At 45.9% G+C, this 143,140-nt stretch overlaps 1 protein-coding gene across 1 annotated transcript; it reads left to right on the forward strand.

The window, feature by feature from the left end:
- The first annotated feature begins 12,466 nt into the window (after positions 1-12,466).
- Positions 12,467-76,370, forward strand: TCERG1L (transcription elongation regulator 1 like). Its single transcript, XM_051619741.1, has 13 exons — positions 12,467-12,733; positions 14,162-14,308; positions 15,060-15,240; positions 22,584-22,763; positions 49,628-49,753; positions 53,778-53,872; positions 54,865-54,953; positions 58,488-58,642; positions 64,356-64,425; positions 67,193-67,328; positions 70,903-70,992; positions 73,856-73,974; positions 75,449-76,370. Exons 1-13 carry the CDS (start codon positions 12,467-12,469, stop codon positions 75,603-75,605), a joined length of 1,812 nt encoding a protein of 603 aa, XP_051475701.1. The 3' UTR covers positions 75,606-76,370.
- The last annotated feature ends 66,770 nt before the right edge of the window (positions 76,371-143,140 follow it).

Below are 143,140 nucleotides of genomic sequence, written 5' to 3' on the forward strand. Positions count from 1 at the left end.
AGTCAAATGCCCTTTAATTGGATAGGCAGCATTACAATGCAGGGAATAAAGTGACAGACACGTCCTGTGGATCTCTCCTACCTTTGGGGTCCCTGTGTAGGCAGCAAACAGGCTTTGCATTTTATGTTGCTGAACTTTACATGAACAGCTTTCTGTCTATTGTGCCTCTGGGATATTCTTTGATCCATGCTGCTTATGTTTTATTGGATTAAAACTACTTTAATAACTGCAGAAACTGTGTTTGGATTAAGGAGGAAAATTAATGCTACAAGGAAAGGAAATAATGAACTGATCCCATACCTTGCTCCTCTGGCTGCACACTCCTTGCATGAGCAAGAGCTGTTGGTTGAGTGCAGGGTGGGCTTGAAGGGGCACAACATTAAAATGTCATGTTAATTTAGGTGTTTCCCTGCTGGGGAGGATGGAGCTGCCAGGGTGACTGCTTGGAAGTGAGAGTGAGTTTTTGGGGTTTATTTGTCATTATCATTCTGTTCAGTGTATTTTTTTTCCTGCTTGCAGCAGTGAGACAGGCTCTGGAAGAGAAACCTTGTTGGGTGACCTAGTGCTAATCACTCAAAACCAAACTTGTCAGCTGGAAAGGATCTCTTACAGACCTGTGCAAACGTAGTCATCTGGGCTTGGGCAGCTGGTGTCTCTGGAGTCTGGGGTTTCTTTCCCAGAGATTAATTACTGACCTCATTGAACTAGTTACCAACCTCCTCCAAGGCCAGTTTCTGTGTTTCATACCCAGACTGATGAATAGATTATTTTCTTGGTGGTCACTGGGTAGCAAAACAGTTGCACTTATTTTCATGGCGTGCTCTGCTGCTGCTCATGTGCAGAGCTGGTGGGCTAGAGACCTAATACCAAAACACCCCTCACCACCCTGGCCAGAGACAGCTGGGTCATGGGTCTACCAACCAGTCATCATCTCCTGTCCCCATATGAGGGTTATAGAGATTCATCAGGCACTTTTTTTTTTTTTTCCCCAGTAGGAAGAAATTTCTTTAAAATTAATGGCTTGGAAGACTTTCTAGTACATGGAAAAAAACCCTCACAACTTGGCAGATCTGCTGGGTGTGTGAAGTGCACGGAGGTGAGTTTGGAGGAGCAAAGTCTAGTGTCATGAAGAGTAACATTGCAGGATGCTCCATCATGGGAGCCAGCAGCCCTTGCTCCAGGGACTGACTGTGGCCCCACACCAGTGCCCAGCAGGGCTGGCAGCAGAGCACTGGTGGCTGGAGGGAGCTCCTGGGAGATCCTTCTCTTTAGTTCCATCCCACGAACTCGCACGCACCATCACCTGCTTTGGGAAGTCACAAGAAGTGCCAGGTATCCCCCCTGATGCTGGTCACAGCACCCCTGGCTGCTGCAAAGCAAGGTGTGAAAAGAGAATGGTTTTGGTTGTTGTTTTGGTTTTTTTAAAGCCTGCTCCTACTGGTGTGCAGCAAACAATAACAATGTAATTGGAGTCATCAAATCTTGAGTACTGTGGAATTATTTCTGGAAGATGAAAACATGAAAAGTTCTGTGCTTCTGGCAGTTCCTGCTACAGAAACAGAACAAACTGGAGAGTTTGATAAAGCCTTAATGTTTTTCAGAAGAGCTGTGTGAAATGCTACATCCCCCTGCCACAGGATGGGGACTTTTCCCTCTTGTTTGGTGTGCTGGGTGTTTTCCTGCCCGTTTCTGCATGATTATGCTCAGCTCTTACACAGAACCCTGTGCTGGGCTCTGGTCCTGAAGAGGAGCCTGATAAAAGGCTTTGATCATTTCTTTGTCCAAACTGATAAATCTGAGACTTTCTGCCTTTTCTAAGGTGTATAACGAGGAGTAAGGGGAGGTGAAAATGAAATGTGGCCCCAGGTGTGGTGAGCTGGGCTGTGGGCTGGACTGGGCTGCAGAAATTCCAGAAAAGAGGAGAGTCTGGCAGCAGTGTGGCTCAGGGGATCATGGACAGGGACATCTTCCCTGCTCCTACAAAAGGAAAAATAATTGACAGATTTAAAGGAAAAGAAGAAAGTGACCTAAGAGGGCAAAAGCAGAATTCAGAGTGCTTGCAGAGGAGTGTAAAAACTACAGTGCCATTGAGAGAGGAGTTTAAGGCTGGGGGTAACAGATGTGTGTTGAGGTGCTGTGCTACTGAATACCCACCCCCTGGGTCAGACCTGCCAGAGCTGGGCAGGTATCAAGTGGCATCAGCTGGTGCAGCTGGATAGACCTGCCTGTGCTGTGTCCACCATGGATGGAGACAGACACCACCACTCCCCTGGTCACTGGGGACCCCAGTGAGGCTTCCAAAAGCCAATGTTGGGCACGTCGAGCTGGGCTGGGGCCAGCAGCCAGTGGTAAACCTCTGCTCCAGCTCTTGGCAGGGAGGACTCAGCTCATGGGTGGTGCTGGCTCGTGTTGGGAGCCTGAGGGATGATGCTTGTGGCTGGGGTACAGGCTGGGAGGCAAGGAAGTACTTCTATTAATTTATTTTTAATTTGTTAGGGAAGGAGATACTTCATTTAGCCCACAGAAAACCTTCACCTGTGGCCGGTGGCAGCCCCTAGTAGAAACATTCTGCTTTCCCCACCTGAAGAGAAACTTTGAGTTCTGCTCTTTCACTGCCACAAATGTGGGAGGGTTTGGAAGGTGAGAGCTTTGGAGAGGGCAGGCCACAAAGCTAATTGTGTCAGTATCTACTTGGATAAATGACTCTTCAGGAGTGGTGTCAAACTCTCATGGTCTCCTAACTGTGTGACTATGAAGGCTGGCAATTTTGCTTACAAATATTCACATTTGGGCTTTTTTCTTTAGAAAGTTTTTGGGGAATCCAGGTCAGCTCCTTCCACCAACTCCACCCTTGCCCTGGCATGGTCAGAGCTGTTAATATGTTTGTAGTTCTGATACATAGTTTTCTCTGAAAGATCCTGTGAAGAACTCAGGGAAGACTTAGAAAAACCAACAACAAAACCCCAACCAAACACAGGAAAGACTGTGATGAGCTCAGGAACCTTCCCCCTCCCTTTTACACAGCGTCACAACCAGAGAGACAGAACTCAATTACCAAGCAGAAATGCCATGGAAGATGTAATTGCCATCTACCAGCAGGACCCTCTTGAATTGATTGCTTTTTCCCTTTAGGAGCTGGCTTGTCAGTTGAGCTTTGCTTTCACTACAGTTATTTTGCTTTCAATTTCTGTCAGCTCAAAAATATCATAAAAAGAAACTTAGTTTTGGGTTTTTTCCCTTCCCCAGTAGCACAGCCCGACCAGCAGTAGCTCAGGCTGTTGTTAAATTAAGCAGAGCAGAGGAATTTTCCAACAATAAGAGAGGATTTCAGTCCTTGTTAGCAGAGAGTTCCCCAGCTCAGCTGCCTTGGGAGGGAAAGGCACAAGAACCTTTGCTGGGCCAGGCACCAGCTGCTGCTTTTGGTTTGGTTTTAAATGTCAGACTTTTTACTCTTGTCTTCAATTTGTAACCCTGAAGGTGGCTGGAGAACTCAACTGCTCTACAAGGCTGTTCATGAGTCTTTACTGAGTAGTAACAGTACCTTTTTTTCATGAGCAATACCAGGGTGGCTAGATGTGTCTTCCTTCCAAAAACCTGTCTTAACTGATTTTTTTTTTTTTAAAGCTGCTTAGAAACTCGCCTCTCTGTCCCTGTCTCTCCATCTTCCCATCTTCTTAATGAAAATTTAAGGTCAAATCCATTTGTATGTTCAAAATAAGCCTTTATTTTCCTGCAGGAGAATAAGTAATAATTTGGGATTATGTCTCAATGACTCTTTAGTAGGTATTTCTGTAAAATGTACTTGAATGTTTTCTAAGAGCTAATCTTACAAAAACTAAAGTTAGGAAAGTGTCATTGTGGATGGATGAAATAACAAAGAACATTATTACCTAGACAAAATGAACTGATTTGAAGGCAGCAATTATTAATGATAATGATTAGCTAGAAATACTTTGGGCCAGCACGTTTTTGTTAGGTAAGCTGGATGCATATTTATAATTTACAAAGCATGTCTGGCACAACAGAAGTGTGTCCAGCAGCAAAGCAAGAGAATTCTGTGATGTTGCTACCAAGGCTTCAGGGAAAAAAGTGCATGGGCTCCAAGGGAGGGAGAAGGGATGTTAGAGCAGCCCTTGGTTTGGGTTTGTTTTGTTTCTTTAAGAAGTCTGCCCGCCAGAGGGGGATTTTATGAAAGATGAAACAACCAAATAACTTGTCTAATTGTATTAGTAAACGAAGACAAAATATCCACTTGTAACTGTAACCAGTGCAAAATCATCATTTGTGGGAGGCTTTCAGATGAGAAACTCTGGTGTTATTTTTAGAGCAGTGTAATGGGTCCTTTTTTTCCTGAACGTACCAAGACAGATGAGGAAAAATGAGCAGGGGGTGAGAGAAACCAAGCAGGTGGCTACTGCAGGAGCTGCCACTGGCCGCTGCTGGAAGTACAGTGGGTGTTGCTGAGTCTCCAAGAGGGTGTGGGAGGGACTGCAGGGCTTCTGGTGCTGGTCACCAGCCCCAAGCACCGAGCCGGGTGAAGTGGTGTGTGAGCCTAGTGCTTTCAGGTGGCTGGATTTCAGCCACCCTGAGCAGCAGAAATCGTGTTAAAACGTGACCAGGAGCTGGTTCTGGGTAGGAAGATGTCTCTGGGGGGCTCTCAGGAACATGCTCATGCTCTGTTCATCTCACAGTGCCACATCTCTGCAGTGGTTTTGCTCCTGTCTGCACCTGACAGCTGACTTTGGCATCTGCAGTGAAACCTTCTGCAGAAGAAGCCAGTGAAGAAGGGTCTTGATGTCAGCTCATAGCCTGTAGGAAAACTCATTAGGAGATGAGCCACTCTGCTGACCATTTTGAAAGTAGGGAAAGGTTGTTATTCAACACAATGATTTCTCCAAGCAGCAAACAAAACCCAGGTCAGGCTTTTGTGACAGGAGTGAGATGTTGCAAAGAGGTGTCAGGTGGGAATGTCGCCTCAGAACAGCCCTGGCCATGTGTGCTCTTTGTGGAGCTCCCAATCCTCAGAGTCCTGCAGGGAGAGGAGGATCACGGACCAGAGGGAGCCTCTGCTGCAATGAAAACAAGTAGGCAAGAGAGAAAATAAGGCTCACTTCTGGCCTCCTCTACTTCCTTTCAGCCCTGGAGGTGTAGTGCTCTTCAGCTGAGCAAAGTGTGAGTAAGGCAGGATGCTGGTGATGCTCAACTCACAGGCAGCAGCACATGGTGCAGAGGCCTCTAGAGAGGACAGAGGATGCTGTCACCTACTGCAGGCACAGAGAAAACAGCAGTCCTTGAAGGGCTCTTTTTCTTCTTTGTTGTTGCCTTTTTTTTTTTAATTGACCCAAGTGTCAGGGAAATAAAGAGGGAAGATGAACTGCAAAGGCTTAGCTGAAGAGCAACAGCAGCACTCCAGCCCAAAAATGTATTTTGAGAGTTTAACATCAGTGGAAACAGCCTAACCATCTCAGAAGAGGAAAAACAGACCTGAAAACCAAAGTTAAAATGACAAAGCACTGGCCTGAGCAAACCCCTGAGGCTGGGAAGGAGAGAGGAGGCAGCCTGGCAGGAGCCCAGAGAAATCCAGTAACATTGGGGTAAGGGATGAGCTCTAGATCAGATATTAGAAGAAACTCCTTCACTGAAAGGATCATTAAACCCTGGCAGAGGCTCCCATGGTGTGGCTTAATCACCATCTCTGGAGGTGTTTAAAAGACATATAGATGTGGTGCTAGGGGACGTGGTTTAAGCACTGAACTTGGTAGAGTTGGGTTAATGGTTGGACTAGATCTTAAAGATCTTTTCCAGCTGGAAAAATTCTGTGATTCCATGATCTTCTACAGCCTCATCTCGAGTGATAGGAATAAAGTTTTGTATTTGCTGCTCCAGCACTTTCCATTAACTTTCCCAGTCTTCCTTCCTGGACTGCCTAGGGACCTTTCTCTCCTTAATTCAGGGGCTTTGACATTGTGCTCCTGTGCACGTGACTCTCTTCTCTTGTGCTCCACTTCCCTCTTAGTTGAATGGCTGAACACTTAAAAACAGACACAGGGAAAAAAAGGTATTCCCAGAGGATGGTGATGGCCACTGTGGGACCACCCCTGCCTTGTTCCCTAGCCCCTTGGTAGGGCAGGGAAGGTGAAGGGCAGCAGCCCTGCTCCTGGGCTGGCTGGTGGGGGGCAAAAAATGGCCTCAGCTAATGGCCGACTGTGAAGTAAAATCATCCCTGAAATGGGTAATCAGGCAAAAGTGGCTGCAATAAGGGTGAAACCAGGAGAGCTCTGTCCAGAAAACACAGTGAAATGTGCTCCTGGGAGCAGAATCAGCACAGCTGAGTGACTGGAGAGCCATGCTGGGGGATTTAATGCTGGAGAAATTAAAGCTGAAGGTTTCCAGATGGAATCATTAGTTCTTGGTACATTTTTTTTTTTGTAACTTGACATGGGTATTTCCACATTTGGTTCCCAAAATGGTTTTGGAGATAAGTATGTGAGCTGGTATGCTGCCTCCACCACTGCATCCAGAGTAATAGTGATGTTATTTATGGGCAATAATTTGGGAAGGGCAATAATTAGGTAACAGAAGTGTATTAAAGTTACTCCAAACAGGATAAAGCTCATAAAAATGAAATTGCTTGGCTGATAAAGTGAAGTTTTAAACTGGCAATGAGTTTGACATAACTGTGTTAACATGGGGAGGTAAACCACCTAATTAGGGAGCTAAAAACATTTGTCCCTTGGAATAATGGGTAAAAGCAGAGGTACCAATGGTTTTCCACCTCCGCAGGGACCCAAGTGCCCATGACTCCCCCTCCCTCCCATCATGTATTTTAAATAACCAGAGCTCAGTGTAACCAACTGTCTCCCAGCACTGCCTGAGCAATAAGCCCTTCTCAGCGGTGTGGGAAAATAGCGTGTGGGCTGATGATAATGAGGTGCCTCAGGAAATTCTGTCCTTGGCATGCAGTGTTGCTGTCTCTTCACCAAGGGATTTGGTGCATGTTGTGTAAAGCCATGGGGCAGTGGGTGGGTGCAGCACCTTTCAAATGCTCCCACTTGTCACATGGAATGCTGCAGTGGGCATCACCTCTTCCCCCAGAAACCTCCTTGTCCATCTCTTGAGGACCAGCAGTCACTGGGCATGCTGCAAACAGCAGCTCCAAGGCAGGAAAATTGTGTCCCATGGGCAGTTCTGAAGACTTCCTTCAAGAGAGAATGTGACAAATGACTGTTCCCAGCCCACTGCCAAGCTGGCCACACTTCTGCTGTTCCCATTGCTCCCTGTGCTCCAAAGCTGTTCCAGCTGCTCCTGGTATTTCCAGGGTTCAGCACTGAACTGAAACACAGCAGGTCTCAGGGAGGGCCTTGGGACTCTCAGATCAGCCATGGGGTGGTTGTCCTGTCTTATCAGTTAGTGCAGTGGTGCTCCCATGTCTCCACTGGCACACTGATCTTTCCTAAACTGGAGGCTGAGCAATAGCAAATCTTTGTTGAGGACTCTAAGGACTGATGGGAAGGCTCCTCTTCTTCTAACCCCCATGCAACCCATGGTGTTAAAATGCTGAGTGAGAAGAAGACAATTTTCTTATCCCCCTAGGATGAAGTGCAACTTGCTTTTGAGGGTAAACTAAGAAGTTGCTGAGCATGTGACAGACTGGTTTGCTGCACTGTGGTGTCTTCTGCCTGCCTGGCTCATGCTATGGGGTGTGCAGATGTGATTACTGCTCTTCACCTTTTCTGGACAACCTAGCTACGAGAGGGCACCAAAACCCATGTGAATCTTTATAGTATAAGCTCTACTGCTAGTCTTTCCACAAGGGAGTTCATCTGGCTATCCATCAAGCTTCTCTTTAGAGTAGTAGGGAGATGTGAGATGGCACCATCTGTTGTTGTTGGTTTGGAATCCACAGCTTTTTGACTAGATAGATGTTTTGAACTTATCACAATCAGATTTTGCTGAAATCCACAGACCAGTTAATTTCTAAATAAATTAACTCACTGATCTGACTTCACTGAGAACCTGGAATGCTGAAAATTTCTTCCTAGCTGCCTGAGGTACTCAAAATGCATGTGAGACATGGGGTGTTGCAGAGGACCAGATCTCCAGGCTTTCAGTGATGGCTGAAGAATGTGAATCAGGAAAGAATCCCTCTTTTGTGAAGTCAAATCACCCTGGCTGGCTCTCTTCTGGGGTGTTCCAGCTGTAATCCAACATCTTCTCTTCAAACCCTCACCTCATCTCTATGGATGCAGAAGGGAAACAGACTGATGCACTTCTGAATTGCTGGGTCCCAAATTAACATGGGCCCTCTGTGGAGCCTTTGAACAGAAGGCCCAGAGTGAAGTGAGCTGTGTGTGTTCTCCAGAGTGCCCTGGGACAAGGGGTGGCCTGAACTAGGCATCTTTACCCTGAAGTTCTACCCAATATGGGTAGAACTGGGAATGGCTATCAAAGAGGGCTAAAATTAGCCCCAACAGGGATGTGCTCCATCTGACTAGTTAAAAAGCAAATCTTGCCTCAGATGACTGTGCTCCTCGCTCTTCAATCCAAAAGGGAAATGTTTCCAGCAAATTAGTCTCTTGTGGGAGCACACATAATGTGCCATTTTTTGGATTTCTCTTGGTTTGAATGCCTTTATATTTCTTTTCTTAGCTGCCTGAATTGATCTTGCTATATGCAAAACCCTGCAGAGCTTCACTCTGGGTGCATTAGTTGTTCTGCCTTTAAAGAAAAAGGGTGTCTTTGACTTCTGCCTCCAACACGATTACAATAAATTCAGGATTTTAGCAAAGTGGTTTAGCTGTCTGAGCAGCTCTGCTGGGAGATGTTTGCCTGTCCTCTCCATGCTTCTGCTTTCCATTGACCATGCAGCTGAAGGGCAGCAGTGTCTCATTGGTTTTCCCTTCCTAAATAACTAGAGCTTGAAATATTGGTACCAATACATTCCATTTTTTAAAAAATTAAAACCCCTTAAGAATATTGTGTAGGAATCTGGAAAATAAACGGAAGTATAATGGAAAGGAAATTAATACTTTACAGCTTAACTTGTCAATTAATCATCTTTGTGCCATCACAACCTTCTTGGACAGCTCCTCAAATTGTCATTGGGTTAATCTTGGTCATCATCTCCTGGTGGAACCACCAAGAAACCTGAAGTCTGACAAGTTGGGACACAGAGAAAGGAACAAATGGCTAACTGGTAAATGGAAAAGTGTCAATGGCAGAGCAGCTCCAGAAACCCTCAGCAGCATGACTTCCAGGGAGCCAGGTGGCTAGAGGCCATTCTTATCAACCCCAGAGACTGAAAAAGGGCTCCTAGGAAGGCTGAAGTTATGAATCAGGCATGTTTGTTTTCTCCCTGCAGTGATTTTTATTGCACCAAAGCTACTATTCACTTGACTCCTATTTCTGTGGTTTCTCTTAATGGGGTTGAAAAGGGACTCATGGAAATCAATTGAATTTATCAAAAACTGGATCAGTGATCAGACATTTCACATGACAGGAATAGAAACAAAAGGTCATTTTGCTTGAGGATTTCTCCTTTGATGTGTTTGCCTCCGGGACTCTGCTCAGTGGAGGCTTGACTTGTGCTCTGGGGAGTGGTGGAAGCTGCTCCATCCTCCACCCCTCCTGCTCAGCAAGGGCATTGGCAGCTAAGTCACTCAAGAACCTGCCTGGTTTGGCTGTCAGGGTTTCATCCCCCTGTCCAGGCACAGAGGGACTAGTGCTTGGTAGCCACTGCTCCCAGAGAGGGGGATTTGTCAAAGCTTTGGGTGAGCTGCACAGGAGAATAAAAATAGCATCTGTGCTTCTGCCAGCTAGAATAAAAGACATAGGAACAATCAGTCCTCATGCTGCAGGCTCTGAGCTGGTCACTAGCTGGGCTGGAGCTCATTTCCCCTCCTCGGATGGTACGGCACCACCGGGTGCACCCTGGGCTCCTCTGGTACAGTTCTGGGAGGTCTGCTCTGTACTGCTGCTGGAAGCAAACGGCTAATGCAGCAGCTCGGGGTTACCCCAAGGGACAGACTAATTGTCTGCATTGTTAGGAGAAAACTCAGCAGAACAATCACCTCCCTGGGCCAGATAGGTTGCCAGCTCTGCTTGGGAAGGAAGGGCAGCTCCTTGGAGGGGGTTCCTGACTGCCCTGCTGCTGCTGGGGTGGGTTTGTACCTGAAAAGAAGATGTGCTTGTGCTAGTGCCTGCTTTCTCCCACTGCACAAGATGCCCACAGACAGCAGAGGAGGTTCCCCTCTGCTGGGGGGGGGGTTGCCCTCTGGACCAGCAGTTTGACCTTTCCTGGTGCTCCAGACTCGGGCACCACACAGAAGCAGGGAGGAATTTATTTATTAGGCATTTGCTGAAGCCTGTAATTCTGCTGAGGTTCTGGTGGGTGCTCTCATCTGCAGGCAACTCCAGCACGTTCAAACACACCCAGCTACAAATCTACCTGTGCAGAGGGGAGTCTGTGTCATCCCTGCAGGATGGTGGGGCAGGGTGCTCAGCTGTCTCATACCAAAACCAACGAACCCCTTCAGCTGGCGGCTGTGCTGCCATGGAGGGGGATATCACCTGTCTGCAGGGTGGTTTGGTCATTACCTGAAACTCACCTCTGACCCGAGTGTGCTGGGGCTTCTGGAGCCACATTGCATGTACAGACTTTCCCATCTAGTATCAGGGAAGTGTTCAGCAAAACTGCCTGCTGGTCAGAATATAACAGTTTTGTGCTTTAAATACCCTGAGAGCATCCTTAAGATGCTAAAGAAGCTGTTTAACTTCTCCCAATTCCCTTTCAACCTTTTTCCTCTCCAAAATAAATCTTCAGCCACCAGTAAATGCCCTGTGCTGCTGTTATTTTCAGTATTTTATAGACGAACTATTGCATTTCAAACAGACTACTCAAGGACCACTGCATTTCATTGGGAACAACCTTTTCCCTCCCTCTTTGTTGCCTTTGAGTTTCTGTTTGACTTACAATTACAAGGAAGTGATTTTTGAGTTTCACAAATAGCCAAGCACTAAAACATTTAGAAGTGATCTTCTCTTTATCTGATTTCTGCCACTTTGTAGACTACTCAAATCTGTATTTCTCAGTATCTCTCTGAGGATAATTGTAAGCAATGTATTTCCCTGATCTTCTGTTTACCCACAGATCATAATGATTTGATTTCAAAACTTCTTGGGAATTATCTTTACTAAGGTTATTCACTGCCACAGGAGATCCAATTTCTCTGCACACCAAGTGCAATTAGAGAGGGTGAGGAGAAAAGATTAATTTCTGAGACCTTTGACTTTTTTTTTTTTTTCCACGCAGTTTGAAGAAGCCCCAGGTTTCCCTACCTGCAGCCATGTCCTCCTGATGCAGTAAGTTCTCTGTTCCCCTCTGCTGGCCTGGGATTGTGTTGACATACAAAGTTGGGACCTGGGAGCTGGGATATTTTTTTTTCACTTTACAGCACGTTGTGGATGGAGAGCTGGAGCAGTGCTGGTGGTTTGGCAGGGAAATGTAAGTAAATATTTTAAACTGTAAATTTTAAGTGTTCGTATGTTCTGTGAAACCAGGCTCAGCCCGTTTTACTGTTATTCATTCCTTCCGTTTTGTGCCGGGGAGGCTGGAGGCTGTGATGCTGTCAGCAGCTAGAAGGGGCTCGTTCAGCTCCTCTCTCCTTGGAGCCACAGCAGTTGTGGCTGCCCCATCCCTGGCAGTGTTGAAGGGCAGGTTGGATGGGGCTTGGAGCAGCCTGGGCTGGTGGGAGGTGTCCCTGCTCATGCAGGGGGTTGGGACGAGGTGATATTTTTGGTCGCTTCCAGCCTAAACCAGTCGCTGATCCTATGAAATTCATACGATGAGGATTTTATTTCTACTGAAGAGAGGAGAAGGGGGTGTCCTTGGGCTACGGGGATGAGGCTGTGGCCGATTCCCCTGGAGCAGCTCTCCCTGTCCGGTGCCACCGGCAGCCCGAGGAGGGCGGGCAGGCTGCAGAGGCACCGTGCCCGCTCCAGGCATCGTTCCCCCAGCGCTGCGCCCGCATCCTCCGCACCTCTCCGACCCACCTCCGCATCCCGCTGGGAGCCGCAGTTCCCCAAAGCCCGGCCAGAGGCTTTCCCGCAGCCCTGAGCCGCCGGGCGCCGGGGAGAGAGCCCTGAGCGCGATCTGATGCTGAAAAGCCCTTCCCCGCAGCCCCGTGGCGGCCGCCGAGCAGCGCTGCCCGGCCGGGGGGCTGACCCGGGGGGCTGACCCGGGGGGCTTGGCCAGCCCGCTCACCCACCGCCCCCCGCCTCCCCCACACCGGGGGCGGCCCCAGCTCGGCCACCGCCCCACGCCCCCCCATCTCTCCATCCCTCCCCTCGCTCCCTCCCGGCACGGGCGGAGCTTCCCGGTGCCTTCCCGCTCGCCGAGGCGAGTTTCAGTCGGGCGGCGGAGCGGGGCGGGGGGCGGCTGGGGCTCCCGCGCCCCGTGCCATGTAGGATGCTGCCGGCTCCGGCAGCCAAGCGGCCGCCGCCCCCCACCCTGCTCTGGCCCAGCCCCCCCCCGGCTGCCGCCGAGCCCCCCTGGGCCTGGGTGCTGCCTGGGATCGTCCGGGTCGGTGCCGCCGGGGCTGCCCCCCCAGCCCCGCCGCCCCCGCTGCTGCTGCCGCCGCCCCCCGCCCCGTTGCTGCGGGCCGGGCCGGGCTGGCGCGTCCCCGGAGAACCGCTCCTGCCGCTGCTGCCCGCGGCAGAGCTCCTCCACGGGCAGGTACGGACGGCTCGGAACGATGGAGGGGCTGGGGGGCAGGCGGGCGGGCAGAAGTTTCCCGCGGCCGCCCTCCGGAGCCCGTCGCCAAGCCCCGGGGACGGAGCATTGGGTGCCGGTGGGCGCGCTGGGGCCGGGGGAGGCGACGGGACGGACCCCGCGGGGTCCCGGGTGATGCTGAAGGCTCTGCCCCGGGGTTTCGGCCCTGGGGGTTCTACCCCAGGAGGTTCTGCTCCCAGGCTCCTGCCCCGGGGGCTCTGCCGGGTCCCGCCGCCCCGGCGCGGTGCTCGGCTCCGCTCCCCGCCGCGGTGCGGGGCCAGCGCCGGTGGAGGTGGGCACGGCGCGGGGCGGTGCGGGGCTGCCCGCCGGGCTGTAACCCTGCGGTGGCGGCTTCCCTGGGAAGAGAAGGGCTGGGGGAGGCTCTGCCGGTGCTCCCCGGCGAGGCCCGGCTCCGTCGTCCGGTAAATGCCGGTGGCGAGAGGCGTTTTCTGCAAACGGAGCCCGGCGAGGGAGAGATGCTCCTGCAGTCACAGGGAACGGCGAGGGCTTTGGGGTTTAAATATCTATAAAGACTAAAGTTTTGAGCCGTGCCAGATGAATCCATCTGCCTGGCCGGTGCTTTCCCCGATGGATACTGCGATTATTCATCGCTGCCGTGATGCTGCTTGAAACAGTAAAGCCCTCCGGCTGGAGCGGCTGTCCTGTTCCAGCCGAGGTACGGGCAGCTCACTCCCAGTTTTGCCTTGTCTTTCTGCTTTTTACGAGGCAGAGGTAAAAATGAAGCAGAGGTTTGAGCACCCTGGTATCCGCTGGATTTCATGCGAAGATTTTCAGCCTTTTCGAGCACGAGCGTCTCTTGTGGTTTAGGAGCAGAGCGAGTGGGAGGGAGAGAATAGGTAGTGCTGGGTCTAATGAAACAGTAGCATCAATTATTCCCCAGCGTGAGACCACTTAAGTAAACTGCAGAGCTGGTTTTACTGTGGCAACCCATTTGCCAAAGGAATTTAAATTAAGAGAAAACACCTTCCTGGTGTTTCCTTTGGTTCTTATTCGCCTTGAGATGAATTCTAAAACCACTTTCTAGAGATGTTTCTATTTTGTACGTGAAATTCTGTTTGAGCAGAGAAGAACGGAGCTTCCCCGGTGACTGGCAGCCCTTAGCAAAGGACTAGTTGGGCTGCCAGGCTCCCGATTTGTGTCTTTCTCAAGCCCTTGACAATGTAAGTACCACGTCTCACTCACCACGTAATGCCTAAAGAAACACAAGGAGTTGTTGGGTGAAAGAGACAGGTTTGAAATTTTCTGTACTCATCTTTTATGTAATTAGGAAATTGCTAAAAGCATCAAATTCCACGGGTCAAAATCCTTTTATTAACTTCTTAATTTTCTTCCTCTCTTCCCCTTTCCCCCCCCCCCCCCCCCCCCCTCAAGTGGATATTTGGAGCTCATTCTCCAGTCATAGGATTTTCACCTTCTTCAAGCGTTGAATTTGTTCCTGTTCTCCCACCTGTGTACACATCTACGGTTCCGCCTCACGCTGGGAAAAACTGGATCGATAAGAGGCTGCCCAGCTGCAAAGTAAGTCTGAGCGTGGTGTCTTCAAGTATTTTTTTAAGGCTACAATGTATAAAGACTACGAGCTGAAAAATGTTCTGGGCTCTGCGAGCTGGGAAGGCGTGGGAAAGGTCAGGAGTTTGTCAGGCAAAACCCCAGGGAGGAGGGAGGTTGTAAGGGATGGTGAATGGAGGGTCCTCCAGCTGTGATGCACCTTCACTTTGCTGAAGTTATCTTCAGTTTTTATCTTTGTTACATTGAGTGGAATGTGCTGATTTTACTACAGGACACGACTAGCAGAGCTTTCTGTTTTCCCTTTCTTCTTGGTACTTCCACTGATTTTCCCCACGAGGGCTGGCACCAGCGTGTCACCCGTCATCCCAGCCCACAGTTCCCTCCATCTGTGCACTTCTCTCCCCAGCTGCTCAAACCAGGCTTTGGGACTTTGCCCCATCCCCTCCTCTCCCATCCCTCCGTGGAGCAGCTCAAGCCTCTGAGTTGCAGGCAGGCTTGGACACGGCTGCCTTTGGCTTTTCTTCCCTTTTGGTGATGCTGCATCAGCTGATTAGTGGTGTTAAAAGCCCATTAGTTGGCAGATGGTCAGCTAACTCAGCCTGAAACCTTGGGGAGGCAGAAATCCATCTATTTTTGCGGGTTTGTCACTGAATTGAGAGACTACCTGTGTTGCAATAGTGAGTCAAATGTGCTTTATTCTCACTTTTATTTCTGAGTTTTGCAGCTCAAACCTTGACATTCTTTTATTTATGCTGAACAGATATACTTGAATAATGCATTTGCTCTGGATTCAGCATGGATGCATCCTGAGGAATCAAGGCTCTTCCAGGGAAATGAGAAACCTCTGTTACTGACCAATCAAGTAGCTATGGCTGTAGCCAGGCCAGCTGCTGCCTCCAGGCCTCTTCCCACCGTGGTGCTGACACCCCAGCTGATACCAGGTCAGGAGGACATAAATAATTAAGTATTTTCATGTGGGGTTTTTTTGTTTGCTTGTGTTTTTTTTTTCTTTTAGTGCATCTTCCAGAGCTGCATAAGCCATTCTCTAAAGCAAGGATTTCATTCCACTCAGCTGGAAATCTCTTGCTTATTCTGAACCTTGATGGCAAAGTGCATTTCATCCTCTAAATCACTTTCAAAGATAGAAAAGGGCACATGTAGTTACAAAAGATTGTAACAGACTATTCCATAGCTGGCACTTGACTTCCAGGCTGAAGGGGCAGCCACTCCCAACATGCTCTGCTTACTTTCCAGCAAGAAATTGCCAACCCAGTTCATGTATAATTCCCCTACTGGCTGCTAATTTTAAGCATTTGGTGTGGTCTGTGTAGACAGTGATCAAGGGAGAAGAGCCATTGATCAGTCATCTCGTTAAGACTCAGTTATGCACAGCAATGTTTGTGAAATAAATTCCCTTAATCTGCATAACTCAGGTACGTCACAGCTGTTAGCAGGACAGTGAAGCTTTGTTCTTGGAAGAGAGCTGACAGTCCGTGGCTGTAAAGCTGAGTCTCTGCTTTGGTGCTACAGGAGTGGTTTGAAATAGCGGTTGTCCCATAGGATGGGTTCAGTCGTAAAATGTTTCTGGTGATTAAAGCCCAACATATGATGCTCCCAAGAAGGATGTGCTTGGTGTCTTGCTGTCCTTGCTTCCGCCTCTGGGAGCTGGAAGGTGATGAGCTGGGGCGGGGGCAGCAGAGCCCCTTCACCCTGGGCTCTGCCCCCAGAAGTGCTGCTTGTGCAGCTGCTCTGGGCATGCACAGGTTCTTGCATTTTGCCAGTAATGCCCAGACTCAGCACAGCCTGCTGGAAGAGATCCTTCCTGTTTTGGTTCCTTTGCCAGACAGATTAATTAGCAGTGAATATTGTTCTGTATTGACACAGGCTGAACCACTCAAGTGGGTTCCATATCTTGGTGGCTGAGCAAAGGGTGGCAGTAAAATGCCTTCTCCTGCCAGCATGGTCTGGTGCTTGCTGGCGTGCTGCTGAGGCTGGGAATGCTGGGGGGTGAGGGCATTCCTCTGGGATGCCCTGGGGAATAGCTGTGCGCTCAGGATGAGCTCTTCCAGGAGTGGTTTGAAGGACAGGAGACAGTGAAGGAGGTGTTTTGGTGCAGGGCAGTAACTGCACGTTGTTTGTTTATGTGTGTTTAAAATGATTTAGTATTTTAAACACTGATGTTTGGGCACGTTCAGTGTTTCAGACATAAAGCATCTCTGGTAACGGGTTAGGCAGGTATGCCTGGCAGCACAGGTGTCATACCTGTAGTCTACAAGTAGCACAGGGAAAAGATTTTTCTTTTTCTCTTGGCCAATATAAGCACATACAAGCCTGTTTTCCCAGGAGATCTTCAGGTGGCTCCAGCTGCCCCTCCAGGAGCGTGCTCAGTGTGGGCTGCCCCCTCTTCAGAACCCCCTGAGCTCCTCTTCGGGTGGGAGAGGTGCAGGGAGGAACACAGAGACACCTAACCATCTTCCTAAATCTTCCCATCCCTCTTAAAATCTGATTTCTGATGGATGCCATCAATGCTAATCCAATAGCATCTCCAGAAGCTGCTTCTGGGAAGCGTTATGGTAGCACTTGACGTATATTTCCTATATAATCTTTACACTTAATATGAAGAGTAATAAAAATCTGAGAGCAAATTGCTTAGTTAAGTGCTTTAAAAGGAGAAGTTAATAAGCTTCTGCAGGCTCTTTGGCTGTACCCTCTCTGAAAGCCTGTTGGGTGGCAGGTTTGCCTGCTCGCTACCAGTAATGGTATAATTGTGTTCTCAGGGTATCAGCAGTGTCACAAAGCTGCAGGCACGAGGCCTTGGGGTGGCTGGTAATGCACATGATTTAACAGCTGGGAGCTCCAGCTACTCAAACATATTCTATCCTGTAAGAAAGAGAAGCAGCTATTCTTCCCACACGTACTCTAAAAAAATGAATTAATGTGATTACACTGACCATTTTGTGCATTTACAGCCAATTGTGATGTTTTACTTTCCCCCCTAGGCATGATAGCTGGTTTTATGTCTCCTAGATATTTCTGCAGAGAGAGGATTAGTGTTTTTGTCTCCCATGTTGTGCCCTCTGCCCAGCAGATGGAGTCAGGGCTGGTTTGGCCAGAGGTGCCTGTGTGGCATCTGTGTGTTCTGCACAGCCCCGTGTGGTTGGTGGCTGCTGGACATGGACTGAGGGAAGGGTGTCACCACCAGCAGGATCTGTTAGGTGAAAGCTGTAGCCTTCTGGTACATGATGTTCCATCCTTTTGCTGTTAGTGATGCTGTTTAGATGTTTGAAGGTGTGTTGGTAACAGCTGGACTTAAAGATCTTAGAAGTCTTTTCCAACCAAAACAATTACATGGTTCTCTGATCTTGCAGTTTGGGTCTCGTCTTATAGACCTGGAAATCTGCTTGCTGGAGAGGCTGTGAAATGCCAGATTGGCCACTCTGTGACTCCTTAATTGTGTGCACAGCCTTGGCTCACCCAGGATTCAGCGTTTGCAGGGACCAGGAGCTTGCTGTTTTTCCAGGGAACGTTGATGAGATCCTAAACATAGCAGGACGTGGGTGCTCCAGTGCAGCCAGTAATAGAACCTTGTTACTGAGTTCCTTACTAAAGACCATAATACTCTGCGGGTCACTTCAGGGCATCATTCAATATAATCAACACTTAAAGGGGTCCTATAAGAAAGATGCAGTCAAACTTTTCAGCAGGGTCTGTAGCGATAGGACAAGGGGTGATGGTTTTAAACTGAAGAGAGGAAATTTAGACTAGACATAGGGAAGAAGTTTTTGACCATGAGAAGGATAAGACTCTTGGCTCAGGTTGCCCAGAGAGGTGGCAGATGCCCCATCCCTGGAAACATTAGAGGTCAGGTTGGATGGGGGTTGGAGCAACCTCATCTAGTTGAAGATGTCCCTGCTCACAGCAGGGCAGTTGGACTAGAAGGCCTTTAAAGTTCCCTTCAATCCAAACCACTCTGTGAATATTTGATCATGCTGAGAAGAGATTGTCTGCATGCAGGCTCAGGAATTCCATAGGGAGATCCACACCTGAACTAAGTCCTGGCCACAACCAGGGCTGTGGGTGCATAGAAGTTGCTCCTGCTCTTGTTGCCTGTGGCTTATTGAATAAACACCCTCAGGAGTTTCTAGGGGTGAAAGTAACAGGCAGTTGTTCAGCAGCAATTAAGAGACCTGTGTAAGACAGAACTGCACCATATTTTTCATAACAAGTGTCAGCATTAGAATCTATATCCATATCCAGGCACAGTTTTCTAGGTAATTTCAGCTTATATTTCAGACATTAGAAACCTGTGAAGAAATGTTGTTGCTTTGTGTTAAATTTGGGTTGAATTCTCTTGTGGTTTTTAACAGTTTTGCAATAGAAGACACAGGGCCTCCAACCTGCTCTATTTCCCAAGCACAAGCTTTCTATTTGAAGCTTGTGTGTCTGTGTGAGGAGTCAGGTTTTGGGCCTCTCAAATGGATTTTTTTTTTTTTTTTTTCCTTTTTCTGTTTGACATTTGTGTGGTAGGACTCCCTGTTTGTAGAACAAGAATAGCACTGCAGGAGCCCAAACATCCCTGAAATGCCCTGCAAGCCCCCTTCATTTGCAGAGCTCTCAAGCATTGCAGACTCCAACACTTTGAGTCTCTGGGAACACTTGGCTTTAATCACAGCCTTTGTGAAGCTTTCAGTTTGCTTATTAAGCTTGTCCTTTTTTGTGCATTTTCTGTTATCTACTCACATGAAGTGTAACTTTATTCCAGTCAGGATTTTTTGGGGGGGCTTAAATTATAGACATAAAAGTACCTGTGATTTGTTTATGGGAAGTGCTTGTAGTTCTGAGCCCTTCACAGTATTATCCTGCCTGCCTTCAAGACCTTGTTGTACAGGAATCCAGAGCTTCCTGTGCCTGGCACAGGCTGGTGTTGGTTCTGAGGAACCTCCTGGTTTTATTTATTGCCTATGAGCAAAAAAAGTGAGCTGTGACTGGAGTGTTGCTGTCAGACTCCTGCCACAGCTGAGGGTACCAATGGGGCAGACTGAGCTGCTTCCTCCCTTTGGGCTACAGAAGAGAGGGATATCGATGGGTTTCCCTTTGCGCTGGGATAAAGATGCTATTTAGGTCAATCCATGGCTTGGGTGGACTGGTTGAGCAGCTGAGAGCTCAGCCCATGGGCAGAGTGGGGCCAGTGGGTCCTGTCACCTGCCTCCTGCAGCGCCAGTCCTGGGGCTGTGGGTGCCAGGGGCTGGGCAGAGGCATCAAGTGCCTTCCAAGAGGCATAAGAAGCTCCCTAGAAAATCACAACTGTTGCCAAGCTCTACTGTTTGGTAGGGGGCAATTATAAGGGGGGGGGGCGGGGGGGTGGGGATGCAACTGGACAGAGGGGGCAAGCATTGCATGGGGGGACAATTGGATGGGGTGGGCATGGCGTGGGGCAGGGGGGTCATTGCATCGCTTGTTGGGGAGAGAGGGCAGTTTCATGGGGGTGGGGGTGTCATTGCTTGGCAGGTGGGCAATGGATGGGAGGGGGGCATTGCATGGAGGCAGAAACAGGAGTGAAATTCCAGAGGTTCCTCAGGCTCCAGAGGGAGATACCCCAAATGGCAGGGCAGTCTCCAAACCATGGAGCAGCTGGGGTGGGCTGGGGTGGTTAGAAATCGCTGTTCAGTCAAGTCTGGACCTTGTCAGACATGACCAGAGGGGATTAACTGAGAAGCAACCATGTCTCCATCTTTAAAGCTCAAGCCCATCATTTCAAGGATGCGCTTTGCAGAGGGGGGTGGTGATGTTTGTCCTGGTTTGGAACGCTGGTGGGAGCCTGGTAGTCTGGCGGGCAGCAGGAGGGCACCCCAGAGTCCCTCAGAACAGATGCTGAAAAATACAGTTTCATTGTTTCTGAAAAGGAAACTTATTTTTAGTGGTAGATTGCATGTTTCTTTTTTAGAGCTACATTTATTCGATGAAAAGTGCCCAACTGGAGTGGTATCTCTCTCTGCTGGAGAGCACCAGTCCTATTGACTCCCTGGCACCAGAAAATAGCTTTTAAATCAAGTATTAACAATTATAGGGGTAGTCCTTTCTTCGTGGAATTGTTTAGCCGGAGAGAGGGAGAGAGAACTTCATCAAAGGCAGGGAAATCACCAAAACTTCTCTTTCAACTGACTGATGAAACTTTAATGAGGGGATTGATGAAAGTTTAATAAGGCAGCCCTGCTTCAAGAGTGTTACTCATCTGGGCTGGTGGAAGGTTTCAGCTATCCCAGCAACTGAGGTTTACTTTATTTTGCTGCTTTCCTGGGCTCTTTGGGGAAATTGCCTCTTCTTCTCCAAAATAAAAGAATCAAATGAGAAGTAAACAACCTTTCTGCTCCTGTGCCCTGCAGGAAACTGGCAGAAAAGTAATTTTTCTCAACAACATTTGTTTTCATAAGAGTTAGAAAAGATGTTTTGGGGGTTTTTCCCAGCTGCCAACAGCTGGAATTAGGAATCAGTGCAGGCTCTGGGAGACCAAGTGTTTAACCTTACCTAATGGTCTGTGTTAGTCCTCAGGTGGATAAAGAATAACCTTGCATTAAACAGTTGGATTAGTTGGACACAGAAAATTTCTTTTTTAATTTCTACTGTGACTGTGGCAGAACAGTATGTTTTTCATCTATCTGTGGTTGAGTGATCAAAACTGTGTTTGAAGCGAATTCTTCTTAGCATTGACAAATACAGTAGAAATAATAAAAGGTGTTTTTGTGATACTCACTGAAAGTATTTGTTTTGCTGATGCAGAGAGCTTCTTTTCATAGAATCACAGAAAAGTTTGGATTGGAAGGCACCTTTAAAGACCACCTAGTTCCAACCCTCCTTACATGGGCAGGGACGTTTTCCACTAGACCAGGTTGCTCAAAGTCCTGTCTAACCTGCCCTTGAATCCTCCCAGGGTTGAGAAGTGTATTTTGTTGGCAAATAATTGTTTATAAAGAGTTACAAGCAAAGCTGCCAACAGCTGGTGTCCTAGACAGCCTCAGGAGCTGCCATCAAAGTGGTTCCTTTCCAAACCCTCTGACCCACTCTTCTCCCAGTGCCAACTGAGAGCAAACCAGTGCTTGGTCAAAACTTGGTAGGTGTCTGAAGCCCCCATGGGATGGAAGAGCCTGGATGGGGTGTCTGGGTTATGTAGCTGTGTAGGGGAAGGTGGTTTTTACCAGCTTGCTTGGCTGGGGTGGTCCTACCCAGAGCTGGGGGCTGCATCCTGCCCCCAGCACCCCATGGTCATGCAGTCCCAGTGCCCAGATGGACAGAGAACACGAGCTGCTAGGAACTCAGGGAATGCCTGAAGCGACGAGTCTGATCAAACAGTGATTTTTTTTTTTGCAGAGTCACAGTTGGCTCATATTGCCTGAAGGATTTCCACATGAATGGAAAACATTTGCTAAATGACATAATAAGCTAATGATTGCTTAGTTTTTGAATACATAGCTGAGTGCAGAGTGAGCAACAGCTGGTGTTTGTCAAATTAGGTTTTCTCCTTAAGATTTCTGCTACCCGTTTTCTTGTTTATTTAACATATTTAGCCAAGATTGAGCTCTGAAGGTCTTCCTGCCCCCTGGGCTTGTTAGACTTAAAGGTAAAGGTTACACAGACTTAGTAGACGACTCCTGATCTCCCCTGTGAAACCATTGGAAGTTTCCTGCATGGTGTGCTTTCAAAGTGAGGGATGCCAATTCATAAAACCTGTGAACCTCAGGAGTTCTCATGCAGGTGACGGGAGAGCAGCTGGGCAGGTAACAGGGACATTGGGTGGTCAATAGAGCAACGAGCAAAACCACTCAGATTTGAAATCAGACAGCTAACGTCTAGGAAAGGTCAGAATGTAAGGGTGGTCATGCGTCGTTACAAAGCTGTGGAAGCAGGAGAAAGTGCCAACCAATGTGTTCAAGTATTTGACTTTTTTATTGAGGTTTTCCATTTAAATTTAATAACTTTGCACAATGTATGTACGACTCACTTCTGTCTCGTTCCTCCAGGTTGTAATGGTGTGTCCACATATATGAGGTTTTAATAGCTAAAAATGCACCAATCACAGACTAAGACTGTAAGAATAGGGGTTAGGAAAGGGGCTTTGAGACCCATCAGAAATATATATTAAAAATCTAGCTTCTCACTAAGGGACATGCGAGCAGCCAGGTGGGAAGCATTGCTGACTTTTGTTGGAATTTGGAATGCTGAAAACATCCAGTGCAAATGCACTGGTTTCCAATTAAAAAGAGCACCTGTTGTATCTCCCCTCCCACAGGTGGTTGCCAGAGCAGCCTTAAAGCAGTTGGTGGCAATCAGAGCCTGGCATTGGCCACCACAGCCAGGGTGTCGGTGGAGCCTGACCCTCCCCAGGGACCTGCAGCGCCCAGCATCCAGCCCTGCCACATCCTCACCTTCTCCCCCATCAAGATTCCAGTCCTGGCTTCACCATTCCCAGGTAAGGTCACTTCTGGTGGGACTGATGAGCAGCTTTTTAGGTCTGCTGGGCAGCAGAGAGAGGTTTCTGAGTGAGTTGTGCTGTCGGAGTGCTGTGGTAAGGGAGCAATTCAGGGGGTGGAGGGGGCATTGCTGGGATCCAGAATTAAAGCTGTTTTTTCTGGTGCTGCCAGTTCAAAACCGTGTGTGCATTTGCAGTGTTGATGTTGCTGTGACATTTTCAGGCTGTGGGTGAGATGAGCTGCATCCTCAGACACCTTAGTGACTTCTGCAAGGAAGTCTGCAGACTTGGTGGCACCAAGGCTTTGTGGTAGATCCTCAGTGTTGGCAGTTGAAACGCTCAACTCTGAAGAGCTGAAGCATGCTCAACATGCAATAATGTTTGGGTGTTTACCACCTATGCTGGAAGGATGTAGCTGTGGTTTTGTATTCTTCTGGGGGGTTTGGATGTGGTTCCTTACTGGAAATGTGCTATTTTCAAAGCGTGAGTTTGTGTGTAACGACTCCCTGAATGTGGCAGCTGGGGAAGGGCTCTGGCATCCCTGCCTCGCTGGGGAAGGCTGACTGATGCAGAGTCTTTAGGGTAATTTTTGAAACTGCTCTTAGAATGCTCAAGGCTGCATTTTAGAAATGTTATGTACCAATTAAGTAAAAAATTTAAATTCCATCTTTTTGGTACTTGGAGCGTAACCCAGCAAGATGTGGCGAGATTGGGTTTTGCAGGTTTGCAGTGATGATCTTTGGTGTTCAGCTGAGATCTTTTCATGAGAAATGTATCTCAGTAATTATTCTTCCTGTTGAGCAGTCATTAGGATCCCCCGGATAACCGTCTGCCAGGCGAGTGGTGGTGGCTTGGTGCTTAGGGAGTCTGAAGAGCCCACTGACCGGTAGGAATAAAGCTCAGGTTTTTCAGATTCCGTTGGGAAGGACGGCACTGGAACAGGAGCAGAAAGTGCAATTAATGACTGCTGTGGGGCAGGGAGGAGGTGGTGTGTGGTGCCCATGGAGTGTTGTGAACCACAGGAACCATTTTGCCTGTCGTGAGTGAGCACCTCAGAGGGGACACCCCGCCTTGTTGGCCGGTGCTGCAGAGCTCCAGGAGAGGTGTGCTCTGCCCCGGTGGGGCAGGGGCTGATGCAAGACCTGTGATGTGCAGCTCGAGGGGAGCCTGGGTGAAGGGTGTCAGACTAAGCCAGCAATGTGACACTGGGAAGCTCCACTGCACTGGTGACAGGCTCAGTCCTGTCCTGATAAACCTGCCAGGCCATGACAATTGTTGCTTTCCTCTGGATAAGGGTACAATAGGCTATCAGGCATTGTGCTCAGAGTGCCTGAGCAATCATCCTGTCATCAATCATTCACAGTAAGCCACACACTTTGGGTTGTTTTCTCCTACAGAATATATAGTAGCTTTTTAGGAAAGAAAGCTTGAAAATGCCTGGTCTGTGTACAATAAACTTGAGATTCAGCTAAATGTTGTTCTTGATTAATCACTGGCTCTGGGGGAGGCTGGTGCCTTCACAAAGGCTTCCATAAAACATGTTTATGAAATGCCTTTTTATTCTGCCTGTGGAGCAGAGGACACAAAGGTGTTTGGTTCAGATTATCCAGCCCCAGCTCCATGAACATCTTCCCCAGGTGGTGCTGGACTGGGAAGGAACATCTGTGTCCCTTGGGGCAGGGCTGACTCTGAGCCTGGGCTGGCATCTGCGGGCTGGCTCCAGGGAGGTCCAGACACTGGGATGGATGAAGGACGGGTGAGGGTTTCTGCAAGTGCTGGCAAAGGGGCTGGGTGTTTGGTAGACATGAGTGATAATGGGAAGAAGGACGTGCAGGAGCTTTGGAGGCAGTGTGTGCTGCTATGGGGGCTGCCCTGCATCCTCACCCAAACACAGCCAGTGAGGCACTGAAACTGGATTTGACTTAAATGGCAGGAAAAAGAGGTCAGCTGGCCAAAGGCAGATCTCTGATGTCAAAATAAATGTCTTTATTGCCATGGGAGTTAATGGCTGGGAAAGCATCAAAAAAGCATAATCCAATGTACAGGTGATCCCAGCTGGAGTGTGGTTATAAACCACAGATTATAAACTGTGAAAAACATCCATGTGTTGGTGTTTATTAAAGATGACATAGTCCTCAAAGTGAAACATGTCTTGGAGAGAACATCTTCTGTGCCTCCTGTGGGCAGCTGCTTTTTTTCTTGATCTGTGTGTGATTTATGAAGTAACATGTTAGTTAATGAACTTCTCATGTTCCTGAAGTTCACTCAAGGCAATGTTCATGTAATAGGCATGAACTTTGGAAAAAAAGAGATTAAATTACTTCCAACTTAAATCTACCTGTGTGCAGGTGCCTGTAAGGCTGAGTATGGTGTGCTCACTTACAGGCTGTTGATTCTACTGGAGATGATTTGTGCTGGAATTCCACCTTGTGCTGAACTGTGTTTCCAATTGCAGCTGTTTGTTCAATCAATAATAGTATAATTGAATATTTATTTTTAAGGAGACCTTTTTAATCACAGAACCCCAGACTGGTTTGGGTTGGAAGGGACCTTAAAGATCATCTAGTTACCTGCATGGGCAGGGACACCTCTCACCAGCCCAGGCTGCTCCAAGCCCCATCCAACCTGCCCTTCAACACTGCCAGGGATGGGGCAGCCACAGTTTCCCTGGGCAACTTGTGCCAGTGTCTCACTACCTTTGCACAAAAGAATTTCTTCCTAGTGTCTAACCTAAATCTATCCTCTTCCAGCTTAAAGTCATTACTCCTCTTCCTATCACTACACACCCTGGTAAAAAGCCCCTCCCCAGCTTTCCTGGAGCCCCTTCAGGCACTGGAAGGTGCTCTAAGGTCTCTTTGAAGCCTTTTCTTCTCCAGGCTGAACAGCCCCAACTCTCTCAGCCTAATACGGTTAATTTTGCAGCCTAACACTTTGGCTGGATTACTTTCTGCCAATCTGATTGGTAAGCTTGGTGAGCCAGTAAGAAGTAGTAAGCTGGTGAAACAAGACGCGCTCTCAGCGAGGTACGCAGCGGGTGTGGGGACAGGATCCAGGCTCCGGCGTCTCTCCTGCCTTGCACCAGGAATTTATTTGAGTTTCCTTGAAGAAAATTGCCAGTTTCCTTGAGTTAAGGAGAACTACAAGCATGCAGAATGAGCTAATGATTTTTACAAGTTCATTTTAATAATACAATTTAGTTTACATTTAGTAAAAGAAAGTCAGAAGGGGAGCTATAATAGAGTACAGATGATGCGGGGAAATGAAAACCTTTTGTAGCCTTTCCTTGTGCAGGATGCTGGGAGGGATCCCACTGGGTGTCTGGTCCTGGGTATCAGCAGGTGAGGGTGGGATGTGTTGGTCAAGAGCAGGTGGTGCAGGTTTCTTGGTCCCTGGGCTCTGCGATGGAAAAGCTTCTGTCATTTTTGCTGTTGGGTATTAGTTTGGCACCGTGCTGATCTGAGGCACTTTTAATGGTGAAATGAATGTGTGGTGAGGAAGAAACAAGGCCCTGAAACAGTGAGGCTCCAGGGTGTGACAGAAAAAAGCTGAAATAAAAAAATTAAAGAAAAATTAAATAAAACTTGAAATAGAATGTGCAGTCAAGAGTCTATTTGAACTCAGGCAGCTGCTGGTGCTGGCTCCTCTCTCTGCGCCCAGGGAGATGGAACGGGAGCTCTGGGGTCTGGGCTTCTGTTTCCAACAGCTGGCAGAGAGCCTTCTCCTCTGCACTTGTGTGGTTTGTCATCTCTCTTCTGCTTTACAAATAGAATGCAAATGGTGTGGAATACTGGGGGAAAATCCCTGAATTCTGTTCCATACAGTGGCTTGAATAGTTTCTGGACAAACGTGGTTCTTGAATTTTCGCAGATGAAAACTGATGCCCCTTAGGCTGGGTTTCCAGGTTTTCTCCTCTTCAGCCATTCCTGTCTCAAAACTACTGATCTTAACCATTTAGGACCAGCCCTGTGCTGATTTGTTTTGTAATATAGTTGCAAGCTATTTGCACAATTCCAAGATAATTATTAAGTTTTCTGCTTGCCAGATTGTAGGATTCTGTCTGAACTCATTCTAGCATTCTCACTAACTGCTTGCTGCATTAATGCCATTTTTGTTTACAAAAGTGGTGGTTTTTTTTTTCCCTGATAGGTTTTAAACAAAGTTAAATGTTTCCATTTTCCTTTGTTGGCAGGATCTCTGATGTGCTTGCTTTCTTTTAGTGAGGTTTCCCTGGGTTCAGCCGGGTGCCTGTTACCATTCCCTTTTGGTGGGCTCTGCTCCCAGCACACTGCAGCACGGTGTGGTGGCTGCAGCCCCTGGCAGGACTGGGCTGGGGCAGCTTTGGAGTTTTAAGAAAGAAGAACTGTGCAGTGTCCTCCCCTTGGCAGTTCGAGCAGAGCCAGAGGAAATGCTGATTTACCACCCTCTGAGGAGGAATATCCTGACTATGATAACTAGACTTCCTTCTGAAAGTGGATGAAGCTGTCGTTATGATGAGCACCTGCAATGATAAAATTAGCTATTTGGCACCACTTTTGGTTGCTTTCAACCACTGCTGAGCCTCCAGTGGCTGGTTTGGGGGAAGGTCCCTGTTGTGGTTAGCTGGTGTTTGCACTTGGAGACAGGGATGCTGAAGACAGCAGCATGTAACCTGAAGTGCTTGTGCTGCAGTTTTCATCTGGCAGCTTTTGGAGGATAAGATGTGGTTATTTTACCTTACATTTTAGCTATGATGATTTGAGATAAACCTCAACCAAGCTGGGGCTACAATAGCAGTCCTGTTGGCTAAACAGACGTGAAAACATTGGCAGCTGAGTCATTCATCAGCAACGTCCTTGTGTATCCAACCAGGCCAAGTGAACATTCTCATTAATGGCCTTCAGTCATTAGTGTCTGGTGGAGAAAAACACCAAATTTTCAATACTGGCAAATGCCCTTATCCCTGGAAAAAGTCCTCCTTGAGTAGAGGGCAGGCAGCTGGTGAATCTGACATGCTGACTAGACACGTGGCACTGTGACCTCTGGCTGCAGCTTCTGCCTTCTGAAGGTTTTGTATTCCAGAAGGTTTTGGACCTTTTCTAGTTCTTTTGTCATTTCATCCTTTCACAGAATCATCGTTACTGGAAAGGACCTCTGAGATCACAGCACAAAACCCCCCCGACAAACCCAAACAACAACACACACCACCAAAAAACGCCCACAGAAAACCTCCACAACCTCATCCACTGGAGCATGTCCTGAAGTGCTACATCTACACATTTCTTGAACACCTCCGAGGATGGTGACTTCACCACCTCCCTGGGCAGCTGTTCCAGGGCCTGACCACTCTTTCAGTATAGAAATTCTTCCTAATATCCAATCTGAACCTACCCTGCCACAACTTCAGGCCATTTCCTCTTGTCCTGTTGTTATTTACTTTTGCTCATCTTTTTTCTAGAGAATCTCATTATTTCTGCCAAATTTGCAAGCAGCAATGCTTCCTTTTTTAAAAAATACATTTCTTTGAATAACTCCAGGCTCCATCAGGTGGGATTGAGGGGGTATAAAAGCTCACAGGCAACAGCAATAGGAAAGGATTCAAAGCAGGATGGAGCCTGAAGGTCACTGGTGATGCAGGAATGTACCTGGCCATGGAGCATGGAATAGTTTTGTTTGGAAAAGACCTGTAAGATCTTGGAGTCCAACCATTAATGCAGCACTGCCGAGGCCACCAAACGACACGGTCAGGTGTGGAGCATGGTTGGACATGGAGCATGGTCAGACATGGTTCCTCACCTCCATCCCTCCCCCAGTCTGGCGAAGCATCATTTGTTGTTCGGTTCTCCCTCCAAATGGGTTTTGTTCCATTGCAGAGATGGTCCCTGCTGGGACAGCCTGGTCTTGGGGATGGTGTGTGGGAATGTCCAGTAGAACAAAACTCAAGCATCTAGGGATGGAGCCATTCAGAAACACAGAATCACTGAATAGTCATGGTTAGAAAGGACCTCTGAGATCATAGAGCAGTGAGGAAGGTCCTGGCACAGAATTCCCACACTTTCTGCTGAGCATGGGAATAACCATTTTCACATGGATGAACTAAAATGAAGAAGGCTCCAGCGATGCTATTGGAACTTTATTGTGGATTATTCCTCCTTTTCCTCTCTTTCATCCACTGGTGGTTCTGCTCATATGCGTACCAGGCAAGATGTTCCCTTAAATATTTAATGTCATCCTTGCTGTTAACGTGGGTTTGGTGCCAGATTTAACATAAAGACAGAGTAGGAGCTTGTGGTGATGCAGGTACTCAGGGATCTGGGATGCATCTTCGTGCTTATGTGCTCTGCTGGTACAGAGAAAACTTGATTTTCCAGCACTATCAAGACCTGTCTTCCAACAACAAACAAAATCAAAACCAACCCCAAAATACAATAAACTCTGGCAACATAGAAAGTTATGTGAAGTAATTGAGGTATGGGATATCTAGTCTCTAACACCCCTTTTATGGCTCCTCTATTGAGAACTGGGGTGTTTGCTTTCTTATCCTCACATACAATTTCTTAATTACTCGAGTGGAAAAGATAAGATATGAGACTGTGGTTATGGACCCAGTAAATTAGCAGTGAGTACAAATATTAAAAAAGGCACCATCTGCCATATAAACCATTTGCCACCTGCTCCCTTGCTCTCAGAATTATTTAATGGTTTAAACTTCATGTTTTAGCCTGCCTCAGAACAGCTGGGAAGTGACTAAGTATTTTTCCTATCAGCACCTTAACGGCCAAGCTCCATTATATGTTAAAAGCAGCTCTTAAAGCCAGGCTTTTCCTACACACTCTTTCCTGTGCCTGTTGGCTTGCTTCCTTAGCAAATTCTGCTGGTAGAAAACACATTTTCATAACAGCAATTACTCAGTTGTCTTTAGGTGTCTTTTGGGAGCACCAGCTCCTCTCCCCCAGCAGACAGAAGCGATGGCCATTTCTGAGTGGTCCCAGCCCTTAGGGAAGGGTTCAGTGGGCACCAGGGAAAGGCAGTAGGAGTGTGGAGTTGTTCCTGTGACACCCTTCAGCTCAGCCTAACATCTTCCCTCCCCTGTTTCTTGCTGCTGTCCTAGGTGAGACTGAAGGAGTGAGGCAAGATGACATTTGTCTGGGTCCCCAGGTATTCATTCCCACCACTAGGACAATTCACTCTGTGGTAATTTTCCCTAGACATTTAAGGTACTCTAGCTGGAATTCCTAGATTTTAGATGCACAAAAAGCAGCATTTATGGAAAAGCAAACGAGTCAATTTAATTATTCCACCCAGAAATGTGGTGTCTGTCTACTCAGGAAGCTTTTCTTTCTCTTCTGGGTGCCCTACATGTCTAGCAGTGAAGGAAGCTTGACTTCAAATGCTGAGCAGTTCTAACAAGCTTGTTGTAAATGATGTGCCCAGCTTTAATGCTGTGTAACGAGGCAAGCAAATGAATGTTTATAGTTATTAAAGTGATAACTTCCTACTCGAGCTAATATTCAGCATAAAATTACTTCTCAGTTTCATATCTGTGCTGGCACGTGCAGGGAAGGCGGGCACGTACAGTGGGTTTCTGAGATAAATAATGCCAGAGATCACACTTAAATGAGTATCAATTTTCTTCTGCTGTTGGATAGTAAATCTCTGCTGGAAACTGCGAGTGCTCAGCTGTCCAATTAAGGCTCTCTAAGAAAGAGGATGATGGTTCCTGAGATGGCTCTTGTTGCTGTGTGAAAATCCAGACTTTTCTTTTTGGTGGTTATTGAGAAGCTGGATGGCCCAAGGTGGTGGCCAGAGGGAGAAGGGCTTCCCAAGGTAAATGTGTTGTGTGAGGAGATGCAGAGCAAGCAGAGCTTTTTTGATACTGTAAATTTTCACACCATCCCCACTGAAAAACAAAGTTGGTCTCGGAGCATTTATTGGTGCAATTATGTGGATGGACTAAGCTTATGGGTCCTATGGGCTTTATGGGTCTTGATGCAGCTGGTCTATACAAACAGACGGTGCTTTTCAAGGCATTGAGGTGATGCCTATGGGAGCCTAACAGGGATCCATATGAAAACACATCTCTAATCCTCCTTTTGCTGGAATATCATTGATCTGACTAGCTACAACTAGATGGCAAGATCTTCTGGGGGGATAAAAATACACTTGCAGAGAACTCTTATTTTACTGCTGTGGTGCTTCATCTTATCTTCTGCAAGAATCCTACAGCCACACTGGTATCAGTTACAAGCTCATCCTGCTTCATTTCTTCTCTGTTTTTGGCTAATCAGTTATTCTCTCTGGTGGGAACCAGAAGAAACTGGTTCAGTGTCTCAAATGTAATATCAAGATACTGACAATAGCAAAAACCTAATAAGTATTTCTTGTGGCAGCGAGAAAAGACAAACAACCCAAATAGTTTTGTTCATGCCCAGCTATCAGCTTGGTAAATGTCACAGAAGTCAGGCTTCATTTACTACATATTTAACTGCTTGTTAAAAAAGGTAGTAGTTTTTTTTTTTTTTCTTTGAAAAATGCACTGCTGTAGAGAGTTTAAATCAGATTTCACGTGCTGCTAACAGCATTTACACTGTCAAAACACCTGCAGAGTGGTTTTCCCCGTTCAGGAGACAAGTGAGTGGCGCAGACCTGGGCAGTTGCTGCTGCTGCTGCTGCTACTGGGAAGATTAATCTTAATGTGGCAGTCAGTGATGTTCCCTGCAGAAAGCACTGGCACTGGGAGGAATTTGGCCTGAACTGGGCATGTTTTGCTCTTTCCCCTGCAGGACAGGTCTCCTGGGCTGCGATGGGTCACAGGGCTGCCAGCCCCTTGCCATGGCACATGGAGAGTAAGATACAAGCACTCTGTGTTTCACTTTTCTTCCTCTTTTCTGCTTTGCAGTTGTTTGACCAGCCTCTTAATGTGCTTGTGTCTGCCATGAGAGGTTTGGACTCTGCCTCGGTGGGACGTAGATGCTCTGGTTCTCTTGGTCTCTCACTTAAAATGATAGTTGTGATGGGACTGGTGGGATCTCAGCAGGTCTTGCTGCCTGCTCTCAAGGCTGAGTTGTTCCTGCCCATGGCAGATGGGACCACTGGGTCCCCCATCCACAGGGCAACTGTTTCCTTTTCCATATGGCTTCTGAAACAGTAACCTGCCTACCAGTGTTCCTGAAGCACCATCCCAGGTGGGGCAGGTCCCTGTGCTGTGGTGTGTGTTTTCTACCCTGTCTCAAATATTTCATTTCAGATCAGTTAAGCTCCTCCTCATTTGCCACAAGAGATCCCATTTTGCCCCATGGAAGACTTTTCTAGAAGGGATCCTCCTTCTTGGTGTTTTTTCTATTGCAGACTCAAATTGAGTTGAGCTTCCCGTAGCTTAAAGCACAGATTCAGCTTAAACTTTGAGTGTGTGAGTGGAGCAGAAGCCTTTGAAGAGAAAAACCAAATTGACTGAAATGAAGACATAAGGCTTGGGAGGGTAACGTAATAGTCTCAGGAAGAGAGTCATTCGATCAGTCCCCTTCAGGGAAAGATGTGAGGATGAGAATTACTGCGACCATGAGCTGAAGGAACACGTTTTGGTGGCTGCTGCTGTTGTTTCCTTAAATTTATTTGTGCAATTAAGCCATTAGGAACTTTGCAGGCATCGTCAAGGCTTAATACAGTTAAGATGTAAGGTTGCTGCAATGCAAAATAATTCAAGGTATGGTGACTCAAAGCCATCTTTTCTGAACTGCTTATTGGTGCCCACCAGAGATGTGGAGATTTTGAGGGGTATTGAGGAGCAGATTTGGCCAAGGTCGATATGAAAGATGCAACAGGAGTTAGGTTACTCTGTGAGCATTTCTCTTGCACTAGATAAAGTTTTACGTACGTTATCAGTGAGAAGAGAAACAAATGAATGTTTTTTCTTTGGTTAGTTAGTTTTCATACTATGTTCAGCCAGCTTTATTCTTTCAGCTTACTTTACTGGCTTTTTTTGATATTGTAAGATGAGGCTGTAGTGTGGATTTGAACCAATGTATTCCCAATGTTTGGTCTGAATTTGCAGAACTGAATCAGCTCTGTCTGTTGTGTAAACTTAGTGCAAAACCAGCATCTGATGGAGGCAGAAATTCTGGGATCTGGGTGGATTGTTCTCTTAGAGTTTGCATCCACAGAATCGTGTACCTTCTGGTAGGAAATGGTCAGAATGAGGTGTTAGACAAGGAAATAATTTCACAGCATTTCCTGGGTTCCCAAAAGGCTAATACTTTGTGAATTTTTTCCTAAACAGTTGGTCCAATGCAATTGCGAGCTGAGACAACTTGGTGTCACAAAAGTGCCCTTTGGATAATTTAAGAAAGCAATTACATTTAATCTTGGAAACTAAAAATACCATAGAAAGACATGTTTGGAAATTTATTGTATTGAAACCTAAATGTAAATATCTATTTCGGGGAGCCACAGCAGTTCTGTGCTGTTGCTCAGCTTGGAACAGAGCAGATGGAAAGGTCTACAAGGCTGGGAGCTCAGGGTGGTTCCCAGGTGGGACCAGGCAGTCCTTCTGCTGCTGGCTTCAGTTCCCCAGCCCCAGGGAGGCTGGCATGGGAGGGCTGCTGCTGCTATTATCATTATTATTATCATTATTATTATTGAATTGTTATTATTGCCATAGAATCATTAATGTTGGAAGGGACCTTAAAGATCATCAAGCTCCAATCCCCCTGCCATGAGCAGGGACCTCTCCCACTAGAACAGGTTGCACAAAACCTTGTCCAACCTGGCCTTAAAAACCTCCAGGGATGGGAGAACTGGGGAAAAAAAAAAAAAAAAAAGAAAGGAAGAAATTAAAAAAAGATATTTGCATTTCTGGTTTTTACTTTACTAGTTTTAAAATTCCAACCCCCAACTCCTTCTAGAAATCTAACTCAAATCCTTCTAGAAATAAGTATTTGAAGGTTTTACTCTGAAATACAAAGGATTCACTCATGCAGGAGTAATTCCTGTGAGATGCTGGGCAGCGGAAGTTCCGACAGTTTGATGCTGCATAATTTAGTGTTTTCTCTCAGAACTACATCCTGCTAAAGGAGGAGAATGAAATCTGATGCCGGAGTTTGTTTTCATCATGCTGGAAATAAACCAGAGAAGTTTTGCACGTGGGACTGTGCTGAGGAGCAGTGAGAAGTGTTACAGGAGGTGGAAGGTGTGGGGTGATGGTCATTGTCCCCTTCCTGTCCCTGGTGGGGGCAGGGACACTCTGCCCTCACGTCTTTGTGGGTGCATCTCTGAGCTCCCTCTGCCTGGGGGGAACCCCCTCAGCTCTCAGCCCTGGGGACTCAGTTACCTGTGAGCTGTGTCGAGCTGCACTCAGCACAGATCCCTGCTCTGGGCTTTGAGGACCCGCGTCCTTATTTTCCTGTTTTCTGTGATATGATGGATCACATGAATAATTCATAAGGAGCCCTTCATCCAGTACTGGCTGTCGCATCCATGGCTTCGGGAGGTCACCCAGGTTAGGTGCTACTGCACTGAGAAGCTTGCCAAAAGTCTAACATGGGTTGTTCTCCCTGTTTGAGGAACGAGCATTATGGGCTGTAAAGCAGCAGGAGCCAGCAGTGTCTGAAGTGATCCCCGTGGAGTGTTAGTCCCAGGTCCCTGCAAACACACCCAAACCAGTGCTAGGAAGGCTGGAATGCTGCTCCTGAGACACCGGCCACGTCTCCTTGGTGGGCTGCTGAGGAGGAAAGCAGGGATGGCACAACCATGCCCTTCACAGAGTGAGTGAGGATGAAGAATCTTCACACTGACAATACAGGAAAATATAAATTATTGATATTTTAATGCCAGTATTAATGATCACATTGGGTTAAATATCAGTAAACAATGGAGAATCTGCTGGTTTAGTTCTGGATCTGATGCAATGGCAGAGTGAAGAAATGTGGCCTTTTTGCAGGTGGGATCTGGCTTGAGGACACGGTGCCATCCTTCCTTCAGCCCAGCCCTGGCAGGAGAGACCCCACAAGAGGGCTGGCCACAGATGCTGTGGCAGCATCAGGCCTATGTGTCCCAGCAATTCATATCACTTCCTCCAGTGTCTCCCAGAGGAGATCTGGGATCTTTTCCCCAGTATTCATCAGCGTGGGGCAATTCCCCAGATCCAACCCCTGCTCTCCCTCCCAGTGCTCCCAGCTGCTGATGCTCGTTCAAATGGTCAATAAGTCACTTCAGGAGTGACAATCTACATGGTGTCATCTTCTGTTGGATGGACCTGGTGCTGCTAGCTGTTCAAATGATGTGCAGAAGAGAAGCAACCTTTTCAATTAAAAAGGTAACAGATTAATTTTTCTAAGTGAGTAGAAGAGCTTGGTTTTGCTTCGCATTGCTGATTTTGCTGGTAAATTTGGAGGAGGACTTAATTGCAGGGGCTCTGTAAATCACACAAAGTATCAGGATCACATTCTCCTGCACGGAACAAGAAGCCTGGTGCTCTGTGAGGGACTGCACAATCCCAGCCCCAGCTCCTGTCATGCCTGGCAAGTGTCCTCTGCTTGCTGGAGGCAAAAATGACTTTGGTAGTGTTTGAGGGCTGTTTTTTCCCTGCCAATTAGCATATTGTTTGCTTCCCAGGAGATCGTGCTCACCAGGCTGCTTGAGTTCCAAAGGCCGTAGGGGGTTTGGAAAGGTTAAAGATAACTCTGCTTTGGCTGTTTGCAGAGCTCTGCACCGTGGTGTGCGTTGTCCCTGCAAGGGTGCAGTGCTGGCCAGACACTCCCAAGGCGTGTTAGAGCAGTTAATTGAATTATGACATGGTGGTGAGCTCCTACCATTTGTGGAAATGCAGATGAGGACCAGTTTAATGCCCTGTGAGGCAGGGGAGCTTGTCTGATCCTGCAGATCACAGGTGCAGGGATGTCCAGGCTCTTCCTGAAAAAGCAGGGAATCTACTTGCACACTGGCTGGAGGAGCTGTTGGGGGGCAAGCTGTGAATTGTGCTGAAGAGCTCCCTTATTAAATACACCAAGATCTTTTCCAGGGGTGATGTGATAGGGGTGTCTCTTGGTTCCCTTCTGTGGCTGCCTGACCTGTAACACTGCTGAAAAACCTGAAATATTGGAGCTGGGGAATCCCTTCTTGAGGACTTCAGGTGGGGAGTTGGTGTTTGATGGCTCAGAACCCGGGTATCTTAAAAAGAGTGAGAAAAAGCTTCTGGGCTGGATTTGTATTTTCTGTCTCCTAAAGCTGTGGAATCTGACCCAAGCCAAGTGTCCAAAGCATTGGGTCACCAAGGGGCCAGGCAGCCCAGCAGTCACCTGGGGACACCAGCTGGGACTTGATGGATTCGCACCACTTGCTTTTCCAGCCATGGGGCTTGAAGTGGCATTTAATAGTCTGGTTATTTCTGTTACTCAATATGTCATTTTTTTTAATACCATTATTGTGACTCGTGCTCTTTCGGCGACTGTGATGAGAAATCTCATTAAAAGTTGGAAAATGGTTTGTCTTAACTTTGCTGGTCACAGAGCTCTGGTTTAAATTTGGGCTGTTTTTTAATTAAGGGCCAGTGACAGGAGATGGCTGCAGTTGTGCCCAGAGGGGATTAACTCCAGGCTCTGCTTCCCCTGTGCACATCCTCCCTCCTGGGTGAGTGAGGCCAGAGGAGAGGGCAGCTGGTTGTTGTACCACCCCTGCTCCCCTCCCTGAGGTCAGACAGGGATTTTTGGTTGTTTTTTAACTGATGGTATTTACAAGCATCAATAATACAATACAGAATGTTTAAAGAAGGCTGAAACTGACACCTCGGCTGTTTGCTTTTAAAGGGTTTGGACTAGTTTTGACTTCACTTTGGCTTTGAAGCCACTTTGACTGTACTTGTTTCTCTGTTTATTTGTTGGAAATTGGAAAAAAGCCTCAGATTGTTGGGAGAAAGTGGATAGAAAAGTCTTACCCAGCTCGGCTCGTCGGCAGGAGATGCTCATTGACACTGAGCACTTCCTCTGCAGATGTGCAGCGATGCTTGCTGACTTTCTATCTGTGCATTCTCACTTCCCACTCCAGGGATCAATTTCCTCCAGCATTTACTTGATCCTGAAGTGGCTGTGCCAATGCAGGCTGAAATGAAAGCTGAAATTTATCCTGCAGGAACAAAAGTGCTGGTGGTGAGGGGCTCAGGGGACTCCAGCCCAGCAGGGACCTGGCATTTGCTGCTGGAGGCAGGGGATGACTTCAGCCTTTCCACCTTCAGTGGACAGTGAGGGCAAAGCCACAGGGGTTTTGTAGGAGGAAAAAGATATGGAGCTCAGGTAAAGGAAGAAAGGAAAAGTTTGAGGGAGACCACAGGGAGCTGCTGTAGTAAAGGAGTGCTGGTGCTTCCCTGCAGGGAGACAGGCACAAGGGTATGGGAGGTGGTAGAACAGGGCTAGATTGTGGCAGGTGCTGGTAGAGGACAAGAATAAACCATGTGTGATGTGAGGAAAGTGATTGAGGAGCAACAGTGTAGGGAGCTGTGAGGGCTGAAACCCACCTTTCTTCCAACCTACAAGTGAGAATGCTCTCTAGGTTCCTCTCTTAACCCAGAGATGTCCAAGTTTACTTTCAGAGTTTGGCAGGAGTGTTTGGGGCTCTGTTTATTTTCAAGTACAGAGCAGGGTCAGTTGCCCGTGGCATTCCCACAGACCTTCCTGATGCCTTCTGCCCATAGTTTGCCACCTTTACTTACAGTCTTCTCCAGCTATCCAGTTAGTGAGCATGCTTACATTTTCTCAAGACTATGGCATGGTGAGCTTCCCTTCTGCTGCCCAAACCTGGCGTACCCAGCAGAATCTGGTGTCTTTCCTCAGAGCATGGCTCCTATGTCTCAAAATAATTTTGGGAAGAAGAAACAAAATATATGTCAGTTTCCTCATGGATATTTTCTCAGCCTCTGTTTTCTACTTGGAGCAAAGTAATGGAAATTAAAACCTGGTTTGGAGGTAAGGGTGCCCTGGGCCTCCAGCTCTGCTGCTTGGTGGGCCACTTAGGTAGCTGTGGAATTTTTGAACTTCCCATAGCCCTGGCCTTTCTGGCTTTTCATTTTAGTTGCAAAAATTGACATAAATGGGCAGTTGGAAAGTTTAGAAAACCTCCTGATACAGCTTTCCAGATTCTGCCCTTAGCTGCCTGGTTCCTGCTCAGGGCTTTCTGTGGGAGTTTTGGCATTTTACCCAACTAACAGCACTTGGGGTTGTGGTTGCTGCTGGGGCATGGGGGAGGTGTGAAGGACACGGGTGAGGGTGTGGTGGTGGGCCCTGGTCGGGAGTCTGGAATTAGCACTGAGTGTGAGGGTCACACGTGGGTCATGGACTGATGCACCTCCAGCACGTGCTGTCCCTGCTCCTTCTCAGGATTTTAAGGTCAGCATCAGAGGTATTTGCACTGCTAATTGTTCCCTGCACTGGAATAACTTCAGCTGGAGAATTTTATGCTCTAAATAGAGCTCAGTACAGTTTGTGGTGATGCTGAGAGCACCTGGTGTCTGTTGAGAAGCCAAGGACTTGCCCATGGAGCCAGCACGGCAACTGCCTGTCTCCTCCCTCCCTCTCACTTTGCAGCTGTGAACCCTGTGCCCCGTTTCTTTTCATTAAAAGTGACTAATTTTATCTCTGATTAAGCGGCTCTTTATGTCCCACTTGGTTTGGGGTTGCATTTCCTGGAAGCTTGATCAATAATGTTGTATTTTTCCCCCCCCTTGTTTTATTTTTAAGGCAAGTCCTGGCTGCACATTATGGGATGTGTGTGTCAGGCGACTGTTGGGTTGCCTCAAATGCTGTCACTCTGTCCATCCACACTCCCTGTAGGGCTCAGGGTGAAGGGGAATCTGAGCTGGAGAACCCCAACAATCTGCTGAATGTCTCATCATGAAAGTGAAGAGGCTGATTTTGCTCTGTTTCCCTCAAATGATTATTTTTGGTGTGTGTGTCTGCAGTACAGAGTAGCTATCACTCCGGGTCATTCTGAAAGAAATTTTTTTTTGGTGTAAGCTTTAGTAGAAGCAAAGTAATTTAAAACCATTCCAGCCTCATGCAGGTTGTAATCTAATATTTGCAGCCATGTTGTGTGTGGGATTTGTGTCTTGTAAATATCCGCTTGCATGAAATGAGATGAAATATTATTTCCTTTCATCCTTAAATATCAATTGTCCTGTTAAAATGAGAGTGAATGACAGTCACACACAGCAGAGCAGTATCGGGATTTGCGCTCAGGTGGGGCAGCCTGACCACTCCTCTAGTGACCTCCTGCATATGAAGATGGTTGTCTCTGTCCTTCCTGTATGAAGGATGAGGGATGTAGGCTGTAGGACACGTGGACATGATTGTGTGCCCTGGGGGGTCTGGAGGACATGCTTCCCAGCACTGCCTGTCTCCAGCTGCCCACGCCAGGGACCCAGAGCTTCCTTTCACAGCATGTGCCAGCACCAAGATCCACCTTCAGAGATAAACCTGGAACTTTCTGCTGCCCAGGACACGGTTCCAGGAGCTGTTTGTGGAGTAATGTTTGGGCAAACCTGGCAGTGGAAAACTTGCTATTGGAGTACAGGAAGAAGTGCAATGCCAGGACTTTGGAAGTGGGAACCAAAACTGAGAGTCTGAAACTCCTCCTGGTCTCCTGAACACCACTCACTGTGGCTTCTGCAGAACTAGCAAACATTTTAAAAAGAGGAGGTGCAGGAGGAATGAATGGCACCAAGCCCATCTGTGCATCAGTGCCATTGGTCCCTCCACCCCCATGGGCTGGGCTGGTCCATGCTGATGTCCTGCACTCAAGCAAGTCGTCCAGAAGTGCCATGAAATTCTGGTTTCAGGAGGAGGAGACCAAGCCCACTGTTCCTAAGCAGTGGTGTGAAAGCAGTGGTTTTGTTTTCCCAAAAGCTCTTTCGATAGTTTAAGACCCAAGTTAAAAGTGAGACAGTTAATGGAGACGTAGGAGGAGAGCAGTGTGTGATCTTGGCTGGGCTCTATGGAGGTAATTTCCATATTATCAGGATTTGGCTCTGCTCCAAAATATGTCTCAATTATCTGAAACTAATAGTGACACACAGGCTGACAATTGTTTGACATGATAATTTAGTTTTGATTTTTATCTTTAAGGGAACAAGGGATCATTGTACATAAAAATGCAAAAAACAGGCTCAGAAATGTTGCTTTAAAAAATTGTATCAGTTTCTCTTAGCACCTCATCATGTTTTTCTATTGAATTGGGTGTTTATTTTTCTTGAAGAAGCCAAACATTGATTCAGATTAGGTGCAAGCCAGTGCTTCCTGGGCATTGAAACTCTAGGCAGAAAAGAACAAAATGCTCCCAGGGTTTTCCTTCAAACCACAACAGCAGAAGTGCCTCAGCCTTGGTCCATCTGTATTGCAGCCATGCAGCTGGAGGAGCAGGAGCTACAATTCTGCACCCAAACCCCTCCCCTTCTGTTCATCTGGGATGTGTGGAGCCCTGCTGCACCTGCTGTCCTGCCCTTACCCTGAGGACGAGTTTGGGTTTTATTTCTCCCTTTGGTTTTGAAAGAAAAAAATACAACACTAAAACAAACCAGAAAACCAGGGTTGCTTCTACTTTCGGCCTTAACGTGTTGGAGTTGGTGGCAATTCCACAGTCAGGTTCCCAAGCCTGTCTGGCAGTCTGAGCTGCTTGGGATGTGCCATGATGGCTTTGTTACCAGATCAGAGTTACTGGACCTCTGCTCTTCTGGACACCAGACAGACAGACAGTCACTGGAGAAGGTTTCCAGAGAGAGGAGACCCTCTGACCTGGGGAGACAGCAAAGGAGAACTCAGTGTTGTGCACTTTGAAGATGGGAAGTTTTTCAGCCCTTCTATAAAGCCTCCCTGCCCTTGGGAGAGAATGTTCATCAACAATGATCTTGTAGGTTATTTCAGGTTTGGGGGTAGAAGAAACATGCTTTGTTTTAATTTCTCTTTGCAGTTGTAACCAGCCCATGGTCTGGTTTCTGTGAATCTGAGAATCACTGAAAGCAAAGGAAGCTGCTGAGAACAAAAAGGTGCCAAACAAATTTGTTTTCTTAAGATCCCTGATTTCTCTTTAATGAACTATAATACCATGCATAATTTTAAGCACACTCTTTGCATATTTTTAAAATGCATTTTTTGCAGAAGGCTGTAGCTGCTGCCCATACCTCCCAGCTGGCCTGGATCTGGTGCAGTGTTCTGGCTCCTTTAAAATTCATGATAAAAACTACTTCTAGCCCAGAACTGCTATTGTTTGTGTAGCTGGCAGAAGACCAGTGGTGTAGCACTCCAGTAGGTTTGCATTACTATGGATTAGTTTGGCTCAAGAAGCATCTTTTTTAAAAAAACAAAAATCCTTTTTGGCACCTTAGAAGATTCTCTGCTTTATTTGTTTTCTGTTGCTGGTTTGTTCCTTCAAGCAGATTTTTAAGAAGTAATGACTTTGGGTCTGAGGAGAGCAGCATGTTTCCATGGGCATTGCCCGTCACCGATCGATTCCAGAACACCACAATGTTTCCAGTATTTCAAACATGGGAAACAGACAGCAAAGAGCACACCAAAGCTGAGGTAAAAATAATTAAGTGAGAATTCCCACTGCAGAGTTTTCCTCAGGTTTGCCCTGGAAGCAGGAATGGGAGGATTAGTGAGTGAGGGGCTGGGTGGCCTCAGCAGAGCTGGGCAGGGGGAGCAGCAGCATCCTGTGGGAAGCAGGGCACAGCCAGGATTATTCTTGGCACCATTTGGCTGAATTTCAGTGTAGAAGTGGAAAAATAGTTGAGCCCTTCAGAAGAGGCTGGTGACGGTTTATCACATTGTCTCTCTGCTGGGGGGTTACATATGGGCACATCTGTGTTTTTATGTCTGTGTGTGTCATACTGGTTTTCATCTAAGTAAAGAGTGAAATTTCTATACTAATTTTTTGACCTCCTTATAGGGCAATTTGTTAATCTGATGAAACAGCAATGAGGTGACTAAGCTTTAAGCTTCTGCACTATCCATTTTCAACTTAAAAACCCTTCTAATTCCTGTGTCTAAATTCTTGGGCCAGCTAGTGCTTTTACCACTTTGCTGTGATGCCCCCAAGTCCCTGGTGTCTGTGCCAGGTGGTACCATAACCTCCTGAGACCTTTTCCTTCCTACAAACATCCATTTGTGTATCTCCCTTCAACCTTCCAGCTCATTTTCATTCCTCTATTTTCCATCCTAGGTCACCAAATTTTTATTTTTACTTCTTTCCAGCACAGTAGAAAAACAGATCTTCAACAGGAATTTCCAGTATTCATTTATTTATTTATTTTAAATTTAAATATAGGAAAACTCAAACAAAAATGAAACTGGAAACTGGTATAAAGGGTTTGGAGCATGAGTCTTCCAAGGAGCAGCTGAGGGAGCTGGGGGTGTCCAGCCTGGAGCAAAGGAGGCTGAGGGGAGACCTGCTGGCTCTGCAGCTGCCTGAGGGGAGGTTGGAGCCAGGGGGGTTTGTGTCTTTTTCTAAGTTACAGGTGATAGAACAAGAGGAAGCAACCTCAAGTTGCCCAGGGGATGTTGAGATTGGATCTTGGGAACAATTCCTTTCTGGCAAGGGTTGTTGGGCCCTGGCCCAGGCTGCCCAGGGCAGGGGGGGAGTCCCCATCCCTGGAGGGCTTTACCAGCCATGTAGATGTGGTGCTGAGGGACATGGGGTAGGGGTGGCCTTGGCAGCACTGGGTTAGTGGTTGGACTGGATGATCTTAAAGGTCTTTTCCAATCAAAATGATTCTCTGAGTCTATAAAACTGGTCACAGATCATCCCCTTAACACTTGCATGGTGTGAGGAGGAAGGGAAAGCCAAGAGTGAACCTGCACCATTTCACCCAGCAAGCCTGGCTGTGGCTTGCACCTGGGCTGGGGAAATGTGCTTCCTAAACTCCTGGTGTCAGTGCTGTTTGTACATGGCCTGTCCCTCTCAATAATCAAACTAATCCAGTTTGCATCTCATTGTTAATCTTGCTTCTGTTTCTCTCTGGTTTCCCCCCAAGAAGCCATCAGGGGGAGGCTGCAGGAATGCTCAGCAGCTGTGCACAGGTACACACCAAACATCACTAACCTGGGGATCTGTTTTCCTGGGAGATACCAGGGAAATTCTAAACCAGGACTGTAATTTCCCCCTCAAGCTTCTGTTTCTTTGGGGTGGCTGAGGTCCCTGTACCTTCCTGCATAGCATACAAGGGTTTGCAGTGTGCTGGAGTAGAGCAAGATGCTCTGCAGCCTGAAACAGAGGGAAGAAGATAATCAGATTCAGGAAGTGCTGAAGATTTTTAATGAGTGTGTCTGTGCCTTTCACAGAAATGGACTAAGGAGAGAAAATTCAGCAAGGGTGGCTTCCAGGGAGTCTCGGGTTTAGCCAACTAGAAACAGTGTTGAGGAAAAGCAGGGTGAGATCTTGAGGAGGTGGAAACAGAGCTGAGGGGCTGAGAGTCACTGGGGGAGTCTGCACGGTTTGTAAACATCAATTTTTAGTTATTTTTGTTGCTGTTTGGTTCCTCCTTTATTCAAAAAAAGAGATGTCTCTTGTCCTTTACAAATAAGTAGCATTGCCCAGAATTACCTAATCATGATGGATGTTGCTTCTCAAGGAAGGAAGTCCCTGGGCTCTGATCTTCACTAACTTCTGGGGTCATAAAATGATAACAGCAAGAATAACAATAACAACAATAAACAGGTGTGTTTCTGTGTCTGACTTTGGTACCGGCTGTTAGAGACAGTGAAGTGCAGGGTGAGAGAGGAGGTGATTGGGATCTGAAAGGTCATGGAGATGTGGGCGGTGTGGGCCTGTCAGCCCTCTCAAAGTCACAGGGTTATCTGATGTTAAATGAGACAGAACATTCACTTGCTAAAGAGTTCTGTCAATGCAAAAGCCTCAGTGTGGTTTTGTCTTGATGGGTGCAAGAGTTTCTGGAGACGTTTGTGGGCAAAAAAGCCCATTAATGTTTGTTCAGTTCTGTGAGCTGTGGGCATTTGATGAGGTGGAAGTGTGTCCTATTGAAATATTATGTCCTATGGAAATGTCCTATTGAAACCTTATGGTGTCTCCATGTTTTTTTCTTACACTTTTTCCTGGTCTGTCACTACATCCTTGCTCCATTCCTACACCCTTCCCACAGCATTTGCCTCTAGCTGTGGCTGGGAGCAGGCTGCCCGTTGGGAAGGCCCTTTGTTCCCATGCAATGTGTCCATCCTGCATTTAACCTTCTCATGGATGCTGGGCTCTGACACATTTTTCTCACATGGGTGAGTTAAGATCAGGTTTCAAAGCATACTTGACAGACCTGGGGCTATTTTCCAGGCATGTGCAAGGTTGGCTGCTTTGTTGTTTATTTTCTTTCTCTTAGTCTGGTTTTATATCCATTAGACTATTAATAGCAGCTCAGGCCTTTGTTGCATACAGATTTTACTCTGAAAAACCCTCAGAACCCAGGAAAATGTTGGATAAAATTCTGAGCCTTGGAAGAGAAGGAGGTTTAGATGTGCTTGGTGATGGAATTTTTCTTTGTGTCTGGATCTTACAGCACCGTGTGCATCTGTTCCATGAGTTTGTAGGCATTCAGGGTTATTGTCAGTAAGAAACAAGGAACTGATGGCAGGTTTGTGAGCAGTGTGCTCTGCTCCCCAGGCTGCTGCTTTCTGTGGGTGCTCGCTGCAAAAGGAAACAGCAGCTAAATCTGCTGCTATGAGGAAGGGCCCTTGGAGTGTTTAGGTTAAATATTAGTATTTTATTTCATATTAATAGCTTGTCTCCTGCTTTTTAGGCATTTCTGGTGTGTTTTAGTTAGATTTTGTTTGATTATTTTTATTTTTTTTGCCATGCAGAAGTGGAATTCCTCTAGATGGTATCAAAGGGGCAGAGCCCAAAGCTTGCCTGGCTCTGCAGGTCCCACTGGAAGAGTTAGGTAAAGCCTTTTCCCAGCAGAGCCAGTGCACTGAATATTTAATAGTCTTTGTTAATACATTCTCATTACATTTCAATTTGGATGGAAAAAAGAGGCATTGCTGCTCACATTTGCCTTTAGAAATAAGCATATCTTGGAGTACCTGCTGGGCTTCTTATTGAGCAGGGGGTGGTCAGTGTTGCATCAGTGACTGGGAAGCCAACAGAATTACACTGTTAATGGGTTTTCTACTCTTTGGTCATGGGCTGACTTTTGAAAATTACATTCTTGGGCTATATACCACTGAAGATTTTTTGCTGTCTTTAGAAACCAAAGGTGATCCTATCTGCACCCAGCAGAGTGTAATGAATATACATACAAAGAAGAATGGAGCTTCTGACAGAGAGGGATGACAGCACTGCTGTTCCAGCAACGAAACAAAGTGCTAGAATAGATTAAAATATGATCAAAAAAGAGGCAAACTCCCCTTTTTCCCACTCCTGAGCCCAGCTGCCATGGCAGGAGGCTGCTGTCACTGAGACTGCTGGTATTCATGGGGAGTTCAGCCTCTGGGGTGCAGCCAGGCCAGCAGCTCTGTGCTCCAGCTGGGTAAGGGATGTCCATCTCCTGGGCCTCTGCCCCAGGCAAAGGTGAAGCTGGGAAACAGCAGGAGCAGAGACTTGGAGTTTCCATGGGAGTGGGAGCTGCTGACCTCCCGAGCCCTGCAGGCTTCCCAGGATAAGCCTGACATGGGAACAGGCCAGTTGAGGAGGGTTCACTCCCTGGTACTCATCCTGCAATTGCCCATCATCCATAACTATCATGGAATCTCTGGGCAGGCAGCACCTTCTGGGACAGGACTGGTGGGTGCTGCCTCCGGGCAGAGTCTGTGCTCATTTTCTATATCCAAGGCTGCTAAAGTAGAGTTTCCATTAGTTGTTTTTAACTATTTAAGGTGTGAAATAAGCACCAGACATTTCTGCCTTCTTACCCAGGCTCTCGGTGTCTTTCTGTGGGCTCTGTTGAGCTCTGACAAGAGCTTATTCAGTAACAAGTGACCTGCTGGTCACATCCATCTCTTAGCAGGAAAGGCAGTGATTTTGGTTGGTTTATCTCTAAGCCAGTGAACTTCCATTTGGACAGTAGTCTCCAGCTGAAAAGTAACTTGGGTGATATAAGGATGGTTTTTAAAATAACAAATACATTATTGGTGAGTCTTGATTTTGTTAAAAGAGTGTAGAATTGATTTGAAATGCACCAAGGCAAGGGAGCATTTTGTTTGGTTTCTTCTGGAGGTCAGGCACGGTTGGTCAGTGATGTGATGGGGAATTTGCCTTTCTCTGCTTCATCTGCTTAAGCAGCAGCATAAAAATGCCGGTTCAGACCCTCTAGGTGACAGGGTTGTCCATTATAACCATTCCCAGTTCAGCTGGAGTGGCTGTGGGATTGAGCCTCCTGGAGTTGCCCTTGAGAAGACTTGGCCTCCTACCATTGTCCCGGTCCACTTCTGCAGATTCAGGAGGTGCTTTCCTCTGTCTTTGGGCTGGTGTGTCCTTGGGGGAGTAAAACCTCCCTCCCCCATCAGGATGGCCTGTTTAGGCCATGTTCTGGGGAAGCTGAAGGCATAAGTTCCTGCAGCAGGGTGGGCAGCATGGCTGTGGGAAGCAACAAGTGTGAGGTGGGTCTGTGAGGCCACCAGTCACCCACAGGACAGGGCAGCCCCAGCCTTGCAGCAGAGCTCCAGCTGCCCCAGCTCCAGGTTCCCTCATCAGGGATGCAAATCAGCGTCTGCTCATCAGGGATGCAAATCAGGGCGGTGTGTCACTTGCAAAGATCTTCAGCTTTCTGAACCTTCTGCTCATCTGCTGCTGTCCTCCCTTGTCCTTGTGATGTCCGTGCTGCAGTGTTGTTGAGGCATAGGGGGTTTGTGTTTGTAAGCAGCAGTAGAAAGTGTTTGCACTGAAGTAATCTCTACCTTGGACAGATGTTCTCAAAACACACAGTGTGCTAGACAGGGCTCCTTGGCTCCAACACTGATCAGGAACTTCAGAGAAAAGATCTCTCTTATCCTCTCCTCCTCAGCATTGTTTTATAGTAAAATTTGCATAAACCTAACCATGAAGTGCACCGAGTGAGTGGGTTTTAGTCCATGTTCAGGTGTTAGTCCAGCCCATGTTATCTTCAGTTCATCCTGAAAGCTCATGTTGCATCATGACACTAAACTCCATCCACAGAGCTGATTTGTATTCCACATCCATCCATTGCAGAGACTGCTTTTGATGAGCACAAAGAACTAGAAAGCATAAATATTTATTCCTTAAAGGTTATGATTGCCTTAAATCATTCAAGCTTATTTGGTGAAAGTCAGATATAATTAAACTAAGCAGCTGAACTCAATCTGCATGTGTGAAATTATCTCTGTGTGTGTATATATACATATGTGCTTGATTCCAGTGTGGATGGAAGCTGTGAGCTAATTGCTTCCATCACATCAAAAGATGCACTGATAATTTAATGTTCCTGGATGTGGTAATAAATCAACATAAAGGAGCAGTTGAAATTATATCACAGAAAGTCACATTTCAACGTGCAGCACACGCTGCGGTAACCGAGGGAGCAGAGCTCATCTCCAGTGGCATATGCCTGACTACAGGGAAATAAATAAGCACGTTAGGAAAATTATTCCAGTTTTGGGTGTCTTCCTCCTGTCCCCTGGGAGATCTCCAGCAGCTGGAGGGGACTGGGCTGAGCCTATTTGATGGCACAGGTTCCCAGCTGGAGGTGTGAACCTTTCTCCTTTGCAGAAGTAAAGGGGGAAAAGCCAGGAGATCCTGGGCCCCGTCTCCATCTCCAGTGCTTTTGATTTGTTGTTGTCTTTAACGATGATAATTTTGGATACATTCTGAATAGGTGCATAGCCTTTTCTGAGTGCATTGTTGTAGACAGCAAGGCATTTGTGTGCACAGACCTCAGCAGAACCAGAGGAGACCAGCTGATGAAATACCATTTAATCTGTCTCTGATGACTCGGGCAACAATAGGATGGAAGTGTCCCTCTTGTTGTCATTAAAATTAATTTGAAAAGCCAAAGAGAACCAAATAACATTTGCTCTATTTACCCTTGCTCTATATTACTCACGGAATTGATTGTGTAGTAATGTACATCTAAGTTACAGATGGAAATCCTAGATGAAGAAGTGGTCTCCAAGGCTACAGAAACCCAAGTTGCAGTCCATTCATGCGTGTGTCCCGCTGGGCATCTCCGTAAGACTGGAGGGGCTATTGAGTCTGCTCTTGTATGGATTGCTCCACGTGATAAGAGGCACCTTTAGACTTCAGGGTTGGAATTGATGGATCTTCAGCATTTCCTTATATCCAGAGAGCTCATCAAAGTTAATAGTTTTGCCAGGGGCTTTGACAGAAGCAGAAGAAAAGAAACAGTCATTGCCTGAGGTCCAAACATTGTCTTGAGCTGGAAAATGGTTCACTGTCTTGTTAGAGCTGGCCAGGTTACAAGTGCCTCCAGTGGCACTACTGTGCTGTAGGCAGCACAGCAAACATCACAGTGACCTGCTACTGTTCTGTAAAGGCTTTATTTGTCATTCTTTCTTCAAAGCAAGTATGGATTAAATCTATCAGAGTACTTTGTAGGGTAATTATTTTGCTACTCATCGTGTCTTGCAGGAATTTCTCTTGTCCTGACTTCATGGCAAAAAAGAAAAAGAGACACAATGCAGTGTTTCCTTCTCGGCTGTTTTTCCTGCTGGTGCTTGCAGTTCCTCTCCCCTGTGCTGCCTTCCCAGGGAGGAGATGGCCACGGAATGGCAAGGGGCTGCTTGGTGGGGAGCATCAAGGTCTTGCTCCTGTCTCCACTCTCCCACCTCTCCTTTGATGTTAACAATCCAGGAGCATCTCCTGGTGTCCGTTTTGCTTTGTTCTAGACTGCTGCAGGTCTGTGGAGGGCTCTCACCCCTCAGGCAGGGAACCACACATCTGCATTGCTTAAAAAAATTCCATACTTTCTGTATATACTTTTACACATGCCTTGAGACATGTAGTCCTCCATAGTTCTGCAAACCTCCCCTGGGCCTGGGAGGTTAAAATTGTCTTGGCACTGTCCTTTTCCTGCTATTCCCACGACCTGGGCTGCTGGGAGGGTAGCTTGCTAACTGATCTTTGGGCTTGGATGGCTGTACTGCAGGCACAGGGATGGGCTGAGGTGTTGGAGGAAGCCCCTAAAAATATTCAATATATTTCTCATGTTCTTACAGCTTTCAAGCCTCTCAGGAGGAGATCACCAAAAATAAAACTGTGGGGATGTGGTACATGGAGGTGCAAGAGCTGCAGAGCTGGTAGTTCTGGCTGTGCACATGAAAATATCCCTGGGGATGTGGTGAGAAGGGTGTTTGATTGCAAAGTCCTCGGTTTAGGTGACTTTTCAGTTGTTTCAAGGCCTGAAGCTCAGGGGTAGCTCTGCATAATGCTGCTGGCTCCTGCAGAGAGGGGTTCCTCTGTTCTTCCATGGCTCTGTGTCAGCAGGGCTGGCGAGGGGAGCAGGAGGAAGCTGCTCTTGCAAATTATCAGCAAAATAATTTCCTGTGGATGGAGTGGGACACACACAGTTTCTGGTGAGAAGCAGCAGAAACAGAAGGTGTTGTTTATTCTTAAATAAGAAAACTGATCTTGCTGAGATCTGTTTTGAAAACGTTGCTATGTCTTTGCAAATTCTTGGTTTGAGGATCACATTTTTATCAATTTAAAATTTACAACAATGCTTCTTTGCTGAAAATCAATGGATGTCCTGACCAGACCAGTAGCTCAACACAAAATTGTTTTAACCATTCAGAGAGGTACAGGGAGCAATGTTTAGCAGGAGGTTAGAAGAACGTTCTCTGAAATACAGCTGGAGGAAAAAAGTAAGTTTTTTTTCAAAGCATTTTTCTTTACTGGGAAAAAAAAAATAAAAAATTGTCCTTCTGGTTTGCATGCAGGTTCTGCCTCTAGGCTGGATGCTCATGTGGGTCCTTTGATGCCAACACAAGTCACCAGAGTGACGGCTGTGGCTGCACCAGCCCTGACGTTCATGGCCACCAACCTGATGGATCCAGCACTGACAGGTGTGTTTCTGTGTCCTGACTGTGCTCCTGGAGCACACGGGGTGTCTCTGTCTGCTTCCAAGCAAGCCATGCTTCCTGCACGGCCTGAAAATGGGGGACCCTTACAAATGGGCTCCAACGTTATGCCGTTTGCTTTAGCTAATTCCGAGTGTATTCCCAGTGTTTCACATCCTGTCTGGGATTGGCAGCAGCTTTGCATTTGATGCTACCAAAGGCAAGTTTCTGAAATGTTCTTGGGCTTTCCATTTCCCAGGCCAGTGGTATTCAGGAGCGTTACAGTGATGACGTGGTTATCTTCTGGGTAGTTGTCCCATGAAGTGTCCTTGGCTGAAGCCTCTGAGGATGCTCTGTCCTGTGCTGTGTGATAAACCTGGTTTATTCGCTGTCATGTAATGTGTGTCTTGTTGTGAGAGGAGGAGCAATGCTGTCCCCAAGGGCTGGAGGGCATCTGGTATTTGTGAATCTCAGTAAAGACACATGTTGGAAATTGTAATCAAAAAGTGATCCAATTTTGATAGGAAATTGGGAACATCTTCCCTAACAGTGTGAAATTCCTCATATGATGCTGCTGTTGTGAAGTCAGGAGCCCTGGTAATGGTGGTGAGATGGTGGCATGTGGTTGTCCCCCTGCCTGACTTGGGTGCAGATAGCCATGGAGAAGGGATGCCAGCAAGCCCACATGGGGGTCCTGAACCCACCTTCCAGCCATGGTTCATGGAAAAACCTGGGGTTTATCAGGAAGTACTGGTATCAGTTCAGGTGTGATTTACCTAGTCCTTCACACCTAGGGACTAGCACGGCCATGGAGGTGTTGGTATAAAAGCTCTGGTTTGTCCAGCTCAGCCTCCTCCTTCATGGGTACCTCAGCCTCACCTGCTCTGCCTGCAGCTAAGACAAGGGTTTTGTAAAATCCTTTGTGATCAGCAGGGCTGGGCAAATCCATGGTGGAGCAGGAGGCTCCCTCTGGAGCAAGGTGGGCTGCAGCAAGATCCTCTGATAGAATCCATGATGCTGAGTCTTCCAGCTCAGCGTGGAAATGGCTGAAAACTTTAACAAAGGCAGTTCATACACATCACTTTTGACTTACTTTGATTTAAAGTTTCTGGTCTGATTTGTTTTTGGGAAACACCTTCTGCTTGTATCATCTATACAGTTGTTGTGCTTGAAGTCCTGCATTCTGCTCTGTAAAGTCACCAAGAGTTGTGTTGACTTGCTTTCTTGCCAGGAGCAGCTGCGGCTTGTTGAAAACTGAAATTGTGGGTTTTAGGCTACTCTCAAAAAACAAAAGCAATGAGGTTGTGAGGAGAGACAGAACTGACCCACAGATACTGGTAGGACAGCAGAAGCTGAGTGTTTAGGTGGGTGTGCTTGGAGTAAGTCCAAGTAAATCCAAATCCTCTGAAACATTTAGAATCCAAGTTTTAAACTTTCTTTGAGGTTAATGGAGGTTTGGCCTCCAAATACCTTTGCAAAGTAGATTTTTATTCTCTCTTCTCCATAGCAACTTCAGAGTGAATCAATCTTTGTCCCTCATCCCTCTTCCCTTTCCTCTCCCTCTCTAATTCTGCTTTTAGTAAGATTTTTATCATCATACACCTACATCTTCTGTGATGCACCCAAAAATTGTTTTGCTGCTTCACCTGTACTTTTGGTACTGTGAATCATCCATGTCTCCCTGCCATGGGGCCTGGAGAAGCCTGGTTAATCAGGTCTCTTCATCCCCTGTCTCCAGCACATCCTCAGCTGGTAACTGCACTCCTGAGTGCAGGGGCAAAAAAAGCTGCATGATTATGTTGGAAATCTGTCCTGGTGGCTTAATTCTCAGCCTGCAGTTTCTTTTATGTGCTGAAGTTAAAGGAGAGAAGGGGGAAGTTGATTAATGAGAAAGGAGTAAACCTGACCTGCTTGTGAAGGGTAGACATGTGTCTTGCTGGCTGTCCTCCAGTGTGGGCAGGGGAGAAGCACCCAGGTCCATCCCTGGGGATTCTGCTTTCCTGTTGGGATGCTGTGAGGCAGCATTTCTAAGGAAGGAAAAAAAGAGAGGCAGCCTCGGGCATTGGCAGTGTCTGTGTGCCAGAGATGTGTGAGGTGCAAAGAGGAGTGACACCAGCTGTCCAAGGGCCTCCTGGCGTGATCCACACAAGTACATCCACACCAGTGCATCCACGCTCTGCTTCAAGCCAGTCTGCAGTTAGTAAAGAGCAGAATAAGAGCAGCATGACAAAAGCATTTATGCCATACCTTGTGTCTTCCTTTGCATCCAGTCAGTGCTCCTGGAGCTCTGTGAGTGTGGTTTAGGTTCTCTCTCCTGATGTATTTCCTCAGTATTGGCTGTGGGAAAATCCTCTGCTGAATTTTGCAAGTGCAACAGTTTGTTTAAATCTGCCAACTGACATTTCTTTATTTCTGTTAATGTTTGCAAAGCTGGGGAAATGTGTTTTCTTCTTCTTTGTGCATGTGTGATTATGCATATACAGGAACGAAAGATCTTGGCTACTTCTTAAACCAACATGATAATGAAGACTAGAAAAGAATAAAAATTCTAATATATTAAGAAAAGTTTTTTTCCCAAGGACTAGAGAAATACTTAAGAAGAGAATGAAGCAGAGCTGGGAGTGTGGTTAGTGTGCTTTCCCTGTTAAAAGTAATATTAATTTCCAGGTCAGTTAAGCATTGCTCCCCAAGCATGTTGCTCCATGTCCAGCTGCTCTGTGTTCAAGTGACAGAATCTGAAAAGCAATTTGTTTCAGCAGCAGCTCCCTGGCCTTCTAGCCTTGTTGCTTCAGGGACTATTTCATAGCAAGAGCAGAAGAGTCAAGAGCTGGAAATGCCAAAATGTACAGTGCTGCTCAGCGGCACTGCCCTCAGGGGCTCCCAGGCCATGGCTGGCCATGGTGCCTGGAGCCAGAGCCAGCTGTGTGCCTGCAGAACAGGGCCAGAGCCAGCTGTGTGCCTGCAGTGTGGGACCAGAGCCAGCTGTGTGCCTGCAGAACATGTGTAGCACTGCAGCTGGCGGGACCAGTCTCAGCCAGGTTCCCCACACTGTTCCTCTGCTGTCCCTGGTCTTCCTGAGCCTCTGCCAGGATTTCCCTGCCCTTTCCCAAAGGCCAGCAGTGGGTGCTCACGGGCAGGCTGGCACCTACACTCCAGGATGAACGTGCCCAATAATGCTTCAATTATCTCTGAACAGATATCTTGAGAAGAAAGATTAAACTTAGAGACCCTTTGGATATGTTTTAGCCGCTCCCTACTCCTGGCTCCTTTAATATGGAAAATAATTGATACGGTTTGTTAATCCACTTTTTCACTACGTATAACAATTGAGTAAGTAATCTGAGAAAAATGCTGTATATTTAAATTTGTGATATATTCCATGGTGAGGCAGAGTCAAACAGCTGAAACTCCAGCCTGTGCCTCAGTGTAGCTCCTGTTCCTTGTGCCTGTGTTGCAGTCTGAGTCATTTTAAAGTCAGTTTAGTAAAGTGTGAGTCTGCTGCACACTATGCAGTCCTAGTAAAGCAGGGCTTGCAGTTAGTTTCCTGAAGCTGCTGCACCAAAGCTTTCCCCTGCTTGGCAGATGGGAGCTACTCCTGTACTTCGGAGATGGGAGAGGGAGGGAGTGTCATGACTTGCCCTTGTTATGGCACTCTCAGTGCTGGTGACTACAGGGGACTGTCAGTCAAATCCCCAAAGATGTGTTTTAGGAGAGGTGGAAGAACAAGAAGATCCAAAGAAACCCCAAATAAAATAAAAAAAATAAGAATAATATATTTCTTAATATTCCTCACAGTGCAAACTACTTTGTTTCTGATTGTTAGGTCTGTCTCTCCTGCCTGCTGCCTTTTTACCTTCCCTTACTGTCCCTACGGTGCAGCTACGTGACCATTTGTGGTTCCTATGGGGGTTGACCCTGAGCAGGACAATGTCTGCTGGCTGGGGGAGGGGGGCTTTGGGGTTGTATGCCAGTTTTGGCTTGTTGGAACTGTGTTTATTGCACATTAAAAAGAAATCCTTTCACCTCACAGATAACGGCAAAGAACCGAGGAGATCCTCCTGCCCACCGACCTTGATTTTACACACAGAGAGGAAGAGAGTTCCTGTGGACAACGGTGGTGATAAGGTCTGTGATGGCATTTCTGCTCCTAAAAACCTCTTTGAACTTTGGAACTGCCCAGATCAGCCAGGCTGTGCTGTGGCTGGAGCTGTGCTGGCGATACAGTCATTTCCTGTAGTCAGTTTTCAAGCTCTATCTATTTAATTTATTTTAGTGCTACAGGAGCTCCATCACTGCTGGTGTCAGAGGACCAGAGCAGGGGTGTGTTTGCTGCTGGTTTTCTCCCTGTGCTGGAGGAGAAGCGAGTTGATGGGAGGGGTGGGTCGATGCAGGTGTGACAAACCCTGGGACAAAACTCCTGTCCTGAGGAGTGCTGAAGTGAGTGTCTGGGACTTTCTGGGGCACACAGTGGTGGCAGGACCTAGGGAGCTGGGTCAGGCGCTGCTCAGAGTGGGATCCCCTCCCTGAAGGTCGTGCTGCCTATTGCAGCATCAGCCCCAGGTGCAAGGAGGGATTTTTTTCCTGGGCCCCACCTGCTGGGTGTTACTCATGTAAGATGCTGCACATTTCTGTAGCCCTCCTTTACCGATAATGGCAAGGTCCTTAAATCAAGCTGTCAGGTGAAGGTAAATGGATAGCAAACATTAAGTGCAGTTTACAGGTGGGTGATGCTACATGTGTGTAACTTCATCAGCTTTTGGTAGAGAAGCTGAGATTATTGCCTAAAGGAAAAGAACCTAAGTAACACTCCCAGCTCCTATGAAATACATGGAAATACTGGCTTTCTGCACAGCTCGTGCAGACTTGATGCAAATGGGTAAGGCTAAAAGAGGGAGACTTCTTGGCACAGCCCTGGTGCAGGGGCTTCTTTGTGGGTGACACTTTTACTATTTCCCTTTCCCTCAGCTGGTCTGAAGGTAGCTGGTTGTTCATGAAGCTGCTGGTGGAATAATGGCACTCAGGGTAATCCACTTCACGTTAAAGAGAGTGATTAGTATAACAATGGCAGTCTTCTGCAGCAGCTTTAATTGTTGACTCATCTCTGTCTGTCTTTCAAGGATCATTCTTTTAAACTAGTAAATGAGGACAGCAGCCCATCAAACGGCAACAAGCCGGTGGCATCTGCTCCGGTGCCAGGATCTCCATGGTAAGCAGAGCAGCCATTCCTTGGGGTCCTTTCCTTCACCAAAGGCACCTTAGTGCGTGGGGAAAATGCACTGCCCTGGGTGCTGGGCAGCAATGCTGGGTTCCCGAGCCAGCTTTTCCTCCTCAATCACCTGCTTAAGGAAGTTGTGGGGAGGGAGCTGCAGGGAAGGTTTTATCACTGAAAATAGGTTGTGTCTCATGATTCAGGTTTCCTGACCACTTTCCCATTCAGGTGACTACATGCTGGGTAACTAAAGCTCTTGTGTCATTTTTAAGTAGATAAAAAATTCCTTCACTTTATGTCCTGAACAGTTGACTAATAGAACTTTTTACCTCCTTTACCCATATGATAATTGGTCTGTACTTGGTGGCTGGTATCTCTGGGATCTCCACATAGATATCAGCCAGTATTTGCTGTTGTGCCATTTTACAAACCAGCGTTTTAAGCACAGTCTGATGTCCTGCTTAATATTGACATAATGAATTTGTGGTTTCCATCTTGACAGCTGCTGCTCTATGGTGTGGTGTAGAGGGGCCACCCAAGTCCAGCAGTGCCAGAGGCAGGTGGTGGTTCCATCCAGTCTCACAGAGAAGAGCCGTAGCCAGTGGCACCCACAGGGGGATCTCACATCACTCCCTCTTCTCTGACAGTGTCTACTGAGTGTTCAGATCCAAACTTATGACATTTTAATCTTTAAGGAGAAATCTTGCATTCCTTGGGATCAGATAGAAGGGGTATAGTCCTCATGCTGACAGTTGTTCCATGTTCTGAGGTGACAATGTCCCGTCTGCCCCATGGCTGGTGGTGGAATATGGAGCATGTCTGTAGGGTGCTTCAGTCACAATTTACACATTTTTTTTATCAGTTGGAGCTAGATATGCAGCCCAGATTCAGCAAATCCCAAACTCATTTCCAGCACACTCTCCCCATAGGCTGGCTCCCTGCTTCTGCAGGACCTGTGGTTGATGTGACAAGCACATGTCAGAAGTAGCTAAGCCACAAATTTCAATGGCAGGAAAATTTTCAGGAAAGTTATCAAACCTTATCTACCTTATGAAATAAATAAGTTGATAATATAATCTTGTGCCCCTACTCATTATTAAATTACAGTTTTCTAAAGGGAACCATGAACGTAACAATGTGTGGTTTTCCAGTTCATGCTCTGTGGCTGAAATACAATTCCATGTGTCCCCTGTGGCTGATTGGAACTGTTATTATACCAAAGGGGAGCAGGTGACGTGCAACGTGGGAAACAGACATTAATTTTAAATTAAATGCCAAGTTATATTAGTCATGCAACAGTGAAGAGGTGTCAGGAGAGACCCAGAATGTCCGACCTGGGGGGGTGCAGGAGAGCCCTGGTGGTGGTGGGTGAGCAATGAGCACCATCAGTGTGGATTTGCCTGTGGCCAGAGGAGCAGCAGGCACCACAGCATCCCACCAGAGACCAAACACCCCTTCCCCACCCACTGTCAGATAGCAGCTTCAGCAGTGCCACATGCACCTGATAGCATCGTGGATCCCAAACAAGGGGCTGGTTTCAAGTTCACCATCATTCCCAACTAGTTCCCCAGAGGTTCACCTTGCCAGTGCAAGAAATCGCAGCCCAGGGCAGTGCAAGGCAGGCATTGACACCCAGGCAGGCTTGGGCCTCTGCCTTGACTGTAATTCTTACATTGAATGAAACTATAATGATAACCCATTTAAATTCATCAGCTACATCTGCCCTCTTCACCTAAATGCCAAGACTTTTTTCCCTTCCTTCTGGGATGACTCTGGGATTTGTGGGAGGGAGGAATCTTCCTCTGAAATGTGCCTGCAGAAGTTCCTCTTGGTGGGTTCTGCAGAAGAGGCTTGACACTAGTGGGTCCTTGTTTCTGGGAGAACAGAAGTTCCCCGTAGCTCCAAGGTACAAAGTAAGAAGCAGTAATTAGACCTATTCGTGTAACAGTTTTAGAGCATCTGTGTTGTGAGGCTCCCTCCTCATCCAAAAAGTGAAAGTTACTAAAATATTGGTCATGTCTGTGCTGCGAAATTCAGGGTGTCAGAACTTCCACCAGATGTACGTGGGCCCAAAGTTCACAGCTGGGCTTGTACCACCAGTTTTGAGCTCGTGTTCATCAGGAGAACATTTGACTCTGCTGAACATACTTGCTGTGATGTCCAGACTCCTGGCACCCAGCTGCCCCTGGTGTCCACAGCTCCCCACAGCTCCTCACCAGGGTTCTGTACTTTTCATTATGTGTTTGGGCAAGATCAGTAGTGATGTCTTACCAGTGACCCCCAGAATGTTGGATTATCCTATTACACTGCTCTGCAGTGACAAAGTATTTTTCATTTTCACAGTTTTTTACCCAGACCAGACTTGTTTTGAACCAGTTTTGCTCACTGCTTTCAATCACAGTTAAGCAGCAGAGCTTCTAGTGGTGAGATTTGTTCCATCCAGGTATTTATGCTACAGAGAGAACAACATTTTCCCATTTTAAGTGTACGTGTGAGGAAGCCAGAGTGTGTGTATGATGTTTGTTAGCTTCCATTATGATTCAGAAGGTGCAGGCTTGAGATTGATAATTTGTTTGTTTATTACATCCAGATTTAGTGAAGCAGAACATGAGGATTTTCAATGTCTGTAAAGGATGGTGCGATATTTATTTTCGTGTTGTTTTAGCTGATTTAAAATGAATGTTAACACAAAAAGTTGAACTGCTGCCCAGAGGAAATTTGCCCAGAGGAGCTGTGGAGTCCCCTTCTCTGGAGATATTCAAGACCCACCTGGATGCAGTCCTGTGTAATGTGCTTTAGCAGGAGGGTTGGACTAGATGATCTCTAGAGGTCCCTTCCAACTCCAATGATTCTGTGATTCTGCTGTTAATGCATCTTTTAACTGACCAAGTCAAGAAACTGGTGATTTGGTTGAATTTTTCAAATTCGACACAAAGCCCATAAAAATCAACCTAAACTTTTGTGGCACATTTGGGTGGTGGCCAGGGGTTCCTGTCCTGCACAGAGACTGGTGGGAGCTCATGAGGATGCCATTGGAATGCCACTGGGATGCCATGGGGATGCCACTGGGATGTGATGGTTACACCTCCTCCTGCAGGGACAGCTGGATAAAGGTCTCACAGCCACCTGCCAGCAGCAGACACAGCCCTGGTGGGCTCACCACCTCATGGCCATTGAAGTGGTGGCTGCCCAGCCCCACTGCTGGGCTCCTGCCACTTGCTGCTCGCAGCTTTAGAACATGAAATGCATCTTCCTGTGGCATCTCTTGCTGTGAGCAGCACAACACTCCTCTTCACCTCATTCTTTTTCCCTTCTGTGATAGACCATTTCACTGGCTGCTTTTTGGGGGTGTTTGGGCCGTTTCTATGCCATTTTCTGAATGTGTAGACAAGTTCTGAACCCGAGGTGGCTGGCGTGGGCTTGCAGGCTTGGGACAGGCTGTCAGTCTGAAAGGAGAGTCAACCTGAGGGTGAATTTCTTGTTTCTGGGTGTATCTGACATTATCTAAGCATAGTTTATCACTTGGAATAGGTGTGTAGTCTGGACTGGAGATGACCGGGTCTTCTTCTTCAACCCTACAATGCAGCTGTCAGTCTGGGAGAAGCCAGTGGACCTGAAGCACCGCGGCGACATCAACCGGATCATCGAGGATCCTCCCCACAAGCGCAAGCTGGAAGCTGCAGCAAGTAACTAAAGCCCTGTGATTATTTGCCTCTATTTGAACTCAAATGTTGAATGAAACTTGGTCGACTAAATACACTCAGTGGAAGTTTGATAACAGTAATTAGAAGGGTTTTCCTTTTGAGATTTCACTTAACAAATTGTGTTAAGATCGGTGTTTATCGCAAAATCCTCACCTTCCCTGAAAGGCTGAGCTGGGGGTTAGAGTGTTCTCCTTGTTGGCAGTGAAGGAGCAGGTGACTTCTTATACTGGATGAATCTTTGATGTATAAAACACCCCTCAGCAAGCACTATCTGTATGTTTTATGACACTTCTCTCCAGGATGTGCATTAGGAATGCATTGGCAATGCATTATTCAGCTGTTACACAAAAGCAGATACTCTGCAGCTAGTGATTATTCAGCCAATTAGGGGGTGGGGGGGTAGGGGGATCCCAGTCATAAATCTCTAATGAGTGGTAAAAGGTTTGCTGGAAACATGGGTGCTTCCATCTCACCATGGCTCTGCCAGGCACCTTCTCAACACTGGGGATTCCTGAAGGGAGAACTGCTGAGCTGCAGAAAGATGTGTTCAGTGGTTCAAAATGCCATTTAAAGGATGCCCCTGGGCCATAATTTGTTCCACCATGTGACTTTCCAAAGATTCTGGATCACCAGCTGGTGTTGACTTCCCCTGCTCTGTTACTGGGAGCTCTCCATACCATGTTATTGCTCCTTTTATTTCTTGATGCTTCCCATTGCCTGTCCCATGGGAGTGGTGTCAGTAAGACCTGCTGTTCCTGGGGGATGTCTGGGCGCCCAGCACTTACTTGAAATGCTGCTTGCCTTACTTAAGTGCTTATCACTCTGGAATATTCTGCTTTTTGGCAGTTTCACTGGAAACCCCTCCTCAGCCAATGTCTGTCCTTTGGTGGTGAGGTCTGGAAAAATGGGAGGAGGGGCATGTGAGACTTCTGTTGTTCTTTTCAAATGCAGTATTTTATAACTAAAAACCCAGGTGCCCTTTTACACTTGGACTATGGGGGCTGCAATGATCCCCAGGCACAGCCCCCAGTTCACTACCCCAAAAGGTGGACTGGGAGTGTACACATGGGGACTGAAAAAAACCTAGTGTCTGTAGGTGAAGAAAATGAGTAACAATTGGGATTTATGTTATGGGATTATGTCGAGCAGGAATTTACTGAAGAAAAGCTACAGGGAAGTGGTTTTCTGTGAGTGTAGTCCCTGCCAACACGAAATGTCAGTACATTTTTCAATATAAATTTCAACTGTCAGATGCTTGTGTAGATACCATTTTCCTGTGTGGCTTGAGTGACTTTTGCTGTGTATCTGATCATTCCAAAGAATCTGCCCGAGTTCATTCCTCAGGAGGAAAACATGGCAGAAATTTATTTTTTTTTAATTAAAGGATATATTGAAAGATCAATTAATTATTGACAAGGAATGATGGCCAAAGACAAAACTGAGGATCATTGTTCCTGGACTATAATTAATTAATAAAAAGAGCCTAAAGTCATTCTTGACATGTGCCACGTCAAAAATCTGGTTTTTGTGGAGTGTTCCATCTTTTTTATTTATTATCTTTAAGTACCACCAAGATTTGATTCATGCACCAGTTTCTTTATGACCATGGTTTTCACTGTTGCTAATAGTCTTCATCTTCCTTGATTTAACTGGGACTTGCAGTTGCTCAGCGTTTGAGACAGTCAGGTTATAATTAGTATATATTAGCTGCTGAGGTGAAAGGAATTATTTGTTATTATTTCTCTTAGCTTGTAATCTCGAGTAAATAAATAACACAAATGAGCTGTGTGTTTGCAACAATGGTTGCCAAATTTGTTTAGCTTAGTTGCTGCTGCTGAGTTTTAATTAGGATTTTTAAATCAAAGGCACAAAAAAGTTGGCAAGCGTGGTTATTCATGGGGAGCTGTAGGTTATCTGCGCATCGCTCTGCCGAAAGATCAAGTGCATTTATAATTTAGGCATAAATGAAAAATTAGCCACTTATCAATTACTCTGCCTCCACAAAGCATTAATTCTTGGGGAGATCTATGGAGGTGTCGTGGCTCTGCTCTAATGGGTTCCCTTCAGGCCAGCCCTTGGAATGCTGGAGGTGCAGCTCCTCCTGTGCCTCTGGAGAGGTTCTGGACCAGCTCTGCCCTAGGCTCACTAATGGGGACATCACCTGAGTGCAGGGACCCACCACTAGCCAGGCATGGGGATGGAGATGGCATTTCCAGCACTTGCAAACCTTGGTTTTAGGATCAGAATCCCAGACTGGTTTGTGTTGGAAGGGACTTTAAAGATCATCCACTTCCAACCCCCTGCATGGGCAGGGACATCTCCCACTAGCCCAGGCTGCTCCAAGCCCCATCCAACCTGCCCTTCAACACTGCCAGGGATGGGGCAGCCACAGCTTCTCTGGACAACCTGGGCCAGTATCTCACCACCCTCACAGCCAAGAATTTCTTCCTAATGTCTCATTTAATCTCTCCTCTTTCAGGTTAAAACTGTCCCCCTCATCCCATCCCTCCCTGCCCTTGTCCAAAGCCCCTCCCCAGCTTTCCTGGAGCCCCTTCAGGCACTGGAAGGTGCTCTAAGGTCTCCCTGGAGCCTTCTCTTCTCCAGGCTGAACACCCCAACTCTCCCAGCCTGTCTCCAGAGCAGAGCTGCTCCAGCCCTCCCATCATCTCCATGGTCTCCTCTGGACTCTCTCCAACAGCTCCAAGTCCTTCTTGTGCTGGGGACCCCAGAACTGGACCCAGCCCTGCAGGAGGTCTTGCTAGGACAGAGCAGAGGGGAAGAATCCCTTCCCTTGCCCTGCCGATCAGGCTGATGGGGCTGCAGCCCAGGACACAGTTGGCATTCTGGGCCATGTTCCCAAGTCTGAGCTGTCTGAGAGCAGCATGCAACATCATCTGGGGACAGTTCTGTCCTTGTCCCTAGCTGTCATTACTCGTGTCTCAGTACAGTCTCGGGCTGACCATAAAGCTGTATTTTCCCTCAAAGATTCCTTGAAATGTTTCTGTCGTATTGCTGTTCCTCCACTTGCAAAATGTTCTGGCGTATTCCTGCTCCTTCACTGGCAAAATGCTTTGTCTGGATGTTTAAGCTGAGGACGTTATTACTTCAGCTAATTACAAGAAAGCTGACATCCTGACTACAGAAAATGGCATGTTGGTTGGTACTTTGTGTGATCCCTACTCAAATCCAGTTATGATTTAGTTTACTCTGTCCCCACAAATATTTTGAACCCTTTAGCATTCAGACACAAATATGAATTACAGTCCCTAGAAACCATAGCTAAGCTCCTGGGCTTACGTGCCACACGTGGGTGCCAGGACAAAATTGCAAATCAGGTTTTTGCGTGTGGCCAGTGGATTGAAAAGGCTTTAACTCACCTGATAAATGCTGGTGTTTCCCCTTTGTTCTGGAAAATGAGCCGGAATTCATGACATGGCTGGGATTAGCTGCATGATTTAATTAATCAGCACGGAGCTTGATAGACCATCTGATTGGGGCAGTGCTGTGCTTCATGGTTTCATGGAAAGATTACTGTCAAGTAATACTCCTCCTCAAAGCTTTAAATCAATTAGTAGTTTTTGTGCTCGGCTGCCTCGCTTCCCTTTCAAAGAGAGTTTATAATCCTACCAGAGGTCCAGCGGTGCGACGTGATTCAGTGGGCACCTGAGTGAGAGCACAGACACCATCCATCAGGTGTCACTGAGTTTTCCAGGGCAGGGAAATTATAAGCCATGATGCTGCCTCTCAGCTCAGCCCACTTATCCAAGACCATGTACCCGTGGCAGCCCCTCCTGCAGGCAAAGCCAGAAGGATGTGGTGTCCCAAGGTCTGTCAGGAACCAGCACACACTGGAATCAGGCTGTGTCGTATCACATTTTTTATCTGAAAGCTGTATGTGGAAGGATGGTTTTGGTGGGCTCTGGGAGGGTGAGAGCCAGGCAGGAGCTGCCTTGCAGGCATGGCTTTGCTTTGGCTATCACAGAATCGCCAAGGCTGGAAAAGACCTTTAAGATCCCCAAGTCCAGCCTGTGACCTGACACCACCACATCAGCCAGACCATGGCACTAAGTGCCACATCCAGCCTTTCCTTGAACACCTCCAGGGACGGTGCCTCCACCACTTCCCTGAGTCGTGGGTATGTTTGGTAGGTCAGCTCTACTGTCATCTCTCCCTGAAAACACCACCAAGTGCCTTTTCACCTCACTGCCCTCAGGATCCATCAGCGCTCAGGCCACCGCTGCCTCTGCACGTCGTGCAGCTCCTGCTTAATACCTTCCTAATGTTTCTGTTGGATTACCTGCCACCTCCTGAGTTCACAGCTTGTTTTTCCTGTGACTTTGCATTTTTAATTGACTGTCCCAAAGAACAATTTACCAAGAAGAAGTAATAGTTCTAGCAAATTTATGTTCGTTTAAAACATGATTAAATCCGTTTATGTATTCATAATGCTCGTCTGTTGTCAGCAATGTTGAGATCAAACTCTCTCCATTTTGCAGTGCCACTTGCTTCTCCTTAGTATCACTTCAAGTTGCAGTTGGCAAAGTGTGTGTGCACTTAGAATGAAAGGGAACGTTTACCGAATACATACCAACAAACAGGTCATTTCCCTAAAACAGAAAAACAAATAGAGCTAAGAACAAGATTTTTAATTTGAAACTTGAAACAAATGGCCAAATTTCTATTAGCTTCAATGGTACAAAGACTGGACCCATTTTCTAGCAGATCTCTTGGCATCTCATCTAATTTCAGGGAGATCAGGTCTCCACCACACCAATGTATAAAAACCTTTTATCTCCATGACCTAAGTTCAATTTTATATTTATTTTTAATTATTTTTTTTTCATAGTTTCCTAGACAGTCAAGTCATGTCTTCATTGCCAGGCTAATACAACAAGGTTGAAGTTTTGTCTTCTGGTCTTCCCCAAGCCTACTATATACAGTTTGAGTTTTTGTATTCCTCAACTTATTTGTGATGAACTACTAGAGAGTCCCCAAGAGAACCAAGGACTGGGTGGACATGGCTTCTGGTGGTCTGGCCATGTCAGTGTTGGTGAAAGCTGCCATTTGTGTACTTAAAAAATAAGGTTCTAGAGATAAACATCTGTTCTATGCTCCATGTTTGTGATGGCTGACAATGCAACCCCAGAATCCTCAAGGACAAGGCCAAACCAGGAGTGTGACATAGCCTTGGAGTTACCCTACAACACCACAAGTGTGGAGGTTGTTGGTTTCTCCACAGCCTTGCCTTGCTGGGGATGGAACTTCTGGAAATGTGCCATTATGTTTGCTTCTATAAGAAAGAGAAATGAGCTGAGGAGGGAAGTTCTAGTGCCAGGATTGGCAGAAATGTCTTTGCAGTTGTATTTTTAAGGGAAGGGAGGAGGCAATATCAGGTGAAACAATAACAAGATTTAAATAGAATCATGTCACAAATGACCAATAAACAGTTTAGTTTGTGACTTGAGCAATGAGCAGTTTTTCAGAATGAAAGTGGTCAGGTTTATTGCTGTCTTTCATTTGGATGAAGGTGTTTCTGAGGATCTGATGAAATATGTTATTTTTAAAACACCCTGTGGAGATTGAAAAATAGCAAATACCTCAGCTGGGGCCAAAGACAAGAAAGGAAAAGTTAATCTGAGAAATTCCTATTCCCACTTATCTAGTTTAAATCTAATAACTGTTTATTTCTTTTTAGCAGATAAATGTGTCAGTTCTTGTCCAGGGGATGAAAATGATGATCTTAGCATCAAGACTAAGAGAAATAAGTAAGTTCTAAAGTTTACTTATCTATACACAATGTTGGGAAGTCTGGCACAAAGAAGTGCAAAGAGCAATACAATTATTTCCTTCTGTGTGGAAAACAGCACCAGCACATGATGAGTGTCATTGCCTAAGGCAGCTCCATGATTCTCTAAAATCTGTGTTTCCCATAAGCAGCATCTGAGTAGCTCTTACCTACTCTGAAATGGTTAAAAAAACAGACTGTATGGATAAGTATTTGTTTCAAAGCCATTGGATAAAAGCTTTGTCTTCATTGATGTGAGGCAGATCTTTTTTCACTGGTGTCAGGGTTTCCAGGCTCCCGCTCGGAAATCGCTGGAGGTGTTTCTGCTCCTCTGCTTTTATTTGACCTTTATTACCATGTGTGCTTCAGATTCTCATGAAGTAACTGGCAAAAAGCCATGTGCCAAAGAAGCAACTGCCCTCACCCTTTGCCAAAAGAGCAGAAAATGAAGTAAACACTTCTGTTTTGAGAAGTACCTGAAGGCATTTTATTCTGTTCAGCCAGTAACTGCGTGTAGTGTCAGCTGGTGCTGCAGGTTGGAACCATTAAAAAATACAGCTGTACAATAAATCTGCACAATAGGTTGTATTTTGGGGGGCATTGTGATGAGCAAGCACAACAAATTTCTGTATTTTCCAAGTGGATATGTTGAAGATAATTTTATTCTGTCTTATATTACCATCCCTGCTCTCCTACATTGGGTGGTTCCTTTGACCTCGTTAAGATTTTCTGTGGATCCATATTATTATTGTGAAGGAAGAACCAGATACTCCTAGTTCAATACTCAGACTATTAAATAATTTAATATTTACTATAAGAGTATATTTATATTTTATATACACTAAGTGTGTACTTTTACTGTTTACATAGTATTTAGTATTCATGAACAGTATAAATGTTTATATTTAGTATAAAAATGTGTAAGAATATTTTTATTGACATAAGTGGGGCTGACAACAATGGGCAATATTGTGCCTGTGCTAGTCACTGTGCAGTTCCTTTCAGTGAATGGGTGAGAAAATGCAAAAGTGTTTTTCTGTTCATGTACATAAACAGAATTCTAGGACTTTAGAAGCTTGTTCACAGAACTCCAGAAAAATGTCCTTGCTCAGGCATTGCCCTATCAGAGTAGTCTGGGGCTTCCTGTGCTGTGTCAGAAGGTTGGGCAGTGCCTGCTTCACTGGCTGCTTGGGAATAAGGAATATTTTCTCATCTTTGATGGGATTCTGTGCCTTCTTCACTTGAAAGAGTAACTTTTGTTTGTTTAGTCTCTTCTTTCATGTGTAGGATAACAAATGATACAACCTTTGTCATACTTGAAATTTCAGTCAAGGTATTCACTGAGAGGATATTTAGAGCTTGGAGAGCCCTATCATAAGTTCTGTTTTTAACTTTAAAAATAAATCTTTACATTAGGGGAAGGTTTTTTTTTTACATTAGTGGGATCCAATTCTCATTCGCTGCATGTGGGCAGTTAGTCCACCACCCAATGCATAAGAAGGGCTGAAGGGCAGGGGGGCTCTGCTGGTCCTTGGCTGCTGGAGCCCTGCACAGTGTTTCTCCTGACTTGCAAAAGCTCTTTGTGTGCACTAGAAATTGGATTGGGCCCGTCATGGATCATGCCACAAAATAAAATTTGCCATTATGATATAAAAGCCACTGTCATTCTGTGAAGAACACCAATCTGATACCTCTGAAATCACTGGTGATGCAGCATCATTTTAGGATAAATGTAAGTGTAATGTAATTATTTGTAGAAGGAAGATAATACACTGGGGCTCACATTACATGCTCATCTAATTCATCTGTTTGGAGATAAAAAAGTGTTTTCCTGCTGAAATTTCAAACTAAGTATTATTCCATAGTGGTGGAAATTACATTGGTAGGAAATGCAGTCATGCCTAGTAGGAGGCTAAAAATCAAATCACTTCATACTTTCCTTATCCTCACTTGAACCTTGTGATCACTTTAAGGCTCCTGATCTTTCCAGAAAAAGCCTTAATTTGTACCAAACCCGTTCATTGCTCACAGCACTAAGCAGCAGCAGCTGGGCCCTGAGCAGGAGTCTGGTTCCCAGGTGTGAGTTGGCCAACTTCTGAAGCTTGGACTTTCATGTTCCCACCTCAAATCCCATCACCTCCTGGAGCACCTCACCCCTGCCTGGGAGGTCCCCACCTAACTGCAGTCTTGGAAGATCTGTCGGGATAGATAAGGACCTACTGGCCCAGACAGGCAGGTTCCTTGCTGAGGCTTGGCTGGGGGTTCGTGCCTCCTGTGCTGGTGACCTGCCCTGGGAGGGAGCTTAGGGGCAGCAGGATCAGCCAGTAAATTCGTGTTGGCTTTCCAGTGGGGGGACACAAAAACAGGAAAGAGAAATAAAACAAGAAGGAAAACGAAACAAAACAAGGTGAGTCTCTCCAGTCACTCCTCGAAGGTCTCCACTCCTGGACAGATTTTATGTAAAGCTGTCACTTTTCTGTAACATGAAATACAGCGTGGTGGCTGGCTGCTGAGGTCCTCCTGGACCACAGCACTAGAGTGTCCTCGCAGTCCATGAGGTTCAGAGGCCCCTGGGCACCCTCCAGCCCCGTGCTGGGCTAATGAGCCACAGGGTTGGGTCAGGGCTCAGCCACCAGCTCCCTGCACATGGAGAGGTCCTGCCATCCTGCAGGGTTTTCTGGAGAGGGTTAAAAATTCTCTCCCCAGGTGACAATTACTGACCTGTTTTCTATCTTACCTTGTTAAAGAACAGAAGATGCCCAAGCTGCTGACCAGGGGAAGGCTGAAACAGAGGAGAAAAACGAGGAGGCATCAGCAGGGCAGGTCTCCCCTCCCCTGGAGGAGCGCATCACTCACTTCCGAGACATGCTGCTGGAGAGGGGGGTAAGGAATGCCTGGCTTGCTGTGGTACAGCTCGGGTGTGGCAACAGGGCACCATCTGCTGCTACAGGAGCTGCTCCATAACTGTCACTTCACAGGCAAATGGAGAATTTTTTATTTCTCTCTATTAACCCTGTTGGTTTTGTGATACTTCACTGTGACTTTCTTCTGATGCCATCCAGTCCAAGGTGACCAACAGAATTCGCAGTCCTTTGCAGGTGCAGACCCAAATAAATCCCTGTGGACAGCCCCAAAGGTAACTGGGGGCAGCCATCCCTCCAGTGCAGACCAGAGGCTCAGTGTGGCGTGGGGACTTGTAGCAACCCACCATCCCAGAGTCTTGCACGGAGTCCAGAACTGCTCATTACACGATGAGCAAAGGGTGCAAGACAAGTCATGTCCATCACCAGAAAGACAGCATCAGGCTCAGAAACAATCCTGGCAAGCCCTTTGCTTTTTTTTTGGCATGGGAGAGGTCTCAGCACCCGAACTCCAGTGGTCCCACCACTGTGAAGCCAAATCCACTTACTGGCCATCTGAAATCCATGCAGTCTCTTTGGAAAGGATGTACTGGAGTCTCAGGAGAGTTTAGAAAACCTGCCCTTTTCCTTGGACCTCCCTGGCTGCCCTTGGCCTCCCTTGGGAAGAGCTGGTGGTTCCTGCAGAGGCTGTGGGATAGGAGCTGGGGGGCAGGGGAGGGAAAGTGTCAGGGGTTTGGGTTGGACAAGAAGAGGTGGCCCCACCATGGCTGAGCATCGTGTCCCCTGGGCCAGCACAGACCCGCCTGCCACAGAACTGGTATCAGTTCTGGGAGGGTCTGGAGCAGTTGCAGCCATCTCACAGTGACCTCTTTGAGGTTACGAGTTGAGAGGTGGAGCAGAAATTCAACTGGCAGGTAGGGCCTTCTGCACTGGGAGCCTCCTGACCAAGGGGGAAACAGGAGCTACAGATCTCATAGGAGCATCTGGTGACTGGTTTGGTAAAGAGCCTCAGCCTGGTGTCTGTTTCCTGAGGCAGCATTTAAGAGCCTGTCCTGAGCTGACCACACACAGGCTACCATCAATAGGAAGAATTGTAGATACCATTATTTATATACACAAAATCACCTCTGCAAAAATTCATCTCCCTTTGTATCTTTCTCCAGAGAACTGATGAATCTGAGTGTGAATGGAATTAATAAGCATGCTGGGTTTAAGTCCTCATCCTGCCAATGTAAATAGGGGTATAATGGAGCAGTGTGTGCAGATTTCACCCCTCCTTCCAACACTCTGCAAATATGTATTCTATAGAAGTTCCTGTCACTTCTGTAAAGAAAAAAATCCAAGGTGTCTGTTGTTAGGCAGTAAAGCCTAGAAAATTTATCACCAGTAATCAGCAGGCTTTAAAGGTAGATAATGAGAGCTTCAGAGCTCAACAGTAAATTATCTCCATGCCAGACCTGCTTTATTAATCCATTTTGTTATTTATGCTTAATAAATGCAGAGTGCCATAAATGAATCCTGGCTGAAGATTTCAGCTGGCATATTTTAAGTCAGGGGGCAGTAAGTCAAAATTTGAAAGTATCAGGGATGTTTTATAATAGGATTCCTCAAGTGTTTTCAGTGTAAGACTCAGATTTGCTCATAAAAATAAGGAATTCAGGACATTTACTGTTTGGTTTTGCTATTATTTAAAAATGTATAGCTAATGGAGTACCTTGCCTTCGCCCTGAGCATTTTTTAAATGTCCAGACAAGCTGCTGGCTAGCTCAGCTGGTTGGCATTGCTTGGAGTGAAGTGAGGCCTTTGGTGTTATTTTAAACTGATTATTTAATTAACATCTCCTGCCATTTGCTTGTAGTGGTGTTACTTCCCAAGTAGTTACTGGATGGCATTGCAAGGAGCTTGAACTAGATGGAATTTTTCAATGTGGTTCTGAATCTTCCTATATAAGTTATATCAACAGAAGAGAATTTATTGTAACATTTTGAAAATAGAAGTGACTTTCTGGTGTAGCTCCAAGATGATGGCACTGCTCTTAAGTCTGTGGCAAGTTTCCCCATGTAAAAATGTGATCTCTGATATTCTCCTGGAGGTTTAAAAGTTTCCACAAAATGCAGAGGGGAAGGGGATGATTCTTCTTGGCTCCCTCACAGCCACAGCAGTAAAATATCCCCATGCTGCATTTCTGGGAAAGGCTCTTTGCTGGGATGCTCTTGGTGAAACGAGGTTTTTGGAAAGGATTCCAAATTACTGTTTTACTCGAGATATGACTTAATACTGGGGAGATAAAAGGGAATCTGGGGGGTCCTAACCCCTGCCTTCTTGTCTCCAAACAACTCTTGCAGTCTCAGTACTATCTTAAAAAAATAAATTAAAAAGCCCAAATAAACAGAGGTGGGATTGGGATTTTATTCCACCACCTTGTTTTTCAGACAGACTCAAAGACCCCATTTCTAGAAGGACAAAGCCCTGAATCCCATTTTTCACTGTCTCTTACTGGTGGAATGTCCCACGGTAGGGAAGAAGACCATGATACACCTTGGGAGATGCATGAGAATATTCACCATTTATATGCATTTGCAGAGCTCCAAAGTGAGTATCCTGAGCAGCCAATGGCTCATCCAGTCCCAGCCCTGCCATGGGAAGGGGCATCTCCCACTAGACCAGGTTGCTCAGTCCATTGTAACCCCCTTTGCTTCAGCAGAGCTTCCCTCTTTGAGAGCAAATTTCTGTTTTAATTACAGTTCATGTACTTAATTTTTTTAGTGAATTTACTCTTCTTTGTAATTAAATGGTGTGATTAGAATATTTTATGTTACTCCAGAGTTCCCTGTTAATTACTTTGTTACAGAGATGTTGTACCAGGATCAGGCTGAGGAGTTCAGCCTGATGTTCCCAGACTGTCATTTTGTAAAAGCTCCAGGCAAAGGGACCTGCTGGGGTTCATGGTGGTCCCTACACTCACTAGTGGTTGAGGTTTCAGGGAAGAACATCTCCAGGAATGTGATATTCCCATGTCATGTGGCTATGGAGATGTGAGGGATGTGCAGGGCTTGAGTGGACACTCTGGGTGGATTCACTGGGAAAAGGTGGAAGCCTTAAAAAGGAGGAGATGTGACAGCAATGATGTTGGAGGGAAGGGGCATGTGTGCTACAAACACATAATTTTTTGAAGACGTTCACCATCCGTTCTTCAGTGTGTGTATCCCCTGCCATCCTCGTTTGGGTTGTAATTTAAGTTTGGGAGAGAAGAGGAACTAGAGCCGAGGTAATTACTTAAATGGAAATTGATGCTTCTGTTATACAAAGGGGATAATAACATGGCAGTTTCCTCTCTGCTGCACATTCTTTCCATCAAAAATGTGGAACGAGCATCTCCCAGATACTGAGATGTCCTAGAGCAATTCAATGCTAATGGTGTGGGGGCATCCAAAGCATTGCCAGAAACATTAAAATTCAGCTTCCAACCACTCGGAGGCATCCTTCAGAGGGTTCATTAGCTTTCTGAACTACTCTTTTGCTTCACCTTGGAACATTTTCTTCTCTCACATCCTTATTGAAATTCCTTAACGCAACTGTGTTTGTGTACTTCACAGGTTTCAGCATTTTCTACGTGGGAGAAAGAGTTGCACAAAATAGTGTTTGATCCACGCTACCTTCTGCTGAATTCCGAGGAACGCAAACAGGTGAGCACAGGCTCCAGCAGAGCTGCTGCTTGGCAGCAGGCACCTCCCACATTAACCCTGGTGACAGAGTAATCATCCTGGGAGGGCAAAAAGAACTGCATAAAATTAACATTTCTTTTTGAAGACTTCCCTCCCTGGCAGTGTTGAAGGGCAGGTTGGATGGGGCTTGGAGCAACCTGGGCTGGTGGGAGGTGTCCCTGCCCATGCAGGGGGTTGGAACTAGATGAGCTTTAAGGTCCCTTCCAACCCAAACCAGTCTATATTTCCATGATTCGGTGAGACTTGCAATGTAGGCTCAGCTCCTGGGAAGGTGCTGTCTCCTTTGCAAAGGAGTGGTCAGAAGGGAGTTTGCACACAGAGATGAGCTCCAGGTCTCTGGGCTGTAGGAACAACTCCCGTGGAGTCTCAGAAATTGGGCTGTAGAGAGGGAAATGGCCTTAAGGTAATGTTTCCATTCTGAATTATTTAACTATCATGGGGAGGCTGCTTCATTTTTGTGACAGAGAGCATTTTCTAGGGGTTTGGCAGTATTTACTGCTCTGTTTTGCAATAATTGCACTTGCTGGGCATAAACGGATTGAGCACTGTGGCTGTGCTGGTGTCTGCTGGAAAGGGCTTCATTTTCCTGGCAAACTGCAAAGGGGACTTTTTGCTGCCTTGATTATTGGGGCATTAATTAGCACTAGGGACCTAAAAGGACCCCAGGGCTGCAGCTGAGTTTAACAAATTTAGAAGAGGTGCAGGGATGTTGCAGAGAAGGGGAATGCTTCTGTTCTGTAGTTATTTATCTTCCTTGCCAGTCTTTTGTCATCCTGGAGAAAGAAGGAAGAATTTTTAATATTAAATTGTCTGTTTTTTAAATAAACATAAAGAAAAATGTACCTATTCTTATTCCATTGCACTGGGGGCCCAAATTGTCTTGTGGTTCTCCAGAGAGCTTCCTGGAGGTATTTACTGAGGGACTGAGCACATACATCTTCATTTACTCCCTTTCCAATATATTCTTTCTGAAGAAAAAAAAAAGTGAAATATAATAATAATGAAATATGTGAAGGAAAATGTAAGAGAAACTGCTAGAATGGAAAGTACTGCTAGACAAGAGGCTAAACAGGGAGGCTGGTATTTATTTCAGGGAATCAGGAAGGACAAAACCTAGGCCTTGATGAGAATCAAAATACATTACTTCTTTCATTTTATCAGCCTTAGAGGTGATATAATAAAAATACATCATGAATACACATCATGTCCTTGAAGCACTGCTGTGGGGGACCTCATCTGGGGGCCGATGTGATGCTCAAGGAAAGGGTTCTGAGGAACAAGTTCTTGGCAGTCCTGCAGGTAGGACCCTGTAATCAAGCAGGGGTTGGCTCTGCAAGGGATGGCAACTCAGGCTCAGAGCTAAGGAGGCAGGGGGAGCTGGTCAGGAGCTCTTCTGCAAAACACGGTCAAAAACCAGCAGGGTTGGGAGCACGTGCCAGGTGTGTCATACCCTGTAGATACTGCACCAGAAGTTACGACTTCTAGATGTTCATTGTAAGTAATGCCACCTAGTTAGACCCCATTTTCCTCCAAGAAGTGGTTTAAGAAGGCTAGACTTGGACAAGAGCAGATGTTGATTTAATAGAAGCACTTCTTGAAGTGCAGTTCAAATTATCAGAAGACATGATTTAGTGTTATGGAAACATTTCCTTCCATGGATGCTGGCTGTGTGGCCTGGACAGGGAGCATCTGAGTGCTCTCTGAGTTGTGCAAATGAATCTGTATTGGAGGGGGCAGAGGTGAGAAGTGGCTCACAGTGAATGTGGGGAAGGGAAGGATGCTGCAGGTGGGTTGGGAAAGGCAGGGAGAGCTTTTTGGCTGCCATCTGGGAACCTCCTCTTGACTGGAGCATGTGTGGAGGTGGGTTTGACTGCCAGGGATGCCAGCTCTGCTGTTGGTGGCTGTCCTCATGTTGCTTGAGGAAGGTAATGATCTGTACTGAACGTCTGTGGTTGGCTCCACTGGCCTACCAGTATTTCCAAAGGGTTATTAACAGTTGGAAGATGCCACTATGTTTAAGCAAGGAACAGTGCAGGGTGAAGGAGCAGCTGTGTTAAAATAAGACTAATTTTGATTTATTACCTTCATAATAGCTTCACTGATACCAGAAAGGCAAGCAATAACAGTGTCACCTACTTTATTTGTTCCATTTTTTCCATCTCCTCTTACTCTCAATTCATGCTGTTGGTTACAGTATAATCTATCCAGGTTTCCTAGGTTATTTATGGTATTTCTCTCATGGCCATTTTTAATGTTTACTTTTCCAGTTCTATTTCTTCTCTCTTCTCCATAACATCTGAAATACCAGTTGTGGTTTGGTTACTATAGCTTTCATGGCATGTAGATTTGCACCTGCACATCCTCACGGCTGATGAGGAAGCACCATGGTAGTAGCCATCACATTTAATGTGTGCAAGTTGTGGTGGGGAAAGGGTGGGGAATACTGAAAGCTGATAGCATTTGGACGAGAAGATTCTTTTTGGGTATGAAAAATATGATTAAAGCAGTTGGCAGAATTTTGTGACACTGTGAACTCCTCAACTTAAGGCAAGGAAATGCGAGGGAGACTGAAGTCAGGAAATGCTGATGCATGTTGCACTTGCTGGTTGAATGAAGATGCTATCTGTCCAACTTGCACCTTCCTCCAGCTACTTGTTTTGTGAGAACATTTATCAGTGTTGAGTGAAGCAGACCCGGCTGCACGAGGCAGCACTGAGGGCAGATAAGACCCGTGGATTGCAAGACTGACAGCCCTTTGATCAAGCATAAATACCATAAAGGCTTTGTTAATAAACGCAGTATCTTGTTTCCCTTTCTTGGAAAGATATTTGAACAGTTTGTCAAGACCAGGATCAGAGAAGAGTACAAAGAAAAGAAAAATAAACTGTTGTTAGCCAAAGAAGAATTTAAAAAGCTCCTTGAAGAATCCAAGTTATCACCAAGGTATGGCTTTGCCTTGTGGAGATTTGTTCTGATAAGCTCTGTCCTTCAGCCTCTGCTTATCAGAGGATGCCCTAACACTGAACTTGTGTACAGCCCCTGGTGCAGTGCTGGGCTGGTGGTTCTTCCCTAACCTTTTACAGGATTTTGTTGTACTTCTGGGAAAAGGAACACACCACCTTTATTTCAGTTCTCAATCTCTCTGTTATTAAGAGTGTGTAATATTTTGCATTGCCTATTTGTTTGATATGCATGCCTATGGCCTCATGATAGAACACACATATTATCTGTATCAAATCTGTTTAATTGTATTTACATAAGCCAAAGAGAAGTGAATAGTGAAAAACTTGGGTTTGTTTTTTTGATGGAAGAGAAACACAGTTTAACAAATTAAAATCAAGCATGCAATGCTGTTTTTTTCTACATTGATTTTTAAGCAATGGCTCCAAAACAGCACACTGGCAGGTGCAGTGCTAAGGGCAGCACCTGTTCATTCATGTTGGATATGAAAATAAAGAGATCTGTATATTATAATCTGGCTACATTTTTGGAACTAAGAAACTATAGTTTTCTCAACTAAAATATGCAGTGAATGGGACAGCACTGCCTGCCTCGACACACAGAGATGCAAACAGCACATCAGGCTCCAGGGAACTACTCATAGCAAGGAGGTTTTTTTACCAGAAACTGGTAACATTCATGACTAAAGTAGCAGCTAAATGCTGGTCTCAGCAACGATGTTCTCATTCCACAGGGGCAAACCCGTGATTGTTTGTTAATGTTTTTTGTTGAGCTGACAGGAGAGCACAGAGTCAAAGAAACTCACCCACCAGCAATGGTCTCTGGCTGGATGCTGATATGCAGTGAAATGCCACGTGTGTGTTGGGAAGTGCTGGAACTGGTGGTGAAATCCTCAGGGAAAGCTGTCTCTCTCTGGATGTCAGTGGCATTGTGCCTGTCACTCACAGCTGCAACTAATTTTTAGATGTTTTTAGAAAAGATCAAACAAGCTTGGCAGTCCACTGGGGACCATGTGCTCAAGGGTGGTAGGACCTTTAGTAAGACCTTCAGCAGTGCCATCTAAGTAGGACAGTCAAAAGGCATTCCTTTACTGTTAGCCATGGGTGGGGTTTTCTGTTCAATTATGGGCTAATTCCTGGAACACTGGCCATCAGAAGCAGGGGGCAGAGATTGAGACCTGAGCAAACACCATGTTGGTGATTCACAACTGTCCTGTCAGACACTGCCCCCTGTTTTCTCAGTCAGAAGCTGGAGGTTGGCTCCTGCAGGCTGACCCGAGAGGTTCTGGCATGGCCTCACCTCCCTTGTCTCCGGGACTCCCCTCACCTGCCTGTCAAATATTCCCCACAACACTCCCATTTTTCATGTCTGTGGGAAAAGCCAAGTGTGATCCAGGTCCAAGAGTCTGATGTGGAGTGCCAAAGTGGCAGCTTTACCCTCTCTCTGTTTCCTGCAGAACGACCTTTAAAGAGTTCGCAGAGAAGTACGGACGAGATCAGCGGTTTCGCCTGGTTCAGAAGAAGAAGGACCAAGAGCATTTTTTCAACCAGTTCATACTTATTCTTAAAAAGAGGGACAAAGAAAACAGGATAAGGCTACGGAAAATGAGATAAAACCTGCTGGAACTGGCAATAATGACACAAGTCCGTGCTGTGGCTGCAGTCAGAAATTTGAGGGAAGGCTAAAGCATTTGGGGCTAAACTGGCAACAGCTTGGTGAGGAAGTGGAAATCCCTGGGAAAACTTTCTCTAAACAGAGCTTATTGACCATATATTGAATGTGTGAAGGTTGTTCTGCAGGAATATGAAGGGTATTTTGTTCTCAAAGAATTAATGTTTCATATTGAAGCTCTCTTTTGTACAACATCCAGAGTTTGATGCATTTCTAATTGCCGTGATATGTCAGTCCCTTAATTGTTTTAATTATGCAAATTACTTGTAATATACACAAATTATGAATCCAGTGCAGATTTGTAATTAAGCAGGGGCAGATGCCATCCATAACAATATCTCAAGATACTTTCTTCATTTAGGGGAATTATCTAAAGCAGTCTTTGGGCAACTTTATGCATTAACAGAAAGTGTTTGGAGTATGGTGGTAAGCAGGAATTCATCACCCCATGTTCATATGTCTCTGTCCAGTTCTCTGAGTAGTAGTAATAAGATATTAATTGTTAATCCAGTGAAGAGTGTGGAAATCTTGGCATTTGTTCCTTAAGAAAACTTCCCTGAGTAAGAAATTGCTTTCTCCTTGCCCTGGATGGTGCTTTCGGGCACCGGGGTGACAGCACCACTTCTCCGTCCGAGTTCCTAAGAGAAGTTCTTTGGTAAAACCATCACAGTGTGATTTCAGTTATGTTACTGTATGTGAAAAGTCTGCATGAGATTTTTCTCATCATATTTGTATAAATAAATATTTAACTTTTTTAATTAATAAATATTTTAAGCCAATTTTCAGGGAGTTTCACATTTCTCAGCTTTTGGAAATACTGGGTAAAATAGTGCAGGTCTCGAGGTTTTTACTTGAGAGGTAGAAACCCAGAGGGAGCTCCAAGCAATCCTGACTTGTGTGCAAATTCCACTAATGCTGACTGGAGTTCTGAGCATATCAAGAGCAAAATAATCACTGTGACTACGAAGGTAGGGTATCCTGGCTGGAGAACATCAGCACAGATCCCTGAACATCAGGATATCCCTTCCTTTGTGCTGCAGGAAAGACACACTCTCCTCTGTGAGCATGAGGATTTTCTCAGATGACCTAATTTTTGAGTTGTTATTAATTAGATTCATAGATTTCTACTTAGTAGGAGTGATTTTGATATTTTTCCCCAACTAATGGTAATTTTTCTTTAGAAGTGTGCTGGATTTCTTTTTATAATCAAGGAAATAAGGGGTTTTTCTAATGTTCGGGAAAAATTAACTCAGAATAACCCAAAGAAGAGTACTTGATACTAGATGTGTTTTAGAAAGTGTGTAGAGTTTCAAGCTTCAGCATGAAAAAGATGTCATTTATTTCTGTGAGAAGAAGACCTGACCCAGAGCTGCTGGTGGTGTGAGCAAAGAAATTTGCTGCCGTGTTGGAGTTTTCAGGTTAAACAGATGTTCCCAGTTTTATTTCAGCTCTGCAGGTGAGGGTTGTCCTTCAGGACCAAGCAAACCAGTAGCTGCAATTTGGTTTTACATGGCTTGTGATAGCCAATCACTCACAACTTTATCTGAGAATTATTTATGCATTGGAGGAAGAGCCTGGGTTGCTCCCACCCCTGCGTGGCTCAGGAGTCCTGGGAATCACGTAGAGGCAATGCTGTCCGTGTGGATGTGGGGTGGGGCTGGGCTGCAGTGACCCAGACAAATGATGCAGGTCTGCCAGGAGACCTGAAGACAGGCTTCAGAGGTTTTTTCATAAGGTGTTAAAAAGTAAGCTGCAGGAGCCCAATGGGACCTTGCTTTTATGACTGAGACTGTTGCAGTGGTTTGTGCTCTGGTGGGGTTCTCTGGTTCCAGTGTGAGCGTTTCTAGCCCCCGTGCTGCCATGAGCACAGCACTCCGGGGGGACTGTGTCAAGACCCAGCTAGAGCAACCCAGGGAGATTCAGACTGGACCCCTTGGCTTCCAAAGTCCTCAGAGAGGAGCCCAGGTGCAGCTGGATCCACTCTTAGTCTCAGAGCTGGACATCCCAGGGAGAGTGATGAAAATGTCACAGTCCAAGGAAACGCTCAACCATCCAATACCCCTTCAATGGATTCAGGTGAAAGGACACTCAAGGTCTGTGTTTGAATATTAGGTTTAATTAAAACTATAGAAGGAATACTGGTACTTCAATTATTATCTCAGGTTTCAGGATCATAAAGGCAGATTCTTTAGATCACAAAAGTCACAATACAGATATGTTCAAGCTGCACCACCTGATAAAATTAGTGGTTAGACCTTGTGTTGCTAAATGGTTTTAAGAAGGAAAAGGGAGCGAAAGAGACTAGAAGAAGAAAAGTTAGAGTGATAATAGAAAATTTCCAGTCCTGTATCCAGTGTTGGGGAGAGTTGGTGTCAGTGAGGCTCCTCAAGCCCACCATCTCAGCTCTTTCCATAGGCCTGTTGCACTTAAACAACTGTTTTGCTGCAATGAGTAGTTGTGGGGAGACATCCCACCGCTGAGCAACTGGAGCAGCCTCCCCCCTCTCTGCTCCTCCACCGCTATCTCAGCCCTTGCATACAGGCCCAGGCCACCTGCAGGCCATCACCTTGTGTCCATCCTCTCAGGCAGTCCTGGGGTGCAAAGGAGGCTTTGTTGGAGGGCTCACAATGCTGTTCCCACACCACCTCCCACACGTGCGGGTCCTGAGGGCCGGTCCCTCATGGATTGTGACTGGATAGTTGGAATCATTTTGCTACACATTTTGTTCATCTTCAGCTCTCCAGGAACACTCATGTTTCTTCATAGCTGTCACATTGATTATGATAGTGCAGTCCTTCTGTTGAAGTCCCAGGCTCACCAGGATCAGCTGGTGGGGGTGGGTTGGGGAGGGGGACTCGTTTATCCCAGGTCACTGCCCCAGTGCAGGGCTGGGAGGTTGTGGGGGCTCACCCTGCCTCCTAACTTCCTTCAACCCAATGCCCTTTTTCTGACCCTGGACTATTTACAAAGACTTGATCACCTCTGAGCCCCTCTGCCAAGGATTCTCCAACTGGCAAGTGGGGAATTTTTTACCCCAGGAGCAAGAGACCCTCAAACTCATCCCCCAGCCTTTCACAGCTAGGAGGAGCTGTTAATTGCGTGGTGAGTCCTGAGCCTGATCCCTTGAGGCTCACAGCTACCTCCAGTGTCTCAGCTGGTGACCTCAGATGAGCCTTTCCCTGGTCCCAGTCCCAGCTGGGAAGAGAAGATTATTTGGGGCTTCTGGTGTGGATATGCTGGGCCTGTTTCTCCTGAGCCTGGGATGAGCAGTGATGGTCTGGCTGTCAAAAGCAGAAAAAGGTCAAATTATACTGGATTTCTGAAAATTAAAAAAGTGGAGGGGTTGTTTGAGAGGCTTTCCTTTTTGTTTGGCAAAGTTAGAAATCAAAAATTCTAGAATGACCCCCAGTGGTCCTAAGGGAGCCAATGAAACTGTAGCAGCCTTGAATTTGCTATTTCTAAGGGGGGAAAAACAAAACAACCAAAACCCAACCAAACAGGAAAAAGATTACACAACAGAATCTTCAACAAGACTTCTAATAAGTGTAGTCTTTCTTTGTCTTCAGAGGAAGAAAAGCTTTGCTATGTTTTAAAGTCCCAAGGAAATGAGATGCAATCAGCAATGGAGTCCAAGCCTGCCATAGCAGCAAGGGACAGAGCTAAAAGTGAGTTTGGGAATGCAGGCAGCAAGAATGAGCTAAAACACCTTCAGCAAGAAGCTGCTGGTGTTGGTGGAACTTTCAGCAAATTGGATTTCTTAGGACCAGAACATCTGTTATCAAAATGAAAATATTTTGGTCCTGTAGCATTTGTTCAACCCCACCATATTGCAATAAACCAGATCCTGCTCTGCTTTGTTGAGCTATGGAAATGAAACTGGGGACGTTTTGAGGGGGGCAAATAAATTCAACACCATTTCTAAGGCATTCCTGAGCCTGTCAGGAGGGATTATACACAGCTGAGGTTTCTGGAGTCTACGAGCTTCAGCTGCCTGTAATCACTCCTGACAAGGCATCTGCCTGGTTTGGTTCTATAAACCTACAGAAACAGATTTTATAGTTTCCTGGGTCTCTGGGGGATCCTTGGTCTTGCTCTTCTTAGCAGGAAGGTTTTCCCCTTCCTGTGTGACCTTCTTCTCTTCCTGCAATTTAAGTCCATGTTGCTGCTTCTTGGAATCTCCTGTTGCTCTATGTCTTCCTTTGGCTGCCCTGGGATTTTACACCTGTGATGGACTCAGGTAAGTGCCTTGGATTTTTTTGGATATCTGTCCTTTCTGATTTTTCAAGTTGGAAACAACCCATTATGAAGTGTGTAATGATTCCCAGTTCAACCAACAGCCCTGAAACTTCAACAAAAAGTACCCAGCACAGGTCACGTATGGCAGAGACGTGTTTGTTGGGTCATTGGGAAGCTGCTTGAGGAAGAATGACTCTGAGCTGACCACGTATCCAGAGGGAGCTCAGGTTTTGCTTCCTTGGCCTGTTCCCTCACACTCACTTAAAAATAAAGTGCTGAAAATGAAGGCAGTTGTAATTCAAAGCTTTGTTGAGGTGAACTGGCCTGCCAGAGCCTGGAGCTGGGTGCACGTTAGCTTAGTCTGCTGACAAAATACTAGTAATGACTTACTTGAATAATGTTGTTTCAAGAGTAATTTGTTTGTTTACACTAGGATTATATTTGGCTAAAACTGAGATAAATAGGAGGAAAAAACAAAGGTGGTAATCTTCTGGGGGATTTTCTTTAGAAAACAATGAAAAATACTTAATAAATTCTGAACAGTATGGGCAACAGGAAAATGTACAAGTGGCTGCAGCAGGTTTTGATGGGTTCTGCTGGGGGTTTTTCTCTGATTTTTGACCTCCTAACAAGGCTACACATGTTTGGGTAGAAGTTTAGTGGTTCAACAATGGTTATAGTCATTTTGTTTCCCTTTCCTAAGCAGTTTGTGGTGAGTGGGGTTTTTTTTGTTTGTTTTGTTGCTTGGTGTTTGTTTTTTTTTCTACTTCCTGTTTTGATGTCTCCACTTGGGTTTACTTTGGTAAATATTACCTTCATCCTGTTCTGGGAACACATTTTTATATTGCCATGATCATTTTTGGGAGAGCTAATCTCTAGCACAAATGAAGAGAAGCCAAGGAAATGAAAACAAATGATGGCAATGTTCCCAAGAGACTGGGAATTTACTTTTCTAGATTCACAGCAAAATGCTTTGGGTTTGCTTCCTTGGGTAATTCAGCTTGATTTATCCTTCCAAGCATCAATGAAAAATCTATATATTGTGTTTCTTCAGCAGAGGCTGTGACATCCAGAACTGTTGCCTCTCCACATGCTTTTCATAATGAATACCTTCCTGGCAAGTTTGCTTGTATCTGGGTGGTTTTGTATCCAGTTTTTCAGGGTTTTCTTCTATTTACGTGTCTTGAGTTTGTTACATTTAATAATCTCTTCACATTGGGAAGGAAAACAAGACAGCAGCTGGAAGCACACAAAACTGAGTTTCTGTAGAGAGGGATCTGAGGCTGGTGTAGAGCTCATGACAAGTTACCCTGAGGTGTTAACCTGCCCCCTTGGGCTGCCCCTGCCTGAATTCTTCGCAGTTTATCAAAGCTGCTATAAATTGGACTTGTTTTCCTCAAGCATCCCATACTGGGCTGAGGGAGATATTAATCATAGAATTGTTTGGTTTGAAAGGGACCATGAAGATCATCTGTTCCTAATCCCCCTGCATGGGCAGGGACACCTCCCACCAGCCCAGGTTGCTCCAAGCCCCATCCAACCTGCCCTTCAACACTGCCAGGGATGGGGCAGCCACAGCTTCCCTGGGCAACCTGGGCCAGGATCTCACCCCCCTCACAGCAAGGATGCCATACTCTGCAGATGTCTGCAGTTTTGGTGTACATTAACTCGGGTTCTCAAGGCACAAGGGAAAACACGTAGCAGTGTGAATGAATGAGATGGATGTTTGAAAATGTGTCGGGAGGTGCTGGCACACACACCCCTGTGGTTGCTGGCTTGACTGAGCGTGCAGGGCTTTAAGAACATTGGGTTTAAAATATTCAAAGTATCCAAATCTCCTGATAGTTGGTAGCCTTCAATGAATGCCTAGGTGAAGGGGTTTGTTGATGTTCCTGCCAACATCAGCAGGGTCAGGCTTTGCCTCTTGGTTTGTAAGTGCTTAAATTTGGAAAATAGCAAAGAAGCAGGGACCCTGGTCTTCACTTCTCAGCTCTTTCCTGTTCTCCTGCAGAGATGCCTGATGCCTTCCCTGGCTGCAGTCCTTTTGTGCTGACAATATATATATATTTTTTTCCTAACTTCCAGTCTGAGTGCAACCACAGAAAACACAATGATTGTTCTTTCCCTCTTTTAGTGGCCCTTTGTGTGCTGGCAAAAAGTAGCCCTGCCATCCTTCGCCCAGAGTAAGGCAGACTTCCTCCAGCCTCTTGGGTTCAACACTCATTTTTGCAGCTGTCTCTAAGCTTTACTTTGCACTAACTACAGTTCTCATCTGTGGAGGTTTTTGCAGTGATTACAGCATTACATGATAATCAGATGCAGTTACCATGCAGGTATAAGGTAAATTTACATCTTTCCTGTTTCTGCTTGATGATCACCTTTGTTTTAGCACAAATTAATCCCCAGGTGTCTGATCTCGCATTTCTTATTGTTAAAAATTTCCCATAGCTCTTCAACCTGCCAGGATACCAGTTTCTGCTGTTAAAGCTTTCCAAGTCTGAGCCAGGTTTGTGGGCATGTTGGTAATGAGCAGGGGTGGAGGTTGTGCAAAAGCTGGTGCTGTGGAGCCCCAGAGCTTCTCCTCCAGCTCATCCTGGTGTGTCTGGTATTTTCCTATTCCTTCCCACCACTGGTGCACTAACTCCCTTCAGATTCACATCCTGGTCAAAACGGGCTCAATCCTGCTCATCCTCTGAAGTCCAGATGCATCACATGGACTGTGTTTGCCTACAAATTGCCAACAAAAATCGGCTTTCTGCCTGACCTGAGCTGGGAGCTGCTCCCCTTTGCTCTCCACCCTTCTGGTGCCTGCTGAGCTTCCGGCTGCTTCTCCCCATTAGAGGTGTTTGGATTGTGATCACATCAAAAGTGCTTGGGTTTGCTTACAACTCCCTTCTGATCTATTGTATTTCCATACCCGGGTGTTCTGCAGAGTTTGTCTTTGGGGAGAAAAATGAAGGATTTCTTCTTTATTTTAAACTACAGTTAGACAGCTGTTCTGTGCTCTCATCTTCCCTGAAGATCATAACATATCCCCTTCTTCTTTCTGTTTAGAAAAATGAATAATTTGTCAAGATATATATCACACTGTCTTCTGTAGTTGATTAGGTTTTTGAGTTAGCTTCTCATTAAAAGTACAGGTTTTGTTGGGGTTTTTTAGTTAGCTTCTGCTTTGCTGATTCAGCCTGTTTTTCAGATGCAGGCTCTGAGCACACCCCCAACCTTTGAGCCTGTTATTTCTCTAGAGAGAAGAAAAGCCTGTCCTTGAGAGTTCTCATTCTGGCTTGAGATGCAAGATTCTGACGTCTTTTTCATTGGATTGAAGAGTCTCCAGCTCTCCCCTCCACATGAGCTGCTGTACTGTGAGGACCAGTCAGGTTCTTTCTAAATTCACTTTTCCATGTGTGCCTGTTGGATTCTGCTTTTCTTTAGTCATCATCCACTTTGAAAGAAAACCCTTCCGAGTTAACCAATCAAGTGGGGGGTTTGACTATATATGAGTAGGTCTTTTATGCAATTCCCAGTGTTTATCAAACCTGTTCCAAACATCCTCTTTTGTTAGTAGTTTTTGTTATGTATGCAGCAAGGGCAGCTCTTCTGTTACATCTTCTCTGTGGTTGCTTTCATGGCAGTGCACAACTGGGGAGGGATTTAAATGCCAGTATTGTCCTTCCTGATATGAGAACCTCCACTGGCCATTCCTGCAGCATCTCCCCCTCAAATATATAAAACAAACAAAACCAACTTTAAGGAGCACATGTCAGAGGTTCTTTACCACCTTCAGGCTTTCCCTGGGGAAACAAGATGTCTCTTTTTATATGTTTCTCCTGTAGTGAAGAGAAAAGCTTTTCTCTGACATAACAGGAAAGAAGGGCTCCTGTTTAAAGCAAGTGCTGCATGAAAAACAAGGATGTATTTAACTTTAAAGAGCATTTTTAATAAAGACCATCTACATCTGAAAGGGTTGTGATAGTCAGTATGGTAGGCTGAGGCTTCCAAGGCCTGTGTTGTGTTTGCATTACAAATTATTTTCCATAAGATGTGATATTTTTTCTCCCTAAAAGAATAAAATATTAATTTAATAATTCAGACCTAATCAGCTAGAGGCTAATACGTGTAACTGGCTCAGATCTTGCAAATTGCAACAGTACGTTTTTATTTTTGAACAAAAACTGCAAATATTTTCTCAGGAATGATCAGAGCAGCTGTAATGTTACGAAGTGGGGGAAATCATCTCCCTGGGGACACGGGTGCTGCCAGGAGTGGGACCCTGGGCACTGACAGGCACAGAGGACTTTGCCATGGTTAAAGGAATTATATCTGGCTCTTCTGTCCAGAAAAGTCATAAAACAGCACAAATAGACACTTCAGAAGAACTCAAGGAATGCTAATGAGGTGGTTTGGCAGCACGAGGTGCAATGTTTCTTCTTTCCACTCTGTTGCCATTTAATACTTATAATCCTAAAGGAGATTAAAGGCATTTAATTCATTCATAAGTTTTTGTAGGTGGCCTAAGGTGAAATTCAGGCCTTAATTAAAATGTATTATTTACAGACCACTGGAGAGTTCCCTCTTCTCTTCCATTTCCTTCTTTAATACCTTCTGGAGGAGAGTATCTCTTTGGTGGAAGCTGTGGTCCTGCTCAGCCGTGGGAAATGACCCAGCAAATGATGCTGATGAGCAGGAACTGCAGGAAAGCTTCTCTGCTCTGCCATTGTGTGTGACCATGAAGGGGTTTTTTTGATGACGTACCCCTCAGGCAGCCTGCATGCTTCCTGCTGGGCTGGGGAATGGCCTGAAAGGAGCCTCACAAACCTTCATCAGACATCTGGGGAATGTCACTGCCTGCAGTGATGGTGGTGCTGGCACGTTTGCTTTTTGGGTCACCAAGTTGCCAGCATAGTGAACTAAAAACCAGTACCGAGTAAACCCTCACCTTCTGCTGCTTTTCAAGGGGAGGTTTAGATTGTATGTTAGGAACAATTTTTTCCCCAAAAGGGCTGTCAGGCCCTGGCCCAGGCTGCCCAGGGCAGTGGTGGAGTCCCCATCCCTGGAGGGATTTAAGAGCTGTGTAGACATGGTGCTGAGGATTCAGTGGTGGCCTTGGCAGCACTGGGTTAGTGGTTGGACTGGATGATCTTAGAGGTCTTTTCCAATGAAAATGACTCCATTATACTAAGCAGATGTTGCTCTCAGCCTTGGCAATCTCTGTGGGTTATTCTGGCCTCACAGCAGTCACTTGTGAGGGTTGCTATAAGTTTTCCTTCAGGACAACTTCCCATCCATGTGGTGGTCCCAATGACCTCCAGGGCCAGTGGTGGCTCAGGGGATGTGGGAAAGGGCTCCTGTGCAGTTCCCTTTACAAGGCAATGTGTCTAATCCCACCACAGAGCCTTTCCACTGACTGTTGTGGCTCTGGAGCAGGATCTGCTTATGTGGAGATCTAAGCCAGCGCTGAGCTTCCTTCCCTTACTCCCTGCAGCAACTTCATGCTGGTGACCCAGAGGTGGAGTTAATATTTTGATTTGGCATCACTTGGGTGGTGGTTGTTTAGGTGAGTCCCAAGTTGCTGATGGGCAGAGGAGGGTCTGGGTACAGCAGAGCTGATCATCTCTGGGCTTTAACCTCCAGAGCAGCCAAGTACAGAAAAGCACCAGCAGCAGCTTCAGCTTCTCCTAGAAGAGAGCCATGGGTGCTAGATGGTCTCTGCTGTGAGTGCTTTTGTCAGTGCCAATTTGCACCAATGGTGCCTAATTGAGAATTATGATACTGCTACAGCCTCTGTGGTTGCTGTGAATGAAGACAGTGTCCTGGCATGACACCTTTTGAAGTTGCTACATCAAAATCTCTATTGCCTCAGGTTGTTTCAGGAAAAAAGCAGATCAGTGTGCTGCTTTAAAATGGAAGTATCTCCTCTAGACAAATTAAAAAAATAAAAAACTATCTTGACTTTTTAATTTAAAATAAAATGCAAGCTACTAATCTCAGGACTGACCTGAAGAGCAGGAGTGTGCTGCTCACAGGTCCCATCAACTGCATGAGTGAGGTTTTTTCCAACTCTTTTTAATTTTTTTTAAATTTGAACAAAAACCACAACATGGAGTAAATAAAACACAAACTTACTGGAAAGATCTTGCTAATCCTTTGTGCTGGAGAATTTTTGTTGATGTTGGAGGGGCTGTGTGGGGCTTGGGTACAATGATGGAGGAGGGAGAGACGTGCAGTACCAGCCAGCAGGCTATGGAGGGTGGTTGGCTCAGGGAACTTCTGTGCCACTAAACGTAATTAAAAATCAAAAGTTGCACTTTTTCAGTTGTAGTTTTAAATTTTTGTTTTGGAAATGCCATCAGGTCATTTAATGAGTCCCCTGTTTTTATTATCTTCTGCCCACCAAGTCTCCTGGACAGCCAGCATCCCTTGGCTGGTGCAGTGTGATGGGCTGAGCCACCAGGTGCCTGGGACCAGCCCAGCTCCCCTGGCTGCTTCTGCCCATCTCCCTCTGCTAAATGAGTCTGTGGTGTCTTGTTTGCCTTGGGATCTGCTCCAAGGGCCTAATAATACCATAGAATATTAATAAGAATATTAAAAATATGGAATATTTCCAAAAAAAAGATGCTGCTCTTGACAGCAGAGGTCTGCAGCCTTGGCTATGCCCTGATGTGCTCCTCATGGGGGTCACCTGCACCAGGAATGTGGAGTTTTGTGTTTGTAGTTCTCCAAAGTGAAGATCAGGAAGGGATTTGGCATATTTCTTCCTCTCTGCTTTGCTGCTCTCTTTAAGTATTCTGCACTTGTCCTCCGTTAGGAGAAAAGTTTTGCCACAGGAGAAGTACTATGGAAATACAAGACAAAAAATGTGTAAGATTGTGTACTTTGTATGCTGGGAATTCTGATACCAGTTCTGCAGGCTGCTGAAAGGAAGCTGAGAGGTGCTCAGGAGAAGGGTTTGCATCTTTCTATCCCTGTGCTGACTTATTCCCCCTGCACTGGCCCACAAATCCAGGTTGCTCATCCATCAGGATCCTGCTGCTCCTCCCAGAGCCAGTCACAAGCCTCTTCCTCAAGGCTTCGAGTAGGAATTCTCATTGCATGGACAACATGTATCTAGATCTCTGTTCCTGATTCTGGAGGTCTTTAATCATGGTTGTTAGGCTTTAACTATGAAGAAGAAAATTTGATTTCCCTGGGTGAAGTTGCCAGCTATTTCTCAGGCTGTGTCAGCAGCTTGTCATTCTCCCTCCATGATAAAACACTCCAGGTGAAATAACTCTGGTGTTTTCCAACTGGTATTTGGTAATGTTGGGCAGAATGAGGGGGAGGTGGGGGCTTTGGCACTCTCTTTAATATATTTATGTTGAAACAGGAGACAAGATGCTGAAGTTTACAACACCTGCCTGTCAGTAGTGCTCAGAAGACAAGACATGACATTTCCATTCTCACTTATTTTCTTGCATTGGTATGTTTAACAAACTGTCTCCCAGTGATGGGACCTGTATCTTGAGGAAGAGGCAGAAAATCAATGTATTCCTCTACTGGGACATGCTGTGGGGCTGTCCCCAGATCAGGTGGGCAGACAGCAGGTCACAGAGGTCCCTGCCCCTCTCTGAGCATCCCCAAGGGCTGCCAGGGCAACCTGCTGCAGGAAGCCCAGCAAAAAGCTGTTCTCAGTCCAAGAGATACAGAAGCACTGTTTTTCAGTCCAGCCAGCTCCAGCTTGATTCCCAGTGAAATGGAAGAGCCAAGCAAAGCAAAACCAACTGTGGAGCCTGCTGAGGCTGCTGGCCCTGGGAATCTCAATTGCACAGATGCAAAGCCATGGTAAAGCTGATGGTTTGGTGACTGGTAGTAACTCAGTTCCTTCTGACAGTAATGACAGAAGCAGATGGTTTTCCACACGGTTTTTATTTCTTCCTATAAACAAACATTTATTCTGACTGCTATGCTAAATATATATACTTTATTAAATGCTCTTAGCCACCACTGTGAGCAATGGTAATTACCCAACCCATGTGTTGAGTTTATAGCTGGAGCCTGACACCTGCTTTGCAGCAAATTAGTATATGATGTATCTATCATATATATGAATATAGTGACATCACTCCAAAGTTTTAAAAAATAATAATTGAGCTATCTTTAGTTGATGGCAGAATAATTTGTAAAGCAATCTTCACGGCTGTCCCTCATGCTGCTGAGGATAGTCTGCTAGGGAATATGCAACAGCTCTAGTTCTTCCTTGTACTTCTGGCACTAAGCAAATATGCTGTATTCCTTCATCCTGTATCCCTGCACCTTCCCAGAAATTCAGGGGAATGTTCCCAGGTTTTAATTAGACAGAAGGTGCTCTTCCATCTAGCCACAGAGAACCAGGGATTGGGAAGGAGAGCGAGGGCTTTAATGCATGTTAAGCCTGAAGGACAGGTGGGTGCACTGCTGATGTTACAGCCTCAGCAGGCCTGGAAAAACAAGGAAAACCTTCAGTAACTGGGATGGTTTCCCTGGGCTTATGTTGTTAACCCGAGTGAGCATGCCTGGTCCTTGCTTGGCTGCTCCCTGCAGCAGGTGGAGCAGGGAGCATCCCCTGCCTGAGCCACTGCTTTGCTCTAAGCCTTGGCTGGAGGCACTCGTGCATTTCCAAAGACTTTAAGGAGTAATTCATTTCCCCCACTGCTGCTTTTCCCCGTCCAGAGGTCGAGGCTGTAGTTCAGTTTGGGGAAGTTTGGGGTGGATGGATGTGCTGCCCCTCGAGCCCTTGGAAGTAGAGACCCCCCCATTTTCAGTGTGGTGTTGGGCTGCACACGGGTGTTTTGCTCAGGTGAGCCTGAATTTCCCAAGCTTTTCCCTGGGGTGATGTTTTATCTTGAAGCAAATGATTTCATCACCCATTTGACAGCAGCATTAGCAGAGGACCCTGCAGCACAGGGTACAGCCCCAGGAGATGAGCTGGCCAAACCCTGCCTGTGGAAATGCACATCCTGGATGAACCTGGGGTGCAGGCAGAAGTGGCAGGCAGGGCTCCAGCCGTGGGCCCTCAGCCCTGTGGTTGGTTCATCTCCCCATAGCAGATGGCAGCAGAGCTGCAAGCCCTTGCTGTTGGAGACAGACTGTGCTGGGCTCTGCACCTTCCTCCGGGTTCTTGCCATGGTGAAACACGTGCAGCCAAACTCCAAAGCTCCTGTCCTCCAAAATAGCCAGTATAAACCCCACTTAGCTGGTAGCCCAGGCTGGTGTATAAGCATTTTGCAATCCAGCAGGAGTTCCACCTGCACTGCATTAACTCCTGGGTACAGCCTTGTCAAAGCAACACACTTGAAAATGAGTGCTAGCAAATTGGAAATCATACTGCTTCGTGGAGGCTGGCAGAGAAATTGATATTGCATCTGCCACCTCCTCTGCTTCCTTCTCTGCTCAAAATGCTCCTAGACCAGCTGCAGCAGGGCATCAAAACAGCAGAAACAAGGCAGCACATGCCCTGCTCCAACCACAGCAGTTGCATCTTGGTTGTGTCTTTTGATCACCATTGTCCATGTGCCACAAACACAGCAAAGCCAAAGCACCCCTAGTAAATGTATAATTAACTTTAAAGACTGGAACTGAAGATTTTCTTGGTGTTGGACAAGCTGTTGGAGGGTAGCTGGAAGCTGGTGTGTGTGCCCAGCATCTGGTGGGACCATCATAGTCCATCATGAGTTGCCATTCTTCCCAGCTCATCTGAAAGCTGTGACTACACAGGACAGCAGGTATCACCAAGACAAAACAACAGTGAGAGGCATAAATAGGCCTGAGTAGAGTGTTTGCAGTCACAGAACAGCACTTGGCATAAATCCTGCTGGGATCAGGTTATCCTTGACTTGACTTTCCCCACCTTTTGGTATGCTGCTCAACAGATGTCCTTCTCAACTCCACCTCCTGGTTTTTTCACTTTAATTCCTGAACTTGATTATCCTCTCTCCCTTGTGTTTAGGCCAGTTTTGGTTCACTTACTTCGCACTTATCTTGTTCCAAAAATGTCTGTGTTTACAGTTTGGCTCATTTGACTTGTTTTCCCCTCCCTCTTGCTGCAGTTGTGTGTTTATAACTGATAATCTATGCTTGGGGATAAAGAAAGAGATACTCTGCTCCCAAACTGCCTGGCTATTTAGCAAAGCCAGCTCCTTCCCAAGTGTTTTCCAGCACTGGTAAATCTCTTGCAAATCCTGCAGACATCCCTTGGCTGGGTTGATATCTGCAGCCTAGAGATGGGGCATCTTTTCTTAATGAAAGGAATAGTGTTTTGTAATTATTTCTGGGCTTGATTTAGAGGTTATATCACTGTGCCTAGGGTGCAAAGGACTGCCCACACCTGCAGGTCTGTCTCCATCTCTGCTATTCCAGATACCTTCCCTTATTGCAGTAGGTCTGGGCTGGTTTTCCTACTTCAAATAATTTTCAAAAACATAGGGAGTGAATTGCATTTACACTCTCAGTTTTTATACCAACAAGAGTTTGGTGTCTCTGGAAAAGGACTGCTGTGCTCAGAGGCCTGCATGGGTTTGGCTTCCCTGCTCTGTTAGGAGAGCACAGTTTTGATGGCACCAGTGATGTAAATTGCCCAAAATTCTCTTTTCCAGCAACTGTTAAGCATATGGAATTTTTTGAGTTATTTTTTTGCAAACAGTTGTAGAGATTAATTAATGCAAATGTTCTCAGAGCAAATAAAACACAGGAAGAGCAGAGTCAGAGCACATTGCTTGTGAACACTAGGGGTGTATTTGCCAAAAGTTTGTGGCTTTTTTTCATCCAGTCCCCAGTGACATCTACATCTGGCTTATCAGAGACAAAGATGAAGTGATCTCCCTACTGCCTAGGTTTAAATATAACACATATATATACACATATATGTAGACTGAAATGTACCACAAGGCCCTAAGTGTCAGACCTTGGCCACAGGGTGTGTCCCAGGCACAGGTGTGGGATATCCTGGTGTTACCTCATGCTTGTGGCTCACTGCCTGTCCCCTGCACGGGCATGTAGGGACACAACTGGCACCTGCCCAATGTGTCTGTGCTGCCCAGTGTCCCCAGCTTGCAGCCACCATGACCAGCTGATGGTCCCAAGGAGCCTGTTTTGTCTGAGGCCTTTTGAAAAGTCCCCAGAAAACAGGGATAAAGAAGCACTAGTTTAGGGAAAATATAAACTTCTCATCTCCCAGATCCATTCAGCAGCCCAGGCTACTTAGGCATCTGTATTGCCAACCATTTCCAACAACTCCTTGCTCCTTTTATCTCCTGATAGAAGGGGAAGCATTCAATTAGCAAACAGAGGCTTTAAAAGGGTGATTAAAAAGAGCTCAGGAAATAATAAACCCATTTAATGAGCAAGGTCCTTCTAGAGTTGCCATCTAAGCTACCTTTGTTCTTTGAGAGAAAGGGAGCTCTGGGCCAAAACCTGCTCACAACAGCGTTGTCCAGGGAAAGCTGTGTTTCCCATGTGCCTTCCTGGGCTGATTCTCTCAGGGTGGGAAATTTTGGCTACCCAGACCCACTTACAGCTGTCTGGGGAGAGCACTGGAGGTACCAAAGCAATTCACATTTTGTTTTTAGACTCCTCTCCCATAGCTCTTTCAGAGCTATTTTTTGGACTAGATTATCTTGAAGGTGATTTCCAACCTAACTGATTCTGGTTTGTTTGTTTTTCCTGGCTGATGCTGGGAGGGTGAGCACACAGCTGCTTCCACCACACTGTCCCAGAAAAGTGACACCTCATTTATTTCAGACCAGAGGCAGCCACTGTTATGGGCAATTAACCAGGGGGTGAAGTGGGGAGCAATGGAGACGTGCTGCTTCCTGCAGCTGCTGCCTGTGCTCCTCTCCACAGTCACTCAGGCTGGAGAACCTCCAGGGAGAAAATTCCCTGGTTTGAAGGTGCTAATTCTCAGTTTGGTTGGACTGTGGTTTCCAGTTAGAAAGTTCAGATTCTTTGTTCCTGACTCAAGAAAGAGGCAAGCCAAGACCCTGCTCACTGTGCTCTCAGCTGTAGCCTGTTAGCCCTTCTCATCTACTTTGGTTTCTCATAATTTTTTTTCCTGTCCTGGCAAAGTCTCCTTGTCTCAGGTTAATCTCTTGGCTTCCCTCATGTTCCTGTGGAGGCTGGTATTACAAACTCCTGTAGTGCCAGCTAGGAGAAGAATCCCCATGGGCCAGACAAGGATTTTTAGATTAAAACTGCATTAACAGAGAGTTTGCTGTTTAGGAATAGAAGAAGACTTTTGCTTCTAGCATTCATAACTTATATATATTTTATTTTAAAACATGTATAGAAAAATTGCACAGTTATCCAGTCCCAGCTGGATAATTACACACTCTTATCCAGTTACACACAATTATCCAGTCCTCAATGAACTTGGGTACTAATTCCACAAGTTTGTGCACAGTCATTCATCTTTCTAATAATCTTCAGAGAAGGTCTTTAATCTTTGATTATAATAAACTTTCCTGGTTTGTTTCCCCTCCTGCTCTGGTTCTGGCCCTTGCCTATGAGATCTGAAACATGAGGGCAGCAGTGGTGGCCACTTGGCTCCCAGGCTGGTGCCCAGGGACAGATGTGGGTGAAATGTGGTGGCTTGGAGAAGGCACCTTGCCCACATGTGGCTAAAGTGGGAAGCACTGCCCTGCAGCAGAAACCATGAGGTAGGGACTGAGCTAACCTTGGGTTTGGGGAGCTTTGAGAAGCAGTTGACAACATCCAGCCAGTAGTTGCTGTCCTGCAGAAGCCAGGTCAAAGAAAATTGCATTTTGTTATCTCTAGAAATTCTCATTTTTGCAAAGAAATGTCACTGTGTAAATGATTTTTTTTTCTTAGTTGGAGAAAATACATTTCCCAGATTGACTGTGTGATGAAGCCAAGCCCAGAAAGGGCAACAGATGATGCTTTGTGGAACTAATTTCCTTAATCCTGCAGCCGGTTAAGGCTTTAATCTCAGCTGTGGGGTTCACAGGAAGATACTTTATTACTGCTGGTCTTGCTGACCTGGTTAGACTTACAGACTTGACAGAAATCCTGTATGCCTTTCCTGAAGATCACATCTTCCTTATTAATCTTTTAATGTTGTTCAATGAGAAAAGAGAGCAAGACTAGTCTTTTTTTTAATTTCTTTTTTTGTACCAGAAAACAGGACCATATTTGGGAGTCATTTGGTTGCCCTTATTTTTTTTCTTTCACGGGCCAGCAAAGTCCTCGAGAGCATCATCTGAGTGTAGGCAGATGCAAGCGTGTTCCTTACTCTGCTCTGCATCCAAGAGCACCTATGGAGCCCCATCAGTTTTCCAGGACAGTTAATTATGGAAATAAGCCCAGTTTTGGTGCTGGAGGGCTGCCTCTCCAGCCTGGTTCCCAGGTCCTGTGGCACAGGCTGTGCTCTGTGCTGGGCGGTGGTGGCACAGGCAGCAGCAGGGCCCTGCTCAGGAGCTCAGGTTCACCTGCTCGGTTGGGGTGTTGGGAATACCAGTGAACATTCAAGAAAAAGCCCTCAGTCCTCACATGGGAAGCTGTTAGGGACACCTGCAGCCCCAGGAGATGGGTTCTAATGCAACTGGTGAGCTCTGAAATGCTCACTACTTGATCCTCTCCGCCCAGAGATGGATAAATGCACCTTGAAAGGTTTAGCTCCTCCATACCTCATCTGCTTACACTTACCTTCAAAAAAGTTCCGTGAAAATATTCTATGTCAGGATTTTATTTCTCCTGTCATGGAAACTGGCATGTGGCAAAATTGCTGGCCTGTACTGGGGCAGGGGAGGAGGAAAAGGGAAACAGAAAGAGGCAGATCACACAGGGTTGGGATAACTTGAGAATTGGCAAAAGCCTAAAAAGAGATTTTTCCAAAAGCTCTTCTGCATGCACACGTGTGGCTGTGCCTGCCACTTGCATGGTGTAACATGTTCTTAATGCAGCAACAGATGTCTTAAGGGGTGAAGTTGTTTCATTAGAGATCAGCCTCTGATGTCCTGCTGGTCCCGAGCGGTGCGGGGAATCCTGATGTGGTTCCCAGTTCCTGGCCAGGCAGAGACCAGCAGAGGTTGGAGAGGGGTTGGAGCCCCTTCCCAGTGGATGCATGGAGCAGAGGATTTCCCCAGCAGAGTGCCAAGCCATGGGGAGCTGAAGCACTTGCTGCTTGCAGTGCTGCTGGCAGGAGCTGCAGAGACCATGGCAGCAGCAGAGAGCTGCTCAGAGGGAATTGGTACTCTCGGAAACTTGCCCCATTCCATTATCAGCCTGGACAGCAGAACAGCCCAAATGAGGTTGTTCCAGTGCAGTGTGGGTGTACAGATCTGGTAGGGGTTCCCTGCAAAGCACAGCCACTTCTGTGAGCAGCACTTCCCAGCACTGCTGCAGTTTACCTGCCAGCCTTGAGCCAGGAGGCTGCCTGGGAGTGCATGGTCTGAGCTGTGCAAACCTGCCCAGCTCTTGAGTGCAGGGAGGTGACCGAGCACACCTCTACAGACACACACTTAACGCATTCGCTGTGTGCCAGTCCCACCTTATTAAATTGGTGTAAGTCTCAATCTTGTTAGTAGAACTCTTTTTACTGACCCTTTGAGTGTGTAACTGCTCCTATTTCCACATCCGTTTCCCCTGCAGTGCAGCGGCTGTAGCAGAGGGTGCTGAGCCCCTCACCCTCCAGCTGGACCATCCTAATCTACCCCAAATCCAGCTGAGGCTGGCTGTGGGTGCAGTGAGATGCCCACTCTCTTGGGTGATGCCCCACACTGCTTTCATGTCCCCACATGAGATCCTGCAGCTCTGCCGTGGCTCTAAGGGGCTTTCTGTTTTCAAACAGAAGGAGTTAATAATAATAATTTTTAAAAAGCAGAGTAGAGCAGGAGAGGCAAATATGAATCACAGGAAAGTTTGTTTCTGATAATTGCGCTGGAAAAGGGAATTAGATAATCATCCTAGAGTCTTGCAGGCATCTCTCAGCCATCCCAGGATCTACCACAGGATGAGGCAATTCTGGGTCATCCATCAGAATGAGCTACAAGGGCAAAATGGGCTGAGAAATTAATGGGAACATGAAATGGTTTGGGTTGGAAGGAACCTTTAAAGGCCATCTAGACCAACCCCCTGCCATGAGCAGGGACATCTTCAACCAGACCAGGTTGCTCAGACCCCCAAATCCAACCTGGCCTAAAATGTTTCCAGGGATGGGCCATCTACCACCTCTCAGGGCAAATGTTAGATTAATATCTAAACTAAGTATTAATAATTAGCCCTTGTCTTTGGAAAACATGAGAAGCTCTGTCACATAGAGACTATTTTTGGAGCATGGCTGTGTTTTACAGGCAGTGGGGTGAGCTCCACCATGGGCTGGCAGCCCTGCCCACAGCAGCCCCTGCCCTGCTGTGTCCTAGGGGAGTGGGGCACTGGGCAGCTCCTCCTTTGGGGTGTACATCACCCAGACATGTTGCTGCAGGGGAACCAAACTGCAGAAGCCAAATTAGGAATAAATCTTTCAAAGTGGTCGATTTATCAGCCCGTTCACAGTTCCTAATTCAAAACAAGTGAAGTAATTATTGAAAGAAGGTCATTAATTGAAGTAATGCTCTTCATTGAATATGCTGCTGAGCTGCTCTTGAGGACACTTAGGGGCTTGTTGCTCTGTGTTTGAAATGAAGGAAATGGCTGAGAGGTCACTGGAAAGAGTCAGCCATGGGGACGGGGCTGTCCCCACCCCATAGGTGTGTGATTTGAGAGAGACAGGCCAGTGTGGAACTGCAGGAGGAGGTGCAGCTTGCTCTTGGAGCTGTTTGGTGGGATGTCTGCTCTGCTGCTGCATCTTTCCCTGCCCTCCTCATGGAATGATGCTGTTCCAGCAGGTTGCTGCTGCTGCCATGCACAGCTGGAATTGGGATGCACTACTGAAGATTTATCAGAAAATATTTTATACTTTAGTGTTCTGCTGTTACAGCTCACTGCAAAGCTCATGTGAGGACACCTCATTGATGCCCTGCAGCCTTGGAAGGTGAAATGGCTGTGTCCAGAGGTGCTGCTCTGAGCTGGCCCTTGGGCTTGCAGGAGTGTGGGGACAACTGGAAAGTTTCAGAGCAGGATCCCTTTGTGGTACATTTCTGCCATCATGGTCTTTGCAGGGTTGGCAATGAGTCAAAATCTCCCTGCTGCATGTCCTGTGGCTCCCTTGGCTTTGTGAGTCCAGCAGGCTGTCTTAGAATCATGGAATAATTTTGGTTGGAAAAGACCTTTAAAACTGTTGAGTCCAACTGTTACCCCAGCCCTGCCAAGGCCACCACTGCCCCGTGTCCCTCAGCACCACATCTATGTAGCTTTGAAATCCCTCCAGGGATGGGGACTCCACCCCTGCCCTGGGCAGCCTGGGCGAGGCCCTGACAACTCTTTCCACGAAGAAATGGTTCCCAAGATCCAATCTCAACCTCCCCTGGCACAACTCGAGGCTGTTTCCTCTTGTTCTATCAATTGTTCCTTGGGAGAAGACCCACCCCCTGACTCCAACCTCCTTTTGTCTCAGACAGATGTAAGGAGTCTGTTCTCCCCATGACCCACACCTCCAAAAATAAAGGTTTGAGGAGTGTTTTGAGAGACAGTGAGTAATTTTATCCTACATGAACAAAAGAAATGAGAAGATGAAACAGCCTGTTCTCTTGTTCCTACTTTATCTGTCTGGGGTTTTCTGCTGCTGCTCCTTGTTATTGAGTCTGAGTTTACACTCTTGTTATCAGCCCTGACTGGCTCCTGTCCCATTTTATTTCAGCTGATGGAAAGCATCGAGTCATCCTGATGTCTATTAAGTGTCTCATTGCTCCAGCCTGACCAGCTGAAAAGGCTGGGCTGTGCCTGCAGCCAAGGAGAGACCAGTGCCAGGAGGGTCTGGCTGCAGCCAGGATGCCCCTGGCTCTGGGGAAACTCCTGCTGCAGTTTGGGTCCCGAAGTCCTTGTTTGCACAAGAAGCAGCTGCATATTTGCTCAGGGGCAGAAATGGGAAGAGGAGGGTGGTCTCCCATTCACAGTCCTGCTAGGGAGGGTTGCCAGCTGATTTTTCTTGTGAGGTAGAGACTTTGGTGGTGTTTTGACATGATGTACATGATCAAAGCCCCCAGTAACTCTGTTTCAATGAAGGCAGCAGCAGGTGCTGTGCTGTGAGCAGCACCTGAGCAGGTATCTGCACTTCATCGGGGTTACATCCAATATTTAGTGTCTTTTTTTTTTTTAGTTTTGCTGGGAAGAAGCCCAGGAAGCAGCAGTCATTTCAGCAGCAACACTGGCTGGTTTGTGCCCGAGCACAGCCAGGCTCTGTGTTAACAGACTCCCTCAGGGGGGACAGTTTGCTTGGGATGGCTTTAAAACCCAAAGAAATCAATAGCAAACTGAGCAGCCAACCCAAACAGGCAGTCCCAGGAAAAAGCAGCAGGAAGAAGCTGGAGTCACGAGCATGTAGCTGAAGATCTCTGGCTCTGGGGCTGAGCAGAGTTTTATTTTCAAAGGGTGCTGAATTTGGAGGTGCAGAAAAAGCAATAAACTCCTCAGGCTGCCGATTCACGTAACACCTGTACCGCGTTTCAGCTGCTTTTTTTTTTGATGGGATTTCTCTAGTTTGCTTCCAAAGCTCTACCCACCCTTCCCCGGGATTGCTAACATGAACTGATTTCCAAAACTGAAAAGTTACAGGCAACATCGAGCAGACTGGCAGTTTATTAGCAAAATGTATTTCACCTGCAGTCAGAGGATGGCTGTGAGGACAGGGGAGGCAGGGGAGCTGCCCGTCCCCCAGCACTGCAGCGATCTGCTCTGAAACAGGGTAATCAAGAGTGACAACAGGAAAGCAAGGGACAGGGCTGGTGATGGCATGGGCAGCAGCTGAGCTGATTAGCATAACTGTTCCAGAGCTTCCAAGCACGATGCGTTATCTGGAGAGCAGGCTGGAGAAATTAAATCATTTGTTTTTGTGGCTGGAATAGATGGAAAAAATATATCATAAGCAAAATGGGATAAACATTACAGCATAATTTAATGATGTTTTAAGTAATTCTGATCCTGGCGTTAGCAGTTTGTAGAGTGGTCCCTCACTGCTGGTGTACACTTTTTTTCTGTCTAAAAGTGAATGGTTTTCAAAGGAGTGGCTAGAGAAGAGTGTGTGTGTGTGGCAGGACTTCTCCTGAAGGACAGCATGTCCCCTTCCTGCAGCTGTCCTGATCGTCTCCCTTCTCCAGCAAACTTCACCTCATGGTGTGTTTGGTCTTCAAACTGCCCTGTAAAAGTAAGTGGTCCCTGGGACTTTAACCGCTGCATTTGATCACCCCCAGGGTCAATTTCACCATGGTTCATGCAAGTCTCTCTTTGCTCTCTGTGCTGTGTCGCTCCTGAGGATACCAGCCACAATTTTTTTATTATTATTATTTTTAATTTTGTGGAGATTTTCACAAGCACAAACGGAATTTAAAGAACCAGGTCTTTCCCGAGCCTCCCCTTGATGGATGAGCAGATGTGGCAGATGTGTTGCTGTCACCTCCTTGCTGAAAATTGATGAATGTGGAACATTTTGATTGTTCTTGTCCTCTGACGGTCTTGGGCCTTTCCTAAACATCAAGTTTCTAATCTTCTAGGCTGTACAGCAGCCTAGACAAGGTCTCTTTGGAAAAAAACATGAGGGCTTTGCTCTCTTTATTTGTTCTCTCTTTTGCATTCAAAGACCATGTGAGTTTTCTTGGCTGCTGCATAGAATTGCATTGACTGTTTCAGCTCGGCTCTGGCCTGTTTCAAAGCCATCCCCTGCTCTCTTGTTTACATGAGTGGACAACACACTTGTGCTCCAGTCCATTGACATTTATTTCCTCTAGGATTCAACTGTCCCACCTTTTTGATTTTTCACACGTTAACTGCTTATTGACACAGACAACTTTTTATGTCTCCCCAGTTCTCTTGAGGGAGTGGGAAATAGTGAGTGCGTTTTTCAAGTGTCCTCTACTTCAGAAAAATATAAATTTGGATTGCGAGAAAGTATCCCACCTGCTGTAGATTCTAAGGTCCCCTTTGAATTGCTTGATTTCTGCTCTGGTTTTCTGCTGCTTAGGAATTTATTTGTAATGAGCAGTAGTGTGTGGTGAGCACGTGAGCTTGTTTTTACAAGGGATTCCCAGGCTGAATCCCTACATAAGCACACAAAATCTTCCAAAATTCGTCCTAATGAGTCTTTGGCAAGGTGTCACCTTGTCCACCATCATCCTGCCAGTTGACTTCCACTTAAGTTCTCACAGACCATGTGGGGTGTTGACCTCTGACTGGTTTCAGGTAATCTGGGACATCAGCAATTTTCCCATGTTGCTCAGTCTCTTTCCCAGAGCTGGGGCAGCAAAAGAAACTGGAGAAAGTCTTGACCATTGATGTTTTGACCTTGGTTTCTACTGGTTTCTGAGTCATGACTCAGCTGGAACTTTCTGAGAAAATTCCCAGAAGTTTCCTAGAAGCTGGCTGGGGTCACAGGGCTGAAGGCTGCAGCAGTACCTGCTGGGGTGTGGCTGCTCCTCACAGAATCACAGAATCTTAGGGGTGGGAAGGGACCTGGAGAGACCATCCAGTCCAACCCCCCTGCCAGAGCAGGGTCACCCAGAGCACATCACACAGGAACATGTCCAGGCGGGTTTGAATGTCTCCAGCCAAGGAGACTCCCCAGCCACTCTGGGCAGCCTGTCCCAGCGCTCTGTCACTCTCACAGGAAAGAAGTTCTTCCTGATATTCACATGGAACCTCCTGTGCTCCAGTTTGCACCCATTGCCCTTTGTCTTGTCACTGGGCATCACTGAACAAAGCCTGGCTCTGCCCTCCTGACACTCACCCTTTACATATCTGTAACCATGGATGAGGTCGCCCCTCAGTCTCCTCCAAGCTCAAGAGGCCCAGCCCCCTCAGCCTTTCCTCATCAGGGAGATGTTCCACTCCCTTCATCATCTCTGTGGCTCTGCCCTGGGCTCTCTCAAGCAGCTCCCTGTCCTTCCTGAACAGCTCCTGCTGTGCAGCAGAGCAGGCCCCAAGCACCACTGAGCTTCCTCTGGACACCCAGAAATGTGGAATTCCTTCTTTCTGCCCAGCAGCTCTGTCTGTGAGCCCCATCGGTAGCCTGACCCTGGGGAACTCAAATGTCACACTGCTGGGGAGCAGAGGTGCCTGGGGAGGCAGCAAGCTGTGCCAAGGACAAGGCACTCTGCCACCTTGGCTATTTTTAACCACATTTTATTTTGACAGAAATTGGTGACTCAGGCCGGAGGGATCAGTTCAGATATTTTTTGGCTTTTTTTTTTTTTTTTTTTTTTTTTTTTTTTTGGGTGCAGACTGCAGAATAATGGCCATGAATATTCATTCACAATCTGTCAGTAGCACTCCATGCTCCCTAACGTGATCTGACAGCTCCTTGGCTCAGTGGAGGGGTTGGCAGCCTCCATCCAGCTGCTAACCCACAGGTGACAGGAGGAAGAACAAAATCCCCAGACTCACGGTGATTGACACCCACCCCAGCCCCCTCGGTGAACAGGCATCACCCAGGCACAGGTTGGGGCTGGGAGGTTCCTTGGGTGCAGGACGGGGGACAGAGCTGCCCTTTGCCCTCTTGTTCCTCTAAACTTTCAACACTGCTCAGGGTCTTATTTTCAAGAAAAGGACTTAAAAAATAAAATTAAAGGTGAATTTTACCAGGGGGTCACACATCACCAGTGTTATTGATCCATTTTATTTAACCTAGTGCTTCTTAACATGGTACAACCAAGTGACCAGAGCAAGGTGAACCTCCTGAGGCTAGAGCAGACAGGGGTTAATTTGTGGTCTGAGCAAATAAGAGCTGATAGAAAATCTTTGACCACTTTCAGTTAAATTCCATGCTCATACCAGACTCAGAGCTCTTTAAGTTTAAACTCATACTAAATAAAAAAGGCTTTTTCATGACTACTGAAATTGAAATTAGGAAAAACTGAGTGTTAGGAAAACCAAGGTTTCTGCAGACAATGAAAGAGGGAATTGTTCAGCCTGTGGTCAGATAAGGTGGGTGTTCTGGGGAGCCAGCTAGACATGGCTTGAACCTGCACAGCCTTTGCAAAACACCCTCCCTGTGGGATGTGGTGGCACCTGGGGTTTGGCTTTCAATGGGATCTGTGCTGGTCACTGCAGGCAAAAAGGGAGCAGCTGCCAGCCTCATGTTGTCCCTGTGCTTTCCAGAGCCCACCGCAGCTCCTCAAAGGGGCTGGGATCCCAGGGGCACTCGAGGAGGAACTGCCAGCATCAGCCTCAAAGCATCACGTTTCGCAGGAGGGAAGAGAAAGAAACTCATTCAGATTAACCTTGGGGAGCTTCTGAGTTTGTCTGATGCTCCATTCCTCTTCTGTGGGTATTCCTCTTTTCCTCCCACCCAGTGGCATTAAATTCAAGGATAGCACAGAATTAATCATAAAGCCATTTGATAGCTCATCTGAAGATTGATATTCTTTTTCTCAAAGAAAAGAACATAGCCTTGTGCCGCTGAAAGGCCGTGAATCACATCCGTGTCACTGCCAGGACAGCACAGAATTCATGTTTATTTTGCTTTTAAAATCTGATATTCAGGAAAGGAAATTCTTCATGCATTTTACAGTGTTATTTTTATTACACTTGTCAGTCCCACATTTAACCAAAATTAGTTTCTGGGGAAGAGGAATTTGGAGATGGAGTCAGACTTTGTGTGGCAGGTCTGCTTGTGCGGGCTGCACGAGGTGCCGGTTCCTTTCACTCAGCCAGGCTCAAGGGGTTGGAATTTCTTTGCTGATAGTTCAAAACCCTTTTCATCCTCCCCTTGTCTCTCTTTTCCTGCCTTTTTCATTTCCTGTTTCTGCGCATGGGGGATGCTACCAGTGCCCCTGTGCTTGGCTGGTGTCTCCTGCCTGCTCCCCCCCTGCTCTGCTGCGGTTCTGTTGGGGTTTTATGAACGTGTAGGCGCAGGACGGCTCTTGTGCTGCCCCGTGTCATGAGACCACTTGACTTACTGGGGATGTCCCTGACATTTCCCACAATAGCATTTCAGAGCAGCACTGTGCCCCTAGCTCCATGCAGGCTCTGGCTGCCTTTGCTGAAGTCACCCTGTAGGGGAAATGAGGGCTCTCTCCTGATACCTGTGGGTCCACACTCAGGTGTTTGACCCACACTCTCGGTTGTCTCGTTGAGTTTGGTCTCATTCAAAGTGTTTGCTCTTGTGTAGGGTAGGAACCACTTTGGGGTGGGATGCTAAGCTCTGCTCCAGCTACAGTGTAGTTGGTGGAAGATGGAGATGTGACAAGACAGGCTGGAAACCCCGGACTTTTGAAGCAAATACTAAACAAAAGATGAGCAACCTCACGATTTTGCCAACAAAGAAGTTACCCCCAGCACCCTACTGATGGGCTGTGCCCAGCCTGAGTCCTGCCTGTCCTGTGAGCCCTGACCTTGACCAGCCCTCACTGGTGGAAGTTCCTGCACACCTGAACCCACAGCTGGGGCAGTTCTGATGGCCAAAGAGTAGCTGGTGCAGCTTTTTATACACAGCATTTTATAATTTGCAGTACAAGGGTAGCAAAAAGCTCAGGCAATGAGCTCTTGTGTTTTGTTGGGTCCCTACAGTCATAAACAAAAGGATTCAATAATAAGATAATTCAGAGAAACTAATTTCCCATGTCATTAATTTTTTTTTTTTAGCAAATTGGTTTAAATTTATTTTTCAAAATTTGAAATTAAAATTGTCATACATCTGTATCATGGTCTGCTTTTCCTTCACTGTTATAACCAAATTTCAGCTGTGCTGCTTAACTTGATCATGGTGCCAGATAATGACACTTAATGTGGCTTTACCACCTTCATCTTTATGGACTCACCAGAGACTTTCAATTTAGCAACCTGAACTGTCTTGGGAGGGATTTTAAGATTGTGTGTGGAGCAGATATATTTCAAAGCTATTGCCTTATTCAGTGATCAAATTTCCTGACCGAGTTTTATGATCTATGCTTTTTTATTGTGATCCATATTAGAATAAGTGCTTTGTCTTCTGTAGTCATAACTGACGTGGGAAGTGTTATTGATGCTCCAAGTGCTCGTCTGTATCTGGCTGGCAGAGATCATTGTGCCTCTGGGTAAACCTTGAACAGAAATTCATCTGCTTTGCAAAAAAAAATGTATGAGCCTCCACAAAATGTATAAAAGAACATGAATAATGACTTGAACTTTAAAGTTTTGAAGACTAATGCATGTTGCTCATAAGTTTTCAGAATCCCTCTGTACCACAGGCAAAAGTACTAAGTGCTGTTTTTATCCTCTCTGTTGCAGTAAGCCCTTGTGTTGCAGGAGCAGTCCAAGTTTCACGTGTGCCTTTGGGCACTGGAGAACAGAGTTTAGTCCAAACTGGCTCCAGCTTATGGACAGGCCATGGCAGAGCCTAGAGTGGGCAGGACAAGCAGCTGGTCTTTGGATGAAGATGGAGTGGATGCATAATGAGTTGGCCCCTTCTATTGCTTTGGAGAGACAAAGATATGCATTGCTGTCCTTTTTATATACCGCTGAAATGGCAGGAATCTGTCACCAGAAAAAGGTTGTTGGCTGGTATTTCTTTTTTCATTGTGTCCAGAATTAATTGGCTTCTGTGTTTGCTGATGAGTTACTCCTGGGTAGATGCTGGAAGACAGGGTTATTGAAAAATAGCTCCCTAAGGTTTTGTGGGTTTTTTTAATTCAAAAGGCACATGCTTCTGTTTTCTCTGAGTAATGCATGAAATTCCCATCACCTGTCATCATCTCATCTCACATAGTTTGAGGTTCTCTGCAAACACCCCTGTGTAGTCAGGCTGCCTGTGACAGTCATCACCTGGTTTTCAAACGCTTAATTAAGGGCTCTTAACACGTACCTGGCCTATAAACTGTTTCTTTTTTTCCACAAAGCTCTTTGAAGCTTTCTATTTGGTGAGAGTTTTGGAGAAATCCTTGTATTCCTTGTTGAAGTTCTAGTTATTTCATGTGTCTGCGTACAGAAGCCGTACGTCTGTCTTTGCAGAAATCCTTCCTTAGACAAAACCAAGTTATTTTACTGTATTGAGCCAAGCAGGGTAATATCATGAAATCACAAACCTAGGAGGGCTTGTTCAGCAAAGCTGGAGCCCTGCTAACCAGCCCATAGATGTGCTGGGCTGAAAAATAGGATGTGAACACCCAGAGGTGAATAAGCTGCCATCATCACCCATAGATCAGGTCTGTCCATTGCCCATCCACGTGAAAGCCATCTAATGCCAGAAGGGTGGGAAGCAGGTTCTTGATATAGATAAATGAACATTTTTTGGTAACTGAAATAACTAAGTCTTGCATTGTTAATGATGAGAACAGTTCTGATCATTTCACACATCTGAGGGGTGCCCGTGGTGCACATTGGCCTCGAGCTAATTTCTAGTAGAGTAATTTATATACCTCAAAAATAAATAAAGAAAATTACATCGTAATCTTGCTGACAGCCTCACAAGGGAATGAGCTACGTGCTAGAGGAAGATCCTGCAGAAGAGGACAGCAGCAGACTCAAAAACATGGAGGATTTGTCCCAGTTCTGTGCAAGCGGCTGTGACTCTTTATCTGTCCTTGTGGCCGGTGGCGCCCGATGCTTTGCAACACCTCAGACTAAAGGCAAACACATTTTTTGGAATACATTTAGAAGTAAATACGGCCATCCACTTCAGCAGTATCTGCAAGCCCTTATGTTCCTTTCCTGGTGGATATTTAAAGGAACATCTTTCCCTGGCCCATGTGTCCTGTTCCCAAGGCTGGTGCTGGTGCCACCCAGCGGTGTCAGGGCGGGCTCTGCTGCATCTCACTTGGGCTCCAGCCACCTCTGTGGAGCTCTTCTGGGTACAAACAGACACAAATATCCCCTTACTTATGGAAAACACTTTTTTGTTTTGTTTCCCCCCCAGTTGTCCAATGTCCTTCTTTTAACCTGAGTAGTGGATGCTGCCCCTGAAATACATTTCCAGTGTTCATTTTTTTTGCCCTCATGTCATTAAACGTCTTTTCCCTAGGTTGACAAAAGTCAAGATAAAATAATTTGATTCTTCACCTGCAGAGTACAGAGAGGCTTTACTCTCTCTGCATCTGCTGTTTTCCTAAAATGTTTCAGATTCTTCTGTTACAACATCCCAGTTATCCCATTTTTATGACTTCTGTGCAAAGGCACAGGGTAATGTGTTTTGAGGTGTTATAATAATCAACCATAAAAATACAGTATTTTAAGGAGACTTTTCTCTCAACATAACATGAGAGCACTCTGCAGAGGATGCTTGCGAGCAGAAGATGAAACAGGCAGAAAGAAGATAAGCTCTGTTTAAAAACAAACAGGAAAAGCAGGTATTTTTACTGCTTTTGATACTGCAGCAATAGATCCTGCAAGTCCTGTGCCCGGAAAGTGACAGGATACATTCTCTGTGTGCTTTCAGCTCACCTTGAAAATTATGGATTTGATCTTTTCAACCAAATACTAAACATTACGTGAACCTTCCTCTTTCATTCTATAGATCTATTATTAACCTGCATCTTCCAGTCTTTGTTTTTTTCCAAATCACCAATGAAGTAATTAAAACACATTAAAAGAAGCACCATCTAGAACAGCAAACGCAGCAATAAAAACGGACACAGAGGAAAAGTTTATGGAAATTTTGTTGGGTAACTCTCATGGGGTCTATACTTTGGGAAATACTGCAGGCAAATAGCTCCTGAAACTAATTTTTGAAATCAGACAAGAGCAAAGTTCTTCTGTTTTAATGTGGGTATTAAAATATTAACATTTTTCAATCCAAGGATTTTACCATCTTGACCTTCCAAACTGTACTAAAGAGATTTTAAGCTGAGGCCTCAGGCTTACCAGTGTTGGAGCACATAAAAGCCACTTAAAGCTTTCAAATGACTCAGACCTGCTGAGGGAAGTGGGAGTTTGTACAAGAAGGGTCATAAGCTGTGCTGAGACATGGGTAGAACAAACAGCAGGGTGGAAATGAAAGCTCTTGGCTTTCCTGCAGACTTGCAGAGTCTCTGCAAACAACCTGAATTATAAATTAAATGCCTGACAAGCAATTCTTGGTGAGAGAGGAGAGTTGCAGAGCAGCACTGTGAGCACCTCTCATCTGTTCAGGTTCAGGGTCACACCTGGGGTGCCCCTGAGCAGAACGAGAGGGACCATGCTCTGCACTGAGATGCTGCAGGAGGAGCAACTGCAGCTCCAGAGTCTCTTGGGGGAATGTGGAAGCTTTCGTTGAAACATCTATGAGACCAAAACCTCTTCTGACTTAAACCAGTCCAGGTTTCTCTGTCTTACAAAACATGGTGTTGCTGTCTCCTTTGATGGAGAAGGTCCTGCCTTTTCAGTTGACAGTGCTGGAAGCTCAGAGAACCGACAGCTCCATGAGAGCTGCACGTGCAGAGGAGGATGCATCACCTGAACCCACCCAAACGTGATAATTGGAGTGAGGAGGGAATAATAATTGCCATCCATCCTTTGAAGAGCTTTTCTTCAGGTTGAATGACCCTGCCAAGTTAAAAAGTCTTATTAAATCTGATAAATAGTGGAAGAGTGAATTGACTTCATTGAAGTCACGGAAGTAAATTTGTACTCGCATAATTTAGGGAGGTCAGACCCTGGCTGGATCAGCACTTCAAAGCAGACCTTCAAGAAAAACAGATGAAAAGATCTCTTCCTTCTTAACTGACTAGTGAGGCACTGACTCAATGCGTGCCAGCGATGGACCCGGCTGTGTGGGAATGGTCTCCCCAGGAATGGTCTGTTCAGGACCAGTGGTGCTCCTGCCCTGGCACGGGGAGGCAAAGACATCCCCAGAATTTGACTGCCTTCAGATTGGGAGCTTTAAAATCTGCCTTCCTGAGGTCTTTTGACTCTGAGTGTCAGGGCAGGAATGGTTAATATTACTTCACTTGCACCTATTACTATTAGACTACCGCTATGCTGGATAAATTACTCAAAATACAAAATCAATACAAATTCTCAATGCCCCAAAAACTCAGAAAATATATTCATCACATTCAGCAGATGGAAATGTGAGGAGTTCAATAAAGGTCCATGTAGCAAAACCAGGTAAAGTGGCTTATTCCAATTTTCTTCTTGTTATCAGTGGCTATTTTGACTAGAAAACTCGTGAAAATTTGACTGGCAAACTCCTGTTTTAGCAATTCAGAAATGTCACAGGATTATCTTATCAGCACCTCCCAAGACAGTGGAATAATGGTAATGCTCATCTCCCAGGCAGCAGAGGCAGGTACAGTCTTATCCATCTTGAAGCCAGAAGGTAAAATGCAGGCAGGAACATCCTACGGAGATGATCCTTTCCATGACCCTCCTCTCATCAGCTTTCTCCTCTCAGGTAGTGTCCATCACCCTGCAGTTCTTCTAAAACCACTTCCTACTGACTGCTGCATTCATATTTTAAAATCCTTTGCTGGAAAAATCTGGACGGGACATTTTTCTCCCATCTCATTTGTCTCAGAATGGTTTTCCAGCTCAGGGAGACATTCAGGATGAAAGCAGATGGCAGCTTTTCCTGCATCATGAATGCTGGTAGATTAAAGATGCTCCAGTGGTGCAAGATGGTAGGTTGCAGCTCTCCCAGTGGTGATATCTCTGAGAACAAATAATTATTTGGGCTGAGGGCTATGTCAACAAAGGCACCTGGACCCGAGGAATGCCCTGGGGTCACACGAGGACTCTCTGCCTTCATCAGTGATTGTATCATAGGAGTGTTTATAACCAGTGATAGACCATGCTGCAGTCATGGTTCATAGGGTCGCAGGGTTCATATCTTCAGGCTGAAAGTATTTGACATCTCCTTTTAGCTTTTATGTTTAGTCTAGCAAGTGATTTCTCCAGATTCCAAACCTGTACTCATTTCATACATTTTTGAGCCTAAACTTTTACAACTGAACAGCTCCAGGAAAGGTGTCTTGTGTCTGGAGAAGTTGTTCTCATGATGAATCATGAGCCAAGTGTTTCATCTGCCAGTCCCAAGCAAAGGCCACCATCACTCTGGGTAATCCCACTGCTCTCAGCAGATCCTCCCCTGCTCATCATCCTTCTCTGCCTGGGTGGGTTTTATCCAGCTCTCATCACCTTTTGAAGCTAGAAGAACTGTTTTCCATTTCTTTCTACCCCCAAAAATGTGCCATACATGTTGTTTTCCTGGAATAGAATTAACACTTCATTATTTCAGGGCTGGGTATTTCCAAGCAAGTGATAATAACAGGAAAAACAAACATTAAATCTTTCAGAATTAGCTGAACCCAAAGTTTCCAGCAACATCAAAGTATGTTCTGTTAAAAAGAATAGTACATTTTAGTCAAAGAAGATGAGTGGTAATAGGAATTAAACAGAAAACTTTAGAGGCCAATAGTGAAATATTCCAGCATCATTTTTCCATTAGAGACAGCCAGTCACATCTTTAACCTGGCCAGAACCACGATTTGGTTTGAACTGCACTTTGATTGAAGATTTCTTTTGAAGATCCACTGCTTTATTTGAGAGTATCAGATAGAATAAATAAAAAGAGCATCAGTACAGACCAGGAACTGAAAGATAAATGTCATAGGATGTGTTCAGAGCATAGCATGAAATTCAGATGAGTGAAACTGATTTAAAATAGTAGTATAGACTGTAAGTATTTAGAGCTGAATGTGAAAATGGACTCTGTACATGGCAGAGGAGGGAAACCAGAATGAAAATGGTTTCGAAAAATTATTGCCTAGGTCCAGATAATTAATAGTTATTTAAGGTAAGAATAGATCTTTACAGTTACCCAGACTTAGCCTCTGAGAGAAAAAACAGCATCAGAATGTCATGTCACATTCCTGCATTGTGGTCAGAATTTCTGGTTAATCCATTTCCTACTTCTGTTTTCAGCTCTCTGTAAGGAAGTCATTAGCTCTTGATTTAGGGTTTGTTCATGGAAAATACTCTTCAACAGCCTTTGACAATGGTCAGTGGTTTTTGACCCTCTGTTCACTTACCTTCTCCTAGAGGTTAAGTAGTCCCTAGGCAGAAGTCTGGAGATGTATGTGTTAACCTTTTGGGGAAGGAGTTTCCCCAGCTTCTTCTTCATGCCCACGTGTCATCTGTTCTTCTGGACCTCTTCCGTGTGTTTGAACAAGCTTCTAAGGTCAGGATTTCAGTTTAAAATCACGGCCAGTGTTCATTAAACTCATAATCTGAAATAATTCCTGTGCTACGTGTGGGCTTTAGCTGGCTATCGTGTAACCTGTTGTCATCTGGAAGCTGATTTTAAAGCACAACCAAACCAAGAATTTTCAGAAATGTTACTCATGAATACTGATCTTGCAGCCACTGTTCAGCAATACTGATCAGATCTGTGACAATGGGCTGAATATTAAGAGCCAGGAATCACGGCAAGCCCGTGGCTTTGTCTTCTCCCAAAGAGTGAGGTGTGTGTGAGTCTGCTGATCAGCCCAATTCATTACCTCAGTCGTCGTTTCCTTCCACACCCCAGTGCTGGTGCTACTTGTCGAGGGAAGGGTTTAGTAGGGGGTGTGTTTACAGCAACATGGATGATTAATGTCATTGTCAGGACAGGTGGCACAGAGATGCTCTGTAATATTCTGCTGCAGGACCAGCAAACAGAGCACAAAATCGTGTACTTCTCTAACTTTGAAACATGAATTAACAGCAACATGTTTATAACCAGAAACCCCTTCCCAGTGAAGCCCTCCAGCCTGTGTTTTAAGGTTGTCCAGTGAGTGTGGAAAATGTCTGAGAGGTCCTAGCACCACAGATTGGTAGCAAAGCAGTTGTTTTGCCCCTTCTCCCTGCTGAGGGATGCCCATATTGATACAGTTGGCCCCTGGGGCTGGGAGCTCCTCACCTCACAGCCACTGGTACTATAACCATGTACAAAGTACCCTGAGAACCAGCTCTCTGATTGCTAGCCACCATTCCTCAAGAAAATATATAAATGCTCTATGTAAATAAACTGCTCAAGCACAGATCAGTTGAATTTGCTTGAGCCAGCAGGAAAACCTCCTGCTGTCTGACAGCCTGATAAGTAATTGTCATCTGTTGGGACTCAGTTAAAGCAGTGGCTCCTGTTACCATCGTATATGGTTACTTCTGGGAGAATTAAGTTGAACTGCAGATTTGTCACTATACTGAGCTACAACAAGACAGGACATAATGAATCATCTAATATCTTCTCAGATATCAAGAGTCTGACCTAAAAAGTTCAGAAATGTAACTCACAAATGTCCATTGACCTTCCCTAGTTTTCAAGAAATCGGGAGCTGGCAGAAAAGTAGAAACATACCCAAAACCAAAGGGAACATCCCTTAAACCATATTGTGTTTGTCTAGCTTGCCATATCCGTAGCTCCAGCTCCCACACCCTTCAGAGACCTATTTACAAAGGTTTAACTGACCCCTAGTGTATCAGTACCTGATAACAGTTGCTTTTTACAGAGTGGTTGCCTGCAGAATTGCAATATTTTGTGGAGCATTAGTTCAAGAGTGATCTCATGTTCTGAAGGGGAAAGTGGTTGGACCTTGGAGAAGTCGACTTGAGAAGAGTCTGGGAGGACCTTCACTGGAGCATGAATCTGAAATTAACTGCACAAGTTCCCCTAGAAAAGGGTACCCTCAAGACCAGAAAGACAGCCAGGTAGTTCCATTTTTATAGATCATTCTCCCCCCCATTAAAATAGGTTAAAAGGCCTAATTGGTTTCCCTTGAAGAGAAATGAGCTCTGGCTGGTTACTAAGCAACTGGCAACAATTTGCCTTTTCCCTTTTATCCAGGAGAACTCGATTCAAACTTTAGAAGAGCACTTTCAATTCATGTTTATATTCATCAGAAAAAAGCTCCCTGGTACTGTTTTGTTAGCCTTAGAGAGCAGAAACCCCCTGCTAAATTGTGCCTTAATAACCGTATATATTACAGACACTTCCCACAGTGTGGAGTGTGTGGAAAGAAGGGTGGGAAGGATATTTGTTACTCATCACATTTATACCAGCGGAGGAAATAACAGGTCTCCTGCTGGACAGAAATTGTAAATAAATCCAGTTTTGCTCGATCCTGGCTGAGGTTTTCAATTGCTCTGAGCAGATGAGCACTCAGGGATGGGCGTAGCAGGAGACGTTTCTGGATGCACAACAAGTTTTATCATCCTGTCTCTTGTATCTAAGTACCTTTCCTAGACGACATGGGAGCAGGGTGAGATTAAAGCAGCTGCTCCTCTGGGACATCTCTTTTGCCACCATTTTGATTGGTCTCCCAGGTGAAGGAGAAAAATTACTGAGCTGCATCAGCCAAGAGCGCTGGCTCCTGGATAACCTGGGAGCTCAGGAAGTGTCCCTGTGCCACTAGTCAGGGATTTCCAGCCCTGAGGAGATGGAGCTACAGGATTCACTGACTCATCAGGTTTCCTGGAATAACTAAATAGTGGGCATGGCCTGAGCATCCCAGTAGATCACAGCTCAGGTTTGTTTGGCAGGGTAGAAACTGCATTTAATTTTGCTAGAGAAATGAACTCAGAGGAGGAGGGTGCCAGATGTTAGCTGTTGGCAGGACATCTGTGCTGGTGCAAGCACTGAGTCCTGTCCTGCTCCTGCACTGTGTGGTGAATAAAGCTGTTTCCCTGCAGAGCTCACTTCCATACGTCACATCTATTACTATAAGTCCTGTTTGCAATTTGCCTGGTACCAGACATGGTTAGAATAGTGTTAGGTTGTGGTTGTCCTCTCCCTGGAAGTGTCCAAAGCCAGGTTGGATGGGGCTTGGAGCCACCTGGTCCAGTGAAAAGTGTCCCCATGGCAGGGGTTTGGAATGAAATGAGCTTTAAGGTTCCTTCCAACACAAACCAGTCTGGGATTCTATGTTCTTCAGCTGAAACAAACTAACAAATTAATTATCTTCATATCACATTTGTAACTCACCACTCCCACACTTGACACATCCTCACAGCACAATTATTTTTCATGGATTTTTGCAGGAGGAACATAAACTCCAGGCTACACAAGAGACATGGTGATGGTCAGAGTAGAGTGACTCCGTGCTGTGAGTCTTCCTTTTATTTAGAACGAGCAGTTGCACCAAACCAGGGTGAACGTGTGTTGCTTATCTTGACTGAGCTTGCAAATCATAAATAAAATAATTAAGAATTATCTCTTTATTATAGTGTAATAACTTGGAATGTGCTTTTCCTTTGACCATACTTTACCTGAACTTTATACTGAAGTATGTGGTTGGGTGCAGGTTTCTGGCTGTGCACACTCATATTTTTCTAAGAACATCTTGCACCTGGTGGTTGTACTGCTAGATACAGGATTTGCATAATAATGAATATATTCCTCAGGAGGGTGCCACAGATCAGAGCAGATGAATGCTAACGGGATCCAGAAATTCAGAAAGATGAACCTTCTCCATACACAGTCTCGTTTTAATCCTTAGGAATAAAAACTCAGTGCACAGCAGACTGACTTTGGTGCTGAAATACAAAATCAAAGGCTTTATTTAATAAAAGGGGAGAAATAATGCAGTGATGAGGGAGGAAAGCCACCACACTGCTTGTGTATCTCTGGTGGAAGAAGAAAGGCTCTCTCCTGGAGACATGTCTGTTGTACTGCAGGGTCAGCCCTCAGGAGTGTTTCCAGAGGCTGATGCCTCCTGCTGCAGAGCAACCACAGGTTCTCAGCAGGGTGAGCTCCACTTTTCAAGAGCTGGTCTTGCTATTTTTCAGCTGTTAACTCATTTTCTTATGAGCACTCATCCAGAAAAAAGTTCTAGTATCGATAGTCTTGCATTCACTTGGTGATTAGTTCATTTTTAAAATACCGAGTTAGGTGACTTCACATTGGTAAACTATGGCAACAGTTAAATGAAAGAAAGATAATCCTGAGGTCCCTGCACTATCTGCAGTGTCACTTCTTAGGCTGTGAAAGGCAGTTTCCCCTCCAACCAAATTTTGTCAATCTGGAAGAAATAAAGGTACCTCAAACAGAGTTTTGGCATAGGAAGAAGAATATGATTTGTGTGCGTATTTAGTTACAATCCTGACTGCAAAGACTGTGAAGCTCTAAAGCTTTAATGAGGTTCAAACAGGGCAGAAGGAGGAAAAAGGTCCTGATTTATCTGATGGGTGTTTTGGTAGCTGAAAAAGTCATTTGGCATCACAAGAAATGGATGAAACGTTACATGCCTCCAGTTCTGGAACAAAATGCTAATAAACTAATTTCTTTTTCCAGACCCTCCCTTCTTTTTTTCTTGTTACTTGATTACTTTGTTCTTACTCAGCCGTGGTTTTTCACATCTCATTCCCAGCTCTCTAAGTTTCCTTTTGATCTGGTGCTCCAGAAGCCTTCTATAGATGTCAGGTTCTTGAAAGAGAAAGAAATTTTGCTTTCTGAAAGACTTGCTCTGTTTGCGAAAGGCGCTGGAGCAGGGAGAAACTCGAGTAACTGCTTCATCTCTTGTAAGACTCTAAAGAGTCTATTTATCTACAGATGAAAAGAACTTCTAGGGCCATTCACCCTCTTTGTTTTTGCACTTTTCCCCGCTCATTAAGCTGATCTTCTGTGGTATAGAAACTTCTGACTTGTATTGTAATCAGGAAGATATGATGCAATATATATTAGAATAATGATCAGGCTGGGAACCATCAGGTGAGCTCTGCCTTTGCACACCTCAAAATCCATCCACTGGTGTCTGGGAATTTTCCAACTTCTTGAACAGGCTTTGGATGAGGACACGGGGAACGGAGGGGACCATCTGCCAGGGTGAAGCTGGAGAGATTAAAGCATAGAGGGATAAAACAAAAACTGCAATATGGAATTTGTTGTTTGGAACAACAACAAAAATAGTTCTTATTCTTTCTTATTGCTAGGGAGACTGCACTCCTGTTAAAGGGCAGGCAGTGTCTGAAGAGGCAGATTGCCTCCACCATGAACCTTCCTTTTTGGCTGACACAACAACCAACATTTTCAGCAATTCTTTCTCAAACTTTGCTCTGCACTTTCAGTGCTTTTTTCACTCAAGACTCTTAAAAACACTTCAACCTGCTCCAAAAGGCAGGAAAAGCAGTGGGGCTCCCCCCGGAGCAGATGGGCTGTTCTTGGAAAGCTTGGCAGCAAAGGCAGAGCTGGAGGTTCCTCCTGGCCATCCACAGCCACCCGTGGCCACTGAGCAAAGCCACTGCCTGGTGTGGGGGGCTGAGACTTTACCTCTGAGGTCTGAGAGGCTGGGAAAAGGTCTGACAATTTCAAAAACTGAATGTAGGGATAAAACAATAAATATTTTTATCTCCCTATCAAGTCTCTTAATCTGTCCTTAGAATTGCTGACTGGCCCTTCTTTCTGGGCCCACCCTTGCAGAAAGAAAACAACTAATCTGACGCATGAGGAGATGCAAGCAAACAGGTACATCCTTTTTCCATACTGGCATTCCACATATTTTGTCCATGCATTGTGGAAAATGACAGGTCCAAGCATCACAGTTTGCTGTGAATCTTTTTGAATATCACTGATCTTTTTTTTCAAGAGTTACTTTTAAAACATTCTCTACTGTTTCCTAAAGCATTAAAGAAGTACTAAAACATTCCTGAAGTGCTAATTAGGTCCATCCCTTGAACTTCAATTAGTCATATCAAACATGACTTCATTTTATCATAGCTTGAATTTTCCTGTGACTTCTAGAAAAAGATGCCACCATTATTCTATTTCAGAGTTTCAGAACTAGGTTGAAGAGCTGAGGTATGAATGTGTACACAGTTACAGCTATTTTGGGCAGAGGGGAGCTGTAATGTCATCAGAACTGTCAAGAACGTGTTAGAGCTCTTTACCAGACATTTATTACTTTGTACAGGAACTTAGATCTTGCCTTCATATCACACTCTGTTGCCATTTTGTGCTGACGAAAAAAAATCTTGGGTTTATTGCTCCATCTCTATTGAGGCTGTGCTGAAGTTTCTTTATGAAGTTGTCTTATTCAAATTGTAACTGCAGGGCATTTCCAATCAAGAGTGTCTTAACTTGTGTGAGAATAAGCTTTAGATACCTCAATGTAAGTGGCTGATAAAATAATTTTTTGGAACAGCCACAAAATTGGCACATGAAATCCCCAACTGTCCTCATTATGGCTCAGATTTTTTTATTAGCCTAATTTTTGGACTTCTCTGTCTCATTTGTCTCAAGACTGTTTTAGATAATGTCTTTGTTAATCTCTTGCATTAAGAATTGGTCTTGAAAAACCCTTGCTGAAGTGTGATCTCCCTTTCCAGACAATGAGCCATGGCTTTATTTTAAATAAATCCACTAAATCTTATGTACCTACTAATAGGATAGGGGAATGTGATTTTTAGCCATCATGAAAAATATCAGCCATGGATTTCCATCCATGAGGCAGATGAGCTGTTTTTCTGCAAGCACACAGCAAAATATCACTGCAGGGAATCCAGCCAAAGCTGCACCCAGCAGAGCCCAGAAGAGTCAGGGGATGACCAGTTGTTCACGGGGAGAGTCTTTCTCATCCAAAATGTATGAGGTTATAATTGGCTGAAGCCTGAGCTTGAATACAGGATGTTTTGCAGATTCTCCCTGACCTCCAGAGAGTCCGGAATAACCATGTTATGGGCTGATCTGACACTGCACACCAGCCAAGGTGCCTCAGCTCTGAGGGCAGCTGAGGCTCAGGGTCGCACGGGCTCACGAGGAGCTCAGAGAGAGGTCAGGGCTGTCCTGGCGTGGTGCAAAAACCCCACCTCTGTCCTTGAAATACAAGTGTGCTGGAGTAGTAAAATCCCATGCTTTTAAATTGTATGGAAATAAAAAAATAACATTTTCAAAAGCACTGGAGGACTAAATCCTCAAAGACATCTGGACAGCACTTTTTCTGATGTGTTTTTTTTTTCTAAACCTCAGCTTTGGTGTCTCTACATTTTGGATTAAGTCACTGGTGATTTAGGATTGCACATCTCATTTTCAAAGATCATTTGGGAGACTTTGATTTATTTTGGGTTAATTTCCACCTACTAACTGCAGCAGCCAAGTTCCCTGTTTGAGTTTGGCATCTGCTGAGACAGTTTTCATTCTCAGACTCCTCCTCTTGCACATGAATATTCATGAGGCAGATGAGCACAGGGCTGTGCCAGCCGAGCTTCTTGGACATCCACATCACTCCCTCTCTGCTCCTACCTCAGGTATTTAATAGGGCTGTTCAGAAAGGTTTTGGTGCAAAATACGCTGTTTCTTGGGGGTTTTGTTTAGTCAGGAGTGTTATTTGCTGGGACTGAAGCTCCATCCCAGAAATGGGCTGAATTTTATGGAGATTCTCAAGGAGAAAGGAGGTTCCATGTGTGTCTGGAGGACTGGAGTGAGCTCACTGCAGGAGGATCACCTTAGGGCTTAGGTCTGTGCTAATTAGAGCATCTCCCACATTTCCAGGATGTCCCAGAGCCACCAGCCTCTCCAAAACAAGTTGTTGGGTTCAGTAGAATTATTTTCATAGTTGCCTTTAGGTGATTTGCTGGTCTGATGCTACATTTAACTCTCCAATTATTTTCCCTGCAGGTGACATGGTGCACAACAGTGACACGAGCCAGCAAGGGTGTGACACAGCTTCTTCAAGGCAGCAGACAACTGAAATCAGTGTTTTGGAGAGGGCAGATGGGAGCTGGTGAGCATGCAGGTAGGTGCAGGGTGCCCTGGCTGCAGCCTCACTAGCCAGGGCTGCCCCTGGGGCCATCAAGTCCTGCTTTGGTGACAGGTGGTACCTCAGAGGAGCTCAAGTCTCCAGCGATTTCGACTTGGAAAACTCAGGTGGGTTGTTTGAGCTGCTGAAACTTAGTGGGATTCAAAGGCGGTTTAGGATGAAATGCCATTCTTACAGGGTAAAATCTGGGGGACTTAGGTTAAAAATAGAACATTTGTCTTCAAAACACCAATGAGATTTTTCCCTAATGGAAATTGAGCTCATCCCCTTGTCTGACAACTTCAGTGCGATTACTCAGGCATTTCTGAGTTTGTTCTGTTTCAAAGCCTTTGTAGCACTGCTCACAGGTGTCAGCAGGTAGCTTGCCTGTGAGTTCCAGGCAGTGGATGTGGGGAGAAAATAGACTTGTTTCAGCCCAGTAAAATATTTATTGCTAACTCCTTTTTAAAAGATAAAATCTCCCTAACCAGCCATGCACATGTGATCCAGAGGCGGTGGAGCACAAGGGCTGTTGCTTCCAGACTCACACAGACCAAATCATATATCGTGTCTAAGAGGCAGAGGAAACAGCCTTGGACCTTTAAAACACTTGAATTTATTGACTGACGACCTCCTAAACAGCCCAAAGTTTAATTTGGAAGCTGTCAGGGAGTATGGCTCAATTCTTCAGCATTCATCCAACACACAAGCTGGCACTTGTCAGAAGTTACTGATTTCTGTTTAACTTAATGTTTTTGTGGTTGCAAAGTCGCAGACTCCACTGCATAAATACCACCCAAGTCCCGGGTCTGGACACAGATCTTTGTTTTGATTTGTGCACAGACATGACTCTCTTCTTGTTTGGGGTTTGAATTCAGGGAAAGGGTTTCATTGAACAGCAAATCCAAAGCCAGCACATCTGGAAGTCTGTCACAGGGTGACAGTGGGGACAAAGGTGGCCCTGCTGCCCCTTGCCCTGGGCTGTCTGGTGACACATCAGGGGCACTGGCCAAAACCCAGCAGAGTGTCTTTGAAGGACTCTCTTCACATTTTGGCTTTTTCTTCTTCCAATACCTTCTGCTAATCTTCTGAACCCACCCAGCAGGGCTCAGAGGGTATTTTGACTTTGTGTGGGGAAGGTTTGACAGGCACCGAAACACTTCAGTGAAACAGCAGAAGTGTGAATGGGGCAACTGTTGTGGCAGGCCACTTTCAGTCAAAGCCTGGGGGCTAATAAATATTCTGTCAGTGCTATTTTTGAACCACACTCAGCAGCCGTGGCCCTTGGGGAGCCTGTGTTGACTTCCCTTGACCCACAGCCTGCAGAAGAGGACAGGGTGGGCACAGTCTCCTTGCAGTCCTTGTCTGGGGTGCCAAAACTGCATGTATTAGTTGTTGTCAGCCAAGTAAGGGCATTTCGGGGACTTGATACACCCTAGCACCTTCAGAGCAGTGACACTAAACATTTACTACAGCAGTGGGATCTCTGAACCTTGGCTGTGATCGGTGTTGGCTGATACCTTGGGAGTGATGTCTGTGAAGAGCTGAGGTGATTCTGCTGCTGTGAGATGAATTCTACAGCTTAGGGAGAGCAGCAGCCTGTGGGCTGGCAAGAAGGTCAGCCCAGAGAGGAGCAGGAGTCTCCTAAAGCAGGATGCCTTGTCAAAATGAGCCCTCCAGGAGCTGAAGTGGGTTTGGGATGGGAGGAGGTGTCTGTCACTGGCTCTGCTGCTGGTCGGCTACTCTTCACTAAGCTTCAAACTTTTAATCAGTTAACCTGAGGAGCAAGGACATGTGGCCTCTAACCAGAAAGCTGCCTGCAATACAGAAAATACTTGCACATAGTAGCTTTCATTGGCTCCGACCAGTCCCATAAATCCTACCCTGAAAACAATCTGACCCAGTAGAATACCAGAGCAGTGCTTACAATTTCTGCCCAAGAGCTGTTTTCCAAGTGAAAATTCACAGAGCACATAACACGCTGAGTGCCAGGTTTTAGCAGAGGGTTCAGTGTCATTTCACAGAGATAAGAACAGCAAATCCAGAAGGGGGGGAGTTTAGGAAGTTTGCTGTGTAATCTAAATTACCTCGTTGTTTAGGCAATTACCTAAATTACCTGTGCAATATCAGTTACATGGCATGAACGATGCCTTTCAGCCTAATGAGTCCCATTTATTTCCAATAAAGGTGGTATCTTTATTGCTCCATCTCCCATCAGTCACTGTCAGTCTGGGCCAGGGGAGCCGGTGGCTCCGAGGGGCTGCAGGGGGGGCTTGGAACCCCTCTCCAGGTGAGCCCATCTCACTTTGGGGCTGTCATGCCATGGAGCTCTGTGCCCTGCTGCTCAAGGGTTGTTTTCTTTGTGCTGTGGGGTGGGTGTGTTGGGTGCAGGTGTTTTGCATCCTCCTCCCCACCCTTTCATCATCCAATTAGCCCCATTAGCTTTTTGCCATCAGCCAAACCTTTTCTCTGAGCTAAATACCCCTGTGTGCTGCTGGGGCTGGCCCTGAAGGTAGGGGTGGAGCTTCTTAACTAGAGATGGGTTTTAATTAGTTGATATAAAAACAGTAGGAAAAGGTGATGAGAGGTTCATGTGGGACTATGTGTGGTTGCTGCTTGTTCCAGCAGTTGTTTTGTTTGACATTAGAGGGTGAGTTTGTACCCAAGGAGTGTTACAGGTAGGTTCCTGTGATGTCTGATGTGGAAGTGTGCTTGGTGGGGCCAAGAGGAGAAACCTCTGCTTAGGAAAAAGGCAAAAATCAGTTATTTGCTTCTGCTTCAGTTTGTTGACTGTGCTCGGTGTTTAGCAAACAGATTGAAAACTTGTTTATCTTTAGAGGGGCTATAAAAATATGTTTGCTTTGAAGGCAGAGCAGGGTAGCTAGGGAAAAAATCATGCTCCTAAAGTGGCTTCATTGTTATTGTCTTTTTTTATTTTAAAGTAACCTGACAGTGCAGAGAGGGGAGTGTGGCATCACAGCAATGAGTGGTGATCCTGTTGAGTCCACCACTGACAGAAAACATGGTTGGCCCTTCTTGGAACCATAGCATGCCAGGTTGGAAGGAACCTCAGGGATCATCTGGTCCAACTTCTCTAGGAACTGCTATAGTTGATAGGAGGTGGCTCAGCACCTTGTCAGGCTGAGACTTAAAACTGTCCTGTGTGGGGGAATCCACCTTGGGAGCCCTTGTAGGGACTCAGTGGGTGTGCAGAAAGGGAAGGGGATCTGTGGGTCCTGGGGTTCCTGGAGGAGCCTGAGCATCTCTCCAGGAAAGTGAAGGCACTTGAGAGGTGTGAGAGGGCCAGTGAAATCTTATTTCAGGTCTGCACATAATTGGCTTGACTCAGTGTATAAAGATGAAATTCTGAACTGGTTGGATGAGGATTTTCTTGAGTCTTCCACAGCAGAGTAGCCAAAACCTGAAGCAGGTAGTTCATTGCAGATGATGCAGAAGCTGCACTAGAATTTAAATTCCCCTACCAATACATGGCATTCCCTGCCTGACTGTTGCCTGCTTCTGTGCTTCATTTCCCAACACCTGCTTTTAAGGCAAAAGTAGCAAATTTTAAAATGAAACAGTGGGAAAAAAAACCCCAGAACATACTCATGCCATTTTGATACTTACAGCTACTGTACAGTAATAAACTAGGAAAACACTGAGTTTGTCTCAGGTGTGCACTGCTGTCCCTGGCTGTACTGGGATCATGGGATTTCTCAGGACTGGAATTGCTCTGGCTAGGGCAGATGGCTCATGGCTGGTGGCATAGACCTGTGAAAAAGTCTGCTCCCTGCTTAGTTACCCCCAATAAACTCAACATTTATTAGGCACAGTCCTCTACCTGCCTGTCATATCTTCTAGTAACTGAATAGCATCCAACTGAGTTTAATATTCAAGGACACTATAAAATGCCATGAAATCTGCCACCTCCTCGACCTCAGAATATCTATTTTTATTACCACCCAAAACACATAATTCCTTTCTCTTGGACAGTATTTGTTGGAATGTATAACAAGTCTTCACAGTTTTCCTGTTGTCACTGCCTTTATCTTTGAGTTTGAGCTGTCAGGTGACACTGTGGGGTCTGTAAATGAGCCTCACTGAAGAGACTCCAGTGTGACCTGGGAGCAAGGGCTGGGCAGACTGGAGCCCCTGCTCTAACTTGGGCACCTTCTGCTCCTGCTTGTCTGAACTTGCTTCTCCAGCAGCTGCATTTGGGGTGACACAGAATGGGCTTATAAATCAGATTGTGGCCTGGGTTATCTGGGCCCAGGAACTGCAGATGGGTACCTCTCTTGGAGGCAAGCTTGTTTAGGTAAAAATAAAAAAATCCATTTTAACCATCTTGCTCCTAGTTCAGTTCTTACCACTGGATGAATCCACAGGGGGTGAACTGATCAGCCACTTAGTTGCAGGTGTGTGTCCTGGTCCTCGGGGCCAGATCCAGAAGATTAGGGCTGCATCCAGCCTGTGCTCAGGCACTAGTTTCTCCCCAAGAACTCTGCAAATACAGGCTCCTGGAGAACATCAGGAAGGCATGGGATGTCAAGCATAAGCTGAGCACCTGGTCTGTCTGCCTGTGCAAAGGGAGTTGTTGCTGCCTGGTTGACTCATGGTGATCCTACAGACTCCCCAGGGAATGCATCTGGGCTTCTAGTACCAACCCCTGTATTTCCTGCTGTGGTTTCAGGATGTTATTTCTGGTGAGAGCCCCAGGGATGTGGAGAGTGGGATATGGAGACCACCACCTGCTCCGTGGTGGTCTCTGAGTTATCCATAATCTCTGCCTGTTAATCATCAGCCTAATTACCACCACTATGAGAGAGCATTTCAGTTGTTTCTCTGGAGGTATCTTGCCTGCTTCTCTCCCCCTGGCTTGCCATGCCTGGGGTGGGCAGGTATTCTTCACAACCTGCAACTACCTGTGCTTTGAAGAGCTGGATAAGTGAACTTTTTTCTTCAGAACTGATATAATTCAGCATTTTTAGCAGTGATGTTTAGAGCTGCAATGGTCTAAGGACATAAAGACACGCTGGAGGTATGTCTGTTGTTAGAATAAGTGACATTGCTGGGGACAAAGCAGGTGAGCTGGCAGGTACATCAATGTCTGGTATTTGCTCTGCTCAGTTTTCTGAAGGTGTCTATAATGTCGTTTGTTTTGGCATAAAGAGTGTGTGGGAAATTAGGTTTTGGAAGGTGTAACTGATACGCCTGCAGACAGGACGTCAAAGACTGCAGTGCTGAACATTGTCCATTTGATTCCCCCCTCAGTAAATGACATTCTTTTCATTTCCATTTATTTTAAGTGTGACTGCAGCCTGGCTCCTGCTTTCACCTGTCAGCCTGTGTCTCTGATGGCCAGAGATAATTCATTGTAACTGCAGCTACTCCTTCCTCTCTGGGGGATGTCTTGCTGCTGGGTGTTGTAATTCCAAACACATCCCACCCAAGTGCTGGTGTGTTTGTTGCTCTGCCAGCCCCCTGTAATGGGAAGTTTAGAGCCACTCTTTTCCTCCATAACAAATTCATCCTTGGGCAGAGAAGATCAAGCTGGAATATAAACCCTGCAATTATGGATAATGCGGTTTGAAATAAACCAAAATCCACTTGGTATTAATGTCATATGTTTAAAGCTTTTTTTTTTTATTATTTTGCACAGATAAAGCAATGCATAAAGGAAAGTAATATCACAGATGGGATAAGTACAACCATTTTTTTGGGGCCTGGCATTTTTACATTATGTGTGCACATGAGTAGCTCCTTGGTTGATTGCTTGACACATTAAAGGGAATAAAAACCTGGCATCAGTCATCAGAGCAAATGTGAAGTGGGGCAAGATTTCTTCTATATACCTACATCTGTACATATAGAGATATATCATAGAATCTCAGACTGGGTTGCATTGGGAGGGACCTCAAAGATCACCCAGTCCCACCCCCTGCATGGCCAGGGACACCTCCCACCAGCCCAGGCTGCTCCAAGCCCCATCCAACCTGCCCTTCAACACTGCCAGGGATGGGGCAGCCACAGCTTCCCTGGGCAACCTGGGCCAGGCTCTCACCACCCTCACAGGGAAGAATTTCTTCCTAATACCTCACCAAAATCCCTCCTCTTTCAGACTGAAATAGTTCTCCTTCACCCCTTCATGCCCTTGTTAAAAGTCCCTCCCCAGCTTTCTTGTAGCCCCTCCTTAGAGCTCTGGAAGGTGCTCTAAGGTCTCCCTGGAGCCTTTTCTTCTCCAGCCTGAACACCCCCAACTCTCTCAGCCTGTGAAGAGATGTTACTGTATGTTAAGAGAGTATCACAGTGAAAAATGTATGTTGAGAAGAAGAACCAGGAGCTTCTATAACCTCAGTTTATTACCAGGGCAGGACAATGGAGTTTGCAGGTAAACATTAATTATTCACATACCTCAAGATTTTCCTCTCAATCTGTCCAGCACTGTGACACAAGCAAGGACACAAAAGGGGAGCAGTTGTTTTTTTCCTTTTTCCTCCAGCAGTGTCTCTGCTGAGCCCTGGCACTCAGCAGCCACCACGGGGCTGCTGGAAGGCTGTGGGTCCCTGGGGACATGGTGGCCCAGCATCCTGAGCCCTTCCCCCTTTAGCCTCCTGCTATGTCCTTCCCCGCTGCCAGGGCAGGTAGTTGGGATGCTGGGGAAGTCAAGGGCAGGATTAGTGCTTTATGGGCAGGGAGGAGATCCCAGAGCCCCCCAGCCCGTTCCCAGTACCACCACAGCTATTGCTCCTGAGGTTACTTCTGGTGGTTTGTATTCCATCCACTTGAAAGCCCAGATTTCAGGTGTATCCAGGCTACTAACAAGCACTTCAGGTGTGCTGGCTGTGCAGAATCCTGCCATCCCCCTCCCCTCCCAGCATGGTGATGCTAGACCCTAACACAGAGCTGGAGCTGGTTTCTCTCACTCTCCCTTTTAAAAAGCAGCTGATGTTTAACCTGGGAGAAGTAAAATCCTGACATCCAATTGTGTTCATTGATCATGTCCCTCATTTCATTAGGTGTTTGTGGCCTTGTGTTCCACAGTTCCTGTTACTTCTGCACTGCAGAAATCCTTCCGAAAGGAGCAAAGGAATGCTCTGTGTCCTGGTGCTGAGCAAGGCTGAATTCCAGCCCTGTGTCACTTGGGGGCTGCTGGTTTCTGTCCCATCTCACTGCACACCCCTCCCAGCTTGCAGCATTGGATTCATGGCACCTACAGCTGGTTTCTAGGGCACGGAAATGGTCTCTGATCTGGCTAAAAAATATTTGTTTTGCTGTTCAAGAGAAACACAGAATGTGGAGAGATTGTATCTGTATGGTGTCTATATATAATTAACCCTTTCTGCACATCACCTTATAAACAATCTAAATTTGACTTTGTTTCCAGTTTCCATCCTCTAAATCTTTATCTTCTAACACAGATCATGCCAACAGGCCATCAGGCAGGCAATTACCTCCTACCCATGTGCTCCTTCTTGTCAGATGAAGATGAGAGAGGTTTTCTGGGTTGGGCACTGGGAATATCTTATAGGACAGCCAAGCCATGATTTGGGGACTTTCTTTTTTAACGTTTCCCCCCCCAGTGAATTTGCTCCTCTCCACCTAACTGATTCATCCAGTAGGTGCAATTTCTTACACTGGGCTCAAAGTAGTAATTCTTATTGACTTCACCTCCCTACAGACACCATCTGGAAGATGCTGTATTCATCTCCCAGGCTTACATACAGTTGTGTCTGGGTTATTCTGACACCCATGATTGCTGGGCAGGGGATGGACAGGTCTGTCTGGTGCTGCCAGGCTGCAGGGAGCACCAGGCACATGGCAGCTGGTGGCCTGTCCTCCCCAAAGCTGCCTGTAGCTCTGGTGTGAGGCTGCTGGAGGACCCCCAGGATAGTCTTCCCAGAGATGTTGAGCTCTGCAGACAGGGCACAGAGGTACTGCAAGGGGGTCCTGATGTTGAAGGGCTTTCCTAAGTTATCTATAGTCTCCTCTGTCAAAAACCACCCCTTCTGAAGGTGGTGTTGCAATCAGAAAGTGTATGATATGCCTACAGGTGCCAAGCTGCCCGAATGAGGGCTGCTCTCCCTTGAGAGCCTGGATGGTGTACCAAAAAGCATGTTCTCCTTCCTGCAGGATGTCCTCTGACACAGCAAGTATCTGCTTTCTTGTGGCTTTTTTCTCGGGAGGAACACAATAACATCAGAGAATTCCAGCTATGAAATGCCTAGCAGAAACCTGAAGGTTGCTCTGTGAGTTGTGGCTAAAGGTGAGTTCAAAAGAGAATTTTATTTATTTATTTATTTATTTGAGGGTGCTGGTTTGGACTGTGGGTAGGTGGGTGGGTGCCTTGCTTGGCTCAAGTCTCTTTTGGAGTTGCCTTAAACAACAGCAATTTAGTGCATAATGTGTATCATGGCATATCTCTGTGGTTAGAAAAGGATTAGAAACCAGACTGCAAAATACAAAAGAAAAAAATTATGAAAGGAAAGAATTGATAACTTATCTGGACCAATTGTTATTTTTTTTAATTTGAAAGCTCCATTATGTTGACTTTATTGAAGGACAATGACAAGGTAACATTTCATATTACACTGTCTCAGCACAAAATCAATCTCTAGAAAGAGTCAGGAAGAAAAAAACTTCTTGGAGGAGCAAAAGTAAGTGACAGAGCAAATAATCCTGTGCAGAAACTTTTTACTGGGGATAAACAATTATATTAAAAGTCCAAGAAGCTAAAGAACCACAAGTGTAAAATGGTATCTGATATCCCCAATGCACTGATAAGTGCTGTGCTATGTGGAGATAGAACAAGGTGAACAACAAAAATAAATCTAAATAAATCATTGTTTAGTATCAGTTTTGCTGTTTTAAAAATTCAGACTACTCGTGAGAGGAGTGTGCTGGGCAAGCCACACTTCCAAAGCAACAGAAATGCTTGGGGATTTGGGGCTCCAGTAGCTGCAAATTCTCTCTCCGTGGGGCTTCCTGGCAGCACAGCAATATATCACCTCTTCCTCTAGGTCTGCCTTGTGCAATCTCTAAACAAGTAAAATAATTTTTTACTCCCATATCCAAGTCCCTAAATAACCTGGAAACTCATCTAACCACCATGCTAACAAAACAGAGTTGTAACTGCAGAGCAGAAAAAGAGCAAGTGTTCTGGAGCAGTGTTTTGTCAAATCCTGACAGACCCAAAGTGCTTTGGGGACACTCTTCCATTTTGGCCAAGTTTCCCCTAAAATAAATCAGGGCTCTGCAGGCAGAGATCATTCCCCCATTCCCTTTTTTTTTTTTGGGAAGGACTGTGAAATTTTTTAAAACATAAAGTTTTGAAGGAATCTGCTAAAAAATCTACCATCATCCTCTGCTGATCAGAGAGCAAACTTCAAGGCTAGATGAGGTCTTTCAGGACCCTGTACAACTGCCCTCTGAAAATCTCAAAAAATGCTGAGTTTGCCCAACCTTTCTGGGTAACCTTTTGCAGTATTTAATTGCTGGAATTGTCAAGTGTTTTTTCCTTACACCCATTTGGAACTTACACGGCTGCTACTTTTGGCTGGTGCCTTATGTCCTTCTTTTAAGTTTCCCCTCATTTTTATTTTATGGCATTTACATTAATTCAAAATTCAGAATAAAACCGTGTACAAAAACCAGAAGAATAAGAAGTGCAAAGCTCCTCCAGAAAATGGAAATTCTGATTTGAAGCTGTGCTCAAAAGCAAGAGCTGGGGCTGACTGTGCTCACGTAGATCCAGCTGGCCTTTGGGGATCCTGGTGGATTTCTGCACCAGCAACAGGGTGAATGTGACTGTAGCAATAGTTCAGGGATCATAAAATGCTGCAAGAACATGCATATAAAATACCAATTCATAATACACTCGTTAAGATGCCTTTAGATAAAATCCCCTTTACATCCACTTCTTTCTGTTGGGAAATTAAGGATTTCTAGTAGTAACAGTTTTTATTCTTGGGAGACTCAGCATTTGCAGCTCTGTGATCTCAGAGCCTGAGCAGCAGAGCAGGGAACAGAGCAAAACAAGAGCTGGCCATGTTCTCAGGGGTTAAAGATCCTCATCAGCTGAAACTCTTGCAAAGGAGTGCTGTTCCTCCAGACCAGGAATGCTGGCAGGGGGCAAATGGGAATGGGGAATCCTGGCTGGGAACAGCTTACAGAGGGGCATTGCAAGGGCTTGGAGCACCAGCCAGATTTCTTTTGCAAGGAAGCAGAAAAGCTTTGGTGTGGAGAGCTCCAGCAGTGAGTAATGACCAGAACACAGGCACCGTCTGGAGCCAGGGGGTGGTAAATAAGGAGGAATTTTTGTATACATTAGGATTTCTGGAAAAAATCCAAAGCCTATTATCCTGTGCTGTCAAGAGCCATCAGCAGATGCCAAGATGCAGCACCAGAAGTACTGCCAGCTCCAGGGCCATCAGAGAGAGGCGGTTTTTTTTGTATCCTAGGTGACAAGGATGATTTTCTTAAGCTGCTTCTTTAAGTACTTGAAAAGCAATTCTTCTTTACCCCTGCATCACCAGCTGTGCAGACAGAAGTGTTTAGTGTCGGTGCTAGATAGATGCTGAGTGGAAGGCATCTCTGAGAGCATTTTCCTTGGTAAGGTGATGCTCCTGCATGTCACCAAAGCCAAGGTGTCCCCCTACTCTACCTTGCTCCTGTACCTGTAGATAAACGTGCTGCTGATTTGGGGGTTTTGTGGAAATGTTTAGCACTGGCAAATGGTTGTAAATAGACTCTAGCAATTTGAAGATGTCTTTTCCAGGTGGCATCAGGGGCCTGGTGTTTTGGTTTTGGTGAGAGGATCCCTGAGGATCTCAGCTAGGCACTCATTTAGGATAGGCTTTAAGCTGGAGTTCCTCTCCTGAGCAAGCTGTCACAGCTCTGCCTTTCTCAAGGGAACCCCCAGGATGGTGAAATGACTTGAGGAAATGCAATCTGAGAATCTTTAAAGATGAAACATGTTCCCGGTTGACTTTTCAACCACTGACTGTTATAAGATTTTAAGGTTGGGTTTTTTTTAATCAGAATATTTCAGTGGTGCAATTTTAAGTTACCATAAGTTAGACCCTAGATGCAGGTTCATAAACCTGTTCGTTTCAGCCCAGCTGAGGTCTCCTTGTGTTTTGCAAGCTATTAGGGGTAACAAACAATATTGCAATCAGTGCTGAAGCTACAGTAGCTATTTTGCCTCCTCTCTCTCCTGAGTGACAGAGAACACATTTCTTGTTTTCCTCCCTTACAAAAAGTTGAAATGAAGACACTGTTAGTCCGTGTGATGGATGTGTTGCATCTCTCAGCTGTGTGATCTTCTGTCTTGTCACCATTTGCACAAAGATTTCTTTGCACTCGTGTGGTTTATTCCTTCCAGGGTCCAGGTGACTCCGGTCCCCTGCTCGAAGGGGAGCTTTGGGATCCCCAGCCCACCTCATCCCATGAAATGCTCAGCCTGGCCCTCTGACTGCAGGCAGGTTAGCATCCTGGCAGGCAGTGCCCTCCTGGGCTTCTAGCCAGAAGTTCTGCTGCACAGGAAGAGGAAAATTCTGTCCTAGAAAAGCAGAGCAGCCCTTTCAAAGTGATGGGGGAGAATAGATTGAGGTCTAAGGGGGCCAGAAAAGAGCCATTGTCCAGGTGAGACCCTTCCTCAGTTCAGTTTTCTTTGGGTATCTATTGCAATGTACCTCTAGGTTTAATTGTTGACAGTAACTAACTACATAGGCGGCTGTCTCTAATTATCTCTTTTAATGAGTCAGCCTGTACTGCAAATGGCTGCCAGACTCAGCTGAGTGCATCTGTGTGTTCTCTGCTTATCTTCTACCCTAAGGTCCTGCAGCAGCAGGTTGGTGCAACCCTCCCTCCTCGTGCTCTCTGCCTGGGTGCAGCCACCCCGTCCCACCTCCCAGAAATCTTCCTGAAGGCCTGATAAATTCTCCCAGAACTGCCTGGGAAGGCAAAAATGCTGCAGGGCATGTCTCTGGTTTCATACAGGCAAGTTGAGCAGAGAGGGAAATGATAATCTGAGTAGAGTTTTGCTGTGGGAAGGTTCAGACCTGACAGCTGGTGACATGAATCCCTAACTCCTCGCTGCTCAGCCTTTCTGATGCTTTTCCTAAAAAGTGTTGTCACGTTTTTTTTTTACACTTTCATGTTTACCTTCTTTGAAACTTATCTAACAATGCAATAATTCTTCAAGGACAACTGATCTGTCCCTTCTGCAAAAATTTGCAGTTGTGTTCTGTGGGGTTTTAGTTAGTTTTTGTTGTAAAGCACTGAACAAAACCCCCCATTTTTTTCTTCGAATTTATTGCAGCCACATGTGTGGCTGTGTATTCACGTGTACCCTCTCTTAGGTAAATCTTTCAAAGAAGTGGTTATGCAGGGGAATAGGTTCTCAAACCTTTGCAGACTGTTGTGAGAAGAAATTGGCTGGTGTATTTTGATATGGTTTGCCACTGTCCTCAGTACAGTGGTGGTCTGAAAAATTATATAGGTGTACATTCAATAAGTAAACCTAAGCATGGGGGAAAATAAACAAGCACAGAGTAAAACACATCAACTCTTCTGCTTTGTGAAATCACTTTATCAAATTAGGAGAACTGGTATTTTCATAAAAGTAGCAGGAAAATATATTTACTATGACAAATGGTTGTCCATCTCCTCCAGGGTGATGGGAAGTAATATCATGTTGTAGAGCACAAAAACCTACAAAAATACAATCAAATTCTTGGGGCTTGGCATAACATTTGTTCAAATGAAGCAGGTAGGGGTACAATCTATCATACAGCTCACAGCACATTGACATGTCCTGCTTTTCCATCACCTTTAGGCAGACCAAATAGTCTTCTTTTAAGCAACTGGTATCCATTCAAGTAACTAGTAGTTGGTCTCCATTAGATCTGAATTTGAGCAGAAGTCACACTTCTGGTGGCTGCATTTTGTATTGGAGTCTGAAGTCAATTCATCAAGCAAATTCCAAGTCTTGGGAAGAGGTTTGAGACAGGGAGAGAACTCTGAATTAATCAGAGCTGCTGCCGCCTTCCTGGGCTTATGGTCTTGACAGCCAGGCTCTGCCATTTGTTCCATCATTACTGGCTTAACATTGATGCTCCAGCAGTTTGACAAGAGGGAAGTTCATCAGACTTCAGATCTGTTAATGGGGAAGCCAGGTTTGCTGCCCGTGTTGGTGGCACCGGCTGGTGGGAACGAGCTGCTCCTGCCCAGCCCTGCCATGTGGGGCTGGGGGTGTAGGTGTTTCCCTGGTCCTGCCTCCAGCCATCCATCACAGGCTGTCACATCTCATCTCAAGACACTCACACCAGTATCCTCTGACAGTGCTGCTGCTCACGAGAAAAGGTGCTCTGAGCCTCACACCTGCCATGAGGTGACATCCTTCTGCCAGGAGCTTGCTGTGGGTGCTGCAGGCTTGGGTGTTTCTCCTTGCCAGAAAGAATGGCTGGGGAAGTTGTTCAGGAATGAGAGCTGAGATGTAACTTAAAATGCTGGGAGTCACCTTCCTCAGTCAGTTCAGGGAAATAGTGCTTGTGTTTTTCCTGGTTTTCCCTGGATCCCCATTCCAGTAGAGGGCTGTCCCTTCTGCCCCATCTCAAGGGCAAAGAATTCCTTATGGAAGTGAGCTCATCCCGCACATCCTTGTCACTTCCCCGTGCTCCTTTCTGCCCCAAATGTCCACCTGCTTAATCCTGCTTTGGGGAAGCACAGAGCTTTGTGGTGCTGGGGGAAAGGGAGAATCCTTGGAAGATTCTAGGATGTCTAGGAAGGGCCAGCCCATCCTGTCTGAGAGAACTGTGGGAAGCTGGCAGTGCTCCCTTATCCCACGGACGAGCCTGCCCATCCTGAGCATGTCTTGGTTTGAGAAAAGCCTTCCTGGAGACAGAGCCTGGGATCTCATACACCACTTGTTGTTTAGTCTAATAGAAGAGACTCAGCAAAGGAGTCCCTGAGCATTGTCACAGGGATATTTTTGCTTGCATGTTCACAATTTTCAGTTCAGGCATTGACAACCCCAGGCCTGATAATGATACTGACATTTAAGATCTGCACTCTGTTCAATTTTTAATTGTGCCTTATAGATAAAAGAAATATCTACATCAATGTAGTCTAATAGTGTTGATTTCATCATGGAGTTATCAATTATTATTCAGCATTCTCTGTTATCTTGCAGCAGTCACACAGCCTTAGCAGATAATTCAGTGTTTCATGTGATAACCTTTAAGTAACATCAATGTAGTAAGTGAATTCCTGTGTGAAATACTTGGTCTTTCCTAGCCCCTTCCTAGGTAACTATGAGGCACTTGTTGCTCTGACAAGGACTGTGATACATTGAGGACACTTTCGCCTATAATACTGTTTGTGGATGAAGCAGAGACAGAAATAAGTCAACACCTCAGGTGGGCAGAGCCCTGCTTCCTGGGGCTGGGGTTGTCCTATTGCAAAGCAAGTAAACTAGAGCCTTGCATGTGGTTATGACTGAGGGGATAGTGAAGTGCAGAACACACAGATATAGTCTCTGTGACCATAGCTGTGCTGGCATCCTGCTCTGCTCAGGAGCAAGGAGATGCTTTGTTAGGAGCCAGAAGTTAATGACCGGGTGCTGCTGCCAGCAGCCCCATGGTGGTTGGCAGGGAAGGATTTCCTTGGTACCATTTTTTTCCCATCACTTATTTCTCTCAGACCCTTTTGCAGGCCTCACATCCATCACCTTTCCCCATCCTCCCTCCCTTTGCAGTGCTGGAGATGATGTCTCAGTCTTTAGAGGTGGTCTGGAGTCTTTCTTCTTCTGGCATTACAAGTCATCTTAAATCCCCACCTCTATTCCTAAATGTCTGTCTTTGGAATTAATTGCTGTGTGTCAAGAAGGTGGAAAGGCAGCCTGGATCCTCGAGTCCGTGTTGAAAGTGGGATTACTGCCCACTGACCTTGCAAATCCCTTCTGTCATAGGAGGAATCGATAGCAAGTGATATCAAATAATAACATGATCCCATTTAGTCTTAGCAAATAGTGTGGCTTCCTCCAGCAGGCACAGTCCATCTGTTTCTGACAGCCTCTGCACACCTTTCTGAGCAAGCAACGCCAAAAGGCATTTATTGCTTCCAGGTGGGCCCATATGACTCTGGCTGTCAGTGCAGTTCAGAGCAGGTATTCTCTGCTCTCCCAAAAGAAAACCTCCCAGCACATTAATTGTCATGGGATGGGCTCAAACAGAACCTTCATGGAAGTGTTGGTGCAAAAGTGCTGAATGGCAGGCACAGCACCCTGCCAACGTTCCCAGCCCGGTGTTCCCCATGGGACATCAGACTCTGATATTCTGCCAGCAGGGCTGTGTTGTGCCTCTGAGAGCAGTGAGGTCTTTAATGGATGTGACTTGGGAACGTACCCTCAGGAATGTCATACCTCCCTCCCTCTGCCTCCCTCAGTTGTTTCCTTGTTTTTTAATTTAATTTTTATAATTTCAGCAATATTGGGCTGTTTGGAAAATCCTGCCCTCAGTGAGCAGCTTTGGTACTTTCAGCTGACCTCAGAAAGGAATGCTGTAATTACCCACACGCTTATGCCCAAATCAATAGTGAATTACAGCTCTGCAGGGCAGTCTGGTGGGACTGCTCACCTACAGAACGCTGCCAACACTTCCCTGCTAGCTGGGAAGTACAGCTGTGCCTGGAAAAGTTCAGAATAAAAAGGGCTCTAGACTGAATTTCTCATCTATGAATTCCAAAATGTGTCTGAACCTGAAATTATGGACATGCGTATAGCAGTTTACCATGTAAATTATTATTTTTAATTAGTATTATACAATGATGCATCATGTAGTTGAATGACTTGCATGCATGCTTAATGTTAATTTCTCCAAGGTGAAATTTCTCTTCATTGCTGAGAGAAGGCATCATGTTAAACGTTTCAGTCTGACCTGGACAAAGAATGCTGAAAATGTAAGTTCCTTTCACCTAGACATAAAAAATGCCTCAGTGCAGTAGTGCTGATGAGAGTTTTCACTCACAGTTTCAAGACACAGCTTTTAAAAGTAGATTTTCATGATGACTTTTTGGGCAACTGTTTGAAGTGTTTAGAGGGTCTGTGGTTTCATTTAACACGTCAGGCCTGGAAGACTCTTGCCCTTCCTTGCCAACCCAGGGCTGAGTTTCATCACAGTCAGGTCTTGGCTCTGGCACAGGCAAATTTTTCATTTGCAGCTATTTCTGGAAAACGTTGTGTTTCTTGTAGCTTTGTTGCTTTAAACAGGGACAGGTTGTTTAAAACTCAAAAAGACAAACAGACAGAAATATAATTTCAATACCATTTGGAAAGTAACACAACTGGCTCCCTAGAATGCTGTATCTAAGCAGGAAATCAGCTTCCTTGTGCCTGTGTTTTGGTGTGTTGTGCTCCTGGCAGCCCCAGCCCCAGGTTTATTTTCCTGCTACCTAATAACCAAGCCTCCACACTCGTCTCCAGAGGTGGGGATACCTCCCTGCCTCCCCATTAAGGAGGAAAACTTCTAGTTCACTAAAGCTAATAATGCCTTCAAGGCATCAATTCTTCTCTTAGCGTTTTATAATCAAAGTATTAAAAGCAGAGTTTCCTATCCAGGCAACACACTGCTCAGAGCTGATGGAGGTAAAGCAGGAATCGTTTATATGATTTAGTTTATGAGAAGAGCACAGGAAGAGCATATAAGCAAATCATGTATTTCCCACCTGTATAAACATGCAACTGCTGCTTCTGATAGATCTTAATTTAAAAATGTCAATGTTAGGTGAGAAGAGGGAGAGGGACTTGAGGCTGTTTTCTTAATAGTGCTTCAGCCCCCAGCTCCGCTCAGCTGACTTTATCCTCTTCTGTTTGCATCTACAGGCACAAATCTCAGGTGCTGATGGGCCCATGGAGGGTGTTGATGAGGAAGAGCTGTACAGTGGCACAAGGTGTGGTCAAGGCTGGACATGTTCCCCAGCAGTGGTGGATGTGGAGAGGGGAGGTGTGTGTGTGAGCATTTTCAAAAGTAAAATACTACCTGTATTAAGCATTGCTTGAGAAATTAGGTGCTTGAAAACTCTAATGGATTGAAAATCCATGACATTTTTTTTTAAACAAATACCTTATGCCAGAAAAAAAACAGCCTGAAATTTCCTACTTTTTACATTTACATTGGGAGGGCTGGGTTAATGGCTGGGCTCGATGATCTCAAAGCTCTTTTTCAACCAAAATGATTCCATGTTAGGTAACACAGGCAAAGAAAATGCAGCAGCTGCTGGGTCAGAGCTGGTGAGTCCAGGAGCTGGAGGACCTGCCCCATCCTCAGCCCCGTTGCCTCTCCCCACTGGAGCTGACAGAGATCCAGGGCTGCAGGAGCACCAGTGGGACAGAAACGTGCCCAGCAGCACGTCAGCAGTGTTAGCAGCTTCTGCAGGTACCAGGTTTTGCAAACATCATCTGCTGGGAAGGCACCTGCAAATAGCTCGGAGACACGGCTGCTGCTCGAGCGCTGATTATGAAGTCTTAATTAAAGTGGGCTTGATTTGAAACATTAGATAGGTAAGAACAAGGTCGTGTAAGCTCTGCTAATGTCTCTTATGCATCCTGCTAAAGTGGCAGTTTAATCAGGACTATGTAAGGAAATAGTTCATATTGATACCTTCCCTACACCAGATACTCTGGGGTTTTAATGGAACGGGTGTAAGAGTGTTCCAGCTTGTCACAGCTAAATGGGTCAGGCCAAATGTTTCCTAAAGTAAGTAAAAGTGGGAAAAAATATAGCTAAAATAGTTGCTTTATTTTTTTTATGTTTTTTTTTTTCAGTTTTGAAAATACAATTTTGTTTTCCAGTCCAGTGATGTCATCTCCATTGGTAACCAGGAACAAGGCTGCTGATGGGTTAAAGGTGAGTCCATTCAAAACCATGACTCTCTCCCATAAAAACAAGCAGAGAGGGGAAGCATAATATCCAGCAGTCAGTAGGATCAGGCTGCTCAGAGCCCCATCCAACCTGGCCTGGGATATTTCCAGGATCAGTGTTTCTACCACCTCTCTGGGCACCCTGGGCCAGTGTTTCACCACCTCCACAGTTAAAAATTATTCTTATTTTCATAATTAAAAAAAATATTATTTCCATCATCAAAAACAGGCGTGGGCATCAGTGGCTGGCAGGAGGAGGGAAGGGAAAGGTGCTGGAGATAGGAAAGGGGATGGAGATGGGGCATTTGCTAAAGCCATGCAAGCTCTGGGCTCGGCTGTGCCACCAGCTGTCTGGCAACACTGCAGGGATGGGACACAGGGATGTGGCTTTTGGCCATAGGCTTCTCTTGGTCGGACCAGGGAATTACAGGATATATTTCTGAGCATCCCAACCCCGAGGTTTTTCGTGTACAGGATTTGTGACCCAGCTGCTGCAGCTGGAGGACAGCAACGGTCAGCCCTGCGAGAGGGGATCTGGGCAAAATGGGTGATGTTGGAGGCAAAGGGAGTTTAAATCAACACTAAAGTTAACTGAGGAATAGTCCTGGGGAGCAGCCTGGGCCCTGCCCAGGTGAGGTCCTGGTGAGATGGCAGACCCAGGAGCCTCCAGGTTTCCTCTCCAGGATGTTCCAGCTTGCTGCTGAGCTCGCCCAGACATTTGGTAGCAGAAGGTTGCCCCTGTTCCTGTGTGCAAACAGCTCCAGTCTGACATTAAACTTTATTATAATTTCTACATAAGCCTCAAACAGTTTTCATCTGTTTGACACAAGCTTCCAGGGCTGATGATTATTCATTTGTGCTGGCTGTTAGTGATAGCAATAAAATGTTGACAATGCCTTAGGGTAATGCTTTCAAAAATGCTTTTTAATAAAGTGTGAAAACTGTTGTTTCAGCAATTGAAAAATAATTAAGAAGCAATTATAGAAGCAAACAGAAATCCTGAGCATATAGTCAAGCTATTAAAATATGTTCTCTAAGAAATTATTACAGTCATACTGGAAAGAAAAGCTACATTTAAATATAGTTATGGTTATAAAAAAATGAAAAGGAATAAAACAATGAAGTAATTCATAGTGGAAAGAGTAACTACTCGTGTTTCCCCTCTTTCCCAGCAGATAGTTCCTCTACGGTTACTTTTCTTATGCAGAAACAAAGTTTTGTATTTTGGAGCTTTCCCCCACTTTTTAGCCAAATACTTGCTTGTGTGTGACCACCCTACAAATGCAGGTGGATGCTGATCCGTGCCACAGAAAGAGGAGGTGCTTGTTCTTGACTTCACACCTAAAACTGAAGAGATGCCACATAAATTGTGACGCAGAGAGTACGAACAGGAGGATTCGGGTGTCTCCAATAGGACCCCAGTTGATGACCTGCCCTGTCTCAGCTCTCTCTTCGTGTCCTGGATTTCCCAAAGCCTTTGCAGAGCAGATTGCAGAAGGAAGTGTTTGCAACAGCAGAGCCTGGGGGGGCTCTCAACATGGGACACTGGCACCCTTGGAAGAACCAAACCCTTCCTGCACGTGATCTCCAAAAAGAAGCAGTTCTTAGCTTCAAACTCCGAGTGTCCTTCCTGCTTCCTCCTGCCAACATGAAGAGAAATAACACATTTAAAGCCCTTAATGTCGTGTTCTGCACTCATCTTGTGCCTTTTACGCCGTGTTAACAAAGTCAGATGGGCACAAAACTGCTCTGAGAGACTCGCACCATCAAGCCTGCAAAATGGTTCTGGGAAGTTAAATCCTCAATTCACAGTCATGGGAAAACTTCCCCTTCCAGGTAAGGCAAAACGGGCCCTGCTGCTCCTGGGACTGAATGGTGTATTGCAAAATCAATAGAGCACTGCTGCCGTGACAGCCCTGCCCATTCCATGTGCCAATATGGAAGGATGCAGCTGGTTATAAATTCCCTATGCAAAGTGCCCATTATCTCAGCTGAGAAGTAAAGAATCGATCACACAAACCACTCAAACCGCAGCGGCTGCTGCCCAGAGCAGCCTCCATTGTCAGGCAGCGCCTGCCGTAGGGGCTGCACTGTGCTAAATACACAAAACACAATTAATAGAGGCTAAAAAGCAGAACTGGGAGGAAATGCCCCCAAAACAGCAACCCATTTTCCAAAATCCATTTTTTCAGAAAGCGGGGTTTTTGTGTTGTTGTTTGTTTTTAACGATGGGTATTCTCTGTTTCCAGAGGTTAGTTTGCGAACTCTCCCTGGAAAGAAAACTTGGTTAGTGATGAGTATGAGTGTTGGAATATAGTGAGCATGGAGAGGTGACTCAGAAGGAGCTGGTGTGGGTGGAAGAGCTGGGACCCACTCTGGGGTCCCCCAGGATTTGGGCCTTCAATGCTGGAAGGCAGCTGCTTGGTTCAGGTCAGGCTCAGAGGCAGTGCAGCAGCTTTGGATTTCAAGCTAATAAAAAGATATTTAGCTCCTTCCAAGAGTGAAGAATGAAGAGCAGGCAAAGGAAAATGCTGTTTAATCACTGAAATATGTTGAGTGGCTCTTTCGGTTGGCTTTTTTTGTTTGTTTGTTTTAGAGGTAATTTGTTTAAACCTGCACGGGGTTGGATTCAGGAAAACAGTAATTAAGTTAGAGACTCTAGTTTTTCACTATTATAACTGTTTGGAAAATTCATGCGTCTGCCATTTAGAAAAAAGTTAGGTATCTTATTATTTTTTTCTAATGAAAAATAGTATTTTCTGATAAAATAAAAATAATCCATTTTCTCATTGAAAAAATAGAATGGTTTGAATTCAGTGGTAGAACCAGGTCAGTCAGAGCATGACCTTCCCCCTCCAAGGTAGCAATGCCAGTGATAACCCTGGTAGGGATGCTCATGCAACAGGATGAAATTGTTCTGCTATTAAAACTCAGGTGACATTGGAGAAATTGCAGCCACTTTCCCACTGCACTGACTGTGCTGGTGACAAGGCAGCTTTTACCTTGGCAGGGACCAGCTGCTTGTGTGCCCAGGCTGCCTGGACTGCACACACTTGAGAGGTGATTCCCTCTGGGGCAGGAGATGCTCTGCTCCTCTGCACCACTGGACATTCTCTAGATTATCATCTGAAGGGAGATTATCACCAGATAAGGGATAATTTCACTTAAACTTGTTTGATGTCTCCAGTTAGAACATACCATTTTTTCTGTTATAACTTTGCTATTTTAAAGCATTTAACCATTTTTTCTATACTGGGTATGCATCTCAAGCTGCTTTTTAAATTTTATTTTATTTTTACTTTCAGCAAAAATAGTTTACTTATGTCTGAAACGAAGGAGGAAAAACCTAGAAACTGCAGCTCTTCCACTGTGGGCTGCTCTAGCCCAGCTGAGCCCTGGCAGTGTCAGAGGCACATCACCCCTTCACTTCTAATATACTCTAGTTATCTCCGTGGGGACTGGCTGTGCCAGTCCTGGTGGTGGTGGAATTAAAATGCCAAAGTAAAATGCAGGAGAAGTGGGTCAGGGGAAGAAGAGCATCTCCAGGGATCCACCTGGGTGGCACCTAAGTCACGATGGACATGTTCCTAAAGCAGGCAGCTGGAACAGGACAGCAGCACTAAACTCAGCACCGTGTTTGCACGAGTTAGGAGAGGGGGAATCAGTACTTGGGGAGGGAACTGTGGCCAAGTCCCTTTTCTCAGCTGGAGTATTATTCTAACACATAACAGGCCCTACCTTGTCCCAGTTAAGACAACAGCAAACAACAAACTGCTCTGGGAGCCAGAGGGTAAGCAAAGCATCTCCATTATCTCTGCTGATGGCCCCAGGACAGACTGTGTGTGCTGCTGCCTCCAGAAAATGCTGGGGTTTAGGGTAAAAATGAGTATCTGAAGACTCATTAAAGTCTTACATCTTTTTTAATGCAGTACAGATAAAAGCCTTTTTTATTATTATTCTCCCCACTCTTTGCCATATCTGCTATTAAATTATATGCAGGCAATGAGTTTATTTGTCAAATGTGCTCTGTGCTGACTCACCATTCCAGTTATCTGGGAGGCATTAAACTCCAGCCCAGTGCAAAGCCTTTTTTGTTTCCCCTGGTGAATAAATTACAAATGCTAGTTTCTCTTCAGTAGAAGAGAAGATTAAGGCAGCATAGCAGACAGGCATGCCAAAATATTTATTGGATAAGTTGCAAAAACAAAACAGAAAGGCTGACTGCTTCCAACTGCACACAGAGCAAGACTCCACCGTGGAACTGAAGATCAACTCCTTTATTCACCCACAACCCAGTCTGGTGTCAGTATATTACATCCAACATCTGCGTAGCCAGCAAGCCAAGGGAGGGGATTTTCCCCCTTTACTCAGCTCTGGTGAGACCCCCCCTGCAGCACTGTGTTCAGTTCTGGAGTCCCCAACAGAAGAAGAACGTGGAGCACTCTCCTCCAAGCACCGCTGTGAACCTGCTTCACTCATGGTCCTTTCCTCCAGGTCTCCTGGCCTCCAGCATCCTGTTGACCACCCAGGTCTCTGCTGCTTTGGGCAGCAAACTGCAGCTCCTAAAGGTGACTCATAGACCCAAAGCAAAACTGAGAGAGACAGAAGGGAAAAAAGTCTTCTTGTTGCTGCCTAAATTGACTGGGTGCCCATGAGAGCTCCCCAGGTTTGTTCAGCCATGTGACTGCACTCACCCAGGGAGGAGCTGCTCAACTGGAGCCACCATGCCCTCTCCTAAAAGTCCTTGCTGTGCAATGACCCAGCTCCTTCTTCTGAAAGTACAAAACAGACCAAGTGGGGACCCAGCTGAGGTCAGGCTGCTTGTTTTCTCCCGTGGTTTCCCTGCCAATGTGGGAGGAAGGTCCAGATGTTCCTGCTGTGTGATGGATGCACCTTCAGCTGCTGTCAGTGGCTCTGACACAGGAGATGGGTCTGCCACAACAGCATCTGCAGGGGGTTAGCTGACAAATCTGTGCATCTTCAGGTCTGCATAATTATTCCCTGCAGTTCATTCTGCTGGAAAATGACATTCCTTCTGTCCAGCATCAAGAAGCGCTCGTCCCAGGGTGGCTACTTGTGCCCACCATGGTGCAGGAAGCTGGTGAAGGGCCTTGAGAACAAGTCTTATGAGAAGCAGCTGAGAGAACTGGAGCTATTCAGTCTGAAGAAAAGGAGGCTGAGGGGAGACCTCATCTCTACAACTACCTGAAAGGATGTGGTAAAGAGGTAGGTGCTGGTCTCTTCTCACAAGTAACTGGTGATAGAACAAGAGGGAATGGCCTCAAGCTGAGCCAGGGGAGGTTTGAACTAGACATTAGGAAGAACATTTTCACTGAAAGGGTTGTCAGACATTGGAACAGGCTGCCCAGGGAGGTGGTTGATGATTTTAGAAGTTATCTGGATGTGGTGCTTGTGGACATGGCTCGGTGCTGGACTTGGGAGAGAAGGGTTAATGGTTGGACTAGATGATTGTGAAGGTCTTTGCTAACCTAAGTGATTCTATAATCCTATGACATGTGAGGGTCAGAGCAAGACCTCTCTGAACATGGTTGTTTATCCTTGTGCCAGCCACCAGAACCTCAAAAAGCCATCAGGCACAAGGTTGTCTTGGTGGTACCTTTTACAGGAGCAGTAAGGTAAAAGTGAATTTGCACATATGCCTAAGCATGAAGTGGGATTTCTGTCTAACTTGAAAATTAGAAAGCTAAAGCCTTTCACATCTTGGGTTCAGATGTTCAGTCCAAGCTTTAACCCCCTGACCAAGAGATGTGCTCATGACTTAGAGAGGAATCCCTTGCAGCTATGCACCTACCTACCTGTACATGTAACTTGTGTGTGCACAGGTATATAGGCTGGTATGTAAATACATCAATAAAAATTCAAGTCTGATAATATTTTTCCACCATCTTCCTATTTTGTTTCACAGGTGGAAAAGTTCCTTTTCTGCCCAAGCTCAAAAGCAGGTGTTTAGCTTTGTTGCTTTTCCCAGTGACAAATTGGATGATGCTTAATAACCACATTTTCAGAGTGCTCAAGTCTCGAACAGTATACCACTTTTTTTCCATGAAAAGCAAAGTTGTCATGGTAACAGAGTAGCCTGATATTTAATTCCACTTAAGTACCCACCGAGGAGAAGAGTGGAGGGGCTCTGTGAGGTCAATGAGCCCTGTCCCTGCAGCCTCCAGTCCCCTTCAGAACTTCAACATATCATCTATCTATCATGTAAACCAAGGCAAGTCCATGTACCTAAAGAAAGCCAGAAATTTCCTTCCTTACCCACCCAGGCTTGCTCCTGGGGAAAGTCATCATTGGTGGAGTCATTTGGCTCAGGGTGTGTGACTGGCATTAAGAGGAGAACCATGACATTCTTCTGACAAGTGCTATCAGCATTAATTGGCTTCATTTCTCTTTCAGTGTCTGTATCGTTAATGAGATTTATGATCTAATTTTTTGTATCTTTGTCATATCAGTTGGGAATGATTTTGCTAACAAACATTTACAGATATAATATCCACACATTCATTGAACGTGTCCTTTGCAATCCAGTGTTCTCCAGAAAGTTTTTCTATTCTGACAGATGAGTTTAATAAAAAAAATCTGGGAGCTGAGTATTCTGAAACATAAGAATTCAATAATAATAAAAACTTAACTTACCCCAAATCAAAGCATCCTTTCTAAAGCCAGTCAGCATCCTCAGCTCTCATAAACCCATTGCCATCCATTGATGTGATGATATTCACATTATTCCCATTTTACAAATTAGGCTCTAAAAAACATGGGAGAGAAGTGAAATGGCAAACTTAGCCCACAATTCTCTTTTTAAACTTATTTACAGCTCCTTTCAGAGAGAGCAGGAGACCCTCTTCCAAGCCTGAAGTCCCATCAACATCAACACCACACCTCCATCAGGAGTCAGGAGTGAGATGCAAAGTCCAGGCTGTGGTTTTCTGTAAACGTAGGTCCCGTGGCACTGGACTTGCACTGACACAAATTGCTCTGTCAGTCTCATTAGTGATAAGAAGCAGCAGCAATAAGAGTGCCTTGCTTGCAGAGAGCCCAGGTGGCAACGTTTGCATGCTGCAAACCCAGGGGAGTCCATAGGAGGGCAGGATGCCATCCCTTCATGAAGCTACAGATGAGTACCACACGCTCACCCAACTGGGATTAGCAGATAAAGGGATTAACAATATTTTTTTCAAGGAAGTGAGACCAGCATTTCTGACTATTTCTCTTCCAGAATCGGTTTCTGGAGCCAGCCCTGCATGGTCCACCAGTGAAGAGGCAAGTATGAAGCCCCATGGCTGTCGCAGTGAGGAGACACTGGAGGATCATTAATCCAGCTGCATCTACAGGAAGCCCAGGGAAGCCCTGTATTGTGCGTTGATCGACGGGCAAGATTTCAAATAAGGCACAGGATTTTAAAACTCAGGTTCAGTAAGAGAACTGAAGGAGTCTGTTGCACAGAGTGCAATACTCCTCAGTTGTCAAAACTACTAGAAATCCAACCAGCCCCAATGACATGCTTAGAGAAGAAAAAAAAAGTGCCCACAGAATTTCAGCATTTCTTGCATCCCCTGACTGTTAATACCAGGTCTGATTAACAGCAACAGCTGGGGCTGGTTGGCATGTGAGATATTCACTTGACATGCACCAAAGCCCCCCCAGCTCCTCTCCCCACCCCCGTGCACCTCGTCAGGCTGAATGGCCTCGGAGCCCCACGGTGGGATTGGAGCCTCTTGATGGGGGAAGCCCGAGCAGAGCTGTTGTTTGATCTGATATTGACACTGAACAGCTGAGCCTTCCCTCAGGAGACCAAAGGGTTGGAATTAATTTTTAAAAGCCTGGCAGTGTCTATATCCCTTCCTCCAGGGACTGCAGCTCAGGGGTATTAGAGAGAGATTTCTACAAGAGCTGTTTCTGCTCTTTTTCCAATCAGAGCTTTCCACACTCCGGTCCTGCAACCACAGAGCACATCAGCCTCCTTCATCATGGTCACTTTTCTTGTCTAGAGGGCAGACTGCCCTGCAGAAAGGAGGACAAAGCACCTTGACACAGCCTTAACAAAGTGCTGAAGAATTTCTTGCAGGCCCTGGGGGAAAACACAGTGGAAATGAGAGAGGAGCTTTTGTACTCCTTGCTCCTCTGGCTCATGGTAAATCCCAGCGTCTGAGCACACACATTGCTCAAAGGATATTGCAGTTTGATACAAGACAGTTACCAACATAAAGCCACTCATGGGAGCAACAGAATAGACTTTGAGGGCTTTATTTTGTTCTTGTTGATCTTTCCTTAAGACAAAAAAGAGCCTTACAATTCATGGTTAACATTTTTTTCACCCTCCCTACCCCTTCCAATGTACAGACCTAGCTGCAGCATCAGTAACATCCCTTGACCCTGGCTGGCCTTTGAGGAATTAAAAGCTGCTGTAAATCTGATTGAACTTCCCCAGTTCTTACCTACAGCCACAAGTGAGCCAGGCCCAGGCTGTGTGGCACAGAGCTATCTGTCCTGTGCATCTGCCATGCCAGGATCCTGCCCAAGGCCATGTTCTCTAGCCCAGCTCTGCCCACAGGTGTCATGTGCCTGTGGTTGTGAGTCTGGTCCTGCAGAGCAA

The sequence above is a fragment of the Apus apus genome, chromosome 4, assembly GCF_020740795.1.
Source record: "Apus apus isolate bApuApu2 chromosome 4, bApuApu2.pri.cur, whole genome shotgun sequence".
Lineage (NCBI taxonomy): Eukaryota > Metazoa > Chordata > Aves > Apodiformes > Apodidae > Apus > Apus apus.

Excerpts from the sequence above, each read along its gene's own strand:
- TCERG1L (XM_051619741.1), top strand. The coding sequence starts at position 12,467 with ATGCTGCCGGCTCCGGCAGCCAAGCGGCCGCCGCCCCCCACCCTGCTC. Across the intron at positions 54,954-58,487 it reads CCGGTGCCAGGATCTCCATG|GTGTGTAGTCTGGACTGGAG; the intron begins GTAAGCAGAGCA and ends CACTTGGAATAG. Across the intron at positions 70,993-73,855 it reads ATTCCGAGGAACGCAAACAG|ATATTTGAACAGTTTGTCAA; the intron begins GTGAGCACAGGC and ends TTTCTTGGAAAG.